General features: G+C 34.1%; 2 protein-coding genes across 2 annotated transcripts in view; one reads left to right on the forward strand and one right to left on the reverse strand.

The window, feature by feature from the left end:
- Positions 1-28,748: 28,748 nt before the first annotated feature.
- On the reverse strand, positions 28,749-73,316 carry LOC129216428 (phenoloxidase-activating factor 2-like). The gene is made up of 7 exons (XM_054850643.1): positions 72,759-73,316; positions 54,032-54,110; positions 38,802-39,034; positions 37,348-37,445; positions 36,514-36,794; positions 32,938-33,089; positions 28,749-30,731 (listed from the first exon to the last, which is right to left on the reverse strand). The coding sequence occupies exons 1-7, from the start codon at positions 73,314-73,316 to the stop codon at positions 30,570-30,572; spliced, it is 1,563 nt and encodes a 520-aa protein (XP_054706618.1). The 3' UTR covers positions 28,749-30,569.
- Positions 73,317-97,830: 24,514 nt separating this feature from the next.
- LOC129235281 (phenoloxidase-activating factor 2-like) overlaps positions 97,831-112,231 on the forward strand; it is a gene marked incomplete in the record, with an annotated part of 43,069 nt that continues 28,668 nt past the window's right edge. Inside the window, 2 exon segments of the mRNA XM_054869001.1 lie at positions 97,831-97,944; positions 102,374-102,624. Coding sequence (XP_054724976.1) covers positions 102,386-102,624 — 239 coding nt within the window.

Consider the following 112,231-nt stretch of genomic DNA (forward strand, 5'->3'; position numbering starts at 1 on the left):
AATATTTATTGTAGTTTCAAAAAGTTTTATAACTTCTTGATTCAAAATATCAGCAACAGTCTAGTTTTCACGTTTATCAGCAATGCGAGCATCAAGTATATATGTTTTGGTTTGTCTATTTCAGTTCTTTTATAAAGTAAATATTGATGCAAATATAGGAAATGTTAGAAAATAAATTCTTAGTTTGTGTTATTCAGTTTCCATGCATAAAAATAATAAACAATACACATACTAAACTTTCCACGCAATCAATTTACTGTTTTAACCCTCTTTAGCTGACTTGCCGAAAAGAGCCGATATGCCGTGAGATTGACCATCGTGCCGGGAAATTCGAATTTTGAGGCAGGCCAGATAATTCGGGGTTCATTTCAAATTCATATGTATCATTCATATTCATTATCATGACCTTTTTACGCCATGATAAAAGCTTCATTATTATTATTATATTCCAAAACTGATACTATAAGTTTATCGTAAAAAAAAAAAAAAAAATAGGAAATAACAAAAACTTTGATTCGAATCCGTTTAAATATCATTTAAAGACTGCATCAACTGCAAGCTCTTTTATATCTCGTTGTGCTAGGATTGCAATCATCGAACATAGTTAAATTAAATGCTCCATTTAAAAATTCAATTAATGGTAGATTTTTATCATCTGCAAAGTTGATGTTGAGATCCCACTCAAAATCATTGGCAAATCATCAAAGCTCTTCCCAATTTTATCTTGAAGGTTTCAAAAGCGTCTTTAGAATTAATAAATAAATTTTCATTCAGAAATTCTCGTATTGCGCTTGAAGACTTATCTGGTGAAATATAAACCGCAACCATAACAATTAGCTGTCCATTTTGATAGTGGCAAAGGAAAACACAGTGTCTCACCGATATCAAAAGCACTGTTTTTTGTCATCTCAAAAAATACCCAGCGTCTAAAGAAATTTTCACTTTAGAAACATTATACGAGGGTGAGGATCGAAATCACGATGAACAGTTTGTTCGATTCCTAAGACTGACGCGCTGCCGATCGTGCCACTGAGCCTCATAATCTTATTGAAAAAAAAAAAAAAAAAAACGCACGTAAAGGAACAGAAAGAAATGGCGCATGCGCTGTATTCCAAGTGTTGGTGAGGTGACGCTTTTTCGGTGTCGTGAAATGTACGGTTTTCACCACCTCAAAAGTGCTCAATGCGCCTAAAGAAATTTTCACTTCATAAAAGATCAATGAATGTTAAGCGACAGCGAATACTACGCAATGGTCCAATAATCCAAATTAAATAAATATGCGTTGTTTATCCCACTTAATTTGTTACAAACGGTCCAGAAATATTTTCATTGATATCATTCATAAAATAATAAACAAGATAGGCCCTAAAATTGAACCCTGGGGAATTCCGCTTAAAACATCACTCCATTTAGAATGATTTCCCCTCACAACTACTCTTTGTTTCCTTCCAGTCAGCTAATTTCTAACCCAAAGTAAAGTTTTTCCTCCTATTCCTATATCAGCTAGATTGCTGAGAAGATCAACATACGGTACCTTGTCAAAAGCTTTATGAAAATCAGTATAAACAACATTCACACATTTTTTGTTATCTAAAGCTGAGGTAACCTTGTCGTAGAAATGCAATAAATTAGTAGCACAGGATTTACCTTTCTTGAAACCATACTGCAAACTAGTCAACAGACTATTAGTCTCTAAGAAATTCATGATCTTAATTTTGATCGAAGCTTCGAAAATCTTACAAATCACTGAAGTCAGACTTATAGGTCTATAATTCCCAGTATTACCTTCAGACCCCTTCTTGAAGAGTGGGGTATGTTAGCCAGCTTCCAGTCCTCTGGCACTGTTCCTGAGTTATAGGAAGCATTGAAAATATTTAAAATAACATCCACTAATTCCTCTTCACATTCAAATAACATTTTTGGATAAATATTATCTGGTCCCGGAGCTTTAGTTGCTTTAATTTTTTTTTCAAATGAAATAGAACCTCCTCCCTGAAAAACACAAAATCCTCAAACTGTATAATAGTTTGTGTCTTGCTAGTGTCGACTGTTGAGATACTGTTATCGTTAAACACACTGGAAAATTAACACATATGTTAAACACATGCTTCAAGATTGGTTAACGCGTGCCTAATGGACAAGAACCAATGTAGAAAAATTAAGCATAAGTTCAGTTTAGTGTGACAGAATATGTCTACGCCGTTGGATTGCTACACTGAAGGCTGTCAATGTAATTAGATGTGGTTTAGAGTGTATCGAAAAAAAAACTTTTTTTCAAAATTCAATTTGTCAAGTTGATAAAAAGTTGCCTCTACCGACCCACATATTGCATAAAAAATTTATCCGAATCAAAAAATAGTTAGGTGTCTCGCACGAGCCCTAAAATTTATAATTTTCTTCAAAAAATCTTTTTTTTTTTTCTTTCTTTCTTTCTTTCTTTCTTTTTTTTTTTTTTTTTGAATAAGAGAAAAAAAATTTAAAATTTTTTCAAGTTGAGAAATGTACTTAGTAAAGTCGGAGAAAAAAGTAAGGGTAAAAAACTGTTATAAACAATATATGTCTCCCGCATTTGTTCTAAACTTCGGTGATTTTCATTAAAAAAAGGGTGCGTTTTACAAGGCCATGTGGCTTGGTTAGAAACAGGGTTTCCAATCCCGAAATCCCTACCCCGAATCCTGCAGGATCTTGCATGATATTTTGCGGGATTAATCCCGCGGGATTGAGAGCAAAATCCCGCAAGGTTTCCAATCCCGCAAAGTTTTCTACGCAAACGTTTTCCAACTTTTGCCGCTCATAAAACGAATATTTTCACAAGCATCATTTGAAGTTTGAATCACCTTCCTTGTATTTCCGCAAGAAGAGCAAAGAAAATTTAGTGTCTTATATGATGAACGATAAAAATGAATTTGTATTCTCATTCGAGGTTTCAGCTTCATACGTTCAGCAATCAAGAAAATTCGTAAAAATAATAAACATTTTCGAAAACCCCGTTAATAAAATTTAAAACCCAGAATTAGCGCGTTAGGAAAAATTGAGAAAGACAGACTGCAAAATCCACTGGAGTAGCCAGAATATAATGCTGGAACGCTTCAGTAAGCTTAAGGAAAACACTCAAAAACTTTAACTTACTAAAAGTGCTCAATATTTTTCCCTGAAGAAGAAAGTAATGAAAAACATATCATTATTTATGCTCTCCAACCTGTAGAAAGTACCTGCCGACAGTGGTGTTACTCACAGGGCATACTTCATTTACGCCGTATTCTCTCAAACATTTTTTAGACGTATAGCGTACACCCTCAAGCTTCAAAAATGTTCATATTATGACACATTATGTATATGATCGCATACATATATTGTGCGCAATGGATTACTGGGAGTATACCCTCAGAAAAATTGATGGGAACATCACTGCCTGCCGATGTCGTTGTCACCGTGAAACTAATATTATAAATGTGTGTGGTATCCTGAAAATTATGTTGGTTGAATTAGCTGACTAATCTGTAATATTCGGCAAAGAGGCAACAAAAACTTAGATAAAACACAGAATGACTCAGCGTTCACTCCCTGCTGTAATGAATCAAATACACTGGTACAACACGTTTTTATACCAAATGATAGTTGCTTATTATTATGTGACTTTTCAGTACTCTACAAATGGTGTACTGAAGAAGCCTCCAGCAAAACTTACGCATCCTTTTAGAGCTGTGGAAAAACAGTAGTACGGAAAAAGCTCTATATAATGTGGTAATGCACATAATATTCTACATATGTTCTGGCGTCTAGTTTTTTATACTTATTTCTTGTAACAACATACTCCTATGTAATAAAATGAAAATGATGTTTGCAAGATTATTTTATATTCTTAATTTTTTTTAACTTCACAAAACTAATCTTACAATAGAATCAGAAAATAAATTCAAATAATTTATATCGATAAAACATAAAGAAATGCATCAAAAATTTTTTATTACCAAATAAATTGTTAATCAACATTTTTAATAAACAATAATCGAAAATTCTAACTTGAACTTTTAAAAAATCCTTATTTTTGCGCACTATGTGGGAACCTAAATGTCGCATGAGAGCAAAAACTTTTATTTGACGATGATTCTAGGCTTTACTTCTCACAATTTTCAACTTGAAAAAATTTTAACGTTTTTTCTGTTATTCAAAATTTGATTTAGAAAAATTGATTTTTTGTAGAAAACTATAAATTCTCTCTCTCTCTCTCTCTCTCTCTCTCTCTTTAGGCCTCGTGTGGCACACCTAAATATTTTTTGATTCGGATAAAAAATTTTATACAAAATGCGGGTAGGTAGGGTCAACTTTTATCAACTGGACAAATTGAATTTCGAAAAAAAGTTTTATTCGATACAATTTAATGTGGATAGTATGCTTTTGAAACTAAATGAAACTTTGAATGACTGACAAAAGTTGATGATCAATATCTATTCAATTAGTGTTAAAAACCTCGCTAGAGAAATTGGCAAAATTTTCATCTTGAAAACAGGGGCGCTCAGAACCAACATTTTTGAGAGGGCAGAAACTCTCAATTTGCCGAATGGATCTCCAAATTTTGCCGAATGATAAAATACAGGTATACACCATTGAGAAGGAATAGATGGAGAGAGTGCAACCCTACTATCGCGATACGGCAACAGTGCCATGTGACCTGGGGAGCAATTTCGAGTCGACCGTAACCGCTGAAGAAGTTTCCATTAGCTGAAGCCATGAATGATAACAACCTTTAACTGTAGAAGGGAAAAATTAGATTTATAGTAATAGTGCAGTATTGTAGCGTTGTAAACTGTGAGGAAAAAGTCACACCAGGAGGTCCAGTAACCTTTCACTAGTGTGTACGAATGTTTTTTGCTTCTAAATAAAGAAAAAATAACATTTATATGCATTCAACGAGTACATATTCCACAGTTGCCTATAATTTTTAAATTTTTGTACTTATTTTATCTATAAAAGTTATAAAACATTGTATATCTTGAGTGCAAATAATATTTTAGTTCCATAAAAACACTTTTTACTTAACTAGTAATTATTTTAACGGCTCTTAAGCATTTTGTGTACATTTGCTTTGTTGGCGAGTATCTTCTCGCCAAGCTCCTGTGAACAGCAGATGCGCAAGAATAAAGATTTGCTATTTTTATGCTTCAATTTAAATACTAGTATGCCTGCGTATGAAATCATTTCAAAACATTGATTATAATACATATGAATCCATAAATTTTCAGTCAATAACAGAACACTTTAAACTATTTGTACATGCCCGTCATTTAAGGGAATAAACATCAAAATACATGAAAAATGCAATTACATTATATTTAAAATCCAGAAAGAAGTGGGGAGAGGGAATTTGAATGATAGGCCTGCATTTGTTTTTTTTTTATTATTATTATTATTATGCGGTAAAGGAGCTGGAGCCAGAGTTGCTCTGATTTGTAGCCCCGACTTCATAATAAGCGCCGTCGCGTCGTCTGAAAAATATTTAATGCCAAAAGAGCGATGGCGTGCCAAAACGCGACAACTTTCCAACCAAACAAATCACCTGACCTGGGAAACATTGGGTCCCAAGCCTATTTCACTGAGACATTTGCTATGGCTCCCTCCATTAGTATTCCTTCTCAATGGTATACACCATAAGTACATAAAATGAATATATACAGTGGCTCCTAAAAGTGTTCGTACACCTTGAAATTTTGTAGTAAAACCAAAATAACGCAAAACTGAATTAGAGTATGAAGTCCAATTTTTTTTTCACATCATTCCTATGCCATTCTGAATAAAAACCAGCAGTTTTTTTTTTTTTTTTTCCAAAATATTGCCAGATTTTATTTTGAAATTTGTCAAAAAACGAAGAGACAGAGAAAAAACACGCCACAAAAGTCATCGTACACTGAAATATTTTCGAATAAATTCATGATTAAAATTATCATATGTATTTTTTTTATTGTTTTTGCATTCTAATGACACTGTAAAGTCATTTGCCTTTAATTTTTTGTTTATTTATTCCCTAATATTCTGCTTATAATTTTTAAATGGCAGGTATGCGTAGAAAACAACAAACACGATTCGAAATTTGACTTTTTTCCCCTAACAGTAGCCATAAATTGGTTTAAAATGTCTCTAAATTAGTTAATTTATACCATTCTATAGTGAAGTGCTTGATAAAATGATTTAAAGACAAGAATCGGATCGAAAACAAGGTAAGAAAAGGTCAACTGGTAAAATTAACAAAGCGTGATCGGAGGTTTACAGTTAAAACAATTATGAAAAATACACATTTGAGTGCTGAAAAAGTTTCTGCAGAATTGAATGAAACATTCTATGTTTAATTTTCACCTAAAATTGTTCGCCAAGTTCTCGGATTAGCTGAATTAAAGGGGACCTCTTCACGCAGAAATTTTCTTGTTCGTACATATCCGTCGTAAAATCAATGATAAATAAGCTGAAAACGTTTTGGAACAACGTCTTACTTATATAAGAAAATATATTCAATATTTTGGGTTAAATTGTTGCATATCTGTCAATAGAAGAAGAAATGAGGAATTTAATCTTAAGAATTTAGTTGGATCAGTTAATCAGGACGGTGAAGGTGTTCTTGTGTGAGGGTGCATAACTGCATCAGGAGTTGGAAATTTAGAATTTTTAGAAGAAATAATGAATCATGCTGTTCATTTAAATATTTTAAAAACAATTTTAAACTATTAGCCCCAAATTTGATAATCAGAAACAACTTTGTTTTTTATCAATATAACGATAAGAAGTACACGTTTGCGATTTATGCCTCAAAAATTGTCCTTAAACTTAGAAATATCTCCTCAATCGCCAGATTTAAACTTAGTGGAACATATTTGGAGATATCTGGCGACTAGATTACGAAAATACACCATTGAAACGAAAAGCGAACTAGAAACAGTAAGACTCGAAGAGCGGCTGAACACTTACTCAGAAATTGCATAAAAAAAGAAAGAAAAAACAATGAAATCTATTCCAAGACGTTTAAAAGCTGTTGTTGATACTGCATGGTATTCTACTAAATAATAACTTTGTAAAAAGTTAGATCATCTATCAATTTTTTGACATTTTTTCAAAGTGTACGAAAACTTTTGTGAGATAAAATTTCCGGCAATTTTTGGTTTTTGATTTTTTTAAAATTATGTTTTAACGTTTTATTAAAAATTTTCATGTAGTTTTGTTAAAAATAGATCATAGATCTTATAATGAAATAATTATTCCGAAATATTAATTCTAAGCAATGGATAATAGCCAATTTCATTGAAAGCCGTAGATGTACGAACACTTTTGGGAGCCACTATATATACATAAGTACATAAAATGAATATGATATATATATATATATATATATATATATATATATATATATATATATATATATATATATATATATACATATTGTAACGGATTCGGTGCGACTTCCACTTTCTTGAAATGAAGACACAGTTCTTGATAATAAAAACACAGGAAATTTATTTACACTATGTACAGGAAAGATCTTCAACAACTGCTAAATTATTCATCAGCAATTAAGCAATTATCACACAACACCGTAAACTCAACGTTTACACACGTATTTACTTCCAAATACGAAAACAACACAGCGAAATGCCTCGCAATAAACAGAGCAAAAATGCACTCAGTTCGAAATCTCAATCGAAACTCAACTGTTTATCCATCGCTAACGCTTATATAGACACCGAAAAGAAATTTCTCAAATATTCCACACGCTTCTTTCGGCTTCCCGAAATGCGTAGACCGTTATCAATGAAAAGAAAAGAAAATAGGGGTCGTATACTTTAGCCGAATGAAAAAGGGGTTGTATATTCATTACGGGAAACTATTTACAGGTTACGTTACTACAATAATTACTATTTACAGGATTTGTAACATTGCCCCCTTCCTAAGGACTGCACGTCCCGGGCAGTACAATCCCCAGAAAGGGTGCAAAACTTCTATCACAAGTTTACAAATATACACATTAATTAATAACTAACAGATACAGAAAACAATAATAACAAGAAATATTACTAAACATTAAAAGCAAAAATTATCTACAACTTTTATGTTATCAACCATGGTTGTTTACGTAATACTCATGAACTATGGCCATAGTATGGGACTAACCGATCATAATGTACAACCCTAGGTTTTGCATTAGGTGATTTTTGGATCCTCACTACGACGTCATTTAGTCGGTTGAGAACTTTGTAGGGTCCATCCCAATGCGACTGCAATTTGGGTGACAGACCTTTCCGTCGGATGGGATTCCATAACCAAACCTTGTCGCCTTCGTTGAATTCATGTCCAGTAGACCTTGTGTCGTATCGGGTCTTCATCTTCTCCGCCGCGATGTTGATTCGCTCTCGTGCGAAGTTATGAACGTCTTCCAACCGGCCCTGGAGATCCTGGATGTACTCCTCAGGCGATGAAGGCGCATCCGGAGGACGACCGAAGACGAGATCACATGGTAGCCGAAGCTCTCGTCCGAAGAGCATCTGAGATGGGGCATATCCGGTAGTTTCGTGGACAGCACTGCGGTAGGCCAGCAGGAACAAAGGTAGCTTCTTGTCCCAATCCTGTTGATTTCTGGATACCATAAGCGAGAGATTATTCAGGATTGTGCGGTTAAATCTCTCCACCATGCCGTCCGATTGTGGGTGTAGTGGTGTTGTCCTAGTTTTCTCAATTCCGAAAATTTGACATAGGCCCTTAAACACAGCAGAGATGAAATTCCTCCCTTGATCGGAATGAATCTGCAAAGGTGTTCCATATCTCGAGATCCAATGTTGGACTAGAGTCTCTGCTACGGTGGTAGCCTCTTGATCTGGAATGGGATATGCTTCCGGCCATTTGGTGAAGTAGTCGATGGAAACAAGAATGTATTTGTTCCCATCAGCAGTTCTTGGTAGAGGTCCCAGGATGTCAATCCCAATTCGTTCAAAAGGAGCTCCAACGTTGTACAGATGTAGCTTCCCTCTGCTTCTCTTCTTCGGTCCTTTGCGAGCAGCACAGGCATCACAAGAACGGCACCACTTCTCCACGTCATCCTTCGCCTTGCTCCAGAAGAAGCGCTCCCGAACTTTATTGAGGGTTTTCAAGACACCAAAATGTCCTCCAGTCGCACTACTATGTATTTCTTTCAGAACATCTGAAATCCTGGATCGGGGAAGTAGTAACTGCCACCTAGATGTCTTGCCGTCGTCAGATTCCCATTTCCGGTGTAGCACGCCGTTCCGTAAATGGAGTGAGTTCCATAAAGCCCAGTATCTTTTTGTTGCAGGACTGAAGATGGAAACGTCCTGCCAGCTAGGGCGTCGACTGTCACTTTCCATGAACTCTAAAATTGGTTTTATGTCGGGGTCTTCAAGTTGATCTTTTCGAACTTGGTCATCACTCCATGGATCAGGTTCTGATGATATTGGAGTCACTGTCACCTGATAGGCGGTAGGGCTAGTCGTTCCATACTGTTTCTCGATTCGGGAACAATAGTGGCAGTTCTCAGGACAGGGTCTCCTGGATAAAGCGTCAGCATTACCGTGAGATAACCCTTTTCGATGCTTGATCTCCATGTCATATTCCTGGAGCCGCTGTATCCATCTGGCTATCTGACCTTCCGGCTTTTTGAAGTTCAAAAGCCAAGTTAATGAGGCATGATCTGTCCGAAGCAGAAATTTTCGGCCGTAGAGGTAATGATGGAAGTGTTCTACAGCTTTCACTATGGCCAGTAACTCCTTTCTGGTGACGCAGTAATTTCGCTCCGACTTTGATAAGCATTTGCTCCAGTAAGCAATGACATGTTCATTGCCGTCAATTTCTTGGGATAAAACAGCTCCGATGCCCTCGTTGCTCGCATCAGTGTCCAGGATGAAGGATTTTTCAGGCTGAGGATAGGCGAGGATAGGCGTTGATGTTAAAGCCTCCTTCAGTCGTAGAAATGCATCTCCGCATTCTTTGGACCATTCAAACTTTTGCTTGCTCTCCGTCAGCTTATGCAAAGGTCGTGCAATGTTGGAAAAACCCTTTACAAACTTCCTGTAGTACGTGCAGAGCCCCAGGAAACTTCGCAGCTGATGGATGTCTTCGGGACGACTCCAACTCTTGACTGCAGATACCTTTTCTGGATCGGTTTGTACACCTTCAGAAGAGATGATGTGACCAAGGTAGTTCACTTCCCGGCGGAACAAATTACATTTGGACGGGCTTAACTTCAGATTGGCTTCCTTAAGCTTCTGCAGCACCTTCCTAAGATTTGCCAGATGTTCTTCGAAACTGCGTCCCACGATGATGATATCGTCTAAGTAGACCAGACAGGATTCGTAGGAAAGTCCTCTTAACACTGTCTCCATAAGACGCTCGAACGTAGCTGGTGCATTGCAGAGGCCGAAGGGCATCACTTTAAACTGCCATAAGCCTTGTCCAGTTGTAAATGCTGTTTTTTCTCGGTCATCAGGGTGTATCTCAACCTGCCAGTAGCCGCTCTTCAAGTCCAGGGTCGAAAACCACTTGTGTCCGGAAAGAGTGTCCAAGGTGTCGTCTATCCGTGGAAGAGGGTAACTGTCTTTTTTGGTGATTTCATTCAGCCGTCGGTAATCGACACAAAATCTGGTGGAGCCATCTTTCTTTCGGACTAAGACGATGGGAGAAGCCCAATGACTGGATGAGGGTTCGATGACATCATTCTCCTTCATCTCTTTCAGGAGGGTCTCAACTTCTTCCTTCTTGGCGAATGGTAGTCGTCTTGGATGCTGCTTAATAGGGGGGTGTTCTCCAGTGTAAATCCTATGCTGCGTTAAATTCGTACGGTCAACATCCTCCGATGTAGATAAAAACAGATGCTTGAAGTCGTCCACCAATTGTTCCGCAGCAGTTCTTTGATCTTTCGATAATGGCGCACTCCCAATTAACTTCGACGTCAAGGACTCAGAAGACACAGTCTCAGGGGAATTGATTCTTCTAATGATGCAGTTTACTGGAGTACAAGTTGCCAAGACTTCACCTTTTCGGATATTCCTTGGCCTTTCACTCACGTTGGCGACTCTCACAGGAATTACATCCTTAGAAAGGTCCACAAGCGTAGATGCTACCAGTACTCCTTTTAGGCTATTGCTTAGGTTAGGGTATTCAATGAGTCCAAATCGAAAACTATTGCTTTCTTCAAGGGAGCCAGTATTAATGATTCTGACCTTGAGGGAATCGATAAATCTGTTTGAGCTATTATTTGATGAGCGGATTTTACATCACTCTCTGCAGGGAAAACGGCTATGTCTTCTCTCATCGAGTGCAGCTCATTAGTCTTGAAGTCGAGAGTGAAGTCATATTTCTTCAAAAAGTCCAATCCGAGAATGAAGGGGTCCGTGATATTAGCGACGAATGCCGTATGATGGTAGGTGGCATTCCCAAACACTATTTCCAAGTCCACTTTACCGTCAATCTCAATTTTGTCACCTGTCACAGTCTGGAGACTTACACGTGGCGATGTCCACAGCAGTTTCAATCCAAATTCACGAGTCACATCTGTCCTAATGATTGTCACATTGGCTCCAGTGTCAACAATCAGTCTGCAGGGGTTCCCATTTACATGTGCGTAAATTAAAAGTCCATCACTGCCACTACCAGAAGAGGAAATCTGCAGAGCTTTAGTAGTGGTGATTTCCTTCCCTCGCGTAGCTTGGCGAGCCGGACAACTCCTTCGCAGGTGTCCTTCACTACCGCATTTCCAGCACTTCTGCTCTTGTTTCTTTTGGGCTGTTATGCAGCTCAAATGTCTTGTCAAGTCACCGAGTTGTCTCTCAAGTTCAGCGAGGTGGGACGACCTGGAATCAGACTCATCAGCTTCCTGAGTCCGGATTAGATGGCGATCCACACGGGTTGCTTCTTGGGCGGCCTCGTATCTCATCGCATACACAACGGCAGAATTCAGGTCTTTGACATCCGCCATCCGTAGAGCTTTCTGGATTTCCGGATCTCGAACCCCGTCGAAGTAGTATGAGTGCCAGGTTGTCTCGAACATCCGCAGGACAGTCGCAAAAAGCAAGATGAGACAGTCTCTCGACGTCCGCCGCTAGCTCTTGCAGGGTTTCCCCGGTTTTCTGGAAACGGGACTTCAACTGGAGTCGGCTGAAATCTTTCTGGCACTTCTCACCGAAGCGAAGCTCCAACGCAGATGTGAGGGCGGCGAAATCCAGGCGCTGGCTGTCCGGAAGGGTCTGGAGAATGTCCGCTGCGTCACCTCTCAGGGATGCTGCAAGATGACAGGCCTTGGTAGCAGAGTCCCATCCGTTCGCTTCCGCCACTATCACGAATTGAGTTTTGTAAACCTGCCACGAAGTTTTCCCATCAAATGTGGCAAGTTTAACGGACGGTCGAGCAACCGATGTGGGAGCGCCAAACTGTACAGAGCTGCTTTCCGCGGTCGCCAATCTCCTTTCCATGTCTTTAATTATTTCTTCCTTAAATGAGGTAAATTTCTTGTCTTCTTCTTCCAACTTATTTTCCACATTGGCGATACGCTCTTCTACAGTATCAAATTTTTCTTCCAGAGCATCGACTTTATCTGCCATGGCGGTTAGTTGATTCTCCATCATGGTTTTCATCGACGTTAAGTCACTTTTCATTTCATCTTGACTTGTAGTAATTTTAGTAGTTAAATCATTATTTAACTGTTCTTGGTTAGTCGCTAATTCATTTTTTAATTGTTCTTGATTTGCAGTAAAACTTGCAGTCAAATCACTTTTTAATTGGTCTTGATTAGCCGCCATATCATTTTTCAATTGTTCTTGATTAGCCGCCATATCATTCTTCACAGAGGTGATTGCGTCAAGAAGTTGTTTTAATTGTTCATCCATTGCGCGGGTAATCACCATAAAAATAAAGTCCAAATTTAAAAAGTCTTTATGAAAAAAAATGTCCAAAGTCACACTTACGGCAAGAAAGTCCTGAAGTAGCCCCACGTTGGGCGCCAAATTGTAACGGATTCGGTGCGACTTCCACTTTCTTGAAATGAAGACACAGTTCTTGATAAAAACACAGGAAATTTATTTACACTATGTACAGGAAAGATCTTCAACAACTGCTAAATTATTCATCAGCAATTAAGCAATTATCACACAACACCGTAAACTCAACGTTTACACACGTATTTACTTCCAAATACGAAAACAACACAGCGAAATGCCTCGCAATAAACAGAGCAAAAACGCACTCAGTTCGAAATCTCAATCGAAACTCAACTGTTTATCCATCGCTAACCCTTATATAGACACCGAAAAGAAATTTCTCAAATATTCCACACGCTTCTTTCGGCTTCCCGAAATGCGTAGACCGTTATCAATGAAAAGAAAAGAAAATAGGGGTCGTATACTTTAGCCGAATGAAAAAGGGGTTGTATATTCATTACGGGAAACTATTTACAGGTTACGTTACTACAATAATTACTATTTACAGGATTTGTAACAATATATATATATATATATATATATATATATATATATATATATATATATATATATATATATATATATATATATATATATATATATATATATATATATATATATATATAAAATAGCGGATGATCTAGTAACGCGCGAGCTTCAACAATGAAACTCACGTCACGGCATGATAATTTGATAATGTGTTTTGGTAGTGTTTAACATGCAGGGAAAGTCTTTAATATGACAAGGCTAAACTTGATCCGGTCACTTAACTGTTTTACTGGTAAAACTGTGTCATTTCAGGGGAGTGAAGAAACGAAAAAGCGGTTAACAGTGAAGGCTACCAACTGGAGTTAAAAGTTCATCCACTGGAGTTAGGGTTACAATTTCAAGTATCAAAATATCACCGAACAGGCAATGTCTTCGTTAAAATGTGGAAGAAGAGAAGCAATTTTCACCCATCATTCCTTGACGGGCAACTTTCTAGTAATAATTATAATAACAGAAATAAGAATTTTTTGTCCTATTAATAATAAGAAGAAGAACAACAACAACTTATAATGAGGAGTTTTCAAAAGGTAAGGTAACAAGGGCTCTGACAGGTCTATAGATACTCTGTCTGGATAAAAATCACTCAATACATGACAAAAAAAGACTTTCAGCCCATTTTTTAAAGAATTTGTTTAAGTTGAATATTTTTAAAAAAATACTTTAATCGGTGCACTTTTATTGTTCACGCTTCTGCCGATGACATCACAAGTGATGAAATGCCATTCAGTGTTGCCATTCACAGAGCAAAATATTTAATTCGCATATTTACTCACGTGTATTGGCAACGATATGGTTGATAGCGAGCGTAGAGCGCCATATTTAATTCGCTTTCTGATTATCATAACGTGGAATCGTGGTAGAAAATGCGCCAAAGCGCATCATTTGTGACGTCATCAAGACCACGCCTTGTTTGAAAAATCAGATATTTTAAAAAATTAATTATAAAATAACTGCTGGGAAAATAAAAGTATTTTCTGAGTTAATGTCACTTTTATTTTTATTTATTTATTTATTTATTTTTTGCTTATTCTATCAATTTAACTGACTAAAAGTAGTACTTTTGACTGAAGGAAACAACCCCATTGCTTCCTTCAAATGTAGAAGAGTAGTAGAAATTTTCACCCGTCATACCATGACGGGCAACTTTTTAGTATTGCAATAATGTCCCTAAATTTGCCGAATCGTCAAACAAGATTTGCCGAATACGAATTTTTTTGGGAGGCCACAGTGACCTCCCGTGACCTCCCATCTGGAAGCTCGTGCTTGAAAAATCATAGGAAATAATTACTGCCCGACTCCCTCCGATTTTAAATCTTATTTAACGCTTCGCAAATTTAATTTCCGTTGAAAAAAGAGGTGAAATTGCATATGTGACATAACTTTCTCAGACACAAAAGAAATTGTCAATGTAAATAGATTCATAAAGCCGCACGCTTGAAAGATTCCCTTTAGGTTACCTCGTTTTCGCTTTCTCCGATTTTTTTTTTTTTTTTTTTTTTTTTCGCTTTCCTTTTCTCTTGCCTGTGCCATAGAAATTATGGGCGTTGTTCTCGTGACAAAAGAAACCAGTTCATTTTCCAATACCAAATGTTACAGTGCAGTTGAAAATACTTACGAAAAAGTAAACAATTCCGTTTGCTACTCGTATTTTGGACCATATGCACTTTTAAAAAGTAGCAAATCAAAGTAACTATTTGCTGACTTTCTGAAAAAAAATAACTTCATCATTTTTATACAAAAATATAATTGAGTCTGAAAACACCATAATTCACCAAACTGTCATTAATGGTGAAGAAAAAGAACTACGGGCGTAGCATAAAACAATTTGTCCTGGTTTTTAACCGACTTTTAAAAGGAGGCGGTTAGAGTTCATACCGTATGTATGGTTTTTTTTTTTTTTTTTTTTTTTTTTTTTTTTTTTTTTTTTTTTTGTCCACTCACAGCAGGGTATGGCTCAACTTAGGTCCCATTAATTTGTTTGACCATATTTGTTCTTTAGAAAAAAGTTATGGTCAAAAAACAGCAAATTTCATGCATTTTCCCTATTAAATGATTAAATATAAAACCCATTGGTACAAAAGTTTGGTGCCATACAACAGTAATATTTATAGCAATAAAGTAGTGATAATTTTGAATGAAGGCTTCTCTGAAGCAAGCATCAAGTTTCTTCAGTGTCATTGCTCTATAGTGGGAGCAAACCTAACCCGGAAGCGAGATAATGCAGGGGTTAAAAGTCATTTTTTTTAAAAGCTGGACACTTTTGATAGTTGATGTCTTCAATTTTCGTAAAAATTTCAGGATGTGTTAGTGGTACTATGATAAGAAAAAGTGAAGTTTCTTTTTCTAAAAAACTGATTTGTTTGTCCTTGAGTAGGGGTCAAAGTTTAAGGTCGTGAAAAAAAAAAAGAGCTAAACATATGATTGCCTTGCTTCAAAAGCAATAAGTGAACCAAGCCAATTCTTTTAAATGTAGATGCTATTTGGTACTAGGTACATGCTAGCATAAATATTTTGCTGGCTCACCCATGCTTTGAGGGCTAAGGTCAATTGAAGCTGCTACTTTTTTTTACTTTTTTTGCCTTGTTTAGGCCCAGATATCTGCTAAAACCGTGAGTATCCCTCTGAAATAAGTACATGATTAACTACTCACCACAGTATAGTACTGAGAAAAATATAAAATAGCTTTCGTTTCTCTTGGCTTTAGTAGTTAAACGGCCTCAAAGTCGATGATTTTTTAAAAATCGCCAAGTTTAGCGATCAATAACTTTGATCGTGACGTGTCAACAAATGTGGGACACAGTTGTAGTTATTGTCCGAGTGGAGAAGTTTAAGGTCCAGGTTAGAAACCCATGGCAACTAATGAACGTTTTTAATTACGCGGTCTCAAAGTTGGTAATTTGAAACAACAAGAATCAAAGTTTTAGGTCAATTACTCTATAACGCATGAGTCAATAACTTTGAGCAAGAGCTTAAGTATGCTCTACGTTGTGTAGTTTTAGACTCAAGTCAGAAAACCATGAGATCTAATCATCTTACTTAATTAAACGGTCTCAAAAATGATGATTTCAGTATAAAAGAGCAATTTTTCACGAGTTTATATGCGTGCTACTCAAAATCTTATGAGCTCAAACTCACATAAACACTAAAACGAATCAGCAGGCAAATATACTTTCAGCTCCCAAAATTTCCTACTTCCAGTGCAATAAAATTTTCTGTAACCTTGATCACAACATGGCAGATCCTCAGGATTCGGCTCTCGGAAGCTAAAAATTATCATCAGGTTAGTTTTAAAGACACCTCTACGCCTCTATAAAATTTCATCCTATTCGGAGATGATCGAGCGGGGACAGTTTAAAAAAATCATGTCAGTTGACGTGGAATCACTCTGATATAATCATTATGCACATTTACCTGCATATTTTGTTATTGTTTAACAAACCTGTTTTTTTTTTTTTTTTTTTTTTGACGTTTTATTTCTATTTTTATTTTTGAGCCTTGTTTAATAAATCTGTTTATTTATAAAAGTTTATTACTTGCATATGCAAGTTCTGCTGTAATTATAAACACAATTCAACTGCTATAATTACAAACAAAAATTCATTTGTCCGGTAATTCAAATGAATTACCGGACATGAAATACATGGACACTTATTTTTTTGACATTCGGATTACAAGTACTCAGATTTAAGAGATTCTAATGTATTCTTAAAAAAAGAAAAAAATATATTTTTTTTATTTACGATTGCTTAATTAATATATTTTTTTTTTCAAATACCGCAAACTTTAATATTCTACTTCATACCTGAATGGATTGTAACATAGTAAAACAACAAACATACAATATTAAAATTTCAAAATTTACCTGAACTCCTTATTCTTTTCCATCCTCCTAGCTTTATCTTCATGCGTGCAATTTTTATACTAACAGCTCGAGATTTGGAACATGGGCAAATTTGATGGACAGACAACTAAAAGAAAACCAGCATTTTTATCCAGGACAGATACTTGACCTTAAGCCAAAACGGCGATTTTGCACTTCCTTTTTATGTGAATAATGTTCCTTTTGTTTCATATTTTGCATTCATTATTGTTTATGAAGAAAAATGTGTTTTTCTTTCGCACGTGAATAGAATTCAACTAAATTGCTTTTATTTTCATATTTTAAAGGTTATTTGATTATTTTACTGCGGTCATGTTTTTGATGCAGCAAATTTACACTAATTTCGATTTTTTTTGGCTCTCTCTCTTTCTCTTATCCTTTGAGTTAAATGGTTTTTTTTTTTCCATTGTTTCACTTTTACGTTACATTAACTTTTTGAATAAGCATTCGTTCGGAAATGAGTGTTAACCCTCAACTGGTGAAATGAATGATTAGACTATTGCATTCAAAGGTTTTGTTACGTTTACATGTGAAGCGTTTAGTATCAAAAACGATCTCAATACATATTTTTTTTAATTACAGGAGAGATTTTAAAAAATAGCCAAGTGCCCATACTTGGGTCAGTTTTGAACTTTTAACTCTAGTAGCATATTAATCATATATTTTCCATTCGAACGAAGTATTCTATTTTTAGGATGTGCCTTAGTACTTCATCTCAAGACAAGGTATAGGAGCATAGATATGTCCCTTTGAAAATAAAACAAAAAAAATGTTCATTGTCCCAAGTTAGGGACCCCCTCCCTAACTTTGGACACTTATTATTTTGATCTTTCTTTCATGTATTCAGCAATAGATAATAGTTTGGAACAGTAATTATCAGTTTTAAAAAGTTTATTTTACAACTCAATAAAGAAAAAAATATCAGATAGAAATAAGATAGAAATAAAATAATCTTGTAAAACTTTCAATGCTTTCAGCAGGTACACTTGCTCCTGAAAACATTGAAAGTCTCCCCAGCCATCGTAATTCCTTTGAATGTAATACTTCTGCTTTCCCCTCTATATTTGGAAGCATAAAAGCAATGGGTAAACCCAAATAATTATTAACACAGCTTATTTTTAGTTCTCCATGTTCCTTATTTTACATCTTTTTACATTCAAATTCATTCCTTCATAATACGTGAAATTCACTACAAATAAATTAGTCTCATCTATACTTTGAGACTTGTTTTCATTAGTAGATATGTAATATTTTGGCAAAACGTCTTTTGCTCATCAATAGATTCAAAATTTTTTAACGATGACAACTGTTCTGTCTTGTTATGGTATGACACATTAGTTGTCATCAGAATAGCCCTCAATTTATAAAATTTTGTATCTATACGTTTTTGTTAATACAATTAGGGTGGGTAGGGGTAAAGCCCCGCGTGGGGTAAAAACCCGCACCGAGTTTTCGAACTGATCTCAATCGAGTAAAAAGTTGACCATCAGATGATAGTTTTGTCTCATTGAAACTAATTGTTCCACGAAAGTTTGACTCGGTGAGTTACTCTCAAGGTAAGAAAATGAGGAAAGTCAATTTTCTACTACTTACATGTAACTTTTCTGTTACATTATTTAAGCAGTACGAACTGCGGGATTTGAGGAAAAGAATCGGCGAATTCCTTGATGGTACTGCTGAATTTAAGCTTTACTTTCGGGTTGAAATAATTTCCTTGGGGGTTTTCTAAAACAACATGGCGGCGGTTTTTCCAGAAAGTGGCTAAATGGGGTAAATCACCGCAGGAGTTTTGAGGTAAATCCCCGCAGCTACAAAAGTGCGGCTAATTGACAGGAATTCACTCCAAATCGCTTAGTCGTATCTTAGCTTAGTACAGTGGTTCCCAACCTTTTTTGCGCCCATTGCCCACCTCTGGGAATTAACTGACTTCGCTCTAACTTATTTCTTGTATGAGTTTATGAGTTTTAAACAATGGCGGCTTGTGTCTTGAAAAAGTGAGGGGTCCAAATCATGGGTGTCAAACCCCCGCCATTTTATATATATATATATATATATATATATATATATATATATATATATATATATATATATATATATATATATATATATATATATATGTGTGTGTGTGTGTGGATATATATTAATTTAAACTTTCTTAAGTTAACTTAAGTTTATTTTAAACACAGGACAAACTACAAAATATTTAAACTACTAAGTAAATCAGGAAAGATATTACCATGTTTATGCCCATGATTGCCGGCAGGATGGTGCACTTTCACCCACTGACATTAAAAAATAAAATTTATTTAATCAGATAGGGAAAAGCTACAAAATACACAACGAAAATTTTTTATCTTATGTTTATATCCAGTACGCTTTCCAGCGCTGCAGTGCGCCTCCTTTGCAGCACCGGTAAAGGGCTGCAAGAGGGAGGGGAGGCACTTTCACCCCCTGGCTTTTCAAAATAAATAAATAAATTTTTAAAACCAATATTAATCGAAGATTTTCAATAGTAACATTATTTTTAATCTTTTAATAACTAATTATTTTGAATGAATAAAATTCATTTTATTTTAAGTAAGGCCAAATTACAAAAGTGCAAAAGTATTGTGGTCAGAGAAATATGTAAAAACATACACATTAATTAACTTTCACAAGGACTTGTGAAAATACATCCGAGTATTCGCTTTAAAATAAATAAAATAAAAATAGGTAAACTAAATTAACTAAAAATAAATAAATTAAAAAACTAGTAAAAAAAATCTTGGCGATTTACATGCGGGTGTACCTTTCTGCATATGAATCTGCCGACGCTCATGGGCCAGATTCAGAATTTTTATGCAGACAAAGAAAAATATAAAGTAAGAGAAAACAACGTTATAAGAAGCACAATTTAGTAAATTACAGCAGACACGTGTTTCGGCGTTACAGGGAACGCCTTTTTCAATGCAAAAAGTAATGAGCTTATGGATGAAAAGACATCCGACAAGTGTGCTTCTTCTAACGTTGTTTTCTCTTACTTTACTGTTCAGCACAAAGGTATTTATTTATCTTAAAGAAAAATGTATCAAACTCTCTTTTTATTTTCTTCAAATTATTGATAACTAGTCATATTTCTACATGAGCAGTAATTTAAATCAAGTAATAATTTCTGAGTAACAATGGAAACACATTTTTTGAATAAAAAATAATCTCATAACGATAAATGCACACACATACATGCAACACAACACACAACAGTGGCGCAACTAGAAAGTAACTTTTAAGGGGGGGGGGGTTGCACAATAGGAAAAAAATCTCATCAATTTGCTAATTTGATTTCCTCATCAAAACTCTCATTTTGAAACGTGTAGTTTTAAAATTCAATTTTAGGTGATGTTAGGAAAAGAACGGTACAGGGAACTGCTTGAAATTTTTTAGAAATTGAAGCCTTAAAACGCGGTGATAGGACATATTTATTAACGTTAGGGTAAGAAATGGAGCTCCAGGACTCTCCTCGATAGTGTTTTTTCTTTTTTTGAAAAGTTAATAGAAATTAATTTCTCCTCTCTCTCAATTTTTAGAAATTGCAGTTCCTAAACGCAGTTGTAGACAAACTTTGAAGATTTTTACGGGAAGGGGTCCTGGAGCTCCTCTCCTGCAATTTTTTTCAAAATTGAATTCATAAAATCGGCTTGATGAAAATAAAAATTTGATAATTCGATGCAAAAAAAAAATGAAGTTTTGATTTAACATACAATTTTAGCAACGATATTAAAAACGTGATGAAGTAATAACTTTTGAGGTACATTCAGAACTAATTTTAAAAATAATCTGAAAAATAATGATTTCTTCTCTAAATTGACATTATAGTATGCTAATTACTTGAAGACAAAGAGCAAACGATATAGTCTTGTGCAAATGAAGGTTTCTACCTTTACTGTATGTAGTTTATTTTACATAACCTGAATCGCGTAAGAAGAACATTCAAGCTATGAAAAATAAACACCATGCAGGCAGGGTTACAGTTTCTGCGAATCCTGCTATAAATATTGAGGTTCAATGCGCTGGTGTTGAGGAAAAAAAAAATTAAAAAAACACACAGGTAATCCGCACCTCCTTAATTGTCCTTTTTCAACAGATAATCCGCAAAAAAAATACGGTGCAATCCATTTTTTCTTTTCAAAATTTCAAGCACGTACGCACAAAAAAAAAAAAAAAAGAAAAAAGAAAAAAAAAGAAAGAAAAGATAAATAAATAAAATGAAAAAAAAATATTGTCTGAATAAAGTGAGGGGGCTCGGGCCCCCTCTGGCCCCTCCCACGACCCATCAGTGGGTTTTAAGATAAAATGGAACATTTACACAAGAAAGAAAACTATTGATTATTAAAAAAATTGCAGCAGGTTGTTGCCATACATTTACTATGCGTTTTATTTAACTAATAAGAAGTTCTTTCGTTAGGTATTTAAACTTTGTATTTCAGTATATGTCCGCCGAAAATAACAATAAACGTTAGTTATCATGAAATCTATAATTTTTTTGCCGCCTGCCTTGTCCAGTAGTTAAAGAAGTCTGACTGCGACAGGAAAATCCTGGTTCGAATCCCGACTCGAGCATGGATATACTTTCTCTCTCCTGTCCTTGTCCTTTCTTTGTGTGAATGTGTTGTTATGATGTGAAAGGTTGCCTACCCTATAAACAGGTCCTTACGGCATGTGTATACTGGGGAAGTCGGACTTCACACCAAATTACGGTACAGCTGGAAAAGTGAAGCAGCGCACTCCAAATTGCCAGCGTAGCTGATACACAACAACTTTAATTTTATCATGTAAAACAGTTTATTAGCACTTAATAGCAGCAAAAAAAAAAAAGAAAAATTAATTTGAATTTTGACATCTTGAATTCAAATTATGTTTTTCGCAATCACAAGTGTGTGTATATAGGCGTGTGGGTTTGTGAGTGGGGGTATGTGTGTTTGTGTGTAGGGGTATGTGTATGTGTGTGTAGGCATGTGTGTTTGTGTCTGTGTGCTGGCATAAGTGTGTGGGTAATAAAGTGTGTGTGTGGGGGGGGGGGGGCTGGCATAAGTGTAGGACATGGATGCAACCTGGAGACGGCTTTCGCTATAGGAACAGCATCGTGAGGACCGGGTCGACTGTGATGGTGCGGAGGGTGGCGGTGGGAAAATAAAATGATAGCACGCCAAAAAAAGTCAAATGAAAGCAATAAGCAATCGTGATTGCTCAAAAACAATAAATAACAAAACAGAATTTATTTTAAATAAAGAAATTGTGAGTATAATGTTCATCATCATCATTGCTGTTGTTACTATTCCTACTATGAATCATTTCAGCATCAAAAATGAAAGTATTATTATTGAACATTAAACAAACATGCTTCCGAGAAACAGTTATTGGAATTTATTTATTTCAAAATCTTTATTGAACAACATGGTTAGAACTTAAGCTTTGCTCAATGAAACGAGAATCTCGACAATGATTCATGTTTTATTTAATCTGGTGATTTTGAACGAATTTAGTCTGACGTAGTTTTTTTTTTTTTTTCAAAGTGATACATTATTTATGAAAATGAGGCAATTTTTTTCTGCTTTTTATAGCCGAAAAGATTCTTAAAATTGGATTAAAAAAAAAGACTAATTTGAACACTTTTAAGTTTCCCGCGTTTTCTCTCTTAAAGGAGGAATATAAATGGAAGGAACCAGTCCAATCATTGGCTTAATAAATTGAGGCTACGACTCCAAGTCACGTGACTCAACAACGATGAATCGTTGACACGTTTTGCTTAAAGCAAGCGAAAGAAACCTGATTTCTTCCAATGCTTTGTTTTGAAATCTATCACATGACTTGGGGTCTTCGATTCACGTAAGAAAGTTTTCACTCCTCCATTTTATCTTTTCTCAATGGTTATCTCTTCTAGGAGATGATTGAATTGTGAGCCTAATTTCATTCTAACCTGCCAACTAATGTAGAATTGTATAACGAACAAAAACACACACACACACAAACACATACAAATAAACAGACAATTTATTTTATATAATAGTTGATAAAATTATTACAAAATCAATTTATTAAATTTAAATTTACAATTACAGCAATGAAGTACAGTAATTCCTAATTTTCAATATGAAAAGTCCACTGAGAATCAGGTTTTCAAACTTATCCATTTTTAGGAACAAGACAAAGCACAAAAAGCTTATCCCAAAAACTTCTCCCCAAAATGATAAAAACACTAATATATATATATATATATATATATATATATATATATATAGCAAGGTAATTGAAAATGAATCATAACAAAATAAAAACAAAAAATACTTGCGTTTAAATGAAAGTGTAAATAAATAAAAATGATGTGCTTTCTTCTGATAATGTGTTAAATGAAACAAGTACTGCCACATTTGAAGTAATAAAAATGAAAAAAAAAAAAATCCTTCAAAACATCATGCATGTTTGATTTCTTTGCAATGTTTATATTCCAACAGCTTTTGTTAACTCGAAGTAATATTTTTCTCCCTGGTTATTCACCTTCCGCTAGCAAAAAAAATCTACTTAAGTACTTGTCGATTTAGAAGAAGACTTCAGTATCCCTCATATGATCCCTTGTATAGGGTCTGGTGGGGTAAAGTGGTCATAAAATCGTAGGTTTTCAACTTATGTGAATAATAGATACAATAAATTCTTTAAACATTTAAACTTTTTTTGTTTTTATTTCACATTACATTATTAAAGAACACAGTACATTGAGTTTTAGGAAAATAAATCTTGATTTAAGTAGTTTTACAACGCTCTCTTTTCCCTTTGTATTTATGACCACTTTACCCCATGGGTTGGGGGAAAGTGGTCATAGCATGGGGTAAAGTGGTCATAGTTAAAAATAGATGCAAATCCATCATAAACAAATCTAATATTTGTATATGTCGGTTATTTTTATAGTTACAAGTACATGCACAAGCATATGTGTTTATACACGAGTATATACGTGTCGTGTAAACATTAGTAAACAGTTTAATATATAAGTAGATACATGTATGCATCAGATACATGCATGCACGTGCCTAAAGTAAATACGTGTATACACGAGTATATAAGCATGCATACGTGATTACCTACAGGAGTGTATACGTGTCTACACGAGTATTTACGTGTCGCATGTATATACGTGTCACGTGTACGTACAGTTACATACGCGTGTAAACGAATATCATATGAGTGAATGCACTTGTACCTCGAGTACATACGTGCTTACCTGAGTATATACATGTACAGTAGACGTATACACGCGTATATAAGTGTACATATACACATATATGGGTATCACGAGTTAATTCGTGGAGATATATATATATATATATATAATACAATATATATATATATATATATATATATATATATATATATATATATATATATATATATATATATATATATATATATATTAGGGTGGTCCTTATTTGTATGGGAAAAATTTTTTTTCGGAATTCAACAAGTGACGCCCCCTAGTTGTGTGACACTATAATAAAAAGTAATCGGTGCAAAATTTGAACTCGATCGGTTAATAATAACACGTGTCCCTAGGACGTTGAACTTTAACACTTTTGATAATTTTCCCACAAATCTTCGAGTTTTTACTTTAGGCCCCGTACATCGTTTCTCCTATGTTTGCAAAATATTTTTACAGCGAGGTAGCACTAAAATTAATCTTTTTAATTACTTCATATCGTCTAAAGATTTTGCATTAAATAAGAATGAAATATTGCTTTAGAAACTTTACCTTAATCGTAATATTTTTTCAATGTATCTCAATCGTGTGCATTTTTTATCGATAGTCTTGGACTGTCTGTAAAATACTAAATTGCTTTTGTGACTCATATTTGGTAAATTGATTGTGAAATTCTTTGATTAATTGTGCTCCTCTTTCAGTTGTATCATTCACAACTTTCAGCATTTTAACGATATCTCTTCCATTTAAATAGCTTCCTTCATTTTGCCATGAATCAGGAGCAAATAGGAAAACATCTTTTGGTGTTTGTACCTTATCAGACAGTTTTATTGACTTGTAATTGATTCTATAAAGAGTAAGATCTTTACTAAGAAAGTATTCTAAATCATCTACTGTTATCTGAAATATTTTATGAGTTTTTCAATCCCTGCTTCTGCTGCATGTTTGTCATCATTTTGAACGCTGCAGGTTTTTTAGACACTAGAATTTATATTAATTTAAAAGGCCTAGAATGGGTTGCTGCGAAAAACTATATCTTCATACATTATTTAACTGTAAAACAGCATTTACGGGCAATCTCTTCATGTAAGGTCAATTTAAATTGTTTCCTAAATATATAAATATTCAAACAATAAATTCCTTTTGCCACCCATCTGGCTCACAGATAAGCTCCAGGTTGCCGAAAACATATCCCTGTAGGAGGGAAGACTTCACCAAGAAATATTATTACACATTCTGAGAATTCTCTGTAATATTTCTTAATTCCGCTTTCTATGAACAATAATATATCATCAAATTCTTCTGTTAGAATTTAAGTGGTATGTGTACTTTTTGAATTTTGAAGCGCTTAAATAATGGAATATCGAGTCTAGAACTAAGAAAGGCAAGAACTTCTTTAAAGACACTCTGCAGTACGATTTCAAGTGCATGATAATAGCAATACAAATGCAATATATCACCGTTCAGCTTTTGCTCTAAAAAATTACATGCACAATTTATACGGCCCGTATTGTAAGCTGTTGTATAAAACACTACAGCTTGAACAGTTAGCAATAAAGAGCAATCATCTAAGATATCATATACAACTGAAGAAATATCTCAGAAATTCTGAGTAGCCGTGTTTAACATTGGAACCTGAAGCTATCATGGTAAGCCTATCGGCGTTTTTTTCTAGTTACATCTGGAAGTAGCTTTGTATCCCAGGGAATAACTAAAAAATCTAAATTTAAATTCATGAAATCTGATTTTACCTCTCGAAGATTTTCTCTCTCTTAAGGGACGTACGATTGATCATTAGGTTATTTGGATTTAAATTTACTGCATCTACATAGGCTGTTAATAAATGAGCAGCATCATTGTCCCTAATATGGCATTTGTCTAACATTGATGAAATGCGAGCAAATCTCAATAGTTGTCAAGCTTTTTTTGCGTTTTGGTAGACCAGATATAGAAAAAAGGTTCAACAGGTTAGGATAGATACCCATTTCGGTTTCTAAATCTTGTGAATTGCAAGAGGAATTTGATGATAATAAAGGACTATGCACTGAAATAGAAGACAGTTTAAAGTATAGATTTTTACATTATTCTAATCTGGAATTTTTTTTAAATCTATATTTTAGATATTGAAAATAGAGTTTATTTTTATGGTAGGGTACTCAAGGATTTTTCAGAATTTAAATTATAAGAATGCCTAAACATTTAAGTATATAACTAAAGGACAGCGGATTAAAATATAATTGTCGTTACTTATATTTATAGCATGGAAACCTAGTGACCATATTTGCCACACCTATTACATATACAGAAATTTTTCTAAATCAACACCCCCAAAGCCTGGAGGAGGCAATTTGTTGTTGTCAAAAATAATTCATTAATGGCCTAGGCCATTCATTAATGGCCTTTAGAATCCCTTGTGTCCATCTTGGTGGAAAGAAATGTTCCCCTGCCGCTTGGTTTGAAACGAGCGCGAATAGCGGTATGCCTGTCCCAAGGCCATTGGTATACATGTACCCTATGTAATATGTAAAATTTTACAGAATGAAAGTGAGAGAATGGTTGGTCTGGAAGTAGCAACATCTATTGAGGTTCAAAATTACTTTAAATATGAAACCTAGGAATATTTTTACATAAAAATGAGAAAATCCGCAATTTTTTCTTCGAAACTCAAAAAAGGGGGCCCTAGGGGCACGTGTTAATGTTCATGGATTGACTTAAAATTTTGCATGGATCATTTATTTGTATAATGGAACAAATTGAGGGGGCGTCGTGTAAAATATCTACAACTTCAAAAATAAGGACCACCCTAATATATATATATATATATATATATATATATATATATATATATATATATATTGTGAAGCACGAGTATATAGGAATGTATACGTGCAAACACGATTATATACCTGTATAGACTCTAAGGAGTGTGAAAGGGTAGGATAAGAAGCAAAGAATTAGAAGGAATTTACGTTCGCTGACACAAAGCAATGGATGCAAACAAATCACAATTTTGTTACACAAAGATGATTTTACCCAACATTTTAGTTTTTAAGAAATATTTAGGGCAGTTGTTAAAAGTTACGGCCTTGTAGTAGCTCTAATACAAGCATCACAACAAAGGTGCAGCGACAGTTGAAACTTTATCAAAAGTCTCGTTATTGCAACAGAGTGCTTTGTGATTGCGATGCACATGTATTACAGCTGCTGGCCGCAAATTTCATCAATCGCTTTAAAACTTTCTTGAGACCTAAAATGTTGTGTAAAATTTTCTTTGTATAATATATAAGTTTGTGACCTGTTTTGCATCCATCAGTTTATGGCTTTGTGTGCATGTAGCGCGTCAGCATTGTGTTTGTGACCATATGTTCCTTATGATTCTTGCTTCTCATCATTCCCTCTTATACATTTTAATAATTTGCCCAAAAGTTTAAACTCATCCTGTTTACTTGTATATCATATATTTGTATGTGTCTACTCGAGTACGTATGCGTATATTCGTGTCTACCTGAGCATATAAGTGTTTATACATATACGAGTATAAGTAAGTATATGTGTGTATAGTCGAATGTATATCTGTATAGATTAAAAATACTTGCAGCTACTCATATACGTATTTATTGGTGCATTTATGTAAATACGTCTACTTATATACGTGCCTACACGAGTATATGTGTATGCATATATACACTCATAAATTTAACCCCGTTTACTGTAAAAACAATACATATAAAGTGACATTACTATTTAATTTATATCTGCCTTATATTTAACAATTAAGTGGCATTAGAAGAACAATATTTGTTAAACCTAATATTATGACCACTTTACCCCATCTTACTTAAATTGTTCTAAAAAATTATCTAAAAGAGATTCAGATAACTGCTAATGAGTAAGAGTTCTTGAGACATGTAGGAAGCTTCCTATGCCGTCAATCTGCTCATAATTCTAGCAAACAAAATTTCCCAAGGAAGTTAAATGAGGTGTTTAGATTTAAAAACTTTTGATATTCACACAAAATATTTTTTTCACCAAATAAAATTTTGCCAATTGTAAAATTTTGTATTCAAAATGTAGTTTATAACTGTCCTACTCTATAATAAAATTTTCACATTCATTCGAACATTTATTTATAAGCTATAGTAATTTATTTGACGAATGACCACTTTACCCCATTGACCACTTTCTCCCACCAGACCCTAGATTTAAGATTGGTAACTTGAAATAATTTCTTTTTTTTAATATTAGTCTTCAAAATAAAAATGCTGGATTTCACCTAGACATGCAAACTTATTTATGTGAAAATGCAACATTTATTGTGCAATCATATTGCTTATTATCCTCAATTGACCAAATTTGATGTTGCTCTGATTTGCCAGATTACCATGGCGACGATGCTATTTATAATTTTCATAGAGAGCTAAATTTTCGCTGTCGTACTTACAAATCATCTGCTGTTGGATTTTTTTCATATTTTTTTCAGGGCTTAATTCAAGCTGACTTTACATTAAAACACGAGATTTTTTTTTTTTTTTTTTGTGTGAAAAATTCCATTTTTTCAGGAAAAAACTTATATAGATGAACTGAAACAGCAATACTTATATCTAAATACAAAACTTCTAGCTTGCTAATTCCCGTCATTTACGATTGATCAAAAATGAAAATACATAACGTTTTCCGCTGTAAAGTACCTTTATGATGAGTGTACTGATGGATATTGGTCATAAGATTTTTATATTTATTACTGCCACCTAATCACCATTTCTTTTTCATGGATGTGCCTCGTACTACCTATTCTGGTAAATCACGAGCCATAATATGACGGCTGAGAATTTCTTGGCCATTTAAATTCAATTCCATCTGTAGAAACAAGAAACCCTACAAGTAGGGTCCTACTGCAATGCGTGATTGGGAAAAACATAATTTGAATCCAAGTCATTGAAATTCAAATGATTTTATTATAATTATTACTTTTTTCTTTTTATACTGAAAAGATGCAGGACTTTCCAATGAGAAACTGATTTTTATCTCTTTTAGAAATAAAATTATGCTTCCTACACCTAAATTATACACCTACCACAAAATTTTCGAGAACATTGGTGCACAAAAGTTTGAAACTGGACACTAGGATGAAGTTAGAAATCAATGTAAAGAAAGTGTTTGCTCTAAGCTCTTAGAGCGAAACCTTCCTATCTCTAACAAAATATATCGCTCGTTTGGAGGAAGAGTGCCGCAATACGAAATTTTTAATTTTCTTTTTCTTTTTTTCCCCTTTAAAGACCTTCAAAGGACGTTATCTTCTTTGGAAAATGATGACAGATTTTTTGTTCGAATATTAACCACTGGACAGCACAGCAAACTTAATTTTCTTAATGCAAATTGCCTCATGAGTTCAACTTCAAACACTTCTCCTGTAAAATTTTATTTCTTCGTATTGTGACACTCTTTTTCCAAATGAGCGATATGTACCTCTAAGACAGAGTAACGTCACTTTATCACTGCTTTATATGAGAGCGTAAAAACGTTTGTCTGGTGCATACAAAGGTTGGTACTCGCGCTGTATCGAATTTTGTATCGAATTACGTTGTAATGGCTCAATGCAAAATAGGAATCTGCATGTAATGCAGTAACAACCCGAAAATCACTCTTTTTGAACCCTTTTAATCTTGCTCTGAACTACAGATATGTCAAGGAAGCAAACTATTGCGCTCCATATTAGTGATGCTACATTAATACACTCGTATGTGTTACATGTTATGCGACTGCATTTCTCTGGATAAAGGAGACCTCTTAAAAAATTAACTTTTTAAAAAATTTCATATTCAAGGCGGAGTTTTTCGATGATGAAAATGCTTGTGAAATCCTCTTTCAAGTGTGTAATTACTAATCAAAATATGAAAAATAAAAAGAAAAATCCATGCATGATGATGTCCGATGAATTAAATGCATTCTTTTATGCACTGGCGACGACTCTATGGATCCATTTGTTATAACTTTCCACTCTGGTGTAGATGCCAGGTGTATTGGGTTGGCCGCATCCTATTCCAAAAGATACGATGCCAACTTGGTACCAGTGACCATTCTTTTCACACACCAATGGACCTCCACCATCTCCCTGAAGAAAAAAAAACCGAATGTTTGAGGAATTGTTCATGGATAATAGTGTAACGATTATCACATATTAACCGCTCGCTATACAGCCTCGTTATGTTGTCATTCTACAGTGGCACAGACAAGGGGAGGGTCCAAGGAGTCCGGTCCCTTCCCATCACTTATTGAGTATTTTTTGATTGACTATAATTCAGTTATGTTGTATGTAAAATATTTCCAAACAAAGATAACAATAATTTCAGATTTAATAACTGCAAAAGTAAAATTTATTTTCTCTTTCTTCCATTGCAAAATCAAAATGTTTCCATGAACACAAATCGTTGTACAATGATAACTTTGCTTAGCTGTTTTCATTTTCAATTATGAATAAATACATTCATTATTGTACATTCTAGTATTTAAATTATGAACTTTCTATTAATACAGTTATTTTATTAACAAATGCCAAGTAATTATTCAATAATACTTTTTTCAATGTTTTTTGTTCCCGAAATTCGAAAAAATTAGAAGAATTTGTATGTATGTCTGTTGGAGTGTGATATGAGAATGGCAGACTTTCGATCCTAGACCCCCCCCCCCCCGCACCCTCCTTTGAACAATTCTTGTGTGCGCCACTGTCATTCCAACATATTACATTAGTTCTGTCTCTACCTTAACAAAAAGAAATAAGTAAAAGAATAAAGGGGTTGAAGTTCTTGTTTTACCTTTTTGCAAAACTTAGAGAAAAAATACACATGCGTCTAATAATTTCAAAGCAGTTAAAGCTTCTTGAATTGTCAATTTCAAGAGGATAAGGACCAAGGGATAAAAGGTAGCAAGCCACTTATGGCTCCACTTTACATCAGCAGAGAAGGCAAACCCCAAAAAATACGCTACTTTAAAAAATCTCTTCTTGGTTAGGCACTGACGAAGGAGGCGATTGCCTTTGAAACCGGTCTGTATGTTTTGTTTATTTATTTTTTCGAACCTGTTGACTTTTTCGTATTTCAACAAAGTCTACATTCATCTGAAATAGCAGATACCAGAAAAAACTGTTGGGGCAGGGGGGGGGGGGGCACCATGCATATCTGAAATCTCAAAGTAGTTAAAGCATTGTCAATCGTCAATTTCAGGAAGAAGATAAGATTTAAGGAATAAATGATAGCAAACCACTTTAGATACTTTGTTCTACCTGAAGAGAAGGTAAATCAAATAAAATCTACGTTCTTTTGAAGCAGAAGGCAAATAAGTAAATAACAATAAGCACACGTACATTTTTCACGATATTTTTACTAAGATAATTCTCCAAAACTGACATTTTGGAAGTAATTTATTCTCATTTAATTACTTATTATAGTCTTAGTAAATTTTATTGATATAGTATAACGGTTACTTCCCACTTCGTATTAATAGCATTTGTTTTAATTACTATTTATTTACTAGTGTATTTTTTAAAAATATTTCTTTAGTTTTAATTTGTTTTGACCCCGGACTAAAGCGATTAAACGAAGAATACTGGAATAATTCATTCCGTAGAGAGAAGAAAATGCACATTTAAAGCGGGGAAAAAGGGCTGCAATGGAATTTTACATTTAAAAAAAGGCAAAAACTTTTAAAAACTGCAGCTTTTAAGATTTTTAAAGACTTTAACACCAGGAAACTGTAGAAGATGAAAAATATATATAAATGTCATTTTGAAAATAAACCAAAAAGAAAAAAAGAGAAAAAAGAAATTCTACTTAATCGAAAAATAAATGCTTATTTAGTATTAGATCAGGTTATATAAAGTTAGAGTAATTAACTGGTTCATTGCAAAATGAAAATAATTTCAAACAAAGAGGTAACTTAACTAAAAAAAAAAAAGAAAAAACAAATGAATTCTAAAGTTAAAATATCTGCCACTTCACTGCATTGTGCATTATTGCCGAAACATGGGAACGAGGTCGTCCTTCTTCAAAAGCAATATTAATGAGAGTACGTTGAGAGAAAACAAAAACAGTAACAATTTGGGTAAAAAAAAGTTCTATTTTTAAAAGATATCCGTTTTTGTTTCTACAGTAAAGTTGAAATTCATCTAAAATATTATGTTTAAAAATAAATTATACTATATCTTATTAAAAGTTATTGTGAGTTGATTTTGAGAAAAATAATAACCTAATTTTTCAACTTACACTCAGTTGCCAATTGAAATTTACAATTTTAAAGCTACAAGAGACATTTTTCAAACTTACATCACATGCATCCCTGCCCTCAGCGCCAGCGCAGAGTGTGGTAGCGGGAATTTTGTAATTTGGTCCAAAATGAAATTTTAAAGCTCTTTCACAGTCGTCATTCCTCCACAATGGCACATTTACTTCTTTTAAGACGACGGAATGTTCACCACCTAGAAAATTACATATTTGTGAGTTTGAATGGTACTAAATGTAATTTAAATTCATATTGTTTTTTGCTGAAAGAAAAATAGGTTGCATAAAATCAAAAGAAAGAGATAGAGAGAGATGAGAGATTTTATTGAATGAAAAAGTGCAGCATCAGTGATACATAATAATGTGCAAGACTATTTTTCTACAGTTTCAAGAAATATATAAAAATTTCAATTGAAAAAAAACTTGGTTGAAAAGCAACATGAAGAAATATTAAGTGTTTTTCTTGAACAGGATAACTTCTTTTTTATTTTCGAGGAAACTGGAAAGTTGTGCAGAATTAGTACAAGGACTCTTCCGCACAGAAGAGTCCTCTTGTTCTGCAGTGCAGAAAAGGGATGATTCGTTTGTTCTTAAGGCTATTTATTTATTAAGAGGGTTTTTTTAAGATTATTTCCAACACGAATCATCATTATTATAATTAATTATTCTTATTCAAGAGAGTCCATCCTCAATGGCAATAGTGCACCCCTCCTCCAGGATAAGAATAAAATTCCCCTCAAATTACCCCTCCCCCGCTCTGCCCTAAAAATGCGTCATGGACCCCCCCCCCCCTTCATGGGTAACCCTGAATTATTAATATGCTGATGTTTTATTTCAGTTACATCATCAGTATCAGCGAGCTTCATCATCGCAAGCTGATTACACCATTTATAACTGTCTGCGTTGTCAATAGAGGTTTAACAAGTAGCCTGTTCTCTATCCCCTTTAAGTGATGGAGTCGAGTACTACTTGTTTTTATTTACTAAAAGAAACGTTGCTACACTCCAGAGTTAAGATACATTTACAGGTGTTACTTCACATTATTGTTTAGTTTTTCAATCGATCATATTTCTTCGGAAGATTATCTTGGTTGACGAAGGATCTCGGTAAACTAAGATTCGGGTAAACGAATTTTCATCAGCCTTTATATTTTTATTGTCTTATAACAAATAAATCTTGACACCTCCCCCCCCTCCCTCCAACTCCATTTAAGATACGGCTGCCTTAATGCTTTTTCTATTTAAAACAATGAAGATATTCTACATTCAACCACGAAAATTGTTTCTTTCTGGACACTGTGCAAACATATTTTTTCATTTACTCTTGGATGTTCTCATGGTTCTCGAACCTGTGCAATCTGCCTAAATGAAATTGCTTAGACAAAGCGAAAAAAAAAACAACTTTCTTTAAGAAGACAATCAAAACCAGCTTTTAAATGCTTCAATCAAAGAAAAAAAACTCTGAGTGAAATAAATGATTATTAGTAAAATTTCTCAAAAAGAGTTGTCCTTGGAGCATACAACTTCACCTAAAACTTCTCCTTTGACATTTGCCTTTTTTCTCTTAATAAACTTTCAAGTTTTTCCTTTATAATCAAGCTGTCATGTTTCTTACTCGAACTTAGCAGCACAAGTTCTCGGACTTTGAAGAAACTTTTTCCACTCACCTTTGCCAATTATGACGTGTCGTACCATACATGCAGAAATAGTGAATGTGGTTTTTAAAGCTACATAATGATTCCACGCTATTAAATAAGCGTTTGCGCAAACATGTGCCTTTATTAGTGTCTTATTTAGGATTTCCCCAGTAATGTGAAGGTTGAATTTTTCTCTGAAGATGTAAACACGATCCTTTTTTTCTCCCCTTGTCTAACTCTTCAGAGATATTGTATATTAAATTTTTACATTCCTGATAAACTTTTCCCCCCATTTTTATTTAAATATGTCTTTTGTTTCTCAAAAGTAAAATGCTCACCGAATTTTTTGAAAGAACCTACCTCATTTTCCCTTAAGTGAAGTCCTTCTACTTATTTCAAATGAGTTTTATTTCAAGTATACTGAAAATTATTTTTTAGTTAAGATCAACTATTACTCATATAAATATATTGCAATCGTAACTTGATATAATATAAAAAAATAATTGAGGAAAAAATATTGAAGAAATAATACACAAAAATTATTTACGACTCGTATTTTTAAAATAGATTCCTTACAATAAATACATCTGTTTAAAAATGTAAAAGTGTAATTAACGGTGTAGAAAGAGTACAGATTTAGACAAAAAAAAAAGCACGCACATGTTTTCCCTTTTTTTTGCGGGGGGGGGGGAGTTTTAAAAGGAGTTTTTATTGCAAAATAAGATGAGGGGGATTCGTTGTAACCCAAGAACACGTGTCTGCACCCTTTTTTGACAGTTTGTGCTTGTTTTACGTTGTTGATTACATTTTCTTTATTACAATTGCTTACATAATTCGAAATGAGTTTAAAATTAAATTGTTTAAGTTGTATTGTATTGTTTGTATTTAAAATTTTATGCAGTAAACAAGAGAAAACTTAAACTATTTTTGATGCATCTTACCATCTGGAGAAACGGTATTTAACGGAAAATGTTTCTTAACTTATGTGCAACAAAAGCAAAAAATAGAAGTGGATTTAATACAGAATATGAAATACGACTGCAGATAATATCAGCATAGCCAGGCTTCGCCAACTTTGTTTAAAAAATAAAATTAAATAAAATAAAATAAGCTTACCCCAGTTACAAAATGTATGTAATAAAAAGTTATGTTACACCTGGGTCACGAATTAATGCGATATTGAGTTAAGTATCGTATATTTATGCTGATAGTACGAATATCGACCAATAATTTTTAACTCGAAATCTCAGGACTGCAGAGTCGCAGGAGTCATGACCGGCTTTGACTACGACTCCGGGAATTTTAGAGCGTTCGATTCTGACTCCGACTCTTTTACCCCAAAATAAGTCCGACTCTAACTCTGACTCTGATTCCGCAAGCACTGGCAGAGTTGCGGACTCTGAGGGAAAATGATCGACTCCGACTCTTGAAATTTTAAACCGTCGGCTCCGGACTCCGACTTCAGCTCCTTAACGACAAAAACTGTTCATTTACTCACCATAATTTACGTTTCATAGCTTTGTCTTATCAGAAAAAGAACTCTGAAAGAATTTGATAATCATCTTCATAATTTCTTTTAACGGCGCTACTTGTTTCTATACATTGCAACACGCTAACTCTCCCCACCATTCTTTAATTCTGTAGCTCAGAACCAGAGGAACATAAGTCACATCATAATAATTTTACATTAGAAGGAAAAACTTTTTTCTGGCCCATGCAAAGGATGGGACGCGTTTTTTTTTTAACCATTGTAAAAAATTGAAAAGGATTTTTTTTTAAGAAATACGTTCGCATGGCTCGATGCGGAATAGGCTTCTACATACAATGCAATAATAAACAGAAAATCACAATTTTTTGGACTTACGTCCTTCTGGCTCTGAGGTACACATTTGTCGGATGTCTTTTCATCCATAAGCACATTTCTTCTGCATTGAAAACGGCATTCCTTGTAACACCGAAATACTCCATGATATTCGAACACTTACTTTCAGATCTCTTGCCCCAACCAGTAATGAAACATCGTGAGGATAAGATGAATTCATTATTTGTTGTACCTTCTGATGGCATACATACAATGTTGATATTAGATCGTCTTTTAGCTGGCTTTGCCAATCGAAGCAAGGCTATATCGTGAAGTAACGTCCTGTTGTTGAATGTTGGATATACGATGATTCTGGAGACATCGAATTCCTCATATTTCAGAGGTTCGTTGGTGGTTGAGACGTCATATTCACCTAGTCGAACTTTCAGAGATGATGGAAATCGACTGAAAGTAGGAGGAAAACTGCGATTACTATTGAATATTCAATAAAAAATAACATTTATCATATTACAACAACATGTGACTTTATTTGGCCGTAGCTGTCAAATAACTAGACAATGTACGGTATTATTCACTTTTTATGATTTTTTAGGTCATTTTTTTTATGTACGACGGACGTTTGAAAAGTTAGTTCAGTTTTGAAATTAAAAAAAAAAAGTACAGATACAGCAAAGAAATTTATTGCACAAAAGTCTACCACCCTTACACTGTTTTTACGACATAGCTCCCATGATTTTCCAGTCATCCAAACTATCCCGTACGTATCTATTAATTGCTAAGTTTGGATGTTATATCATATAAACTGAAAGAGCTTTGCTGATTTTGAAGTCACTTTTATCATTTTCCTTTTTTGCTGCATCTTTAAGCATGTACATGTCTGAATTATACTAGTTATAGATTAGAAGAGACTAATAACATGTTTTTGTTTACTATAGTAGCAAGAAATCAGTAATAACTTTGCTTTTGAGTTGGAGTAGAAGAAAGATAACTAACTCACTATTCATCTACGCAATGAGCAGCCGTCAACACCCAGAATTCATCCAAGAGAGAGGCACCACAGACGTACAGGTCTTGAGGCTTTTCCAACACCGCAGCCTACATAAGTACATAATTTACTGAAATTTAAGTCTGAATAGCTAATGCTAAGTATTTCATCATGAATATTCAAAGCAATATATAATTTTTAAATTCCGACAAATGTAAAAATTTGAAGTTAGTGATACAATGCATAGTGCAACGATTCCCCCCCCCCCCCGAAAAAAAAAGAAGAAAAGAAAAGAAAAAGTCAGATACTCGTTGATTAGTTCCTGAATGTGAATATAGGACATTCAGTATAAGCCTCTTTTACTGTGAATAATTCTTATCGACAAGACATACTTTGTTCGAAGAAAGCGCATCAAAGAGGAAATGGAAAGTTTCAGATTATTTGACTGCCATTGACACTAGCCTGATTCTGTTTACTTTATTTTATTTTGTTCCTTTATTTCCTTTTTGTTCCTTCATTTTGTATTTGTTCACAATATGTTTTCGTAAATAATGCAACTTTTGCCCAAAATTATGAAATATGGTGGCAACAAAACAATATGTTTTGGACCATTTTTTGAAAAATTTCTAATACCTTTATTAATACCAGTATTCTGGTATCATGTTTTAAAAAACACCTATTGTCGGTACTGAATGTTTGGTCCGGTATTGCATTTCCTAGTTGAAACTGTTGACACATCTTTGAGAAAAAAAGAACGTAATCTGGTTGTTGTGAGATGCAATCTTACCCTAACTCGAGATGCCTGCTAATATTTTTCCGGATTATCTCATGTTTAATACACAAATGCTGGACTTATTAGAATTCTTCTCGGTTCGCCAACTTTCCATAAACATTGCTTCTTACATAAACAAATCATGATATAAACTTTGTCGTAGATATTGATACTCTTGAGTCGTTAAAGAAAAAATAAAAAGGAAAGGCTTGTAAATGTATCCAACAATATTTTATAAAATATTTTTTGCATTCAATAAAATACTGTTTTCCCTCATTTCTTTGTTAATTTTAATGACCATTTATAAAAACATCGTAAAACAGATCAGCACAATTTAACACTTCCTTCTAAAAAAATGTAATCTTACGTTACAATTATTTTCACATTCATAAAAATATTCTGACCAGTTCAAAACTACCTCTAAGTCAAGGCTAAGGGGCAAAACTACATGTACCGACAGCCCGGTTAGGACATCAAGAGTCGCACTACAGTTGGGAAAACCTAACCTGGCAGTGTCGTCAGAGGAGTGAGATTTTGACGGTGATTAGCCTTCGCAATGCCAGGTTAGGTTTGCCCCAACTATAGATCCGCAAAAGGTTCAAAGAAAATTCGAAAGAAAAACAAAGTTAAATGGTCAACTTAATAAAGGAAAAAAAATCACATTTAAACTTTGAAGTAGAAAACTCGCACTCACATGCCACGACCACTCTCCAGGTTCCGTTACTCCGTCTCGGTCGTTGTTGGGGCCCTTGGTGCCACAGTTACCGGATTTCTTTGATGCTGGCAAGATTCCCACAGACACAGAATTTGCATCTACGAAACAGCACACTTTGCTGCTATATGAACAGTAGGAATATGGCTTTCCTCCAGAACCAACACATTGCCAATATTCCATGCAGTCACATTGACTTCTGGACAGGTAAGCAGCTGAAGAAATTGAAAAAGAAATTAAAAAAGCTCTTTATTCTCTGAGAAACACAAATTAATGATACTGCATACAAAAAATGATCGGTATTCTGTAAAGAAGAACAAAGAAACGATGGCCAATTAAATTAAGTACTGATGAGATCAAATTTTAGGTATGTGCAAACTAGTTTAAAGACGAAACATTGGTTCTGCTGTTATTCTTCAGGAAACGTTGTGCTGAAATTTTCAGAGTGAAAAATATTGTGATGATTATATATAATACACTATAGTCCGTTTTTCAGCAGTTGAGACTTGGCCACGCCCCCAACACGTGGTATTGGAAGATTCTATATGCGTCTTTTGGGGATGAGGCTTCAGACCAACACTAAGAAAGGTTGCCTGTTGGCCATCGTTATCGCAATGGGAGAAGACAAGTGTTCCATAATTTTCTAAGAAATCACCTTCCACCTTCTCTCTCTAAGAAAAGGTGTGCTACATTTGTTAAGATTTGCAGTGTATTTCTATACGTTTCGGGTTAATTTATCATTGATTTTGCAAAGGAAATCCTAAACTTTCTGTTTTTCACACTAACTAAACATTTTCTGCAAACACGGTGAACAGCTACAAGTGAAATTGGAACGAAAATGTTTCAATCTATTATGCTGAAACTTTCACAAAACTCAAACGTGGGTTTTAACGCATTTTCTAATTATAAATCTCTGATTGCATTTTGTTAACTTTGTTGGTCAACCATTTCTCACCTTATTTTCGATCCAATTTTCTTCTTTAAAGCGTTTTTTTTTAAGTATTACACAGTAGTATGGGATAAATGAACTACTTTTGCAATATTTCGAACTGTTTTACTTCGCATATAATGAAGAATTAATACATTTTCGAATTGCGTTTGTTGTTACTTTGCGAATTCGACCCATTTTGAAAATAATACGTAGAATTTGTGAAGTAAACAAGCAAAAATTAATACCAAACAATCTTTTAACCACTGCATTGAAAAAATAATTAAAAAAAAAAAAAGAAAACTACAGACGACAACTTTAATTTCGAAATTTTCTGAAAATATTTCTATGTCACCTCGTTTTTGGCCCATTTCAAACAGTCAATATTTTGTGAAAAATGTTGGGTTGATGTAATATAGAGACAGTATAAAAAAGTATTTAACTACTATTTCAATTTCTAGGCACTTCATTTTTAAATACACACATTTAAAGCGTGCGAATAATTTTGGAAGGTAAGTTGAGTAGGTAAGTTGCACTCTGTGTGCCACATTTCAATACTTTAGTACTTTTTTTTTTCAATATAACTTTTATTCTTCAGAAATGAAAAAAGGAACAAAACAAAAGTTAAAGCTTTTCACATGAAAATATGGTTATCTACAGAATAATTGAATAAGTGCCTGAAACAACGTTTTATGTTACTGTTTTGACCTATTTATTTTTGTAAATACGAAAAAATGTATATGTTTTTTTTTTTTAAGTTTTGCGATTCCTCTAAAAGTAATTCAGTTATTCCAGTACTTTTACGGAACAGCATTACGTGTGGGGATCATAAAAAAGGCAAAAATTTGTTGCCCGTATTCTAATACAGCTCTGAACAAGGACGGATATAAGGCAGGGGCGGCATTTCAGCATTTCATTTGGGGGGTCGAGTTTCTTAAATACGTATTACCACAGTGCGGTAACAAACACACATTAGCTAACAGTAGGCTTGTCAGACGTCCCGGTTTGACCGGGATAGTCCCGGTTTTCAGACAAAATTCCGGCGTCCTGACCGGTTTACTTCACGTCCCGTAAAAAGACAAATTTTTTAAAATTTTATTTTTATAATTTATTTTTAAAAATAATTAACTGTGAAGGAATATTTAGGATAATTACTTTATCATTTGTAACAGTCACTTGAAAATTGATACCGGATTAGCTTGTGAGGATTTTTACAAGATTGAAACCAGAAAAGACTAAAAAAGCCCTATAAAATGAAAAGTATATCTAAATATTGTTCATTTTTTTTGTTCCTCATTCAAAGTGTTTTTAAATTGAAATAAAATGTAAATATTTACATCTTATTTCAGTTTTAAAAAAATATTTACATTAAATATTTACATCTTAGAAAGTGAAATATTCAAATCTTATCCACTTATGTCATTTTTCATAACTCCTGTTTTAAGTTTATAATTAGTAACCATTTATTCATAACATAAAGAATAAACTGCCCTTTAAAACATCAAAAATCAGCCACAGGTGGGTACCTTTTGAACACTAGCGACGTTTGTGTGTGTGTGGGGGGGGGGGGGATACATCCTGGTGTCCCGGTTGAACATTTCAGAAGTCTGGCAAGCCTAGCTGACAGGAAGTGGTCATAAAATCGGTTTAGTACAAATAAAAATTAGTGCTTAGAAGCAATTAAAATTTTGATTCATTTTCTAATAAGTTTTCATATAAAACATTTCGATACTGAAGTTTTTATACCTTTTGGAAAAGTTTTAATGCATGATTTTTGGAATTCGGAAGAACAGGGAAGTGTTACTATCAGTGCCCATTGTCATGCTGTTTTGTTAGTACAGCTAAAGAGAAAAGGTTTTTTTCTTCTTCTTCTTTTTTTTTTTTTTTTTGCCCATTGTGCTTCGAAAATCTTTCTCTAACCTAACAAAAATCTTTCTCTACCAGCTGAGCTGATTGGAATAGTTAAAAAATAATTGAAGATTGAAGTAACAAAGTTATGTATGAAAACACTTTTTATATCTTGCTCTTCAAAATCACACCGGCAACTTCAAAAATTGTGAGGCTTTAATTTTTCATCACTGAATAATCTAGTCTCGTCGGCGCTCTCAGCTTCAATGAGATGTCATCTGCCACCAGCTCTGTTATTCACTATTCCAGGCTGAAGAGTCCATAACAAGGACGGAACTGCAGTCTCTGGATGTGATAACCGGTCTGACGGTATATTGCTTGTAATTTTTCTTGCCTAGTGCTAAAAACTTTACTCATAATTGAAAAATTTTATTTTTCGTTTTCAGAAAATCCATTCCAGATAATATAGAGCCAACCATGCAGAAAAATAATTATGATCAAATCTTGTGCTAATTTTATTCGAAAATCAATCTATTACTTCATACAAAGTATTAAAAAATCAGTGTTTGACTTCACATCGTCATGTGGAATTTTTTTATTTATTTATTTATTTTTTTTTTAATTTTTTTTTTTTTTCAGCGCCTTTTTAAAATTGGCTCGGAGGAAGAATTTTTTTGAAAAAGTTTCACGATTGATTGAAATATACATCTATGTAAAATCTATTTTCAATTTCAATTGCAGATTGAACTATGGTAGTATGAACGCACAGATCAATTGTAGATTGAACTGTGGCTTGAATAGTCCGAAAATTAAGGGTAGCCGATTGAAGATGTTTTGACGGAGTAAAGCATTTTTAAAACACTTTCCTCAATACAAACAAATTGAATAAAAATTCAAACGAAGTCATACATACTGAAAAGCTTGAGCTTTTTCACCATTGAAAGAATCGTTTTGCAATGATTCTCACAGTCGTGAAATCACTGCTTTGAAGTTATAGAGAAAGATTTTTATGGTTTTAACTCTTGAAGACCATCTTGTGTCACTCCTAGATTGCATGACTATAGAGCCCCATAAAAGGTATTTGTTCATATGGTTTTTTTTAATTCAATAAGCACATGCATTTTTAAGAAGTTTCTATGAAAGCAGATAATGCATTTAGCAGCTGAAACGTGTTTCTAGCAAAAGAAAGCGATGAACACTCGTCAAATAAATATACACTTGAAAAATGAGCGTAGAAGTGAATGTAAAATATCAATGAACTTTCTTGAGAAAACCATGCAGCCACACCACTTTGCACGAGCCTCTCATATTGGACATACCATCGTTACACTGGGCACACAAGTATGAAATATTTAGTCGTGAAAAGGCCGAAAAATACTTCGTGAATTTCCAAGTCATCATCCAAATAACGAAAAACACTTTCTAGTCTGGGAATGTGTCCAGTTTCATCAAATAGTTACTGAGAACCAGCGAGATTTTTTTAATGAACATTGATTTCCGACTTACATAAATTGAATTCACCCATTTTCTATCATTCTGCTCAAAAAATTTGGGGGTGCGACCGCCCCCTCTTGACCCCCCTATTTGCCGCCCCTGATATAAGGGAGGGGTGATGGGGGCGATCGCGATTCCTTGAGTCGAGATGCAAAACTCTTCCACGGCATATTTTTGATACTGAAGTTGAAAATTGTTTTAGCCTATCTTCAATAGTTTTACGAAGCTCTTGCTGTCTGGAAAATGAAATTGTTTCACATATCTTAACACTTTAGAGACAAGGATCCGAACTTTATACAGGAAGTATTTCACAGTTCGAAAAAATCAATTTTAGACGATTTTAATGATGTTAAACAGGTTTATAGGGTTCAAGGGCTCTTTTCAGGAAAGCTTTGAAAATTGAAGTCCCCCCCCCCCAAAAAAAGTGAAACTATTATGAGACACCTTTGATGGCGTTAAGGTAAAGGGATGTGGTTTGGTACACTCCTCTGGAATTTTGTAAAAAAAAAAAAGTTCAACCTCCCCCCCTCCCAAAATAACTGAAATGAGACGATCTTTCATAGTGTTTGGAAGGGGGGGGGAGCGGAGGTTTGCGAATTTATAAAAGGGAAAAAGTGTGAAATCAATCGCTCCGTCCTTGACTCTGGATGTAAAAGGCGTAATTTTTAGCAAGAAACGTTGCGATAGTCGACCTATTCAGTTGTTCACCGTATCGCACATTGCTCCCCCCCCCCCCTCCGCACCATTTAGGTGAGCTAACTTTGCGATTTTTGTGTCGAGAAAGAGATTATTAAAATTTAGAATTTAAATCAGTAGCGGGTGCGGTTTTCCAAATTTTGAATTATGTCACTTTCCTTGCCGGGGTGCAATATGATTCTTTGTTAAAAACACACATGATCTTAAAAATATTGTGGCTAGCTCTATCCGGGGGGGAAGGGGGGAGCCGGCCTTTTCCTTTTAAACAATTTTAGTGCGATTTTGGTGACTTAGAGCAAATCTAAGGAGCCATTCACAAATGATGTTACGCTTGAAAGGGGTAGGGAGGGAGTGTTCATGAACTTCTGATAGTTAGTCTCAAGGGGGAAGGAGGGGATTACAAAAAATGTGACTTCACACATTTTGGTTCAAATAAAAGCGTTCGTTATAGCAATATGTTCATTGAACATTGCGTGAGATGTGACGAGAGGAGAGGGTAAGGTGAAGTGTAACATCCTTTATGGACAATCCGTGGAGACGTTAAGCTACTGTTGTACTGAAGTGTTATAACTAACTTCGTTTCTGCCCCCCCCCTAAAGAAACGAAGTTAATTAGCCCCTCCCCCGCGCTGGCAATTACTCGCCCTGGGGGGTACTCGTCATCTCTTAAGACGGCAATACCGATGAACCTATAATTTTAAAAGAGTATTCCAACCAAAGTCACTTTTTATAAAGCACCGAAAATTATTACATATTTCTAAACATTAACATTCATGCAAAAAATGGAGAAATAATCTTGATTTTAATAGTCAATTACATTAATATATTTCAGATTGATTTTTTTTCCCCTCATTTACTTTTATTTCTCACATGTAAATCCTTTCTGGAACAACTGGCCAGTCCCCGCCTTTGGTTCAACCAGTTTGTTTTTTTTTTTTTTTTGGGGGGGGGGGGGGCAACTTTTGTTCGAATAATGTTTTCAGCATTTTTAAAAAATAACTGCTACTGTAGATCTACTGATTGTATATGAACTCTATATGATCTGAAATTTTGTACAATCCATATAGAAGCATCAAAGACCCAGCCCCTGAGAGCTTCTGAGTCATCTCCCCCCCCCCCTCAAGAAAAGAGAGAGGGAGATGGAGAGAGATATACTAAGTCTTCAAAAAGAACGCAACTCTTAAGCATTTCAATGCCACAGTCTGTGTGGCAATGAAATTTTTCTGCCCCCCCCCCTTTTTTTATCAGCGCACTTGCAATTTCGAATATAGGACGTAAGTGTTTAAAAGGATATCGTTCAAAATTCAGAAAGCCTATCCTTAATAGAAATGTTTCATTTGGAAAAGAAAACACCTTATTTTTTTTGTAAATACAATATTTATAGTTCTGAAATTTTCAGTTTAAAATGTAAAGATTCCCCGTAAATGGCCTCCCCCCTTTAATATATCAAAAGATATGATGAAAACTGAAAATCAAAGGAGGGGGGGGAGGTAAATGAAATGTCAGCGAAACTGGGAAGACACCCAAAAAATCGCACAACATAAATCAGGAAAACGTTCAGGAGTTGTAAAGAAGTTAGTTTGGGTAATTCTAAAAAATTCCAATTCGAGTGAGGTCAACAGTTCTTAAATAAAGTCAACAATTCCCCTTATAATCCCCATTCCCGTCAAATGGTGTCCAGCGCTACACCTGCTATCTAAATTATTGTATAGCTTCTTACCAGAGAAATCGTCCCAAAATAGGGTCAACATTCACTACAAATCCGGATTCTAATAATGTCCCTTAAGAGTGAGAACATAATGAAACCTTTAAAATCCCCCACGTGAAGGAAATAAACTGTTTCTTAACAACGTAAACAGTCCTGATTAAAATACCAAAAAAGTTCAGAGTAAAAATACCATTAAAATCAGAGTAAGCACAACAGTTTTTTTTTTCTTTTAAGTTCCCTTTTAAATGAGGACAATAGTACAAAAAACTTCTCATTTCGGAAAGAGAAACATTCCCTAAAGTCTCTATTAGAATGGTGATATCAGCGCTTTCAAATAACATCTCCCTCTGAAGATCTCCGTTATGATTAATTCCAAAAATCTTCATCAGTACTGGTCCGATAGCATACAAAGCAAATTAAAAAAAAAAAAAAGAACAATGCTCTCTATTGTCGCTACTAAAGTAGGGATATTAATTCAACAAAATCTTAATTAGAACCATTAATCCTTAAAAACACACACACAAAAAAAAAAGAAAATTAAGTTTCATTAAATTTTTTTTAAAAATTGCCAATGCGCTAACGTAGTCAACTGGTGAGTCTGGAGATATGGATTTGGTGGATTAATTTACATTTTAATAGCAGTTTTAATGTTATTTGAACGTGTTGTTTCACTAACTTGGTGGAATAATTTTAACTGCAATACCCTACACATAATATTTAATGATATTTTTACCAAAATTAGTTTGGCGAAGTTTTTACATTTTAATGCACATTTCGTAATGAGTGTAGCGCCAAGATTTTTGAACACTTATCCCGATCGCGTTATCATAACTCTGCCTATCAAATAAGTTTTTAAAATGTCTTTTTTTTTTTTTTGCAATTAAATTCATTTCCATCAACGAATGCAATCTAATTCATTATCTATTTTTGCAATTAAAAGTAGCGTAAAAATGTAAAATAATCCAAATCCATTATTTATCGAAAAAAGGACCACAGTGCCATACATTCGCCAGACATTGCCAAGTTTATAAAACTGCGTAAAATGTTTGCTTAATCTACATTCATAAGATATGAATTTTAATTCCGAGCAGAAGATGATACAAAGAAAATGTTTTGCATGTATAATTGGCCTTTCCTGGTAAAAAATAAATATTTTTTTGTCCGTAACTGGGGGCAGGGGGCAGACTCTATTTAATAGTTTTCTTTATTTAGTTTACCAGATTGTTTTACATAGCAAAACAACCCGGCGTTGCCTGTGTGTAATAATTGTGAGAAACAATATATATAGTTACTTTTATTCGTTTTCTTCTGTAACTGAAATATCTCAAAACACACAGCTTTGACTTGATTAAAAGTCGAGCTTTTTCGTTACCCATAAAAGTAAAATAGCAATAAATACGGAAGGATAAACTAGCTCTCTTTTAGAAACCAAAAAACGACATTTAAGAATATACAAATTTGAGAAATTTCCAAAATATGAATTTAAACTTCTTGTTTAAAACGATTTACTTTTTTTTTTTTTGAACATATTCTAAAATCGTCTCTCTATATTGCTATTGAAGTACAAACTTTTAAAAAATGTAGCCGCCCGTAATCCCTTACTGCGATTTAAAATGTTACGAAATTTGCGGTAATCGTTTTGGGATACCTTGGATAAGTCTCCCCCTCCCTACTTTGTAAAACTGTGTGTTACTAATTTTATCGAAGAGATAGTGTCGCCAAATACTGAGATACTTCTGGTGACCATGAAATGATGTTATCCGAAATGTTTCCAAAATAAGTAGTAAAGTTTGGCAATTGTGTTTGAAATTGTGCGCAAACTTGTGCTGTTTATGAATTTGATTAATTTAGTTGGCGAATCATTTTACATGTTAACAAATAATATAAAGAAAGAAATATTAAAGAAATGGCGATATTTTGGGTACATGGGAAAACCGAGAAACAGTATTCGCGTAGTTTTTAGCTTCAAAAACAGCAACAATTGAAAAAATTGCCACATGCCTTAGTTATTAAAATGATTCCGCAAAAAAAGTTTGGCGAGATTCCTGTTGGTCGATCAAGCACCCAGTCAACACAAATAAATTTTTTTAAAAAATATAATAATAATTGCCTCAAAGTTGCGTAAAACTGGAAAATAATCAGCCAAATCCATGTATTATTTGCCTATCTTGTGCAAAAAATCTTACTTTCCAATTTAACTTGAGAAAAGCCTTGGACAGTCAGACGAAAAGCAAAAATAGTCAACAATACAACAATTATCGCTATCGACAGAGAGTTGAGATGATACCCTAAATACTATATTGTGTTGAGGAAAGCCTTCGAACATGGAACTAATAAAAAAATTTTGAAAAAAAAAAAAAAATAGAACCGACTTCAAATTTGCTCTAAAAAGTGAAAAATAATTTTATTCTTTAAACACCATCGATAATACTTTTAAACATAATTTTTGAAGTTGGCGCAAAAACGATCGATAAAATCATTCACAGCCATAACTCAACTACAAGTATAAATTTAACCAGGTCCAGTTTCTTCACTACCACATGCATTACGCATTGATGACAGCATATCTGAGTAACGATATAAATGTTTCGTTCCTAAGTTTGGATGATTTTTTGATAAAAATATGAACGAAGCATGGTTACAATGGATTTTACTTTTTGTTTTTGCGCCAACTTCAAAAATTATGTTTAAAAGTATTATCGATGGTGTTTAAAGAATAAAATTTTTTTTCACTTTTTAGAGCAAATTTGAAGTCGGTTCTATTTTTTTTTTTTTTTCAAAATTTTTTTATTTCATTCTTTTTAGTGTAAATGTAGATATTTCAGTAAAAGTAAGAAGTTACCTAGTAAGAAGTGCGGCTCTATATCACTGTATTGCTTTAGAAAAGCCTTTATTCAAAATTATCATTACAATTACTATTAATGTTACAGTTATATGGCACCAAACTTTTATAACAATGAGTTTCATATTGTCGCGTAGATGAAAATAGCGAAGACAATGTGAAAGCCAAATGAAGCGAATACTCGTTAGTCTCAACTCGAGATCTTTATTCAGAACCACGAATGAACGTTACATCTCCTTATATACAACTTGAAAAAGTGCTGGAACTTTCCAGACTTTAAAAGATACTGAAATTAATAGAACATTCGAGAAACAGTAGAAACGAAATTTTAGTAACATTCACTTTGTCCTAGTCGGGATTTGAACCCGGGTTGCTCGTGTGGGAGACGAGAATTCTACCACTGAGCCACCGTTATCCTCGGATGAAAAGAGCGAACTTCGCTACAATATGATTTTAATCATTTAATAGGGAAATTTACTGTTTTTTGCCCATAACTTTTTATCTAAAGAACAAATATGGTCAAACAAAGTAATGGGACCTAAGTTGAGCCATCCTCTATCCATTAAAAAAAGAATCATCAAAATCGGTTCACTAGGTGAGACGCTATGAGTGGACAAACAAAAAAAAAAAAACATACATACGGTATGAACTGATAACCGCCTCCTTTTTGAAGTCGGTTAAAAAGCTCATAACTCGGTTTTTATTCTACTTAGAAGTTTGGAACATCTACTTAGAAGTGGTGCCATCTTCAGCGGAAAAATCAGAGCTTTCGATGGACATATAATGTTAATATGTGCAAGTATTTTTTCATCCTCATATTAGAGAATTTATACGAAAATTGGATTTTATCGCCCCTCAAGGGGGGTTTTGCCCCCCTTAACGGGGTGAAAACTACCCTATGTGTTATTCTGATGCATAAACTATATTATTGTAAATTTTCATCAAAATCCATTCAGTAGTTTTTTCGAGAAAGAGTAACAAACATCCATCCATACATCCATACAGACAAACTTCCACATATATAATAGTAGTAAGATAATAATTGTGAACATACATATGGCCGCAGCCATGTGATGAATGTTTGCTTCCAATATTAACACTTAAATCCTGATGAAGTAGATTAAACATTATAATCAAGTAATTAAAAATAAATAGTTGTGCCTCAGACATTTTGGAAACATTACTTATTGGTGTCTTGCGTAAAAGAAGTAATCAATTGGAATGATTCCACGTGTTTTTGATCGGTGCTGGTGCTGCTAGAGTTAAAGCAACCTCCAATGGTGAAATGTACCTAGGAAGGATTAAAGCCCTGAATCCTTCCCCCTGAAGAGAAGGATTCAGGGCTTTAGGAAGAATAAGCCATAAGCCAAACTTGAAGCACTTGTTACTATGCGTCAGAACGACGACGGTTATATTGCAGAAGAACGGCAACACCAGCTATAAAGACATTTTTTCAGCTGTTGAGACTAACATTTATAAGGCAGTAGTGGGGTAAATATATGGGTTTTACATCACGAGGATTGCAAGGATTGTACGTTCGACCGCTGCTCGCTCATGGGGGCGTGTTTGAAAAGGGAAGGGGAGATTCCTGAAAGATAAGGGCTATTTTCGCGGAATGTTTTTTTTTCTCTCCCCCCCCCCTGCTGGTGTGATGGACTTTATCGTCGAAATAGTTGGAATTTAAATAAATATCATATTTAACTTTAGCTTTCTAGTGATACAGAAAAGCTTAAATTTTGATGAGAAATAAAAATTTTCTGTGTATAACATTTATGTTTCCTTCATAAATTATGCAAACTCAATTTAAGTAACGATTTGATATTATTTAAAAGCATTAAAACAAAGTATAAAACTTAATTTTAATTGATGCCTTTTGAAGAATTATGGAACAGCTTAACACAATGAAATCTAAAACTAAGTGTTTTATTGAATAAGTGAGAATATTTACAAATAATCAGACATGTAAAAGCTACAAAGTTACGGCAAAGTATAAAAATAAAACTGTCAATCATAAAAGCGAAACATGCAGTTATTTGAAGCAAATGCATTTCTAAAGTAGTTTTTAATTTTTTGAACTTGAGAGTTTTAAATTTTGAATTCAATTCTTTGATATGCGAATATAAGTTACGCTATTTTTTAATTACTACTTCAGAAATTTTTCTTTCATTTTCAAGCTGAATTTAGTTTTGACCTTTATTTGAAGTTAGAAGTCTTATTATTATTTTTTCCTTTCAGTTTTGTCATGTTAGTCAAAGTTTTTTATGAAAAGTGTTTCGCACATTTCTTGATTTTTTCTATGTAATTATTACATTCACATTTTCTCCCTTAAGTTGAGGGTTTGGTTCAACAATTGGTACGTATATTAGAATGGAATTACTCAATGGTGTATTATGCAAGAAACATCAGACTGAATATTTCTGAACCACTACTGCAAGATAAAATATCTGAAAAGCAGTTTCATAATATGGAAGATGCATTCGTTTTTCTCTGTTTATGAGTCCACTCTTATCCGTAGAAGGTTCTTTAGATGCAGCTGAATACGTATCTATTTCTGAAAATAACGTAGGGGAAGCTGCTGTACCCACGGACGGTTGTACCTACGGACGTTGGTTGGGAAATTCCGGGTATCGTCGAGAGGGATCCTAATTGGGGTTCAACGTGTGTGTCACAGCCCTCTCCAATACCCCAAAAAGTTTCAACCCTATCAAACGAACATTTAAGATTCTATCATATTTTTTCGGTTTTAGTAGGTTCTAAGTTAAAAAAACATGAGCATTTTTTTTTTTTTTTTTTTTGTCCGTCGTGTATTGTATTATTCATTTTTGTTGTAGGTATCATGAGATATTTTTCAATGTTGTAAAATTGTGGTCCTGTCGATGTGACTGCCTTGCAAAACCAAGATGGCATACCTTTGTACCCAAGGACACACAACCATGTGTACTCACGGACAGCATTTTTTAGTCTCCTTGGGTCTTCTTACGATGTGAAGTACCTCAAAATGGTGCCTTGTCATCAACATTCTAAATTTGCTTTTAACAATAATGATGAATTTGAATTAGGGCTTGAAGATATAGTATTGAAGTAATCCCCACCTGTTGTAGGATCTTCAGACCGTCGATCCCACCTGTTTTCATTTGAAATCGACTTTTCTAGATTTTTGTTGATTTTTCTAGATTTTGTTTGATCTAAACTGAGTTTTTTGTGATGATTTAATTTTAGTTTAAAAGTTTCAATTTACATATAAATTGAAGTTATTATGTAGAAACATAAAGAGCCATACACTATCATAAATCTAGTTTTTTTTTAAACATATTAATTATTCATAACATCATTAACTTTCTTAAGACTAATACCTTTTTTAAAGAGTTCACTGATGTTAATGATTAAGGAAAATTTTAAAAAAGGGAAAAAACTTCGATTAATTTTCAAAGTTTAATTTCTGTTGCATATTTTATTTTAGGTTATTTTCAATGGTTGTTTGAAGCATTTCAACATAAAATGGTTTATGAAAATGTATTGAGTATAATTGAGTTCCTCAGACCTAGTTATATGTTATTTTTTTATATGTCCATGGGTACAAAAGCACCTGTCCTCGGGGTGAACGGGTTGTTGCACCCACGGACAAAAAAGATGGTTTTTAAGAAAACATTTTTTAGGTTGAAAGTTTTGAGATTTTCACCTGACAAAAATTGCCAAATTAGATGATAAGCTGTAGATTCTGCCAGAAATTTTTTTCCGATCGATTATCCATTCCCAGAGACCAGCAAAAGTTTAAAAGTAAATTTTGTCCGTGGATACAGCAGCTTCCCCTACATCGTAGATACGCGAAAGCTGAACATCTTCACTAGCGGTGTGGATCTTTTTAATTCGTAAATGCAGTCCCGCACACAGCAGTGGTGGATAGTTAAAGAGAAATAGCGAAAATTCATAACACCTCCAAACGTTCAGCACGGAAAGTAAAGTGTTCTTTTCCGGAAGTCAATCTGAATTGGCAACATATGGGCTCCGAAAAGGACCTGTTTCTCAAACTCGTATATTAAGAGTGGAAGACAGAGAGGGCCCCAATGGGTCCCTTTTCTTACAGGTCCTTTTTCTACGGGCCTCATTTTTGCCATATCATGCTGCGGGCCCCCTTGAAGTTTTGTGAACGTTTAAAAAGTAGTTTCATCACACTTTTCTCATACTGGGCACCTTTTCCGCCCGGCCCCATTGCTTTTGTACCCTCTAGCCTCCCGCATTTGGACTCTTTAGGGACACAAAAATTCATTGAGTCGAATCCCCAAACCTGTAAATCTGCCACTGATGGAGAAGCTACAATTTGCTGCAGAAATAGAGTGTGAGCGATGTATTTACCGACCTGTGCTTAACTTTTGGACGTATATAATAATTTCTACCATAATTAAAAGATAACAAAAAATTGAACACGTGAATTAAATATTAAATTTTTATTTTTCAATTTGTAAATTTAAGGCAATAAAGTTTTCTTTTCTTTTATGTAGAACGTGGATAAAATGATAAAAAGAATTGGAGGAATAATCTGACGAACTTCTTGTTAGGTGAAAGTAACTAATATATAGAGTTATCAAGTAATTGAGGTAAAGATCCAAAAATTAGGAGAACTGGCCCGTCATTTCGAGTTTTTACGGGGGTGGGGGGTGGGGGTGGGGGCAAAAGTTGTATATTCATTGTAAATTCCATCGGAAAACAACAAAAACCACGCCCAATTTTCTTTAAATAAAATAATAATTTTTCAAAGTGAGGGGACTCCCGCCCCCCTAAATACCGGGCCCCGAGGGAGAAGAACGTCTAAAAGAATGAGAATTACATACAAACCTATAGACCGCAAAGTAGCCAGCAGTCGTCATAAATGTGACTGTTTACCATTGTATTGGAGTGTCAATTTTCAATATGCATCAGGTTTTGTGGGAAAACATGCTGCATTTGCTGGAATTGTGTCCAATAAATGTTTCTCACCCTTATAGGAGGTTCAGGTTTTGTATATCTGCAATAACTTTCCAGTGACCTTTCGGGTCATGAATTCTTATTCAATTTCAAAATCTTTCTGACGTGCTCCACCTCCCCTTTAAACCTGTTCTTCAATTAGTGGAAAACCCAATTAAGTCTCTTTCCTCAATATTTTTACTTTATAGAGAGTCAAGGTCATTGTCTACTTTCGTTTTCTTTGCGTAAAACTACTGAGATAGCAGAAAAGAAAAGAATCTCCAGCTTGCTCCCCATGATTAGAAATTCGTTCTAATTACGAAAAACCTCAATCCAACTAGAGAAAAGGTTTGCGTGGTCGGAATCATGTAGTTGGTATGGTCTATGTTAAGTGAATATTGAAAACGAATGTTTATAGCTTTTTAGTTTAGAGCAAATGTATCTCATCTTGAATTTATTTGCCCTTTTAATTCATATTCTTTGCATTAGAAGTATTCGTACATAAAAAAGTAATAAAACTATATATGTTTATTGCTTATTCAACAAATTTTTATCGCCCCTTGAAAATTAATTTTTACATCTTGTTAATTTCTACAGTTTAGTCCTCAAACGTTTACTTTTGATTTCAGTTTAAAAGAATAAATTTTATGACGTAATAGATGAAATACGAATTGAATTTCGTAATGTATTAATAACTTAGACAGTTGAAACTCAATTACGACAAAAAATATATAGAAATACCAGAATTTGACTTACCTACCGTCGTCGGAAATCTTTGGCTTTTTACTTCACTTGTAAGTAGTATCCAAGAAAGTAGGAAAAACGAAATATTTACCTATAAATAGAATTTGTTGTCAAATGATCTGCACTTAATTAACTAAAATTGATATGAAAAGAAACGAATTTTATGATAAATTTATGATTTAAAATTCTATTTTACCACACATTTAAGTAAATGAGCAAGTATTTTAAAATAAAATTGCACATTATTTTACAAACTGTTCAATCCGGAGAAAAGAATCCTGCTAAGGGGGTGTCCATTAATGATGTCACACTTTTTTCAACATTTTGTCACAAAGTGTCACATTTCAACCCTCCCCTGTCACTTGTCAAGCTATTTTTCACAAACATATTATTATAGAACAAAATGCTTGCTGTTGAACTTCTTGTTACCATCAGAGGCGGATCTATAGGGGGGGGGGGGGGCATGGGAGCCATGGGCGCCTCGCAAAACCTTGTGAGTGCTAAAAAAATTTTAAGAAGAAAAAAGAAAGAAAATTTTATGCGAAAATAACAAACTTTAACACACGAGTTTTGCTTAAAAAGAAATTAAGGTTTTAATTGGGAGAAAAATTACATCCCTCTCCTCGAAAGGAACTATTTTTTTCCTGAAATTTTGCTCCATCGTTTACATCATTTCTTGATACCCACTTTAGACACTTAGACGATCTATAGATGCTACTGTCCTCTGAGTACTCCTATTCTGCCGTGCTAAGCGCAAAAGTGGTATCTGCAGCTGAGTTCAAAATGAGAACTTGTCGTTTAAAGTTTTGCGCATCCGTGTATTTGATTCAGATGCAAATTTTTCAGATTTTTTTTGAAAAATATTTTCCATTGACAAATAACCATGAAACATTATATTTAGGTAAAATATGTGGCAGAAAACCATTTGGTGACCGTAACTCAATTTTGATAAAAAGTGTAGATACGACATTTGTGCTTACCACGACAGTATTGCTCACGAGACCAAAGAGAGTCTAAATTTGCGTTTTATCAACACCAGACTAGATACATGTCTTTAAGCTGTTGTCGCGTTTTATGGCTTTAATTTCGAAACGTTTCTGGAGGAAAACCCCTTATTTCCATGTGCATCCACAACACAAATTCCACGAAAAATAACCTCAAATTGATATGTATTTCTTCATAACAACAAATTACACATAAAGAATTTTTCGGTATTAACCTTATCTTAAGTTGTATTAATTCACCTTATTTATGTTGTTATTTTTAAAATTAAAACTAGGTATAAAACTTGAAGTTGGATAGAGGCGCCAGTTATTTGGAAAAATCAATGATCCAGCACTCTTGGAGAGGTGACCATTAGGACAAGCATCCGAAGAAAGTTAGCTAAAAAATTTCAAATGGCCTCTCCCAAAATGATCGGAAAGATCCGCCACTGCTTGTTACCCTCTCCCTCCCCTTAGTCACAAATTGTCACTAATTCGCAAACCCCTCCCCCACAATAGAACTCCAATTATCCGAATTTCAACTATCCGAATCGCTTTCAGAATTTGAGCAAAAAAATTAAGGCGATTGCACTTGCTGCAATTTTTAAAATAATGATTCTATCGACTTACGCTATTATCCTTCCCTCCGCGAAGCTAGTCAAACAACTTACTTTGACAGAGATGTTCAACAAATATTGACTTTCATTTGCAGTACGAAATGTACATGGTACATACTGTACTAATGTGCAGCACTTGTTAGTACGCTTAGCATGAAAAGAGCAGGAGAGCGCCCCACCCCCAAGAGCAAGGGCGCATCCCTACTAAATATCGTGAAGACCCCCCCCCCCTCCAAAAGCAAGAGCCCCCCAAAATAGTAAAAAACACCCCTCAAATCACCCCCTAAAAATTTTAATGGCGCAGTATGCTTTATAACCCTCTCCCCCCTTCTAGGTGGGCACCCCTGAAAAGAGTTACCTTTCAACTAGGTTAATTAGAAGCACTTTTTCTTTTCAAATATAGTTTTCTCTCTCATTTCTAGCATACTTACAGTAATTGATTCAAAGACCTCATTTTCGGAAAAATTCAATTATCCGAACGGAGTTCAGTCCTAACTGATTTGGCTAATTGGAGTTTTACTGTACAAGCAGGGTTTAATTTGCATGGGAGTTCAAGAGAGCTAAGCTCCTTTAACTCGATTCAGTTTGAGGAAAACGTTTAAATACTCTGTGGACTTCAGGTTATTTGAGCATGAAAATGAGTTACGAAGACTAGGGCTCCGGCATTTCTCTTGCTGGAATTTAAGCCCTCTGTATTAGTAAAAGTAACCTATATTAAAAAATAATTACAAAAATAATTTTCGGAAAGTACTCATGTTTAAAATTGAATACAGGAACATGGGCAGATTTCCGTTAACAGGGGCACTCATGAGGGGGTGAGTCCATTTGGTGTTAGGGAAATGTTTAAGTCTTTTTCCCTTCTTTGGGGGGAGGGGGATTTATTCTGGGGTAGGTATTCTGTAGTATTTGAGAGGGGTTCACCGTTGCCTTTGGGTGAATGGGCACCATTGCCTTGAAGCGGTATGTACTAATTTTAATAAATTTCATTACAGGTCTTTTGTTCTTTGATGGTGTTTAGCTTCAGCAGTTTCATTGTTAACTATGAAAGCTTATATTTATTACGTGCAGTGACGCAAGAACCAAAATGGAAAATATGGCACCAATTATGTAGAAAAAGAACTAAGCAGTTACATAAAATGCTGAGTTGTAAATGCAAAAAAAAAAAAAAAAAAAAAGCCAGTTTTCCAAGTTACCGGACAAAAAATTAAAAGCAATTAAATTCTCTCAATAAAAAAAAAAGAGAAAGCGAAAGAAAAGAAAGGAAGAGAAAAGAAGAGGAAGAAAAAACAGGACACAATAAGTCAAAGACGAATAGTCAAGTTCCGAAAAGAAAGGGAGCAATTTAGTACCTAATTATTTTCTTATTAGGTTATTGAATTATCCTAATTAGTACTCAAGTTGTAGTAATTTTTTTAGCATTTTTTAAAGTCGTCTGTAATTGGAGCAAACCTAACCTGGCAGCACTGTGAAGGCTACGCAGATCCTAATTACAGCATTACGATGCTGCCAGGTTTTTTTTTCCTCCAAAACTATACTGTCTAGACACATGTCTTAAAACACTTTTTTCCTCGAGAACACAACTTTGCCTATGCTTACTTAAATAATAGCGTTGATTGCACCAGTACAGAGACAAAACAATCTTATAATACTCCTTGAAAGGAAAATAAAGTCCTATTTATTTAATTAATAAAACATTTTATCGGGAAGCGGAAATATATGCATCAGAATAAGCATCCAAACAATTCAAACAAAACATTTTTAAGCAGTATAATAAACAAGTTATTTATAAGTCTGAGAATACTGCCGGAATGGGAACAAACTATTAAAAGTAGATTACGAATAAAAAAAAGATAATCAGATTAGTGTTTTTATTGCGGAAGTAATGATAACCTTTGACGCTTAGAGAAAATGTTCTCGATGACCGCTACTAACTCAATGAAATAAGAAACAATTTTGCATTACTTCAAACATGAAATTTGGTCGTCTTACGATTCATTAGTTCTATTTATCAGAGGAATGGGGTTGTTTCCATCAGTCAAAAGTACTACTTTTTGTCACTGAGGCTGATAGAATGATCAAAATAAATAAATAAAAAAATAAATAACATGGAGAGAGGAAACTCACGCAAACGTCAATACTAAACTATCATTTAATTAGAGTACTACTGAAATTCATAAAATGCAGCCCATAATGCATACATGACAAAAATAAGGTAAATAGTTATTTGCCAATTTATTTTAAAGCTAAAACATCATAATTTCATAACTGAAATTTTATTAATTGCAGATAAAACTTCATGTTATAAAATCCCAAATTCGAACCACAATTAGCGAAGTTCCTAAAACGCTTGATGAACCTAAAACGCTTGATCATTGCAGTATTAAGAAAACAATTTAGAACTGCTTTTAAAAACCCTATGGTTAAATATTAATAAAAGCCAATAAATTTGCTTAACATTTTTTCCGGTACGGACCAAAACCATAGTTTACATTGCTTAATTTTTGTTTTTGTTAAAATCATTGTTTAAGGCAGGGCTTCGCAACCGGTGTGCCGCGACAAGGAACCCGGTGTGCCGCGATATTTTCGTATAGTTATATAAAAAAAAAGAGTCTTGATGTATTTTATTTTAAAGTTGCGACCGAATTGCGTTTGTATAGTTCTGTAACTTCTCAATTCACCCTGTCGATCATGTGTAAATAAGACATACCCAACAAGGGGAGAGGCGGGATTTGCTGCCCCACACCTCTTTTAAACTTGTGATCCCATTACTTTAAGTGTTTGAAAACGGATTCCAATTTCCACAAAATAAACTAATTATACAGAATTTTTTCTAAATCTTTTGAAACGAGAGTATCGCCCCCTCCCCCAGGCAGGGATCGTACCCTCCCGCCCAGAATTTTAGCCACAGCTTTAACTTTTCTGTTTCCCTCTTTTCCAGTTCCGATACTAATTTCATTTTATCGTAGTTTCTCACAGCTCGGTTCTGAGACCTGCAAACTAGAAATTAAAACCATACACTGTTTCCTCCATCGTGAACCTCTCATGGCAAAGAACTTACCAGATGAGCTGAAGTCGTGAAAATCGTGAATTCCATAAAATCGAGGCCGCTTAATTCTCGCCTTTTCTCCGTATACTTGTGAAAAAGTGTGGCAGATCATCACTCCCTACTTCTTCATACAGAGATTCGCTGGCTTTCATGTGGTAAGAGAGACGAGAGACGTCATGAGAGACGAGAGACGAGTTTTTGATTTAAAAAAACGAAATGCAGTACGCCAGTTTGTTGCAAGACAAATATTGTCTGGCAAAACTAGCTTACATGGCTGACATTTTTGAACACCTTAACGAATTGAATCGGAAAATGCAAGGACAAGAAGAGAATTTGGGTTACATGCATGGACAAGCTGTAAATGTGTTCGAATCAAAAATTCAGCGGTGGAGAGAAGTAGATCATGTGGCTCATTGGACATGTTCAAACGGACCGTCAACATGGTTTGTAAAGGAAATGGCATGGAAGAAAAGCTGTTGAATGTGGTGGCAGAACATTTAGTAATACTTCAGGAAAAGTTTAAGCACTATTTCAAGGATATTAACATGGAACAGTATGACTGGATTCGCGTTCCATTCTCTTCATTTGCGGATGTATCAGTTAAAGACCTTTTTTTTTTTTTTGAAGGCGCGAGAAGAATTTATATACCTCAAGAGCGACCGAACTTATAAACTTAAGTTGAGCGAAGTACTTCTGGACGAATTTTGGTTGCTGGTTGAAAATGAGTATTCCACCATCTCTTGTCTTGCTATTGATGTGCTGCTACCATTTTCAACTACATATCTTTGCTAACTCAGCTTCTCAACCCTCACACTTATAAAAACAGCAAGAGATCATCTCTAAAGAGCCTGATCAAGAACTTCATGTAGTTCTTTCCAGCATAGAGCCGAACATCAAACGGCTTTGCTCCTCAAGGCAGGCTCAAGTGTCTCAATAGTGTCAAACGGAAGTTATTTGTTTGGTTTTAATTTCTTGTTTACTTCTATCTTGAGACATTTTTTGATAAATGGTTTAACTGCAGTGTGCACTTTAATGACATGTTTGACGACAGAAATGCTTTGAAACATATCAAGTATAATTTTCTGTAAAGTCTGATATAGGTAGTTTTGTTGTTTATTTTCACCTTCAATACATTCCAAATATTTCTACTTTTTAAATAAATTTAAAAGCACAACGTTAGTTATAATTGTATTTTTCATATGAAAAAAGTCCCCCCCCCCCCGTTTTTTTACCAGTGAATGATAAAAACATTTCTATATTACCATTGCGAAATTAAGTTTAGTGTGCCCCGTTGATCTAGAAATTTCTTCAGTGTGCCGCAAAGTAAAAAAGGTTGAGAAGCACTGGTTTAAGGTACAATGACCTTCGTAGAAATTTCGAATGATAATGAAACTTACAATGACCAAATAATTGCACGATTTTACTAAAATCGGTGCTAAGCTAATCAAAACAGATTCTACACCTTCCCATGTTGCGAAATGATTGCCAAGTCATCATTTTCCAAAATAGTATTCGGACATGATCCATGTCACTTCGCCGCAATCTTAGATGCAGGACCTGTTTACTGAATAGGCAAACTAGGCCCTGGCCTGGAGCGCCTGCTTTGTAGGGTCCTTCAAATAGCTAAAAAAAACTAACTAATGGCAAATGTTGGTAAGTTTGACAAGAGGGGGCCCGCGAAAATGTATTTGGTCTAGAGCCTCCCGATATCTCAATTGGGCCCGTCTTAGAAGACTGCATTTAGGCAAGCAAATCGATTGTCCGTAATTTCCACAACAGTATTTTTTTTTTTTTTATGATGCAGCTCAAAATCACAATTTACAGTTTTTCATTTTTCTTTAAATAAAATTATAGTTTAAGGTACTTGAACTTCTGAGTGACCTTTTGTGAAACTTTTAAGTGATCTTTAGTAAAAATAATAATGATGAAAAAATTACCCCGTTGTATTTACAGCGATGCTGGGTTAACAAAACGAATTATATTCCTTCAGAATTCTGAGATAGGGGAGTGCACAGGGGGAGAAGAGACACCTGTTGCCCCGGGCCCGAGCCCGGGGAAACAGCCCTCTTTAAAATGAGTGATGAAATATGCGTAGAGACGTAGGGGTAAACAATCGAGGAGACCCGAAAAAGTCGTGACGGGCCCCAAAATTTCTGTGTGTACGCCTCTGGTCCGAGAAGAGTTTGCAAAACCATCATCTTCCGAAATAGCATTCGAACATAGTCTGCGTCACTCCGTTGCAATTCTTAGAAGACTGAATTTAGGCGCACAATAAATTTCCATCCGAAAAAGTTCTGATGTAGTACAAAATCATGCTTTTTAATTTTTTTTAGCAGCTAAACTCGTAATTCAATGTGCTGAAACGTTTTAATGACCTTTACCAGGGAGATGTACCAATGGGAGGTCACGGGTGGTCATTGCGACCTCTCTAAAATATCCTCATTCGTAAAAGTTATTATCGTTCGGAAAAACTTGGAGTTATATTTGGCAAAATTATTATTCAGCAGAATTTTTAATTCTATTCGGCAAATTAAGAATTTCCGCCATCCCTAAAATTTAAATCTGGGGCGCACTTGACCTTTACTGAAACTAACAATGATGAAAAAATTACAATACTAGATAATCAAAATGATTCCATACCTTCCCATGTCCGAGAAGCGATCGCCAAGCCGTCATCTTTCAAAATAGTAATCGAACATGATCCGCGTCACTCTGCTGCTATCTTAGAAGACTGCACTTAGGCGAACAAATGCATCGCCCACACATGCCGAGCCTGCCATCAAAACACGGGGCCAGCTCTGTCTCGCGTATACTACGCCTGTAAAGACTGTAGCGCGGCTCCTTCAGTAATGGGTCAGTGGGCCAGTCTCTCTGTATCAAAAACCTGTGTGCAAACGGAACACAATGAAAGAAGGTTCTAAAAAAGAACAGGACTCTGGTAGTGTGGAAGCACCCTTTGCTCCGACATTGTTTCCATTCGTTACACAGGATACACACAGAACACGGACCCTTAATGAGATGGCTGTGGTTGGATGGTATGAAGTAGGGCGTTTATGTTTTTTTCCTTTCTTCTGGGGTTGAGGTTTTAATGATGTAATGTTATTAGACGGAATGAATGCATCCTTGAAAAAATGCTCGAAGTTCAACCGACGGAATACATGCAAATCACTAGTGGGATATGACATTAATAGCAATAGAAAGTACTTATACCGAGGAGTGCTTTCGTAATAAACCCCACAACCTTTGGTTTTAACCCTAGAACTACAAACCCATTTTTTTTACCTGCAAACTTCAAACCGGGTTAAATATTAATCCCATGGGTTTTTTGCTCGTGAAATGGTTTTGAAAACAACAAGTTGACTCATAGGTACAGATTTTTTTTTTTTTTTTTTAATGCTGAAGAGAATAAAAGTAAAAAGAAAATTTAAATTTATCAAGTTTTATTGGTGACAATACGATTTGAATAGCTAAAAGTGTTGAAAACCTGGTTAATAGTGATGAAAACCCAGTTTGCCTCTATCAAGTATCAACCCTTCTTAGTAGTTCTAGGGTTAAGATACATTCCTAAGCTTAGTATGTTAATATAAATATATAGATAAATGTAAGGACTGTTTTGAAGCAGCCCCCCCCCCCCTGCTCCAGGTCCCCATTGGAAAAAATTGTGGTTTGTCGTAACCCTAGTTCTACACACACGAAAAATTTATTGCTGCTCAAATGTTGCCCTTTTCTTACCAGAAAACAGGTGCACTTTAAAAAAGAGTGCAAGGCAAATTTTATTTCCACTAAAATGAATATCCTTCGCAGTGAGGTATGATATAAAGTTATCTTCATCGTGTGAACTGTGAACATCTTCTCACAGGCTTTCACTGTTTGCCAGCAAACTTTTCAGCAAAATATTTCTTTTTAGGACAAAAATGAATGAAAGCATAAAAGTGAACTTAATGCCTTGTAAAATAACATTAAACTCTACGAAGCAAGAAATAATAATAAGAACAAAAATAACACTTAATAAATTGAAAATTACAACAAAAAAAAGATTCAAAGTAGGGTGTGTCAAGTATTAAGAATGTGGCAGAGATATTATGCTTTTTTTTCCCGTCACGGTGGGGTTTTTACCTCTTACGCAAATCTAAAATTTAAAAAAAAAAATGTGCGTCACGAGACGCTCGGTAGAAGTGATAACTTTCATAGGATTAAATTATTATCATTATTTAATCCTATGAAAGTAACAATTGGCTTATGGTAGCTATAATAGGCAACGAAATTTTTGCATTGTATGTTATCTAAAAATCTTGCAAAGACTGCATCAAGTACAGTTCCGTGACTTGTAGCGACTTCTTCTGGCTTATTAATCATTTGTAATTGTAATTTGGATTGTAGAAACGATACTAAATTTTTAGCTCGATCAGAAGCAAAATTAACATTAAAATCTCCGGTTAAAATTAAAGGAATGGTATAATAATCTTCATTAACTAAAGCCTTCTTGTGTATAATTTAAAAGCTGTTTATGGAATAAATTGAATAATACTTGAAATATTTTTGTTTGGATATATATATATATATATGTTGGCAATAATAATTTCAGGCTTTGCTTCATTGAGACGACTTCAAAATTGCTCTAAATGAAAAATAATTTTATTCTTTTATCACCATTCAGACTACTTTTAAACATAAGTTTTGATGTCGGCGCAAAAACAATATATTAAATGACGCGTCGTTTCTAAACATTTCGCATTGTTTTGAAAATAAATTTAGAGATTAAATGCTGTTTTGAATATTCTTTGCTTACAATCTTATTGTTATTATCTTGTATGATTACACTCACCTTTCGTTAATAGATTGCGTTATGTTGCGACGATCATCCATCTTCTGTTAGTTTCATTACTTTTTCTACTATCACTTAACGCTTAAAGCTGACCCAAAGATTAAAGAAACAAAATTTCCCCGACCATGCGCGCTTGTGTCGTATGCGCAAACGAAAGGAATGCCAGACGAGAGTTGCGCCGTTACGCGCGTTATGTCACAAATCGGTCTACCCTCCCATAAGAAGTTATCACTTCAAAAAAAAAAGAAAGAAAGAAAGAAAAACTATATATTTTTCGTCTCTCTGTGTGTTTGTTAATCGTACTTTCTTGAGTATTCGTGATAGACACGCTACTTCGAAATGTATTAGCTTCCTCACAAAAACAAATCTTAATCTCTATTTGTTTCACAAAGCTGATTGCGATAGCTATAAAAGATTTCTCTCAAACTAAATAGAATGTTCTAACCATCGCAAGGTAAATCAGTGAGCCATGTATTCTATAGTTTAAAACCATCAATTTGAAATTGCGTTTTGGGACTGTCTGTAAGTGATATCACACTTAAAAAAAAATGACGCCCCGCCCCCCTGTGTCACACTTCACCTAACCCTCTCTCACTTTTTCACATATGGCGCTGACAAGCATATTGTTACGAAAAGAAGCCCTGTGGCTCTGTGGTAGTGCATCCCACCTCCATGCCGCAGACCTGGGTTCGATCCCCGGGTTGGGCACGGTCGACTCAGCCTTTCATCCCTTCACTGGGTCGATGAAACGAGTAAAAAGCGAGCTTCGGAACTAAACCTTGGGGGTTCCGCGTTTGAGTTGACCGCCTAACCGGAACATTTGCCTCGCATCCCAAGACTCTCTGTCTCGTAAACTAAGATGGGAGCAGTTGGTCTTGACCCCCATGGGCTGTTGCACCACTGACTTTTTATTTATTGCTATGAAAAAAAAATACATTTTTTTTCATAATCGAAGCGTAATGTTACACTTCTTGTTACACCCTCCTTTCCCCTTGTCATTAACTGCCACAACTTCATGACCCCCCCCCCCCCCTCCTTCAAAGCGTGACATCATTTACGAACAGTTCCTTTGCGAAATACCTCCGTTAAGTTTGTATTGACAATATTTTTCCTCTTCCCTCAAACCTAAAAGCCATGTTTTACTAAAAGTTTTTTTTAAAGCTCTAATTATGAAAAACACAGCAAAAAGAGAGCAGTAGAAAGTGTAATGTTTGCATGCTTAGGATAAAATTGTAAAAATATTTGCACGTAGATAGATATTCATTTAAATGTTGTTCAGCTTTGAGCAGGCCCGACAAGAGGCCATGTCAGCCTCGTCAGAAACTAGGGGCCCGGGCCTTGGAGGGAAGGGGGCTCGGCGACACTGACGCGAAAAAAAAAAGAAAGGAAGAAAAGAAGGAAGGAAAAAATGAAATTAAGTAATAAAAAGGGGAGAAAAAACTCCGAATAAAAATGTCAAGATTTAGTAAAATTTACTCTTCTGGCTTCTGGTATTTACTGTTGTGGCACTTAAAATAGAGTTAATTGTTATCTAGTAAGCAGTTTTGACCCCCCCCCTTTTTTCCCCGTTTTTTTATTTTCCCCCCATTTTCTTTTCCTTTCCGATCTTTTTTTCTTCTTTCCTCCATTTTCTTTTATTTTTTCTTCTTCTCTTTTTCGGGGACGGTTGTGGCCGGAGACATAATTGACAAGAGGCTTGCCTGCCTGGTCTCTCTGCGGCCCTGGCTTTGAGTAATATTCCTAGAAACCTCACTAAAGTTCGCAATTTCGATTTCGAATCCACCATTCGCTATGTTTCCGACAAGAAGTCAATGACCCGTCAGACGAGATTACAACATTGTTGTTGTACGTTCCTCCGTAAACTACTCTTTTCAGCTTTGCTAATAGCCAAGGAAAAAGGAAATTCGATTGTTAAAAACATAGCCTTATCACATTTTATAGAAACTGAAAAGAGAATTGCAACCTTGACCATTTGACGAAACAGGTTTTTTTTCACATCCATTCTAAAATCTCACTCAGTTTTAGCAATTAAAAAGGTTTCCGGTGTTTACAGTTGAGTCTCGTTTTCCGCGGAAATGCCACGTAAATCAAAACCGCGTAAATTGAGACTAATACTAGTTTTAAAATAGGGGTTTGGTTCCGTAGATGACAAAATACTTCATTCTAGTGATGACTAGTTGTATAATAAGTTTAATGTGTACTTATATCGACTTTTATTCACAACATCCATAAAGAAAACATTAATTTCGTGTTCTGTTTATAAAGAGGAGCTGGCTATGATAGTCTTTTCGCAGTCATTAAGGATTTTTCTCTGTAATTCTTTGCAGAGCATTAACGCATCCATGATCACTTGCGTCATTTCCACGATAGAATCTTCCTTCACTAACAAATCAGAAAGATCATTTCTATTGTCTAGGAATGGCTCAAAATTTTCAATGCGAACGTTTTTGGTTGTGCGTCACCGACATCGGTTTCCTCGTTGGTTTTGGCCTCCTTTTGTCACTCCAAAAAGCTCGTCTTCCAGTGAGTTCTGAACTGTGTGAGTTTAATAACTTTACTTCTAGAAAGAGCTTTAAAACCAATCGCATAAAATGTCTCCAGTGGCATAAGCTCGATTATTTGCAAGCCAAAACGCAGTTGATTACGCGTAATCTGCAATCTTTAGGAGTTTGGATTTTGAAAGAGAGAAAAATTTTATCTCTTTGCATTGCCGCATCCGCGTAAAACCGAAACTCATCCGCGTAAAATAAAACAAAGGTGTTAAATCAAAAACGGCGTATAATCGAAACTGCGTAAAATAAACCCGCGTAAAACGAGGGTCTACTGTATTCTCAATTCACGTTTTTACGAACAAAAAAAAAAAAAAAAAAAGAAGAAGAAGAAGAAAAGAAAGAGGAAGAGGGGGAAAAAAATTAAAATGAAGTATTTGGGAAAATATATGAATAAAATATGAGCATAAAAGGAATATTACTTTCTCGTTAAAAAATCGTAATTATCATTGAATACAAAAAAAAGCAATTTAATTTTTTTTTTTTTTTTTGAAAAAGAATAAAGTAAAAACGAAAGAAAGTATAGGCTTTTGAGAAGCCGGAAATGTCTGCCTCTTTGTCGCATCAGATAGAGAAAACAAAATAAACTTTTGAAAACTTCACTAATAATAAAGCTGAATGTTTGGATCTTTGTCAAGATCTCTGTCTGGATGTCTGTGACGCGTATAGCGCCTAGACCGTTCGGCCAATTTTTATGAAATTTGGCACAAAATTAGTTCGTAGCATAGGGGGGAGCACCTCGAAGCGATTTTTCGAAAATTCGATTTTGTTCTTTTTCTATTCCAATTTTAAGAGCAGTTTAACGAGCAAATTTCCAAAACGTTGACGAACGAATTACCATAACGTGAACGAGCAAACTACCATATGTGATCATGAGCGAGCAAATGAAATTGGCGAGAAATTCATCATCCATTATCTGTAAATATACAGGCGCACCAAAAATGATCTTTTAGTTTTCTACTACGGGCAAAGCCGTGTGGGTACCGCTAGTTCATTACATAAAACCATTCGAATCCAATATGTCCAGTAAAATGGCAGAGCAAATTGGCTTTAGATATATCAATCTTGAATATGGAATTTAGAAGAATCTTTTTCATCAGACAAAAGGTGTGCAACGCATTTTTATCAATCAAGTTAGATGGAGAGAATGTTCCTAAAAACGAAAGTTGTTAAAACACAACATGTTCAATAGAATAAACATGCTACCAAAATATGGAAATATTTAATTCTATCGACAATATGAAAATATTTTTAGATCATCATATTTAATGTTAAGTTAGAAAGATAAAATCTACCGACCAGTTTCCAAAACAGTCAATAATGACTCGGAAATATATTAGAAACTTGTGTGAGTGACCTAGATCAGAGGTTCCCAACCGGTGGTTCGCGAACCCCCAGGGGTTCGCGAGGTGCAGGAAGGGGGTTCGCGAAAATTTCGATGCAATGGCGGATTTTTCCTAGTTTGGTAAAAAATTATAAAATATTCAGTTTGCACACATAGTTACTAATTTTTTTTTTAATTTGAAAACGCGCCAGACTCTTGTATTAAGCTAAAAAAAAAAAAATCTTTCAGCGGTTTTATAATCTTGGTTAAAAAGAAATTTTCTTTTTTTTTTTTTTTTTGATAGACAACAAAAAGAGATATCCTTCCTTCTTTATTGCGAGGTGCCATGCAGAAACGTTGTATTAAGCTGTGGCGGGGATCACGATGACCTTAAAAAGGCGCCATCGCGTGGAGTCAATCAAACAATATACATAATATACATATGTCGAAAAAAATAAAGAATTCTCAAACAATGCATCATAGGGGTATTATTTCTAATCTGGTTGAAATATAACTCGGGAATTTCCGTCGAATTCAGTCATCGAATAGCAGACATGACAGCAAAAGGTTCCAAACTTAAAATTAATTACTGGATTTTACCCATCTGTTCGTTTTCAAAAATATATAACATCAGCATGCTCATAGTTCTGGGAAAATAGTTGTTAACAGACGTATTTAGAGATACTTTAGAGATGCTTGAAAACAAGTGATTTTGTTTGCAATTGGTTTTGCTACGTGAACTTGCTACTCTGTTTGTGAAGTTATAATCGTGTTGGTAATTTTTATGATTTAATAACTTTCTGCTGTTATGGATCGATGGTTGAAAACTGGTAGTTTGGTTGAGCGACAAATGGACAAGCAGTCAATCGATCAACCCTCAACATCAGCAGTAACTTTCGAATCAACACAGGATATTGAAATAGATAGCTGTAATGAACTGCCGCCTCCCCCGACTAAACAGAAAAGTGAACTAGGGGAGAAAAAAGGAAAAAGGCGAAAATATGACAGTGACTATTTACAAATGGGCTTTTATTTTACTGGAGAAGAGTCTGAACCTAGACCGCTTTGTCTTCTCTGCAACGAAGTTCTAGCGAACAGCAGTTTGAAACCGTCACTTCTGAGAAGACACCTCGAAACAAAGCATCCGACACACAAGGACAAACCTATCGAATATTTTAAAAGAAAATTGGAATATAATAAAAAGTGTAGCGTCTCTACGTTCCTGTTAGAATCCAACGAAGATAGTAAAATGGCCCTTGAAGCTTATTATCGAGTCAGTTATAGAATTGCAAGATCTGGACAGCCACATACAATTGCAGAAAATTTAATTGGACCTTTTGCTAAAGATATTGCTAAGTGTATGCTGGGAGAAAAGTCAGCAAAAAAAATTGACCTGGTTCCGCTATCAAACAACAAAGCATCACACAAAATTATTGATTTGGCAAGTAATGTGGAGAAAGAACTTGTGAATAGAATAAAAGAGAATAATTTTGCGATCCAGCTTGATGAGTCGACTGATGTAGCAAACGCTGCAATATTACTTGTCTATGTTAGGTATATTTTTAATGATACAATTAAAGAAGATGTACTATTTGCAAAACCTTTGAAAACCAACACAACTGGAGAAGCAATTTTCGAACTGGTCAACAGTTACTTTGAAGAAAATGGAATAGATTGGTCTTTGTGTGTGGGTGTGTGCACGGATGGTGCAAAATCAATGACAGGAAAATTAGTTGGCTTTGTGGTGCGAGTAAAGAAGATCAACGAGAAAATTGAATGGACTCATTGCTGCATTCATAGACAAGCATTAGCATGTAAGCGTATTCCCGCAGAATTATCCGCTACTTTGAATGATGCGGTAAAAATTGTAAATTGCATAAAATCACGTGCCACAAACTGCCGTCTATTTCACGCGCTTTGTGAGGAATTGAGAAGCCTTCATGTTACTTTACTTCTTCACACAGAAGTTAGATGGCTTTCCCGTGGCAAAATTTTGACACGCTTATTTGAATTGAAGTCAGAAGTCCAAGCATTTTTTGTTGATCATCCATTTCACTTGTCCACTTGCATATTCGATCCTCTTTGGATGCAAAGGCTTGCATATTTAGCTGACACCTTTTCAAAATTAAATGAATTAAATCTATCCTTGCAAGGTGCAGTTGTTAATATTTTCGTTGTATATGATAAAATTGAAGCTATGGTAAAAAAATTGAATTTCTGGATCCAATGCCTGGAAATGGGTGAGTTTTCTTGTTTCACTTCTCTTAGTAGTTTTTTATCAGAAAACTCAATGAAACTTGATGAAAGCGTTAAAAGAAATGTATGTGAACATCTGCAACATCTTGAACTAACTTTTGACGAGTATTTTCCTAATAGGCGTAACATCCCTCTCTCAAACGCAATCCTTTTGAAGGAAATCCATGCTTAGAGAATACCCTGACATTACCTGAAAAAGAAATGCTCATCGAGTTATCCTGTGATAATTCATTGAAAACTCCCTTTAAAGAGCTCTCGTTAATTGACTTCTGGCTCAGTGTAAGAAATGACTATACCGTTTTGTCCAAAAAATTATTACCAAAATTATTACCCGAATTTTATTACCATTTTGTACAACATATCTGTGCGAGAAAGGATTTTCCTCCTATACTTATCTCAAAGATAAATACCGAAGCAGATTGAATGCAGAGCCTGATTTGAGACTCAAACTGTCAGACATTGAACCAAACTTTCAGTTTCTTTGTTCCGTCAAACAGCCACAACTATCGCATTAAGGATTTTTTCCCCAATTTAAAGTATGCTTAAAAAAAATAGTTGCTTTATAAAACTTCTTGTTTATAATTTTTCTTGTAGATGTAGTTTTAACTTTTTATTAATGTTTGCACTTAATGATATTTTACAATTATATTTTTGTTTATTGCAATCAAATGCTGCAAAAAATGGAAAGCAAACATGCTGTTTTTTTATTGTTTCTTACATGTTACTAATTTCAACATCAGGGGGTTCGCGAACTTTTTTGCCTGTTCCAAGGGGTTCGCAAAGAGAAAAAGGTTGGGAACCGCTGACCTAGATAAATAATGGAAAGTAGAATCAATGCGAGAGTTATAAATAGTTCCAAAATTTGGAAGAATTCCACCGTATAAAACAAAAGGATAGCCTCATGAAAGAAGGATTTATGCAATGCGCAAAAAATGAGCGAAAGCTATTACGGCTAAATTGAGGCTAAAATGTGTTGCTTAAGAAACTCTCTCTCTAGAAAATAGCATGGAAGCGATTCAAAATAAATAAATAAGAATGAAAACAGTATTCAATATTGAAAGAGCATCACAAAAGAGAAAAAACTCTTAAATTCTTTCTTTTCTAGTGTAAAAAAAAAAAGAGAAGTATCGAAAGCAATACAGTGAAACCTCTCCGAGCGGCCACCTGTCTTAAGCGGCCACCCCTCTAAACGGCCACTTTATTGCGGCACGGATTTTTTAGCCCGTAGACTTAATGTTAAAAACACCCCCAAACGGCTACCCAACCCTTATGAACGGCCGCCGAATGGAAGCGTCCATTTCATTTTTCAGCAAAATCTATTCACTTTATGCGTCTAATCTGCAGCTTTTCAGTTCAAAGAGAAGAATCTTCATTGGCCTTGAACCAGGGCTGTCGGATTTTAGCCGGGCCAAAAAAAGCCGGCCGGCTTTTTTTGGTTTAAACCACTTTAAAAAGGCCGGCTTTTATTAAAAAAGCCGGCTTTTTTAGAAAAAATACTTTTTGGTATTTTTAGTGTGATTTAATCAAAATGAAAATTATATATCATTAATGCAATTACTACTCTTTTAATAAAATGGTTAAAAATTAGACAGTTAGATAACAATGTGCAGTACAAAAAAAAAAAAAAAAAAACATAACAAAACAAACTATTGCTCTATATTATGAAATTATTGAATGGAATTTAAATGATTAGAAATTATTTTCAGTTCAAGTATTCAAAAGATCACAAAACACTGCTGCTTTTAGTACCAGTCATTTGGTTCAGTTTTTAAATAACAGTATACTCTTACCTTTTTTTCTGCTTTTGTTTAATCACCCAAACAGTAAACCACCAACACATTAAAATTTTGCTACATCACAAAAATAGAGAAAAAAAACTTATTTATTAGGGACATGATCCTTTTTGATACAATTTAAATTATTATAAAGGAATGTTTCACTATGTATATAAAAGATCACATACGACTGCTGCTGTATTAAATAAATTACCAATCATTTGGTTGAGCCTTTAAATATCGGTGCACTTGCACTAATTTTTCGGCTTTTTCTGCACCTAAGCTGTTTCTGACTTTGCTCCAAATAAAGCCATAATTTGAGAAAATCCTCTCAATGGATGCAGAAGATGGAGGACAACTATGTAATTTTATAAAAAAATCACAAAAATCATATTGAACTCTTGGTTTTTGGAGCCTTGATTTTTACTAAATTCCACCATTTTCTTGCTGGAAATTGTTCGATAACGTTTTCAGAAAAAAAGTAATGGTGAATAGGTTTCGGAATCTTTTATCTTGAATTTTAGTACACCGGGTAGAAATTGAGGGTACTTTTCTGCAAGCCACATTTCCGCTTCATTTTCCTGTAGATTTGTCAATCGCTTGCCAAAGTATTTGGGATCGGTCATGTGAGCTAGCAGATGAAACGGCTCAATGTGTTGATTAAATCTTTTTCTAATTTTTGCTTCATGGCTTTCTAAAGATGAGTCTCCTATAACATTCAACCATGTCTCCACTGCTTTCGACAAAGTAGCGTTGTCGCTTTGAAGTTCATTGATTGCTTTTGAAATAATTTCAAGCTGCTTACGTAGGTAAACAACTTGAGTATAGATACCAACATTTGTCAGTATACTTCCAATCTGCTGATCAAACTCATCCAAGTGCTCTAATCTGATTTCATTATACTTGTGAAAATTAATGATGAAAGTTCTTAGACATTCATCTTGTGAATTCCATCTAGTGTCATTGGGTATCTGAGGCATTAAGCCATTTTTCTCCTTTAGCCACCCATGAGCATTGTGCTTATTCCTGAAATATTTTTGCACTTCTAAGACATGTTTAATTAAACTATTTGGTATGATGTCTTTAACACAAAGATTTAGCATGTGTGCTGAGCATCCATAAATCAAAAGTGACTGGTGAGTTTCCTGAATTTGATTTCCCATAGCAGTCATCTTATTTTCATAATCTGTACAAATAGCGAACACTTTCTTATTATACTTGATCTCGACTTCCTCTAGTGTTTCCTTCGCAAAATTAGCACAAAACTCTGCTGTTTTCTTTTCCGAACCACAGTCCATAGCCTTGAAAAGGTAAGATTTAACTCCGGTATGAATACTGCAGGCAAAAATTGGGTCATTTTTTACACTTGACCATCCATCAAGGATTAAAGTTAGAGCTGCTTCATCGACAAGTTCTTTCTTTAAGCAGTTTTCAATATCATCGCAAGCTTCATCAAGTAATTTCCCCGAAAGTTGATGCCTGTTAGGAGGAACGTAACCAGGTCTTAAATCTTCAACCATTTTTTTAAATTCTACATTGCTTGAAACATTGAAAGCTATGTTGTTTGCATAAAAAAATCTAGCAACAGATTTATCCAAATTTTGTTTCTGAGATGCTGTTGTAACTACACCGTAAGAAAATATGGATTTCTGCTTTTGTTCTTTGCTTGAAGAAGGAACTTCTGCACAGTCATTATTGCACTCTTCAACTCTGGGCACTTTAGTAGGAGGCTCAATCTCTGCAATATCAGTTTCTTCAATAGTCCTAGAGGCAATATTCCTTTTGCACTTTTTTAAATGTTCTTTTATTCTTACAGCTCTTTTGCTAACAACAGTTTCGCAATGTTTGCACTTCACTTTTGTGCCAAATTCAGTAAACTCATTCCATTCTGAAGCTTGTTTTCTCCCACATCCTGAAGCCATTATAACTTTGGGAAAATAATAGTGATCACTAAAAATTTGAACTGAGCTACTCAAAGGTTCAAAATGGTTTTAAAGCAGAAAAGAATTGTGATACCATTTTCAATCTGCAATTCCATTCTTTTAAGAGGTGCTATTTTATTGGTTATTGGAACTAGATCAGTAACCAATAGTTGTCAGATAAATTTTTTATTCCCCCAGACTTGGATGGGAGGGTGACCTGTCTGCCCTTCCATTCCTGAAAGGTACCCTTCTTCCCCTTTTATTTGTGAAATGGTTCTGTTCTTGCCTGTTTGATGAGAAACCAGAACCCTGTTGATTTTGAACACAAAAGTGAATAAAATGCAGCAGTACCTTCCTCACTCTATTTCTGCAATCCTTTCTCTCCTCCCCTCCCCCCCCCCTCCTACTCAACTAGGATTGTCATTGACTATTGCTCATTCACCAGCTCCCCAATTCTGGAACAAGGAAGGAACATTCTTTCAGGATAATAATACTCTGCCACCTGTTTTTATCTTTAGTTGCACCTTTAATACTTTTGTATGTCACTGCTCCTGTCACTCAAACTAGAGGATCATTCCCATTGATATCCACTCTTTCTTTCTGACTAGCCTCTGCTGAATTCTGAGTAATTGTAAGTTTCTAGAATTGCCTTGAAACCACTAAAGAATACTGGTCATGACCCTCCTTATCACCTTACAAATAGTGCAGAATGGGTTTCTTTGTCCAATTGACATACCTCTGAATGCAATTCCAATGTTTATCTTTTCAGCAGAGTTTAAGTAAAGGGAAGGTGTCTTTTTCCATTTTATAACATTTCATTCAAATTCAAAGCAAGTAATTCAGCAATGATGTATTTTATTTACTATTTATCTACTTGGAAATAAAATAATTAAATTCATTTGAAATAAATTATTTTTTAAACTTTAGAATATAAAAAAAGTAAGAGTTCTGCATTTTAGCAGTGACCTGTTTTTAAGATCAGCTGACCTGTATCTGCTCCCTTCCCCCAGGCGCGCTTTTGATATGAAGTCCTGGAATTATTCAGCTAATATATGATAGCACTTAATTTTGAAGCTAATAAATTAGTAATATTTCAAGCATCAGTTCTTTTCTTCTACTAATCTTGGTTTTTTGCTAAATTCAGAAGGGTGCCATTTGATTATTTTGTAGTATATGTTTTTTTTAAAACATAGAATAGTCTTTAAAAAAATAAATACTGTACACACAAAAAATACTATGCAGATGTTGTTTTAAGCTGTAACACAATCATTCAAAAGAAACAATTTGACAAAAAATGAGAAATTTTTATCACATTTCAATGAAGCATTTTTTTTTTTTTTTTTTCACTGTCTTCCTAAGAAAACTGATTTTTTTTAAGTTTAAATTTTCCCAGTTTGTTCTGAGTCACTATACTACATACTTTCTTGTATTGTAATCAAAGATAAACATGTTTAAAGTCATATTGTCGTCTCTGAGCAACAGTAGGATATCATATTGTTATTTCTGGGATTAGATGTCTTACTGTTGCTCTGAGGCGACAATATGGAAGCACTTTTCCATGCTGAAGGTGGAAGAGTAAGCAACAAAAGCGTAAGGATTCTCTCAGACATTTGAAATCATTTGCAGTTTTTGTTTGTATATTCTTTTTATCACCATATTTTCAGCATAAGCATTGCTTTATTACTTGAATTAACATTGGTTATCCTATTAAAATGTAAGGAGGGCATTAGTATAAGTAGTAAAGTATGTAATGCAAAAAAGCCAAAAAAGACCGGCTTTTTTTAAAAAAGGCCAAATAAAGCCGGCTTTTTTAATAAAAGCCGGCCGGTCTGGCTTTTTTTAAAAAAAGCCGGCTTTTTTACAGCCCTGCCTTGAACGAATTCCTATAATTTTGGAGTAAAAATGTCATTTATGTTTACTTTATTAGTTGGTCAGTGTGTACGTGTAATCTTGGTTGCGAACAACACTGTCAGAGATCATTTTATGAATCTTGAACTACGTATTGAAATTCTGAGCAATATGAACGCGGAAAATCTGAGAGAGAATTAACAGAGCACGATTTCGACTTCTTTCCAGCACGAAATAGCAATGGAGAGCTTTAATAATTGCACTGTCGACTGAGAGAAACGTCTTCCGGTTAACGAGTCTGCGAAAATAAGTGTTTTTTAATCAAATCTAATATTAGTTTGGGATTGGTTTAAATTAACTATTCAGTTTGCTGTGTGTAATTAACGTCTTTTAAGCAAATACATTTTATGCCTTTCAAGCACTATTTCGGCCTCTAACAATCAATTTGCGTTTGTAATCATGAGCAAATTAAACTTTCAACTGAACTGATTTTAGGGATAATAAATAAAGTCATCGGAACATCAGATGAAATGACAAATACATTGGTTCGAGCAATTTATTCATCATTTTGAATTGAAAAATATTTTGAACTGCAACAAGCAACATCTTGAATTGGATTTCAAAAACAATTGTTGGAGAAGATAAAAAACTTAAGTCACAAATTGTATCCTTTCTTCGAAAAATGTAAACAACAATTAAATAATATACTATTTCCCTTTTAGAACGGTCTCAAACTTCATTCTTTGTTATAGACTTGCTCTTTTGTGTATTGTAGAATTATATTGCAACTGTAACGAAAACCCTATAAAGCGGCCACCTCCTCTCAAAGGCCGAAATTTTGCGGAACGGAGGGGTGACCGCTCAGAGAGGTTTCACTGTACAAAGAACTTAATTCACTGGCGGCGTTTCGGATGGTGATGGATATCTCGCAAATCGACGACAATAGCTGATCTCGAAAATCACTATTGAATAGAATTAAGGTTTAAAGTTATACTAATTTTAAATTGATTTATACTCGAACTACAATACGCTCAACACTTTTTTAATATGCTCTGATTTTTTTTTTTTTTTCTCAATTGGTTTTTGTGGTCTGAAATCTTAGCGTAAAATTAAGGTTCTTAAATTTTACTTCTAAACTGTGAAATTCAGTTTTAAAAAAATGCCGTTATTCATTAACTGTTCATGCGCCGCCGCCACACACCAGCTGTATGAACTAACTTTGTGTTAGTATCGTGGTAAGAAAAAGCACTAATTTAAAATTTTATATCAATAATGGTGTTGTTTCCATCAGCCAAAAGTACTACTTTTAGTCACTGAAGTTGATAGAATGAGCAAAAAAAAAAAAAATAACATGGAGCAAGGAAAATCTTTTATTTTCAGTGCGTTTAATTTTCAACTAGCTCGTTGCCCGACTTTGCACGGTCTAACTCGAAAATAAAAGTTTTGTCAAGTGACGCGTGTTCAACAATCGCAGGCTTGAACAAAAAAAAAAAAAAAAAATCTAAAGGTTAAAAAATCAGTAAAATTTTGCGGCAGATTGCGGAAAAGTAAACAGTTTAAATCCCCCGGTTACAGGAAAAGCCTTTAAAACAAAATCTAGATTTTCTCTTGTTCATATTCGAGAAAAAATAGCAACAGATCTTTTGTCTCAATGATTCTTCACCCCCGCTATAAATTTTAATAAAAGCATTGTTGCGGAAAGTTGAGATGAAGCACTGAATAATAATTTGAATAGAGGAAAGCCTTTGAAAAATAGAGATTTCATGTCGAAATCAAAAGGTCATAATTAATAGTTTTTGATTGATATCTCCGCTAATTATTATCGGAGGATTATGTTAAATAACCAAACATAAAGACAGGAAATATACGAATCCATCGATACCAAGTTCGATGATCAGGTCACTGTCGTTCGGCAGAACCTCGGACATAGGTAAATATGCTCAGTTTTTAATTATATAGGTTTTTTTTTTTTTTTAAATGTCTGATTTTTTAAACAAGGCGTGGTCTTTATGACGTCACGAGTGATGAACTTTGGCGCGTATTTCACTGGCGATGGCGCCTGAATGCTGACGCCAGCTGTTTACCACGTTTTCAGGTTATGATAATTCAGAAGAGAATTAAATATTAAGAGCTCTACGCTTGCTATCAACCATATCGTTGCCAGTACATGTAAGTAAAGATGCGAATTAAATACAGTGGTGGACAAAATTATAGACTCAATTTTTTTTTCTTTTGTTTCAATTACAACATAACTCAGTTTAAATTATTTTCAATGAAGTAAAGATGAATAGTTGAAGAAATAGTTCTAAAATTAGTACATCTTATCAATTAAATTAAAAAATTCATAAAGTTAGAAAATTTGCAAATTTAATATTTTATCATTACGTGAAACCTGGACAAAAGTATAAACTCAGAGGTAAAAAATACAGGATTACGAGAAAGTTTCGTTCGAAAATGTTAATTTAACGCCATAGAATGAATAAATGTTGCCATCAGTGATTGCTAAAAGTTTTGTTTTTGGAAATTTATGAGAAACATATAAATGCACCGCTGGACAAAATTATAAACTCATTTTTTTTTTCATTTTTTCAATCATAATTTAACTCAGTTAAAAAACTTTTTGTTCCAGTAGAAATAAATAACTGACTAAATAGTCCTAAATTCAGTGTAACTCATAAACTTTATAAAATGAATAATTTAATTAAAAAAATCTCAACTTTAATATCTCTATAATACATGAAACCTGGACAAAAGTATCAACTCAAAAATAAGAAACTCTGAAGTTTGGTAGAATTTTATTCAAATATTTAATCATTTTACAACCAAAAATAAACCAATGCTGAATTTCAAAATTACAAACTTACAATACTGCATAAACACAATTATAAGCTGACATTTTTTTATTTTATTTTTTTTGAGTTTAATTAAGTTATATTTGCAATTACTTCAGTAAAACAAAAGCATAGATTTAGGAAAATGTAATTTTGCTATTAACATGGATAAATTGAAAAAAAAAATTGAAATGTTTTAAAAATTAACACTGCATTAAATCTAGCCATTAGTGTAAACTACAAACTTTTAAAAACGAGTTGGGCCCCCAGTTTTCTGAATTGGCTCGAATATGCGGCTGGGCATGTAGATTTCACAAGAGTTTCTAACAGCTGCAGTGGCATATGGTTCCATGCTGAAAGTATTTCCCTTTTTAATTCCTCTGTGGTTTGGTACCGGTGTCGATCATGATAAACTTTGCGAACCCTGGTCCCCCAAAGATTTTCAATCGGATTAAGATCTCGACTACGGGCTGGCCATTTGATAACTTTGATACCCCAGCCCTTGAACCATTCTTTTGTACTTTTCGCTGCTTGTACACTCGCGTTATCTGGCTAAAATAACCAGTTTCCTCCAGGAATAAGATGAGCAAAAGGTAAGAGATGATCTTCCAGTACTAATCTTCAGCGTTCTATCTTCCATTAAGAAATGCCAATCCTGCTTTACCATGCTGAGAAGGTTATTTATCTTTACTGGAACGAAAGTTTTTTAACTGAGTTAAATTATGATTGAAAAAACGAAAAAAAAATGAGTTTATAATTTTGTCCAGCGGTGCATTTATATGTTTCTCATAAATTTCCAAAAACAAAACTTTTAGCAATCACTGATGGCAACATTTATTCATTCTATGGCGTTAAATTAACATTTTCGAACGAAACTTTCTCGTAATCCTGGATTTTTTAACTTTGAGTTTATATTTTTGTCCAGGTTTCACGTAATGATAAAATATTAAATTTGCAAATTTTCTAACTTTATGAATTTTTTTGATTTAATTGATAAGATGTACTGATTTTAGAACTATTTCTTCAACAATTCATCATTACTTCAATGAAAATAATTTAAACTGAGTCATGTTGTAATGGAAACAAAATGAAAAAAAATTGAGTCTATAATTTTGTCCACCACTGTATTGCGCTCTGCGCTAATGGCATCAGTGAATGGCATTTCATCACTTGTGATGTCATGTTCAGGTGCGTAAAAAATAAAATTGAATCTGCGTACCGATTCAAATATATTTTTTTGAATTATTATACTTTGTCAAATTATTTAAAAAATGGTTAGATCATAATTAAACAGACTCGTTCAGAAAAAAAATACTTTTAAAATTTCGGAAACAACCCCCTTTATTGTTTTTTTTTTTTTTTTTTTTTTTTTGAGCAATCACATTGCTTATTGTTCTCACTTGACGGTCTTGATGTTCCTATGATTTTATTTTCCTCCCGCCTCCCTCTGCAGCACCATCGTCGACCGGCCCCTCCCGATGCTGCTCCTCCAGAGAAAACAGTCTCCAGGTTGCGTCCATATGCTATACATACACGCATACATACACATACCTACACACATACCCAGGGGCGGACTGGCTGACTTTGGCCCAGTCGGCAAAAGAATACTTCGGCCCACTTCTGTAAATTAAAAAGGTTAAATTAACCAGTACCGGATCTCAATTCTTCCGAATCGAGCAAAGACATTGAACTACCGATAGTTCCTGTTTTCCTTTAAGTTTCTAAATCAAGCTTAAAAGTTCTAAAAGAAGAAAATTGTGAAACGTAAAATAAAGCTAACCCTGACACATTTTTTATGGTCCTTCAAAGAAGGAAACCAATGGTTGTACTCGGAAAACGCACATCTTTAGACTTCTATACTAACAACATAGGAAGAACACGAAAAAATGAAGGAATCAGGTAAATTCCGCCGGAAATTTTCGGAATTGGTTGATTTATATTCTATATAGGCATAAGGAGAAAAGAATTGGGAGAAGGGGTTCTGTAGTTCCCTTCCAAGCGATATTTTCAAAATTAATGTCAAAAACCGTAATTTTAGTTTTCGGTAACGTTGAGAAAAAAAGGGGTTCCCCCACGATTTTTTTTTTTTTTTTTTTAACTTTTTTTTTTTCAAATTGAAATCTAAGTTTGTTTACGACAGAATGTCAAGGACTCTTTCCAGAAATTCTTCGAAATGAGAAGATTTAGAAATGCAATTTTAGGTTACCCTTAATAAAATTAATGGAACAGGGAAGCATCGGGAGCTCTTTACGAAAACGTTTCGACTTAGAACTATTACAAAAACGCAAAACTATCATTAGTCACAGTTGAGAGAAGAGGAGGCTCAGTGATCTCATTTGGAAGCATTTAAAAACTGAAGTATACTCTAACCAATTTTAAACTACATTTAGTTACTATAGGGAAACCGGCAACTCTCTTTCGGAATTTTTCGACATTGAAACTTTAAAAATATAATCTTATAACATGTTTGAAAACATTGAAAGGAAAGAGGACAGGTTCCCCCAAGATTTTTTGGGAGTGCGCCGTGCCCTTCCATTTTTAAGCTAACCTTTGACCCTTGACTTGATCAACCCTCCTTGCTCCTTAAAAAGTTTTAAAAAAGCGAAAAAAAATTTCGAAAGGTAAAGATTCACATAAGTCTGTCCTTGAAACGTGCCTCTCTCGTTTCAATAACTTATCCACAAGAATCAGATCAGAATATATCTGAATGATTTTTGCATACCTTTAAAACTAAACATCAAAAAGCTTTTCAATATTTTAAAAATAATTACTTTCGAAAACACTTGAAGTTTGAATGTACCTAGAAAACCAAAAAGTAAAAGAAGCACCTTTTGTGTTTTACAAAACTTCTCTTAAAAAATAACCTTTAATCTAAAAGCGCACTGCCCCTTTTTTGGTCTGGGGGAAACACTAGTACCCTCTGGGCATTTTTTTCTGAAACTGAAATCAATTTTAGGCTATAGTGCCGATAAAAGGGTTACGGAGCTCTCCCTCGAAAATTTCAAAAAGGGAAATTTCAAGCTTTCTTTTGTGACTCTAAGGGAATGGCGAAGGTTCGAAAACTTTGTCGGGCAATTTTTCGATATTTAAAGCTGAAAAACACAATTGAGGGACTTGATGCAAGAACCAGGTAAGTCCAGACACTCATTTTTGTTAAGACCGACAAATAACATCAGTGTTCGGTAGAAAGGCTAATATATTTCCCACATTATTTACTAGCAAGCAGAGATCTGATCTTACATTCGTGTCCCGTTCTTACAGCAATCGGAACTTCTATACTATCGGCCACACGCAAAAATGAATTAAAAAAAAAGTTTGGACTAAACTGGTTCTTGCATCTAAGTCCTCAATTGTAGACTTAAGACTATCATTGGTGACTTAGGACTACAAAGGGAATTCATGATTGAAGTACCTTAGGTACCCGTTAAGTATAAATCTGGAACTGATTACAACTAATTTTGCTCAAAAAAAAAAAAAAAAGAAAGGAAGAAAGAAACCTTGCCCCCCCCCCCCCCCCCCGGAACTCAGTCATAATTCCGCTTATGTTCAAGAGCTTTCTCTTCTAAGTCGAAATGTTGTTCTGTTTCCGATTCAGTTTATCGTAGTCCAGACTTTTTTCCTGTTTTCCCATAAGCGATTCTGAGATGAAAATGCTCGTATAGCGATAATTTACAATAGACGGGTCTCCCTCTATCTTGTTTACCCCTGTGTCCCTATACATACTTCACCCCTCATTTAAAAAATCTCGGACCTCCTTCAGGCTTGGAACTGGGCCCTAATAACACCCCAAAGCATGGCTCGCGCATCTATAGTAGGGGTGCGACATCGATGTTGATGTTTTGAAAACATCGATGTTTTACTTTCAATGATTTTGGACTATCGATGTTTTTTCGATGTTGATGTTTTTGCATTTTAATTGAAAATTATCATAAAATTTGCTTCAATTTTCTCGCCAGGTACTTGTTTATAGTTTACTTGTGGAGTTGCCAAAAAAAAAAAATCATTTTTTTTCTTTGCACCCATTTTATAAGATCAATTTTTCTGTGTAGAGGATTATTTTTGGGAAGAGATACAAGGTAGTAGAAGATTAACTAGAGACAGTGGCGCCGACTCCATAGGGCTTGAGGGGGCCCGAGCCCCCTCAATAGTTTGTTTTGGGGGTCAGAGCACCCTCAATAATTTAAGAACATTATTTGCCATATTATGGTTTCTAAAATCACAAAATTATGTTGGTATTTTTTACTTCCCTTGTTTGAAGATAGTTACATTGCAAAATACATTCAGTAATGAATTTAAAAAAAAAAAAACTATTACGGTAGTAAACAGGTTAATTGAAAACGAGCGGTGTGAATAATGATAGTGTTACGGTGCTGAGAGCACTCATAGAATTGTCCCAGTGCGCGAACCTTCATTTGAAGTATGTCGCCGGCGGCGCTCTCATCTAAGTGTTGCTGATCTGGAAAAAATATATCAGGGTTTGATCTGTATATTAAATGGAAGGCGTGATAGTTTTCTTCAGTTATTAGAGTTAATAAAATAATCTGTATTAACTTTTTAACTCTATTAAAGCATTAATTTTGAGACATTTTTATTTAATGAACTCTGAGCCTTATTCAAAGCAAGCTTAAATGAGTTATTTCACTTATAGTAAGCAGTGCGACAGCAATCTTTTATGCTTTATTCTTTAAATGATAGTTTAGATTTATTTAAATATCATTTCAATCTTTTCAGAGCTATATATTCACTGCTTTGTAATAGACTAAAAGTATAATTATTACTGTAAATTAAATTAGCTTTTTACGAAAATACCATGCGGTTTTTTTTTTTTTTTTTTCAAAGCCAAAAAATGTGTCGGCTTGTCGAGTTTCTCAGAGTGTCGATTTACCGAGAGTCGAGTTTTTGGGGTTCTAATGTTGATTATAAGACTAAAATGCTTAAAAAGCTGTAAAACTCACTACTTTTTTTTATCTCATATTTAGAAAATTCCCCCTTGCAAGGCCCCCGTTATGGCACTCTCCCCCCAATAGTTGTTATAAATCGGTGCCACTGGGAGTTCATTTCCATGCAAGTCAAGTGCACTACCTTGTATAGTGCCGTAGCCTAGCTATGACACTTCACGGCTCCCCAAAAAATGGAACTGTAAAATTGTTCCTCACTTACGGCAAGTGACATGATCTAATTGAAGCAGAATATTTGTGTACCAATTTTTAGATTGTTTTACTTTGAAAATGCCATGTCACATATTGTTTGTTTGTATAAATTATACGCACCAGAAAATATATAAGTTAGCATTTTCAAGGAACAAAAATCTGAATTTTGGGGGGGGGGGGCGCGGCTCCGTGCTTTAACATACTCCCTAGACCCAAATTGACATCCGGCCCCCCCCCCCCCCCTCAATAATTTTTCCAAGTCGGCGCCCCTGACTAGAGAGTGAGGAAGAGATCAAAGCTATTGGAAGAACTTGACACTGGTATTCTGGTGCCAGAACTTGCAGTCTATTTCAAGGCTCCAGTTCCTAAACTAAAGGAAAATTCTATACGTCACTACGGTTAAAATTATAACTTTAAAAATTCAGAGCTGGTAAAAGATGCTTTAAAGCATTTGACAGTGATGGCAACTTCTGTTCCGTCGGAAAGAGATGTTTCTCTGACTGGTGGGATAGTCTGCGAAAAGAGAAATGCGCTTCTGGGGAACAAAATAAACAAACTTCTTTTTTTCCAAAGTGTCAACACGAATATTCGGGGTTACTTATCGATTTCTCCCAACAAGTCGTCTCTCTATTACTTACAATTTGTGTTTAATTATTAACTAACAGTACAACACATATTTCTTGTTCTTAAAAATAATTGTTAGAATTAAGTTTGTATTTTAAAAATAATCAGCACAACTTTTTCTCATCATTCAATCAACGGTAAGTACTATAATACATTTTTTCATAGATTCTTTTTTGATGTAAATTTACTTTTAGTTTCATTCAGTTTGAAAATATTTCCTCAGTACTATAACTAGTTCGTATTAATCGGCGCTTGTCTTATTATCAATTTTTGTCCTACTATAATACCAAGATGTTGCGAAATTATTCTTATTAAATTCTATTCGTGATTTGAGGTTCAGTATTTTCAAAATATTTGTCGGGCAAGTATTCCTTTTTATTGCTTAAATTAGTGTAGTATACTCAAAAATGTATGTTATACATTGATAAAAAGATTGATGTTTTAAAACATCGATGTTTGGAAACATCAATGTTTCGAAACATCGATGTTTTTTGGTCGATGTATCAATACCATCCATGTTTTAATAACATCGATGTTTTGAAACATCGATGTTTAGCCATCGATGTCGCACCTCTAATCTATAACAGGGCCAGAACGACTTTGTCTAATTATGCAGGCCTCTTCAATTTTTGTAAATAGACGTATAAATATGAGTTTTTAACACTCTTTTTTCGTCCCGGGCCCTTTTTCAGGCCGCGTCGGACACCAATTTCTCTGGCTCCCTCCTCAATGTGGGAGCCATGGCCCCCAGAGCGCTAAAAACTAGAGAAAGCTGATAAGAGAGGACAGCATTCGCAAGTTATGAAATTAAATGTGTTAAGTTCAATAAAAAAGTTGTTTGAAGTGGCCCACTCTGCGGTTGGCCCAGTCGGGGATCCCCGACTAGCCGACCTGACCGGCCCACCCCTGCACATACCCACACACTCATGCCTGCACACAGACACAAACACACACGCACTCATGATTGCGGAAAAACATAATTTGAATTCCAGATGTCAAAATTCAAATTAATTTTTAATATATGATATTAAATTTTGCTAGCTTTTTTTTTTTGCTTTTGTTTTTGGTTTGTTACGTGCTACTATTGTCGCCAGTGAGAAGCATGGAACTTCAAATTAGAACTTTAAAATAGCCACAAACATTTTAAAAGTAAAAGTCCATCTTAATTGCCTTGTTTTTATGAAAACAATATTTGCCTGACACACAAATGATTAACAAAATACTTTCTTTATAAAACATGTTTTAAATCACATGATACAACAACAGAATGTCCGCTCGACAAGTCATGCGGAACAAAATGGAGATAGGTAAACTTTGTTCTGCACGTATTAAGTGCAGTGAACTAGTTCTGAAATGATGTTCGTATTCAATTCTTTATCATGTGATCAGGATTTATTAAAACCAACCAATGCAACAAACACTAGTTAAAAGTAACGCTTTGTTCGATTATCAAGAGAAAAAAATAACATTTTGGAAAAGCAATTTTAATTCATTCAATCATTCTTTATTTGTGTTTGTCTATACACCATCATTAAAGTGTATACACTTTTTTTTTTTTAATTCGCTTTCCTTTCAGTTTCTATTAACGTAGGATGAACAGAAAAACAAACTAAGATTCAAACCCCGAAGCACTGTAAATTAGCACAATATTTCCATTAATTTAATCGCTGCAGACATATAACAAAATAAATAAATAAATAAATAAATAAATATTATTACGCATGAAAGGGTAGTAGTTTTCTATTCTCACCGAACTTAGTGTATTCGGTGAAACATATCTGATGGGAAAGGTTCCAACGAAAATAAATCGTTTAATGAGGGGATTGTTTTGACACATGTTTAACATTAACGGTAAAACGAATGAAAAAAGGAAATCCTAACCAAACAATCATTGCATATTGTATGCTTTGCAATTATTCTATACATTCATCATTATTGTAAACCTATTGCTGGATTAAGATTTCATCCATAATTTATAAAATGCTCTTTTTGATTTCAAAATTTTCATAAAAAAACTCCTTCCTTTCGTAACATGACCGTGTTTTTAAACATACTGCTTCTAGTCCAGGCTAGTGTTCATTGAAATGTCATGATACCACTTTTTTGTACATACATAAGATTTTTCGGTGGTTTCTATAAGAATTAAACTTGCTGATTTCGAATCCATTGAGTGCCAGACGCTACACCTTGAGCATTTTTATAATAAAAAAATTTTGAAAAAAAAAAAAATAGAACCGACTTCAAAATTGCTCTAAAAAGTGAAAAATAATTTTATTCTTTAAACACCATCGATAATGCTTTTAAACATAATTTTTGAAGTTGGCGCAAAAACAAAACGTAAAATCCAGTGTAACCATGTTTCGTTCGTATTTTGTTTTTAGAAAAGTATCCAAAGTTACGAACGAAACATTTATATCGCTATTCAAATATGCTGTCATCAATGCATAATGTATGTGATAGTGAAGAAACTGGTCCTGGTTAAATTTATAGTTGTATTTGAGTTATGGCTGTGAATGATTTTATCTATCGTTTTTGCGCCAACTTCAAAAATTATGTTTAAAAGCATTATCGATGGTGTTTAAAGAATAAAATTATTTTTCACTTTTTAGAGCAATTTTGAAGTCGGTTCTATTTTTTTTTTCAAAATTTTTTTATTTCATTCTTTTTAGTGTAAATGTAGATATTTCAGTAAAAGTAAGAAGTTACCTAGTAAGAAGTTCGGCTCTATATCACTGTATTGCTTTAGAAAAGCCTTTATTCAAAATTATCATTACAATTACTTTTATATGGCACCAAACTTTTATAACAATGAGTTTCATATTGTCGCGTAGATGAAGATAGCGAAGACAATGTGAAAGCCAAATGAAGCGAATACTCGTTAGTCTCAACTCGAGATCTTTATTCAGAACCACGAATGCACGTTACATCTCCTTATATACAACTTGAGAAAGTGCTGGACCTTTCCAGACTTGGAAAAATGAAGAAATTAATAGAACATTCGAGAAAATACGGGAAACAGTAGAAACGAAATTTTAGTAAAAATCACTTTGTCCTAGTCGGGATTTGAACCCGAGTCGCTCGTGTGGGAGGCGAGAATTCTACCACTGAGCCACCGTTATCCACGGATGAAAGTGCATACTTCGCTATAATATCATTTTAATCATTTAATAGGGAAATTGCATAAAATGTACTGTTTTTTGCCCATAACTTTTTTTCTAAAGAACAAATATGGTCAAACAAAGTAATGGGACCTAAGTTGAGCCATCCTCTATCCATTAAAAAAAGAATCATCAAAATCGGTTCACTAGGTGAGACGCTATGAGTGGACAAACAAAAAAAAAAAACATACATACGGTATGAACTGATAACCGCCTCCTTTTTGAAGTCGGTTAAAAAGGGTAAAATTCAAGATGTTAGGCGAAAAAAAATGTTAAGTTGGATTTTCAGGTATTAATCATTTTTTAAACTATAATCGGCATGAAAATAGAATGTTTTACTAAAGATAAATATTAAGAGGGATACATAGGCAGCGTAAAAGTTTTGATTTAGCTGGATAATAAACTTTAAGGGGTTACAAAGGCTTAATCACCAATTTCAATGTTTCAAGCAAAATGCTTAATTTCTACCGAACTTAGAACCCCAGCGTGATTTGCTGTGGTAATATTCAAAAACTAGTGGGGTGGACTAGTTTTGAGGTAGATTTGACAATTTATAATTCGAATGTTGTTTTTGAAAATTCCGATGGCAGGTTTTGGCCACTATTCAATTTTGAGTACTTACAATTTGCGTAGATTTTCCAGAAATTTCGGAAGTCGGTTCTCTTCCCATTTTTTTCCCTGACTCATTTTCCTTATATCTAATATAACTCGAAAACGTTTATAGACTGGATAATTTCCTGTGTGGTTCTATGCTCCACCTTGGGCTTTTCTATAAAATTCACGAGTACAGCAACAGAAATTAAAAATGTCTTATAGTTCATTGTACCATGCAAACGATGTATTGTATAGATAAAACGCTATAGTCATGGGCCTTCATGTATTATGCAAATACAACAACAGCTGCTGCTTGGGCACTATTGCTTGGAATATTTAGTGGATTGAAAAACTATTTGCAACCAATGAAAAACCGTGAGGTACAAATGCAGTCACTTGTAATATCAAAGAGCATCACACTCGTGTTGCTTCAGACTCAAATGACAGAGAAAACATTGGTGAAACACTTCCCACCTGTATTGATGCAATCAATAGCATCGATCACCCCGAGAAGGAATCCTTTATACAGGATTCCTCTCACGCAAAACCATCGCCGCCTGCGTCTACAATGGGCCAATGTGCATAGGAGCTGGCGTGCTGATTGACAGCAGGTCGTATTTTCTGACGAATCCCGCTTAAATTTGTGGCACCATGATGGCCGAATTCGTGTCAGGCGTTATGCCGGTGAACGGCACATTCCGGAGTGCATTATCGAGCGCCACAGTGGACGAACACCCGGAGTTATGGTCAGGGGTGCCATAGCATATCATGGACGATCAGAATTGCTACGAATTGTGGGCAATTTGAACAGTACCCGATACATAAACGAAGTTTTACAGCCCCCAAGCTATTCTTTTCCTGCAAGGATTGCCAGGGGCTATATTTCAGCAGGATAATGCCCGTCTATATGTCGCCAGGACTGTCAAAACCTACCTTGATTCGCAGCAAGTACAGCTTCTTCCTTGGCCTGCATATTCCCCTAATATGTCGCCGATTGAACATGTGTGGGATTTTGTTGGGCGGCGTCTCGCTCATGATCCCCGTCCTGTTGCTTCGACAGACGAATTTTGGTTGCACATGCAAACAATACGGAATACTCTTTCGCAGGCAGATATTCAAATTTTGATTCACTCCATGCCGAGTCGTATAGCAGCTCTTATTGCGGCGCGTGGTGGCCACACAAAATACTAATTTCTATTTCTTTTTATTGTTTGTTTGGTTTGAAAATGCAATCATTTATTTGTACCCTTACCACTCAACTGTGTATTACATTTCATTCAACTATGATGCTTTCTTCATGGTGTTGCAATTTTCACAAACAGGAGTGTAGTTTAGAAACAGTCAAAAAATATTACATATGTTCGAAAAAGAGGCATACGACCTACTATCCTGGACTATATTCGTCTCATTCCATAATGATGCACAGCCAGAATTTACCTTTGGTGGAGAATATTTACCTTGGTAGTATAACACTCCTTGTAGGTTTCAACTACCGTATTAGTATAAAACCTAGGATTCTCTTTCAACAGAATAACTCATCATCTCACCGTAGAAATATACATGTTTGCAAATGAAGAGCTTGTTTCCAAAAGGAGTTAAGTCAAAATTTTCAAAAATTAGTTTTTCGATGGAAAAGACATCAGCACAAACAAGTAGATTTTACAAATCAAGTTTATTCGTATTGAAAGCAGAAAACTTTCAACTGAAGGAAGACATTTCATTCAAATATTTGTTTGTGACAAAAGAGCGTAAATCACTCAAAAACTCTCAAAACACATCTGTCAGGACTTTTTAAACACAACTTTGTAAAATGAGAAACAACAACGTCAAAAAGCACAAACATGCACTGTATTGATGATTACTGTAGAAACGTAGTTCGGCTTAAAAAGAAACGCCTTTTTCCAATGCAAAAGAAATTAGCTTATGGATGAAAAGACACATTTCTTATTTTACTTTTCAGCACAAAGGTATTATTTAACATAACTTTATGTTATTACATCAATAGGTTGCCCGGAAACTACACAGGCCAACAACAAAAAAACTTTTCTTTGGTGCCCAGAGTTTGAGAACTGATTTTAGATATGCTTGGGGCTCTGAATCGAAATATGAAATTAGTTTTTCTCTAGCAGCTCTACTTTTTAAAATAAATGCTGCTGTTTTACCCAAAATGTGCAGTTTTAGCTCCATTTTGCGCACTTCTAAAGCAAGTATAGGCTTCTCAAACAAGAATTGCTTCTGGTATATTTACCATATTGTCAGCCTGCAGTCTAATAACTTAAAGGAAAATTCACCAAATGCTGTAAAAGTTTGACAAGTTTAGTAATAACGCTTCAACAAGTTAAGGTCAATGTGTAAGTTATTGGCTTGCATATATTCGCTTCTTGCGATGTGTGATGAGCTGGATCTTTGTATACAGTATTTTTCAGGGCCTGATTAATATAGCGGGTGACCCGAAATAAACATTTTTTGTGGGGTCCTCTGAAGTCAAACCTTCCCCATAAACATTAATGGGGAACCACCATTTCAGGGGTGTTGAAATGTTTTACCACTCGTTCAAAATATTTGTTGGGAGCAGAGTATCCCACACTTAAGTACACGTAAAAAAGGTAAATAAATAAAGGAGAAAACTTAAGGAAATGAAAGAGAATTAAGGTGAAGTTTTCTTAAGTAAGACTACTACAATTTTGAGGCTCTTAAATATTAGGGACCCATGTCCAAGAGCGTAATTGGACTGTTTTTTAATCAATCTGTTATTATTTGTACAATACAATAGGAATAAAAAATCCATGTTTTGTGTTTTATTTGATCTATAGATGTAACTTCAACCTGTTTTATGTATATTTAAATGTTATATCTTAGAAATTTGAGCTTCTGGGCAAAAACTGATGTCATATTTGAACTCAGGGTACCAAATTCATACGAAATCAGTTCCAAAAACCCCAGCACCAAAATCACTGTTGCCCTGTGTTATCTTTTCCTTAAATTTTACAATAAATCTTACATATCAAATCGCTTTTCCTCGAGAATGGAAAATAATTAACTAAACGCCATTTGGAAACAAGCTCTTCAATTTCAAGTACATATGCAATAACCTTGCTTTTCCCCCTATCGCTCTTCACTTAGGTTCTTAGAAGGAAATGACCTAACTAATCGAAGAGCCGTCTTCATTTCACAGTTATACCAAAGACCATATAACACGAGCCCGTAGGGATTGTTGGCTTTTAAAGCAGATAATCTCAAGCTTTGAGCTGCATACGCATTGCGCCATGTTATTACCTTTTGAAAAAAAAAAGTTAATGAACTCTTTCAGTTTTACTTATCTTACGTTCCATTTAGATGTTCCAATTTACTCTTGATTTTTTCGAGAAAGTCCAAACATTTTTCATCACATTGTGGTTTTCATTAGCTTTCGTTAAAGTAATTTTGTACAAGAATAATCGCTCCAGATGTAAGTCAAGGCTCAGTTTTGTGGCGTTACGTGTCGAGGAAAAAAAGTATAAGCTTCACATTTGTTTGGCAATCTACAAGGAGACGCGACTGTTCTAAATATTAACGCCTCTTCAAACGATAGATAAAACAAGGTTTCTTAATCGTTCAAAGAAAAACCATTCATCATTCACAGGACATGTATAGATCGGGCCCGTTTCAAAGAAAATACAACTCTTTTTAACACGCTTTTATTAGCTTCACTTGTTCTATTTTGTTTTTTAACCACAACTGTCTTAAATTTGTAGTGAATTTAAGCTTTTACATTTTTAAAAAGTAGTACAGTATAGAACAAAGGCTCATCATTTCAAAGTTTTCCAGGGGAAGCAAAAAATATGAATTCAATGCATTTAATAGGAAAATAGCATCAAAATACAAGCAAAAAGGCGCAATTACATTATGTCTACAAACAACCGGAAGGGGGAGGGTTAAATGACCGTACTAATTCGGACCAAAGACAATCCGGGTAATATGAATGATAAGCAAATCAAACATTTAAATAAGCAGACATTACCGTACATTACAATTTAAAAAATACTTGTTTTGCGACGAAAAAACGCAAAATCGTTTACAATGCTGTTGCGTTTTGTGCCAGTTAGGCTGGCAATTTGGGGTGCGCTGCTTCACTTTTCCAACTGTACCGCAATTTGGATGGAAGTCCGACTTCCACAGTACACACCACGCCATAAGGAACCGTTCATAAGGTAGGCATCCATTCACAGCACATTCATACAAAGAAAGGACAAGGGCAGGTAGGAGAGAGAAAGTACATCGATGCCGAGCAGGGATTCGAACCATGGACCTCTCCATCGCAAACTTCTCTGATCACTAGGATAGGCGATCAAATTGTTTACAATACCAAATAGAAAATACTTTCTATATTCATCTCTTGGCTGAAAATCGATCCACTCTTCTCTGTTCCAAGCACGAGTGGCGTTTGAATGAAGCATGCTTACGCAAACGCTTTATTATTAAGAAACGAATATTAAAAATGCTTAATGTACTTTTAGTCCTGTTTTTTACCATCGAAAATTGAAATTTTCTTTGAGAACACAAGATTTTAAAAAGAGTTCAAGTTTGATCCAGATTATCCAGAGAACCGGATACATGAGAGCCGCATAAACGAGGTGTTATGGTCGTGGTTTAGCCACAACATGACATTACTTTTCAAAATCAAACAGAGAATGATATTGTAGAACTCTGCCGTGGGAACGTAAAGCGCAGTATCTGCAGAAATATTTTTCTGAGATATTTGAAAAAACGCATTTTGGTTTCTATACTAATGATAGGAAAATGTTGGAATTTGGCGCGTTTTTTTTTTTTTTTTTTCGTGCTTTATTTTCAGGGGAAACTCAAGTAAACAGGCTTGTACAGTGAAACTCAAGTACAATAGGGGACAAAAATTCAAAAAAATGAAAAGGAAAAAATTAGCAGGTACTGCGCTTTACCTTCTCACGGTAGTATTGGTTGAAGTAGGTAGACGAAGCAGACTCTGAATTGAATTTCGATAAACTTTCAACTAACTTTCGTGAAACTTTTCATATCAGACTGTTCCATGGATTGTAAGCAATGTTAAATAACTCGTGATAGCATTCAGAGTTTGCGGTTTGACTCTTGTTAGGGATCATCAGTCTGGAATACCACATTAGAGCTGAAGGCAATAAATCTCTCATGAAAACTGAGATTACCTTCACAGTAGTAGTTAAATTTTACACAATGGTTTGGAAACACGTTGAATTCTCCAATTGTCTTCCCAGATTACATTTTTTAGCTGTCCACAATGTGGGTATGCAGTTTATTTCCATGTACAGCCTGTTTCAAATTACTCTCCGCTGACCTTCAGCTATTTTAGATGAATTTTGTTTTAATTAATGATGATTACCATTTTAATCCATCTATTTTCCATTATATTTTATTGTTATTATTGAAACTACGTCTGCGAAGTCGAAAGGAAATGACTGACTCCGACTCTGCGAGTTTTCAAGCCTTCGACTCCAACTCTCACTAGTTTACCCCAAAAGCAGTCCGGCTTCATCTCTGGCTCCGTAGTCAAAGCAGGTTGCAGACTCTTAGGGAAAGTGACCGATTCTTCCTCCGACTCTTGGAATTTAAAGTAATCGACTCCCATCTTCGAATCCAACGCCTTTATCCTAAAATCCGCCCAACTCCGACTTCGCAGCCCTGATTGAAACTTCGTCTGTCTACTCGCCAACTCAAGTAACGGTATATAATGAAAAAAAAAACTTTTTTTTCAAATTCTGTATTGGAAAAACATTTCTTCCCCCACTTCTTCTTCTTTTATTGTTCAATTATCATTTTTCTTATTTCGCTAAACATTTAGTACTCCTACACCTCCATTCAACAGTATACTAGTACCTAAACAGGACATCTATGTTATTATATGCTTGCATAGAAGTTAAATGTACAAATAAAACTCCTTGAACTGACTAGTAGAACCGTTACTTAAAAATTTGCATATTCCCATTCAGTAGATAATCATTTTGCTTGATGAATTAAATGACAAGTAATCTTGCCATGATTCTTTCCCATTGATTACAACAAAACGAGCTCGATTTTCAATATAAATTTCTTTTTTAAACATACCGGATCTTTAAGTAACAAGCTATAAATGCAGCATTTTCCTTCCGCACTACTTTACCACAAATTTTCTTTTCCGTTTCTGATAAACAGAGTTAGTATTAGTGATTGAAAATTAATTTTAAACTATCGTAAACTACCTTTATAAAGCAAAAAGATTATAGGTTAACGATAACGGTAGGATAAGCAATGGAAGTACATATAACGCAGGATATTTGTTCTTAATACTTTTGATGACAGCTCAGATCTGTAAAAAATATAAACTATTAATATGAATCTTAAAACTCTACGACCCTAAAGTTTTAATCGGGAAAAGTTCAATTGTTATACCAAACTTAGTTCTTTCAGAGTGGTGGGAGTCAGGCTATTGTTAATAGCCTTTACTACCTTCTATTCAATAAGAGAGTTTCAAATAGACAGGGCAAAATATACTTATTTTTGCAATTTATTTTCTTTTATTTTATTTGTGAAATGCATTTTTGTAAAAAATATTCCCCTGATAGAAATAAATTGAATTGAATTGAAAAAAAAAAGTAATACATAATAACTAAACATTTCGCGTGAACAATAAATATTATGTTGCTGTTCTTTTTAATGCTGGTAAAATACGTAATTTTGGAAAACATTTTCTCAAAAAATTCACCAAGCTTAGAAAAAACTTTTGTAAATTGTAAAACTTCATAGTTTTCTATAGAAAAAAAAAGCTGTAAAACTATTATCAGCAAATAATAATAATAATAATAATAACACTATTTAAAGGTCATGTTCCTTACTTTTTTAAAATTTAATAAAAGTTTTATTTTCACAAAATTTCTTTTACGCTACTGCACAAAGGTATTTATTTCTTGTTTAAAACGTTAATTTACAGAAGTTTGCAACCTTTGCAGCAAAGAAAACTTAACTGATAATATAAAATTAATGTTGCTATACGGGCAAGAAGTAGGCTTGTTTATTTCTGAATTGACTACTTGTTTATTTTTGCCAAACTTTCAGATTATATATTTTTTTGATTACTTATTATATGTGCTCCTCACCTTTTAGCGAAAGGCAAAATATTTTCTCGAAGACTTGTGCTCTGCCGCTATTTTGCCAAATTACGTCCTATTGTTTTCGAGCTTATTGTGAAATCGCTAAAAACACCTTAATATTTAATAATGTTTTGTTGCAAATGACAGCAAGTTTACGCAATCATGGATTTTCGTTTCAATTCAAAAATTCATTGAAAAGTTTAGTGTGTTAGTGTTTTCACCCAATTATCGTATTATCATTTTTAAAAGGAAAAAAAAATTAAAACATTTTTGTTGAAATTTTACTATGTTTAAAAAAAACTGAAGTCAATATTAAATGCTCATTGTAAGATTACTTTTTTCCCCGCTTTAAAATACACTTCTTGCCTTCTGTACTGCCGTGGGCAGGTAAACCGCATTATCTGCGGAAATGAGTTTTGAGATTTTAAAGAAACGCGTTTTGGATTTAATTCGCAACTCCAGAGATCGAATACGCTACCTTGCGATGATTAACAACACTAAAGAAAAAGGTAAAACATTCCATTCCACGTGTTTTCTTTGAGGTAAATTACAGGCTTCAGACAGTTTATGATGTAATGTAATTTCAGAAGAATAGAAAAAATAGCTTCCCACAAGCACGACGAAAAATTACTGTCATTCACTAAGCGTCAAAACAAGTTATAAGTTACGGCGTGTGTTTGTTTTACCTTTTTCATCCGCCATTAGAAAGTGGCTGCAGCGCCCCATATAGTTTATTGGAGTTGCGAATACTAACAGTAGGGAAGTACTGGATTTTGAAGTTTTTTTTTTTTTTTTTTTTGTATTTTTTTCCAGCAGAAATGAAATAAGCAAATTTGCATAATGAAGTAAAGTACAATAGATGACAAAAAATGCAAAAAAGGAGAAAATGAAAAAAATGCAGTAACTACCCTTTACCCGTCCATGGCGGTATAGACTTATAGCATACTTTTTTTTCTAGTTGAAAACGAATCTGCAACACTTACAAGCATTGGTGCACAAAATTCTAAGTACTACTCGAAAATTGATACTCAAGTTTTTTATATTTTTTCTTCAAAATCGGAAAGCATGCATAGTAACTAAAGTTCTTTGAAAAATCCAAATTCAAACTAGGCAAAAGTGTTCCCATTTTTGACTTTTTAGTTTAAAGAACGGTATCGAAGGGCGCAATTGAACGGGTTTTAGGTTGTTCTAATCTGAATGGTTACAACTCATTGTTCTTCTTTTTATACAGGTTTTATAAAACATTTGGAAACGAATAGAATTCCATTTCTTATGTTAAGTATGGTCTAGGTCTAACATCTAATATAAAAACCGCGGTTAGCAATGAACAAAAATTCATGCATTTCAGTTAACTAAAAATAAAGCAGTAATACAAATTAAAATATTTCATTGTAATTCAATGATTTTTGACCATGAATTATGTACTTAAAAATCTATGAAACTGAACTTCAAAATTAGTCATTGGAACAAAATATGAATTACCTTTGAAAAAACGTTGCAAAAACCAAAGAAATTCTTTTCTTTTTTCCTTGCGACACTTTCAAAGCTGAATAGAACGTAATAGGGGACTTGATACCACTTTAATATATATATATATATATATATATATATATATATATATATATATATATATATATATATATATATATATATATAACAATAAACACATAAACACATTTGGAATACAGTAGAACCATGTTGTACTGTAAAGTGTTCTTGGATGTGTTGCGTATCCATGCTGTTGAACAGAAAACAGTAATGATAGCGTATTTTTGCATCTTCTTTATCTTTATCTTTATCTTTACTAATAATAAAACTGAAAGTCTCTCTGTCTGGATGTCCGGAGGATGTCTGGATGTCTGGATCTTTGTGACGCGCATAAAGCCTAGACCGTTCGGCCGATTTTCATGAAATTTGGCACAAAGTTAGTTTGTAGCATGGGGATGTGCACCTCGAAGCGATTTTTCGAAAATTCGATGTGGTTCTTTTTCTATTCCAATTTTAAGAACAAAACTATCATAAGATGGACGAGTAAATTACGAAATTATCATAATGTGGAAACGTAACATGGGCACAAGCCAATTGGCGAGATACGAAATTATCACAACATGGAACCGTAACATGGGTACAAGCCAATTGGCGAGAAAATTCACCATACATTATTTGTAAATATACAGGCGAACCAAAACACCTTTTAATTTTTCTATTGCGGGCAAAGCCGTGCGGGTACCACTAGTAAGAATATAAAAGTAATAAAAGAGTATAGTGCTTGTAGAGTAGTATAGTAAAATACCGAGTGATTTGATGGTAAGAGCGGTACATCCGATTCCGCTAAATACCGAGGGGCGGTACAACGAGGCTCTAACTGTACTTGAATTGCAAAGTGGGGGGGGGGGGTTTATAACTTGGCTTTTAAAGCTCGATTCAATTTCGCCCTGAAACATGAATAAATAATTAAAAAGTCACTGTATAAAGTAGTCTGACCAGAAAATGAACAATTTCACTCGCGTAAATTCTAAACGTTGTCATCGTTCATGAGTTACATGAAGTTAAAAACTTTTTATATTCTTATTTCAATGAAACTGGAACAACTTTTATGGTGTTCAGCAATCCAGTAAACAAACAGTCTAACCAGTGGACAACCATAAAATTTTGTTGTGTCTTTTTTTATTTGATTTAATAAACCCGAAATTGAGGTATTTTGCTATTCTCAACAAAGAAGACCTCCAATTATTCACAACGATATTCCAATATTTTATTCACAGGACAGTACACAACACAAGAAAGAAAGAACAACCAAGGCAAGATGGGAATCGAAACCACGTAATCCGGCACTTGAAGCGAAGCTTCTACAACAGAGCCAAGGAGGTCCCCTTTCTAGTGTCATTTTCTTTTTCATTTTTTATCGAAGAAAATGCTTTTGAATCTTTATTAAAGGAAAAAAAAAATACTAGCCGTTTATTCACTGGTCAGACTACCCTATTCATTTTCTTAAAAAAAATAAACAATATGACTTAAAATATTAATATTATAAATGCTATTTTCAAAGACTTAGTACAAAGTTTATAAAAAAAAAAGTCCAACCTTTTCGTTAATTGATAAAACTCTTGCGCAAAAAGTTCTTTTCGAAGTTTCGCAGTATCCTGTTCCTGACGTCATCCTCTTTTTGTCCAATGGACAGAGAAGTGATAGCAACTTTGACCTTGCACCTCACCAAAAACTACACAGGACTACGCTGGTTAAAGCGCTGCTTGTTTGAAATCCATTGCGCTCCTCTTGGAATAGACGAGTCAGACCGGTCTTGCTACAAGGTAAGTAAATAAATGATGTGCTTAATGCTGCTTGTCATTGCAAAAAAATAAATTCAGGTGAAAATTCTGGGTTCATACAGTTAAAGAAAAATGTTTTTAGTAAAACCTACAGAGAGTTTTCCTCTTTTCCATTTTTATTTCCGCAATTCGCATGAATATGTAATTTTATTGCTTTCAGTTTCTTTTTTCATTTCTCATTTGAAAAAAATGTACAAAAAGTTCGTGTGCATCACAAAATGAGTGTTTTTCGTTATCAGCTGGCTTTTTTTTTTTTTTTTCAATTTGTTATGCGGTTACTTTCACTGTTAATTATTTTGACAGACATTTTACTCAGAAAAGAATACCGAAAATGCTTTCTAATGACAAATTCTAGGCATAAATTCTGTTAATTTTAAAAGTTTTTTGTATTTAAAATCAACCGACATCGCCCCTTTCCTTTTAAGACATGTTTTCAGGGGCGTTCACGAGGGGGGGGAGGAGAAGAGTCACCTGTTGGCCCGGGTCCGATCCTGAAAGGGGCCCAATATTACTAGTATAAGCTAGGGGTTGAGTTAAAACTAGAGGATGAATTCAACAATATGGAGGAGGGCCCGGAAAAGTCATTTGTGATGGGCTCCAAAATTTCTGTGCATGCCCCTGCATATTTTATAGGAATATGCTGCAAATTAAGTGATTTCAGTAAAAATCAGCCAATAGTATTATTCCCCTCAAAGTAGAAGTATGACTTTGTTATCTGTTCCTTCCATTTTTGATACTCATCAACGTTTTAATAAAATTCTAAGAAATAGCGGAAAATCCTTTTCATTGCAAATTCTAGATGGTCATACTTCATAAAGTCTTTCAGTAAGAAATGAAATAACTTTTACTGTTCCCTTCCCATATCTTTAGCCTTTTGTGATAGGATCCTTTACATAAACGAAAATACATTATCTAGCATGCTAGATACTGTTGATTAAAATTTTATTTGAAAAAAAAATGCAAGAAATGCATTGAGTAACATATTGTCCACTATCAAAATTCTTGAAATACAAAAACCAGCAATCATTTCCTTTGCGGATAACATTGATTTATTTTCATTTATTTTATTTTTTAAATGTTTTGTTTGACTTTACTTTTAATTGAACTATGACTAAAAAGGATAAATAGTAAAAGATGCATTCAGTAAATGTTTTTTGCACCCTTAGAAGTAAAAGTTTTTGCAGTAGGTATAAATTAACAGTATTATTTGAACAACATTGCTCTGTTGCTTTTACTTTTTAAATTATCTTGATTGAAATTTTATATTAAAAACCATAGTAATAAAAATTTAACTTCAATCATCCATCACTGCTAAATAATTTATTCCAGTAAAGTAGAATAAATTTAAATTTTGTTGAAGGAGTTTGCTAATCCCAGCAAGTATTAACAAAATCATATTCATATACACATTCATATACAATAAGTAGATTTTAAAAAAATTTAAATTTTTTGAAAGTATACTTTTTGCTGTTATATAAAGAAATTTTGAGCAGTTATTTTCAGTATAATTATATTAAACAAAAAGAAAAACAAATGTGCAATCAAAGTAAAAGCATTTCACGTTAATGCAAAACTGGGGGGGGGGGGGGAATCCCCTCGCAATTTTCCACATCTCTGAATCGAAAAATAAGATATATTGGTATTTCCGTTGCGTTTTGCAAATAGCGCAAAAACAGCCTTAATGATGAGATGTTATTTTATTATTTAGTATTTAGTTTTCAAATGGGCTCTAACAGAGGCCATTTATTCACTTGGACAATATTTGCTAAAAATTAGAGATACGTGTACTATAAATATTGTTTATGTAAATATGAGTATATTTCAAAATTTGAAAGCACACAAGCCAAACTTTAAAACAATTTCCCATTTTTTATTACACATATTTTTAAGTTTTTATCCCCGGTTTAAGGTTGAAAACATTTAAGTCAATAGTTGCAAAGATATCATTCACCAGCGACAGTGGTGGCGCACTTGAAGGGAAAAAAAGCATGAGAGAAAATTAAGTTTTAATTGATTTATTCTTGAACACATAAAACGCGCAAAACTTTGATGTTTAACGGTTGTAGTCCAATGATGTCTAGTTGAAGTAAGTTTGGACATTTTTTCTTCTAAATTCTGACCTTGCATATAATGATGTGCCACAGTTGAATATATCGTTTATACGCCACCACGTACCGTACCGGTTATATAAACTACCACTGAGTGGGATTTGCGGCAAGAAAGAGAATTTCGATTTTAAATTGATAGTTATTACGTTTTCTCGCATTTTCCAGATAAGTAGTATGAAAAATCATCATTATTTATTTGAAAGTACTCTTGTAACCGGAAATCAACTTGTGCAAGAAAAATATGATTAGTAGAAACTTAAATGCATGAAAATAAGTTGAGCTTCACTCAAATAACTGATTTTTACACCTACAACTACTTTGTTGAAGCGGCTTTTGTTGACTCTTGGGTCTCTTCAAAAAACCATTAAAATAAGACTTTACTCAAATATTAAATATATTTCACATGGAACTTTGTTCTCATATATAAATACAATAAAGCCTGAAAAATGAGGAAAAAAGGTTGACTCTTTCGTTATTTGCACTTCAAGGTGACAAAGAAAAAGATCATTACTTCCATTCTTCAGAATAAGATCTTCTGCATTTAAGCCTTACTAATTGTAACACAATTAGTCTATTTTACTTCAGGGCAAGTCAAATAGGTATCGTACAAATTATATCATTCTATCATACAGTGTCTATGCAATAAATGCACTTAAATTAGGAAACGTTTTTGAACTAAATAAGCGTGAATAGATATGAAAAGGAAACAAATACCTGCTTACTATGATACTACTTATGGGCACCATTGAATTCTTAGGTCACAAAGAAAAGACTGTCTTCGGAAGATTTTACATATCCTGTCATTCTTGTTAAATTATTTCACAAATGAAAGGAAATTAAAAATTTCTTCTCTTTTCTTACCCTCTTCTGTCCTTTGTTGGATGCCCATAAAAAATTTTGCAACCCGTAATTGATATTGTATGGGATTAATAATTTAAATCTAGCATGTATGGATTTCAGGTTCCTATAAATCAGTGCACAGTTTATAAATATCGAATGACTGAAACTTAAATTTCTTTAAGTAAAACAATAGCTTATCATGTTAGTTTTTATTGTTGCCCGTATGAAATTAAGTTTAATGATTATGAAAGCTTTTTTCGGTCATGCTGATTTAGAAGAAAATGACAAATCAGTTAAAATAATCATTTAATGACTAACACAACTTCCTATAGGTAAGATCAAGATCCTAAAAAATAAATGGCTCAGATTTTATGAGGAAAGAAGAAACGATTTCCACGAATGCGGACATCGGAATTGAAGATATCAATTGTACTTTTCACCCCTCGGATCACTTCCCTGCAAGGGCGCCCATATAAGGGGGGCAATGGGGGGCTCCATCGCCCCCCCCCTTTGAAATTAGAACTTCCTTGCTTTTAGTACTTTTTTCTTTGCAAAAATGTAAAAACATTTCTTCTCCAGCATTTAATGAATAGGTTATTAAAAATGTCAAATTTTAATAACTCTAATCTGTACTTAAATCGATTTCTATGGGGGAAAATACCTGAGTCCCCCCTTAAAATTTTTCATATGGGAGCCCTTGCTTCTCTGTCAGAATAAAAACTTTGTCGAGTCTACTTATTTTCTAAGTAATATTTTTTTCTTCAGAAATATTCTCAATACCAAAAGCTAAGCACGGAATGGAAAATGTTAATTTCTGGAAGCTAATCTGAATTGGTAAAATCTTTCACCTATCGGATTTGAAAAAGACCAGTTTCTCAAACTCTTATTTTCTACGGGATAGACCCCCCCCCCTTCCCCTTGGCCACGACTAATGATGTTCCCATCAATTTTCTGAGTGTATACTCCCTGTAATCCATTACGCATAACATGTGTATGCGATCATATACATAATGTCATAATATGAAAATTTTTGAAGCTTGAGGGTATACGCTATATGTCTAAAAAATGTTTGAGAATATACGGCGTATATGGAGAACATCTTTGACTAAAAAAAATTTTCACAGTCCACACTTGCCAGATCATGCTGCGGGCTGTCTCAAAGTTTTGTAACTTTAACATTTAAAAAATAATTTTTTATCACACTTAACTCATACCAAACCACTGTTCCGCCCGGCCCTACTGCTGCTGCACTCTCCAGCCTCCCCAATATGAGGGTCATGGGTTCCCAAAAATTCATTGCGACAGACCCCAAACCGAAAAATTTCCCATTGATGAAGAAGCTACAATACGCTGCAGAGATAGTGAGCCATGACTTTTGCTTTACTTGATCCATGCTTTAATTTTGGAAGTTGGTAACTAACCAATCACTTCAAAAGTTTAATTTTTGATGCTTTTTTTTCCAGAGAAGCTTCAGAATGTCCAGAATTAAATTTTTAGTTGTCTTGGTCGCAGTCTTTGCCGATACCTTTCATGCTGACAGCGATCCCCAGTCTCCGAGAGCTAGTCAAGACTACGAATTGGACTATTCTGAACCTGGTGCTCTAACAGAGAATTGCCTCTGTGTACCATTTTATCAGTGTGTCGACGGAGAGATAGTTGATGATGGTAGTAATATTCTTGATCCTCGAAGAAAACCACAGGAGGAAGAACTTCCAATTGTAAGTTAGACATTTAAGTTTTTTTTTTGTTCAAAAATTGCATCACTTTTTTACTTATCCCGAACCAAAACTTTGTTGAGACAGGAGCACCCTTATGGAAGGTCACTATGATCTTCCTTTTATTCGCAAATTAGAAGACAGTATTACAGTAACCCATCGATGTATCGCCTCATTATATCGCTCATTCGGATATATCGCGCTTTTCGTCAGTCCTCTGAAAATATCAAGGTAATAAAACTTCGATCTAAATTTGATATCACTTAAGCAGTAAAAATATTGTATTTCTCAGGAAAAGTCTTTGCTTTATTTTCAGGTCATAAATAAAACAGGAATGTATTTCATTTTTTTGAATTTGCTGCATCTTTAGTTATAGCTGTTTAAATTCGTATGTCGCCGAAAACCCACAGGAATATTTCAAATTGTTTTTATACTATTAAAAAGAAAAACAATTGTTAAGGAAATTGTCTTTTGTTGCTTTTAGTCAAGTTCATCCTAATCTTTACTAATAATAAGGCTGAAAGTCTGGATGATGTCTGGATATCTGGATCTCTGTCTGTTTCGCGTATAGCGCCTAGACCGTTCAGCCGATTTTCATGAAATTTGGCACAAAATTAGTTCGTAGCATAGGGGTGCGAACCTTGAAGCGATTTTTCGAAAATTAGATTTTTTTTTCTTTTTCTATTCCAATTTTAAGAACATTTTATTGAGCAAATTATAATAACGTGGACGAACAAACTACAATATGCGACCATGGGTGAGCAAATGAACAAAGGAAATTGGCGAGAAATTTATCATCCATTTTTTGTAAATATACAGGAGAACCAAATGACCTTTTAATTTTCTACTACGGGCAAAGCCGGGCGGGTTCCACTATTATAAGATTAAACTTAATTTATTGTAAACGCACATATCAGTTGTTTATAACGTTAATTCAATCGCTCGTTTTGAGGACCTACCTCTGTTACATCACGTTTTTTTTATTCCTCGCGCTTTTTTATTGTCTCCCGACAAGCGCGATGTAATGAGAGGCTACTGTACAATATTTCTTTTTAATGTTGCCTACCGTCTCTCTTCTCATTAGATATAGGTATATACGCATGCTTGTATTTTTACTATAGGATACATTGAGAATTTTACCCCTCCAAAAAATTTCAGTTCGGCGCATCTGTGTCTAGTTACTACGTCACAATAGTTTTTCCGCTTAATAATACAGTTGAATTCTGTAAAAACGAACTGTAAAAACTCCACGAAGTTGCTGTAACAACCGTTATATGTAACAACTATGAATAAGTGATATGGTAAAAAAATATAAAGGAATGGTTCCGTAATTTAAAAAAATAATACTATTTATTGCTAATACGTACACATTGTAATTTAATTATTAGAACATTCAGAAAGTTTTATCTTACTTCTTTAACTTTAATGTGTCTGGAAACAAGATAATATACAGTTAAGCGAAATGTGTTCCAATTAAAAATGGTAGACTGTTGAATCTCCAAGCAAATTTGAAATGTCCCCAAGTAAACTAGTGTATGGGCTTCATTCTCAATACAAAATATTCAACACATTCTTCTCGATACATGATGGGTTTCCTATAACTTTACAGAATAATATTTAGAAATCTAAAATTAGTGTTCAAACCCAAAAATTCCCAGGGAAGTGGTCAGCAGTTTTTGTTCGTCTTTAGCGAAACTTTCATTCTAAAGTACGTATTGTAAGTGATACATTTAATTTAGTTAAATAGGAAATCAAATTTAGCGAACAAAAAGTTAGTTTAAGCAAGAATTTCGTGTTAACCGTGGTAGTATTAAGAGTTCAACTGTTGTATATTAATTGTGTTTTCGAACCTGAAGAATAATAGTGGCGCAGAAAGGGAAAACCTCTTCTCGAAAGGGCTTAAAGTAAAGGGGCACACTTTTTCGATTTCCTATTTCTCTAATTTGTACCTCAGAGACAGATTAGCACAAATCTAAAAGTTGCGATTTTTAGTTAGTGTATGTATGTAGTATTAGTGTGTAGTAGTGTATGTATGTAGAATACTATTCCACATCAAGGTATATGAACGTAATTCTAGGACAAAAAAATCTTTTGTAATTATTTACCAGAGTTAAAAGAGCGCAAGTCCCATCTTTTGTGCGCACTAGTCAAACGCTTTACCTCTCTCCTGTAAAGTAACGATGATGTGACTTACGTCAGTCTGGCTCTGAGGCACAGAAATGTGACTTTATTTTTATACTAATTTAAAATGGATAAATTGTTTGATAGATTACTTCCTTAAGGTCACTTCGTGAACATTAAAATATATATATATATATATATATATATATATATATATATATATATATATATATATATATATATATATATATATATATATATATATATATATATATATATATATATATATATATATATACATATATATATATATATATATATATATATATATATATATATATATATATATTTGCTTGTTACAACTGGTAACTGCTTTTCTCCATCTAAGGATGGCTTGTCTTGTCTCACTCTTTCTCTTTCTAGTGTGTAAAACTGAAGAGAAAAGGGGGGGATCATGCAGTGTGATGCTTGACTGCTGAAGGTAAGATGATGACGTCAGAAATGTATTTCGCTTATGTCGACGGATTTCGTATCAAAGAAAAAACTTCTGGGAAATAATTTTTCTTTAAACAAATCATCGGTAACAGAATAAGCACGAAAAAGGGCTTTTGAAATCACATGTGGTGCTTAGAAAAAAAGCTTCCGGGAGCGGCTGAAAAGATTGCCGCACCCTGCCAAGTGACGCTAATCTTTTACGATGTGGAAACAGGAAGCATTTTGAAGAGATGAACTAGGTGCCCGTTTAAGAAATTTTCTGTTGAAAAACCAACTTTCCAACAATATAAAATAAATATTATTTTCTTTCCTAAAATATTAATTTTGGAACTGTTTAATTCAGAAACAGATAAGAGAAATTGCGCAATATTGTATTGCATTATAAATGCATAGTTGTCTGCACTTAGCAGATTGGATAAATATGAAGTAGTAAATACAGTTGAACCCACTTAGTGGAATAGTCGATTTGATAGGAAAATCTATTCTAATAAGCGGGACATTCCATTATCCGGGATCAAAATGACAAATCACACCAGTTTGGTACATTGAAAATTTATTGTATTAATCGGGATGTTCCTTAAACAGACATTCCAATTAGCGGGCTTGATTGTACTTCTTTTATTGTAAGTTACTGTGCGATACTTATCTATTTCTAATTTCTGCGAGGCGTGTGTGTGCATATGGAGCTTAGACTCCACCGCCCATGATTGGTCCCCCTTGCGGTGCACAGTGGAGCTCGCAGAATTAAGTCTTATGCTTCAGTTAAGCCTTGAATGAACGCAAACGACTTGTAACCATGACGACAAAAATTTGTCCTCTTAATAAATGTTAAGACAACTAGCTAAACTTATCTCGTTGTCATAGTAATCTGAAAAATCAGAGCAACATTAAATTTGGTTAATAGAGGATAAAAAGCAATTCGTGATTGCTCAACAAAAGCGATCTAACGAAATTCGTTCGCTGAAACTTGACAACTTTTTTGTATATTTTCAACAATGTAAGATCTATATGGGGAGTCACATAGGCGGCTAGTGCACCAAAAAAAGAGGAGGGGTTCAAAATAGGTGGGCGGCGACCCTAAAGGTAACTTTAAAAAAGTAAGTGCAGTTGAGTTTTAACGACATTATTGATTGAATTTCCTTCTCTAAAAAATTCGGAACAAGATTTAAAAAATCGAGACAAATAGTCACAGTAGACTCCCTCCTTCCAGTTCAATGCTTCATGAAAATTTTCATGAAAAATAAGATGAGAAAAATATAGAAAACACTTTTATTAAGTCAATTCTTCCTTCTTTAACATGTGAATCTATTAATTTAATAATTTTTCAATCGATTGTTAATTTTGAAGTAGGAAAATTGAAGGGGCAAAGCACTTTTACTTGTGAAAGGGTAGTTGCCCCTCTTGTGCCCCCGTACGAGCCGCCTATGACTATGACTAGTCAAGAAAACAAGCCATCAAAATAGTCTTTTTGTCAATTTGTCACCACTGTCTTTTACTACTACACTGCTCTCCTCTAAATGTCGCTGCTTTAACTACTTCTCTATCATTACTTGACTATTATGCAAATTTAATTGTGAAATCATTGAATGGAAAGAAGAAAGAAAACAGAAAAGTCATTACATGTAATTACGTGTATAGACAATTGAGAGGAAATAACTCTTTTTATTAGAAAATTACTGCGCATTTCTTTTCTGATAAACGTTTCGTTCTAAATCGTTGAAATATCGTTGCAAGAATGACGTCATATTGTTCAACAGCACATCAGTTCCAGAAAAGGCTTTTGTGTGATCAAACTACAAAGTGGAGATAAATTTGAAAGAGAAATCTTGAAGCTTAAAGAAAAAAATAGTTGCGTTAACTTTTAAAATAGTTGCGTTAATTATTGATGCTGCTGAAATAAAATTGTTACTTTGTTATCAATAACAACAAAAAAGGGGAGGGGGGCAATATAGGTACAGAATTGTCAAGATCAAGTTAAAAAAATTAGTTGCGAAAAAATAATTTTCATGTATTTTGACTTGGGAAAATGGGGAATTGTTTCAAGGGTTCAGAGGAGACAAGCGATTAGTCTTTTTTGCTTTATGTAGTTTGAACTCTGCGTTAACCAAAAACCAGTACTTTTTTTTTTCTTCAGAATTTCTTTGTAAAGAGAGTAGATTAAATTTTAAAAATATTAAAACAAGGATTTTTATAAATTTGGCTTTTTTTTTTTGAACATTTGCAGTTTTTTATGTGGTTCAAAAATAAGTAAAACTAGAATATTTAAAATAAAAATCTCAAACTAGGAATATTTAATCTAAACGAACTTCAGCGCAGTACGCTTAAAAATAGTTTTCAACGGGGTGAAGAAACTTCAGTTTTGGAACAAAATACCCTTTTTTTTAAATCATAATTATTCAATTCCAAATTTATATTTAAAAAAAAAAATTTATCCTCGCTTTTTCATGTTATAATTACTCTCTAATTTTCAGCATAACCCTCTTCTCCAAAAATTTTATTCTGTTCCCGCCTCTGCGTTTGGGTTCTATTCTCTACACAGAGACTTTCCATGATGAAACCACACAAAATGAATAACTTCTAAACATTTACAGTATTCAAACGCGAAATTTTTCAATGAAGAGGTTGGAAACTTTCGTTCGTCTCAACCGAAACTCTCATTTTAATGCACGTATCATACGTAAAATTTTTAACGTTTATAAATAGCAAACCAAAGTTAGCTTTAAAAAGTTGCCGTGCTATCCAATTAACCGTTGTCGTATTGAAGAAGTTAAACTGTATTTTACTAACATAAAATAGTTTTGTGTGACGGCCTTTTGCTACAATTAGAGCTGCTATTCTGTGTGGTATTATCAACCTTTTCCACTTTTCTGGGGTCAAAAACAGTCGTCTTATTTATACCTCGTCTTTTCAGCTGGAAGTTGCTGTCAGTTTCAGAATTCAGTGCAGACAGGTCTTAATACTAAATGATACAGCAAATCGCTGGAGGTATCACATGATTATTTAATGACAGTATGCTGTTATTAGTTTTACTAGTACAAATAAGTGGTATTTAATTCAATCGTTGCAATGGGGGAAACAAAACTAGAAGATAGCCTAAAAATATAACATTACCACACTGTTAAAAAAAATGTATTCAAAAATGAAACTCTGAATGTATTCATTTTTTTTTTTTGAATACAATTGATTCAAAAATGAGTAAATGTGGCATCAAATACAAACATACGAGAAATACGAGTCATCATATACGAACATACCCAAGTCATCATATAAGAATACAACACATTATCAAACACTAATTCATGAATAAAGATGCATACAATCATTTAATACTGCAGCTAACGTTTCAAGAACATGGTTTAATAAATATTCATGTATAAATAGGAAATATAATAAGCGTGACTTCCAAGAATAAAACTCGCTAGCTTCGAACTCTTTTCTTATTGCGCATGCTACGCGTCGCTCAAGAGCGTGAACAAGTGTCGACAATGTTCATACGCTTTCGGCGTTTCGTGCTGTCTTGCGGAGCGATCGAAATGGCTGATCTGTTCGTCAAAAAAAAACTAGAAGATTGGAAATTGGAAGAGTTTTCATCGAACTTTGAAAGTAAGTTTTACTTTTATTATCATGGTAAGGATAATAAATGAAGGGTTGTATCTAAATTACCCAAAAATTACTTGCCTAAATTGCTCGATAGAACATTCAACATCCGACTGTTCTCGGAACATTTTTTAAACGTTATATTTTATGTGGATATGTTTTCAAACTGTGAAAGGAAAGTTCATAACGAGTTTCGTAAATTTTATTATTTATATTTTACTCTTCAAATTTGAAAAAAAAAAAAAAAAGCGAAAGCAACATCTTGCACAAACAGCTATGGAAGAAATTAGGTTCTCATCAAGCATAAATCGTTGCATGGGATGCAGTTCGATAAAGGTCCCGTCGATTTTCTGTTGGCGAAAGGATCAGTTCCCGCGCCAGGTTCAATGTTTTCATTGCGATACAATGCCATATATGGTATCCATGCGGTGTTTTCCTCATCGCCAAGTGGATAGAAGTTGCATTTACATAAAAGAGCCGAGATGTTTTTCACCTCCTGTGAAAAAGATCTTCATTTTTTGAATGATGCATTATGTAATTTACAAAAAAACCTTTCACTGCGTCTATAAGTTATGAAATGCACAGTAAGCAATAATTTATAAATAGTACTGCATCACATACGGTGAGCCATAACAGTCATTCTACGGTGAGCAATAAATATTTTACAATCACATATTTATATTATCTTTGTGTTTCATAATTTTGAAGTGCACAGTGAGCAAAAACTTTTTTACAACAGAATATTACAACTTTAATTACAAAATGTACGGGGAAAAACATTTTTTCAATTCTATATTACATACGGTGAGCAATAACTACAGTCGGACCTCCATATATCGAACTTCCACATATCGAAATTTTCTATGTATCGAAATCCCAGCAAATTTCTATGTTCATTACATAGAAAAGTTGTTTCTATATATCGAAAAAATCTATATATTAGAGATGTACCGAGTAGCACTTTGGCCGAGTACCGAGTACTCGGCTTTTTATTACTCGGCCGAGTACCGAGTTACCGAGTACTTGGCCTTTCACTACTCGGCCGAGTTCCAAGTACCAATTATGTTTTAAGAAGAACTACCGACACACATGTGATGAATTTTGAACTTATTGAAATAGTAGTATAAACCTCCTTGTCCATATAATAGTTTTTAAAACTAAATTCCCGCTGAAATTTAATTACGCATTATATATATACAATTTTGTTTGTGTCAAAAATTTTACAAAAAAATAATTTTTTAAATTAAAAATAAATAAATAAAAGGTATGATTAATCAAGTTGGAATTAAAACAAAGTACAGTAAAATCCCTCTAATGCGGACACTAACAGGACAAATTTTTTGTCCGCAATAGAGAGGTGTCAGCAGGACAGGGGTTAAATAATGTTATTTGCATTGGAACTGGGGAATTAAAAATTGTCCGCATAAGAGGGGTGTCCGTTAGGAGGGGTTTCACTGTATACCAATCAATTATAGTTCTAATCTGCCAAACATAAATAATTTTTAAAAGCAGATAAAACAAATGTGCAGGAACACTCCAGACACATGTTTCTGCCCCCCCCCCCCCCCCCCCCCCCCCCCCGTTACAAGGAACGTCTTTTTCAGTGCATAACATGTGAGCTAAAGAATGTAAAGACATTCAACAAAAAAATACGACTTTTGTCGGATGCCTTTAAATCTACGAGCCCCCATTTTGTGCATTGAAAAAGGAATTCCTTGTAATGCCAAAACACGTGTTTGCAGAGTTCCTGCACTACTTTTAAGGTTGTTTTATTTTTTAAGCAAAGGTATTTTCACATTTTTTATAACTAATTTTTGTTTGCAGCAAAAATCCATTTTTAATATAAAAATTCCATATTTTCTATACTTACAGTTTTTGCATAATTTTTAATAAATAAGTTTTATTAACTTTGCCGACATTAAAATAAAGATTTATTCCATTGAAGCATTACAAACTTCATTATTCTCAAAATTTAAATTTGACTTATAAATTTTAATTGTAAATGATTGCAGAATATAATGCTTGCTCTTTTTTTATAAATTTTAGTATCTGTCTTGGACAATATTCAATTTTTTGCAACTACTTGGTATTGGCCGAGTATCTGATCAGAATTTGGCCGAGTACCGAGTACTCGGCAAATTGGCCGAGTAGGCCGAGTACCGAGTAGTTACCGAGTACTCGGTACGTCTCTAAACCAAAGCTTATGAAGTCATGTAATTTCAGCATTAATTATGAAATAAAAATGGATTTGTGCTGAAAAGTAGAAAACAAAATGCAGTGTTAAATTGCACAAATTTGCAAATTTTATAAATTAGTTTATTGCAAATATGCATTTTAATGTTATCTTTTTTCTTTTGTTATAATCGTGTTTACCTTTTTAAGATTAATTTACAATATTTTTTCTATGAAGTTAGCATTGAGTAAGAACACTATAAAAAATTAACTCTTTCCAAACCAAAATATTATTTTAAGACATATAATAGAAATAAAACTATTACTATTTCGATTGTTAAGAATATTGGACCAACACATTTTTTCATGATTTATCTAGTCCTCTTTTTTTTTTTTTAAATCCCCGGAGAGAACGGATGTCATGCATCTCTCCTGGCAACTTTTGTACCTACTTTTCTTGCATATGTACTTCATTTTGCATTCAATTTTTTAATTTCTTAAATTTTCTTTTTTAGCGAACCTTTCAAGAGATATGGTATCTTCAAGAATTTCATAATCACTCAAACATTATCACATTGCTGAAGGTTGTAAAGGCCAAAAATGACAAAGATATTTATTTAATATTTGATTTTATGGGTAAATATAGGTTTTTATAAGTTGATTGTATCTCAAGATTCATGTTTAATCAGGGCTTGTTGATTTAAATCAGCTTGATTTAAATAGTGATTAAAATCATGATCTAAATCAAGTGATTTTTTTTTTAAAAAATTGATTTAAATCAATTGATTTGTATTAAGTGATTTTTTTAACAAAATCAGTAATTAAAATCAGTTGATTTTACTTTTATAAATTAATTTTGCATTTTTAAAATGTATTGCTCTAAATTTAACTACACTGCATTATACTATCTTAACCTCAACAGGCAAAACTACATAGATCCCTCTTTCTGTGTGTGATGCAGATTTTCACTCTTGTAATATTGCTTTTACTCCAAAATTAGTTTAGAACAAAATAAAAATTTTGAGTTTTTCTTACACGCCATGACTAATATAGTTCAGAAAAGTAGTTGGTTAACATATTATTTTAGACTAAAAACGTACATGATAATGGAAACCTTATCTTTAAGCAAAGCATTAAACAAAATCACATCTTATCTAAGCATTATAACATATTTTTGAATCTTAAAATTAGAGACGTACCAAGTAGCACTTGGGCCGAGTA

Source organism: Uloborus diversus, chromosome 2, assembly GCF_026930045.1.
Source record: "Uloborus diversus isolate 005 chromosome 2, Udiv.v.3.1, whole genome shotgun sequence".
Taxonomy (NCBI): domain Eukaryota; kingdom Metazoa; phylum Arthropoda; class Arachnida; order Araneae; family Uloboridae; genus Uloborus; species Uloborus diversus.

Bases quoted from the DNA above. Each gene is read 5' to 3' on its own strand.
- LOC129216428 (XM_054850643.1), bottom strand. From the start codon at position 73,316: ATGGCTTCAGGATGTGGGAGAAAACAAGCTTCAGAATGGAATGAGTTT. The intron at 37,446-38,801 runs GTGAGTGCGAGT...GTACTTATGTAG, and splicing joins CTGGAGAGTGGTCGTGGCAT to GCTGCGGTGTTGGAAAAGCC. The intron at 36,795-37,347 runs GTGAGTTAGTTA...TCCTACTTTCAG, and splicing joins GCTCATTGCGTAGATGAATA to TCGATTTCCATCATCTCTGA.